This window comes from Bufo gargarizans, unplaced genomic scaffold (genome assembly GCF_014858855.1).
Source record: "Bufo gargarizans isolate SCDJY-AF-19 unplaced genomic scaffold, ASM1485885v1 original_scaffold_1055_pilon, whole genome shotgun sequence".
Taxonomy (NCBI): domain Eukaryota; kingdom Metazoa; phylum Chordata; class Amphibia; order Anura; family Bufonidae; genus Bufo; species Bufo gargarizans.
The window spans coordinates 1-131,757 of record NW_025334214.1 but is presented as its reverse complement, the minus strand read 5'-3'; the positions used below and the strand labels follow the sequence as shown (position 1 = coordinate 131,757).

The 131,757-nt window shown below is 46.1% G+C and overlaps 2 protein-coding genes across 2 annotated transcripts; both read right to left on the bottom strand.

Moving 5' to 3' along the window:
* Nucleotides 1-44,644: 44,644 nt before the first annotated feature.
* Nucleotides 44,645-127,094, bottom strand: LOC122922915 (zinc finger protein 501-like). Its single transcript, XM_044273684.1, has 6 exons — nucleotides 126,572-127,094; nucleotides 68,303-68,384; nucleotides 65,964-66,058; nucleotides 65,806-65,884; nucleotides 65,360-65,443; nucleotides 44,645-46,423 (listed from the first exon to the last, which is right to left on the bottom strand). Exons 2-6 carry the CDS (start codon nucleotides 68,370-68,372, stop codon nucleotides 45,285-45,287), a joined length of 1,467 nt encoding a protein of 488 aa, XP_044129619.1. The 5' UTR covers nucleotides 68,373-68,384; nucleotides 126,572-127,094; the 3' UTR covers nucleotides 44,645-45,284.
* LOC122922916 (zinc finger protein 260-like) lies at nucleotides 109,519-126,363 on the bottom strand. Its single transcript, XM_044273685.1, has 2 exons — nucleotides 126,315-126,363; nucleotides 109,519-112,249 (listed from the first exon to the last, which is right to left on the bottom strand). The coding sequence occupies exon 2, from the start codon at nucleotides 112,212-112,214 to the stop codon at nucleotides 109,845-109,847; it is 2,370 nt and encodes a 789-aa protein (XP_044129620.1). The 5' UTR covers nucleotides 112,215-112,249; nucleotides 126,315-126,363; the 3' UTR covers nucleotides 109,519-109,844.
* Nucleotides 127,095-131,757: the final 4,663 nt, after the last annotated feature.

Here is a 131,757-nt window from a genome sequence, read left to right as displayed (position 1 = left end):
GGGTTACTGTCACTAGTGGGGTACCTCAGGGGGTCAGTACTGGAGGGGTCACTGTCACTAGTGGGGTACCTCAGGGGTCAGTACTGGAGGGGGTCACTGTCACTAGTGGGGTACCTCAGGGGTCAGTACTGGAGGGGGTCACTGTCACTAGTGGGGTACCTCAGGGGTCAGTACTGGAGGGGTCACTGTCACTAGTGGGGTACCACAGGGGTCAGTACTGGAGGGGTCACTGTCACTAGTGGGTACCTCAGGGGTCAGTACTGGAGGGGTCACTGTCACTAGTGGGGTACCTCAGGGGTCAGTACTGGAGGGGGTCACTGTCACTAGTGGGGTACCTCAGGGTCAGTACTGGAGGGGTCACTGTCACTAGTGGGGTACTCAGGGGTCAGTACTGGAGGGGTCACTGTCACTAGTGGGGCACCTCAGGGGTCAGTACTGGAGGGGTCACTGTCACTAGTGGGGTACCTCAGGGGTCAGTACTGGAGGGGGTCACTGTCACTAGTGGGGTACCCTTAAGGGGTCAGTACTGAGGGTCACTGCAAAGTTGGGCACCTCAGGGTCAGTACTGGAGGGGTCACTGTCACTCGTGGGTACCTCAGGGGGTCAGTACTGGAGGGGTCACTGTCACTAGTGGTGGGTACCTCAGGGGTCAGTACTGGAGGGGGCACTGTCACTAGTGGGGCTACCTCAGGGGTCAGTACTGGAGGGGGCACTGTCACTAGTGGGGTACCTCAGGGTCAGTACTGGAAGGGGTCCACTGTCACTACGTGGGGTAGCCTCAGGAGTCAGTACTGGAGGGGTGCACTGTCAATAGGTTGGGGTACCTCAGGGGGTCAGTACTGGAGGGGGTCACTGTCACTAGTGGGGTACCCTCAGGGATCAGTACGGAGGGAGGTCACTGTTCACTAGTGGGGTACTCAGGGGTCAGTACTGGCATGCGGGTCACTGTTCACTAGTGGAGTGGTACATCAGGGGTCAGTTACTGAGGGGTCACTGTCACTACGTGGGGTACCTCAGGGGTCATGTACTGGAGGGTCACTGTCACTAGTGGGGTACCTCAGGGGTCAGTACTGGGGGGTCACTGTCACTAGTGGGGTACCTCAGGGGTCAGTACTGGAGGGGGTCACTGTCACTAGTGGGGTACCTCAGGGGTCAGTACTGGAGGGATCACTGTCACTAGTGGGGGACCTTCCCACAGACCGCAGCCCAGGACCCCATGAATCTCCCCGCACATCCAGCAGTGTCAGCCCGGAGCAGACCCGTCCACAGCTCCTGTTACCTGGGAGGGGAGCCTCCATCACGGCGGCCGGTGGCAGCTTCTCCATGGGGACAGACAGCGGAAGGACCTGCGGTGACGTCACTTTCATGTGACCAGAGCAGAAAGGGGCGGAGCTCAGCTTTGCACAGGGGATGTAGTCAATAACCTGTCAAGTCACGTGAGGGGAGCCTCCATCATGGCGGCCGGGGGCAGATCCTCCAGAGACTGACAGAGAGCGGAAAGACCTGGGGTGACGTCATCGTCATGTGATCGGTGCCGGAGGGCGGAGCTCAGCCGTGCAGAAAGTATGTGCTGGTAAAGGACCTGTGATAATGTCATGTGACCTAAAGGGGCGGAGCTCAGCAATGTAGAAGATATCAGTTCATGAAAGACCTGCAGTGACGTCACTATCATGTGATCAGTGAAGGGGCGGAGCTCAACACATTTGAAGAAAACTAATTATGAGGAAACTGTGAAAACCTGGAAAACGAAGAAAGCGGGAAATTTCTACAGAGAGGCTGGGAGTTGTAGTCCTCTCCTACCTCCTCCTGTAATGTCCTCTGATATCACATAATAACAGGCTGGACATGCTGGGAGTTGTAGTCCTCTCCTACCTCCTCCTGTAATGTCCTCTGATATCACATAATAACAGGCTGGACATGCTGGGAGTTGTAGTCCTCTCCTACCTCCTCCTGTAATGTCCTCTGATATCACATAATAACAGGCTGGGCATGCTGGGAGTTGTAGTCCTCTCCTCTTCTACCTCCTCCTGTAATGACCTCTGATATCACATAATAACAGGCTGGACATGCTGGGAGTTGTAGTCCTCTCCTCTTCTACCTCCCCCTGTAATGACCTCTGATATCACATAATAACAGGCTGGGCATGCTGGGAGTTGTAGTCCTCTCCTCTTCTACCTCCTCCTGTAATGACCTCTGATATCACATAATAACAGGCTGGGCATGCTGGGAGTTGTAGTCCTCTACTCTTCTACCTCCTCCTGTAATGACCTCTGATATCACATAATAACAGGCTGGACATGCTGGGAGTTGTAGTCCTCTCCTCTTCTACCTCCTCCTGTAATGTCCTTTGGTATCACATAATAACAGGCTGGACATACTGGGAGTTGTAGTCCTCTCCTCTTCTACCTCCTCCTTTAATGTCCTTATATCACATAATAACAAGCTGGACATGCTGGGAGTTGTAGTCCTCTTCTCTTCTACCTCCTCCTGTAATGTCCTCTGATGTCAGAAAATAACAGGCTGGACATGCTGGGAGTTGTAGTCCTCTGCTCTTCTACCCTGTAATGTCCTCTGATATAACATAACAGGCTGGACATGCTGGGAGTTGTAGTCCTTCCTCTTCTATCTCATCCTGTAATAACCTCTGATATCACTTAATAACGGGCTGGACATGCTGGGATTTGTAGTCCTCTTCTTACTCCTCTGCAGTCGGTGGTCTCCTCCTCCATCTCTCTGTTGGGGACAGTGCTCTTCTCTGCTCTCACAGCTCAGACATTAGTGGAGGTCCGCTCCTCTCTCTGCAGTCGGTGGTCTCCTCCTCCATCTGTCTGTTGGGGGCAGTGCTCTTCTCTGCTCTCACAGCTCGGCCATTAGTGGAGGTCCGCTCCTCTCTCTGCAGTCGGTGGTCTCCTCCATCTCTCTGTTTGGGGCAGTGCTCTTCTCCGCTCTCACAGATCGGCCATTAGTGGAGGTCCGCTCCTCTCTCTGCAGTCTGTGGTCTCCTCCTCCATCTCTCTGTTGAGGGCAGTGCTCTTCTCCGCTCTCACAGCTCGTCCATTAGTGGAGGTCTGCTCCTCTCTCTGCAGTCGGTCTCCTCCTCCATCTCTCTGTTGGAAGCAGTGCTCTTCTCCACTCTCATAGCTCGGCCATTAGTGGAGGTCCGCTCCTCTCTCTGCAGTCGGTGGTCTCCTCATCCATCTCTCTGTTGGGGGCAGTGCTCTTCTCTGCTCTCACAGCTCGGCCATTAGTCGAGGTCCGCTCCTCTCTCTGCAGTCGGTGGTCTCCTCCTCCATCTCTCTGTTTGGGGCAGTGCTCTTCTCCACTATCATAGCTCAGCCATTAGTGGAGGTCCGCTCCTCTCTCTGCAGTCGGTGGTCTCCTCCTCCATCTCTCTGTTGGGGGCAGTGCTCTTCTCCGCTCTTACAGCTTGGCCATTAGTGGAGGTCCGCTCCTCTCTCTGCAGTCGGTGGTCTCCTCCTCCATCTCTATGTTGGGGGCAGTGCTCTTCTCCGCTCTCACAGCTCGGCCATTAGTGGAGGTCCGCTCATCTCTCTGCAGTCGGTGGTCTCCTCCTCCATCTCTATGTTGGGGGCAGTGCTCTTCTCTGCTTTCACAGCTCGGCCATTAGTGGAGGTCTGATCCTCTCTGCAGTCGGTGGTCTCCTCCTACATCTCTGTTGGGTGCAGTGCTCTTCTCCTCTCTCACAGCTCAGACATTAGTGGAGGTCCGCTCCTCTCTCTGCAGTCGGTGGTCTCCTCCTCCATCTCTGTTGGGGGCAGTGCTCTTCTCCTCTCTCACAGCTCAGTCATTAGTGGAGGTCCGCTCCTCTCTCTGCAGTCGGTGGTCTCCTCCTCCATCTCTCTGTTGGGGGCAGTGCTCTTCTCCGCTCTCACAGCTCGGCCATTAGTGGAGGTCCGCTCCTCTCTGCAGTCGGTGGTCTCCTCCTCCATCTCTGTTGGGGGCAGTGCTCTTCTCCACTCTCATAGCTCGGCCAATAGTGGAGGTCCGCTCCTCTCTGCAGTCGGTGGTCTCCTCTTCCATCTCTCTGTTGGGGGCAGTGCTATTCTCCACTCTCACAGCTCGGCGATTAGTGGAGGTCCGCTCCTCTCTGCAGTCGGTGGTCTCCTCCTCCATCTCTCTGTTGGGGGCAGTGCTCTTCTCCTCTCTCACAGCTCGGCCATTAGTGGAGGTCCGCTCCTCTCTGCAGTCGGTGGTCTCCTCCTCCATCTCTCTGTTGGGGGCAGTGCTCTTCTCCACTCTCATAGCTCAGCCATTAGTGGAGGTCCGCTCCTCTCTCTGCAGTCGGTGGTCTCCTCCATCCCTCTGTTGAGGGCAGTGCTCTTCACCGCTCTCACAGCTCGGCCATTAGTGGAGGTCCGCGCCTCTCTCTGCAGTCGGTGGTCTCCTCCTCCATCTCTCTGTTGGGGATAGTGCTCTTCTCCGCTCTCACAGCTCGGCCATTAGTGGAGGTCCGCTCCTCTCTCTGCAGTCGGTGGTCTCCTCCTCCATCTCTGTTGGGGACAGTGCTCTTCTCCTCTCTCACAACTCAGACATTAGTGGAGATCCGCTCCTCTCTCTGCAGTCGGTGGTCTCCTCCTCCATGTCTCTGTTGGGGGCAGTGCTCTTCTCCACTCTCATAGCTCAGCCATTAGTGGAGGTCCGCTCCTCTCTCTGCATTCGGTGGTCTCCTCCTCCATCTCTCTGTTGGGGGCAGTGCTCTTCTCTGCTCTCACAGCTCGGCCATTAGTGGAGGTCTGCTCCTCTCTGCAGTCGGTGGTCTCCTCCTCCATCTCTCTGTTGGGGGCAGTACTCTTCTCCACTCTCAGAGCTCGGCCATTAGTGGAGATCCGCTCCTCTCTCTGCAGTTGGTGGTCTCCTCCATCTCTCTGTTCGGGGCAGTGCTCTTCTCTACTCTCACAGCTCGGCCATTAGTGGAGGTTCGCTCCTCTCTCTGCAGTCGGTGGTCTCCTGCTCCATCTCTCTGTTGGGGGCAGTGCTCTTCTCCTCTCTCACAGCTCGGCCATTAGTGGAGGTCCGCTCCTTTCTCTGCAGTCGGTGGGTCTCCTTCTCCATCTCTCTTTTGGGGGCAGTGCTCTTCTCCGCTCTCACAGATTGGCCATTAGTGAAGGTCCGCTCCTCTCTCTGCAGTAGGTGGTCTCCTCCTCCATCTCTCTGTTTGGGGCAGTGCTCTTCTCCGCTCTCACAACTCAGCCATTAGTGGAGGTACGCTCCTCTCTCTGCAGTCGGTGGTCTACTCCTCCATCTCTTTGTTGGGGGCAGTGCTCTTCTCCGCTCTCATAGCTCGACCATTAGGGGAGGTCCGCTCCTCTCTGCAGTCGGTGGTCTCCTCCTCCATCTCTCTGTTAGTGGCAGTGCTCTTCTCCTCTCTCACAGCTCGGCCATTAGTAGAGGTCCGCTCCTCTCTCTGCAGTCGGTGGGTCTCCTCCTCCATCTCTCTGTTGGGGACAGTGCTCTTCTCCGCTCTCATAGCTCGGCCATTAGTGGAGGTCTGCTCCTCTCTGCAGTCGGTGGTCTCCTCCTCCATCTCTCTGTTGGGGGCAGTACTCTTTTCCGCTCTCACATCTCGGCCATTAATGGAGGTCCGCTCCTCTCTCTGCTGTCGGTGGTCTCCTCCTCCATCTCTCTGTTGGGGGCAGTGCTCTTCTCCTCTCTCACAGCTCGGCCATTAGTGGAGGTCCGCTCCTTTCTCTGCAGTCGGTGAGTCTCCTTCTCCATCTCTCTGTTGGGGGCAGTGCTCTTCTCCGCTCTCACAGTTTGGCCATTAGTGAAGGTCCGCTCCTCTCTCTGCAGTAGGTGGTCTCCTCCTCCATCTCTCTGTTTGGGGCAGTGCTCTTCTCCGCTCTCACAACTCATCCATTAGTGGAGGCACGCTCCTCTCTCTGCAGTCGGTGGTCTACTCCTCCATCTCTTTGTTGGGGGCAGTGCTCTTCTCCGCTCTCACAGCTCGGCCATTAGTGGAGGTCGCTACTCTCTCTGCAGTCGGTGGTCTGCTCCTCCATCTCTCTGTTAGGGGCAGTGCTCTTCTCCTCTCTCACAGCTCGGCCATTAGTAGAGGTCCACTCCTCTCTCTACAGTCGGTGGGTCTCCTCCTCCATCTCTCTGTTGGGGACAGTGCTCTTCTCCGCTCTCATAGCTCGGCCACTAGTGAAGGTCCGCTCCTCTCTGCAGTTGGTGGTCTCCTCCTCCATCTCCCTGTTAGGGGCAGTGCTCTTCTCCTCTCTCACAGCTCGGCCATTAGTAGAGGTCCGCTCCTCTCTCTGCAGTCGGTGGGTCTCCTCCTCCATCTCTCTGTTGGGGACAGTGCTCTTCTCCGCTCTCATAGCTCGGCCATTAGTGGAGGTCTGCTCCTCTCTGCAGTCGGTGGGTCTCCTCCTCCATCTCTATGTTGGGGGCAGTGCTCTTCTCCGCTCTCACAGTTTGGCCATTAGTGGAGGTCCGCTCCTCTCTCTGCAGTAGGTGGTCTCCTCCTCCATCTCTCTGTTGGGGGCAGTGCTCTTCTCCGCTCTCACAACTCAGCCATTAGTGGAGGTCCGCTACTCTCTCTGCAGTCGGTGGTCTCCTCCTCCATCTCTCTGTTAGGGGAAGTGCTCTTCTCCTCTTTCACAGCTCGGCCATTAGTGGAGGTCCGCTCCTCTCTCTGCAGTCGGTGGGTCTCCTCCTCCATCTCTCTGTTGGGGACAGTGCTCTTCTCCGCTCTCATAGCTCAGGCCATTAGTGGAGGTCCGCTCCTCTCTCTGCAGTCGGTGGTCTGCTCCTCCATCTCTCTGTTGGGGGCAGTGCTCTTGTCCTCTCTCACAGCTCGGCCATTAATGGAGGTCCGCTCCTCTCTCTGCAGTCAATGGGTCTCCTCCTCCATCTCTCTGTTGGGGACAGTGCTCTTCTCCGCTCTCATAGCTCGGCCATTAGTGGAGGTCCGCTCCTCTCTGCAGTCGGTGGTCTCCTCCTTCATCTCTCTGTTGGGGGCAGTACTCTTCTCCGCTCTCACAGCTCGGCCATTAGTGGAGGTCCACTCCTCTCTCTGCTGTCAGTGGTCTCCTCCTCCATCTCTCTGTTGGGGGCAGTGCTTTTCTCCGCTCTCACAGCTCGGCCTTTAGTGGAGGTCTGCTCCTCTCTCTGCAGTCGGTGGTCTCCTCCTCCATCTCTCTGTTGGGGGCAGTGCTCTTCTCCACTCTCATAGCTCAGCCATTAGTGGAGGTCCGCTCCTCTCTCTGCAGTCGGTGGTCTCCTCCATCCCTCTGTTGAGGGCAGTGCTCTTCACCACTCTCACATCTCGGCCATTAGTGGAGGTCCGCGCCTCTCTCTGCAGTCGGTGGTCTCCTCCTCCATCTCTCTGTTGGGGGCAGTGCTCTTCTCTGCTTTCACAGCTCAGCCATTAGTGGAGGTCTGCTCCTCTCTGCAGTCGGTGGCCTCCTCCTCCACCTCTCTGTTGGGGGCAGTGCTCTTCTCTACTCTCACAGCTCGGCCATTAGTGGAGGTCCGCGCCTCTCTCTGCAGTCGGTGGTCTCCTCCTCCATCTCTCTGTTGGGGGCAGTGCTCTTCTCTGCTTTCACAGCTCGGCCATTAGTGGAGGTCTGCTCCTCTCTGCAGTCGGTGGTCTCCTCCTCCACTTCTCTGTTGGGGGCAGTGCTCTTCTCTACTCTCACAGCTCGGCCATTAGTGGAGGTCCGCTCCTCTCTCTGCAGTCGGTGGTCTCCTGCTCCATCTCTCTGTTGGGGGCAGTGCTCTTCTCCTCACTCACAGCTCGGCCATTAGTGGAGGTCCGCTCCTCTCTCTGTAGTCGATGGGTCTCCTCCTCCATCTCTCTGTTGGGGGCAGTGCTCTTCTCCGCTCTCACAGTTTGGCCATTAGTGGAGGTCCGCTCCTCTCTCTGCAGTAGGTGGTATCCTCCTCCATCTCTCTGTTGGGGGCAGTGCTCTTTTTCGCTCTCACAACTCAGCCATTAGTGGAGGTACGCTCCTCTCTCTGCAGTCGGTGGTCTACTCCTCCATCTCTTTGTTGGGGGCAGTGCTCTTCTCCGCTCTCACAGCTCGGCCATTAGTGGAGGTCCGCTCCTCTCTCTGCAGTCGGTGGTCTGCTCCTCCATCTCTCTGTTAGGGGCAGTGCTCTTCTCCTCTCTCACAGCTCGGCTATTAGTAGAGGTCCGCTCCTCTCTCTGCAGTTGGTGGGTCTCCTCCTCCATCTCTCTGTTGGGGACAGTGCTCTTCTCCGCTCTCAGAGCTCGGCCATTAGTGGAGGTCTGCTCCTCTCTGCAGTCGGTGGTCTCCTCCTCCATCTCTCTGTTGGGGGCAGTACTCTTCTCCACTCTCACAGCTCGGCCATTAATGGAGGTCCGCTCCTCTCTCTGCTGTCGGTGGTCTCCTCCTCCATCTCTCTGTTGGGGGCAGTGCTCTTCTCCTCTCTCACAGCTCGGCCATTAGTGGAGGTCCGCTCCTCTCTCTGCAGTCGGTGGGTCTCCTCCTCCATCTCTCTTATTGGGGGCAGTGCTCTTCTCCGCTCTCACAGCTCGGCCATTAATGGAGGTCCGCTCCTCTCTCTGCTGTCGGTGGTCTCCTCCTCCATGTCTCTGTTGGGGGCAGTGCTCTTCTCCGCTCTCATAGCTCGGCCATTAGTGGAGGTCTGCTCCTCTCTCTGCAGTCGGTGGTCTCCTCCTCCATCTCTCTGTTGGGGGCAGTGCTCTTCTCTGCTCTCACAGCTCAGCCATTAGTGGAGGTCTGCTCCTCTCTCTGCAGTCGGTGGTCTCCTCCTCCATCTCTATGTTAGGGGCAGTGCTCTTCTCTGCTCTCACAGTTTGGCCATTAGTGGAGGTCCGCTCCTCTCTCTGCAGTCGGTGGTCTCCTCCTCCATCTCTGTGTTAGGGGCAGTGCTCTTCTCTGCTCTCACAGCCTGGCCATTAGTGGAGGTCCGCTCCTCTGTCTGCAGTCGGTGGATCTCCTCCAGAGATGGCCTTGCGGTTCGTGGTGAAATTTGCTCGTTCGCTGTTCGCCGAACAGGTGAACATATGGCTGTATTCTCAACCGCCATATTCTTTTACATTATGAAGGACTTTGACCCATGACACATCCATCAGGTGGTACAGGATAGCCAATCGAGACATTTCAGCACATGGACATACCCCCTACCTTATAAATAAACCTGATCTGCCGCTATTTTACATTCAGTGTTTTGTCAGTGTAGGGAGAGGTTGCTGTTTGGAGCAGGGACAGACTCTTAGTGACACAAATCACTAGCTAATAGGGCCACAAAAGTCCTTTTAAGGACTGGTATAGGTGTGCTATTGATTGGTGTGCAGTATATAGGGGTGTAATACACTTACAATATACTTTCTAATATAGAAAGCATATTATAGTGGATTTGTATAGTGCAGCCTTGTGACTGGTGAGCGGTTCTGCAGCGACACTACAACTACAAAGAGTGACAAACGCAATTAGAAAAAAGTATTAGAACTGGTGTGATAGACCAGTGGCCCCCAAAACCACATATTGAAGAGTGGTGTTATCTAAAAATATACTACTCAAATTGTGTATTTGTGTGCTGCAGAAATTTAGCCGCTTTCACTGCGTTACCTCTGCTACACACAGAGAGAAAATTTAACGGAATTATCTTTTTTATAACTGGTGTGATAGACCAGGGTCCCCCCAAAACAACATATTGAAGCGGGGTGTGATATACCTTCTTCCACATACACTTCGCTTCTCTAGAGACTTTTGTCACCGGTCATTTAAAAAATGACAGGCAGAGGAAGAGGCAGGCCCTTACTGCAGGGGTGGTAGGGGTCAGGCAGGAGCACCAGGCCGAAGCCAAAGTGGGAAGTAGCAGAAGGTGAGTTCAATTACATCAAAGGATGCACCAGACTTGGTTGAGTGGCTCACTCAGCCTTCCGCTTCTGCACCCTCCTAATCCTCAGTATCTGCACCCTCTTCACTCTCTGCTGTGTGCTCTCCCAAAGACACCACCACCACCATATCCCCTCCGCTCGAGTCAGAGGAATTATTTTCCGATCCATCACAAGACATTTCCAATGCGCAGCATTCTTTGCATCGGATCAGGAAGAGGAGGCAGCAACAGCCGCCACTCAGCAATCTGACGACACTACCCAGGTCAGCCCAAAGAGGTTGGTCCCCGCTGTTGCTGCCTACTCTGAGATCTCTAATGTTAGTGGTGGGGAAGGTGACGTCGATGATGACGTGTCTATGGACGTCACATGGGTGCCCACAAGAGAGGAAGAGGAGGGGAGTTCAGAGGGAGAGATGGACCAGCAGATAGGGAGGAGAAGCAGGCAGAACTTACATTGCACAGGAGGGACAAACCAGACTGCTAATGTATCAGGAGCGAGCCATCCACCATGTACGGTCACATCTGGCGCTCCCAGGACGCCGGCACATGGCTCCGCAGTGTGGGCTTTTTTTAATGTGTCAGCTGCTGACAATTGTGTTGCCATCTGCAGCCTTTTTAGTCAACGCATAAGTCGCGGTAAGCCCAACACTCACCTATGGACGTGCGCCTTAAGAAGGCACCTGGCCTCACATCACCGAGCCCAGTGGGAGCAACACCATCAGAACACACAAACCCACATTCCAGGCTCTCACCGTTCAGCCTCTTCTCCTCTCTCCTCCCAATTGTCCTCAACTCCACCTTCCATCATGCCGTCCCCACATTTGTCAGGAAAAAGGCAGGCTTCCGTGGTCCAAATGTTCGCGCGTAAAAAAATGATGACGCCGGATAACCCTCTTGCCCAACAGTTGACCGCTGGCTTGTCGGAACTGATAGCCCACCAACTACTGCCATATAAACCTGTGGACTCGGAGGCCTTTCGAAAATTTGTGGCCATTGGAACACCACAAGGGAAGGTCCCAGGAAGGAAATATTTCTCGCAGAAGGGCATCCCAGAGCTATATGGCCACGTTCAGCGGCAAGTGAATGTATCTCTGGCACACAGTGTCTGTGCCAAGATACATCTGACCACAGACACGTGGTCTAGCAAACACGGGCAGGAAAGGTATATAACTTTTAATGCCCACTGGGTGAACCTTTTGACGGCCGACAAGAATGTAACCCATGGCACCCATGTAGATTTGGTTTTACCGCCATGGATTGCATTCAGGCCTGCCTCTTCTTCTCCTCCTCCTACTCCATTCGCCCTCTTCTTCTCGGCTGACTCCTCCTTTTCCGCTGCTACCATCTCTTCCGCTGCGCTGCCCAAGAACCCCAGAACCTATTAGACCTGCCAGGTGAGACGTTCCCATGCTGTGTTGCGGCTGTTGTGCCTGGAAGCCAAGAGCCAGACCGGTACTGCACTGCTTTCAGCGTCCGCGTCCCTTACTAGATGTTTTCCTCATTGTTATCGTTCACCACAACAACAAAAATATTATTTGGCCCAATGTATTGAATTCAAATTCAGCGGGATATAAATTTGAGGCCTAGTATTTAGGCGCTGGGTGACCGGTATGGATTTAGTGACAGAATTAGACTTGGATATGCACAGTAGCGTGTGTGTGAAGTTATTCTGAATGACCCTATGTGCACCTTGAATATTATATACCCTTTTAGGGATAGATTTCAAATAGCTCTGATATAGCAGAAACCACTAAATTAGGAAATTGCTAAATTGGGAATTGTATTTCAACCCAGAACAAAAAATGTGCTTTGACGGACACTAAATAACTTGCCCATCCACAACAGGACAGCGGTAACGACAGATTTAGCGGGATATAAATTTGAGGCCTAGTATTTAGGCGCTGGGTGACCGGTATGGATTTAGTGACAGAATTAGACTGGGATATGGCCAAAAAATAACCACACTATTGCTGGTTAAATGCCCTTGGTGACGGGCGCAGCTTGCCCCTGATGTAGTATATGGCCAAAAAATGAACAGACTATTGCTGGTTAAATGCACTTGGTGTGACAGCTTCACCCTGATGTAGGCTTTAGCCAAAAAACAACCACACCATTGAGGGTTAAATGCACTTGGTCGCAGCTTGTGCTGGCGCACCACAAGACACAAAATGGCCGCCGATCACCCCAGAAAAATGTGACTGACAAACGGTCTGGGCAGCCTAAAAACAGTGAGCAATTGAGTATCAGCAGCTCAATGATCCACAGCTGCAGATCGATCAGTTAATCAAGTCCTTTGGAGGAGTTAATCTGCCTAATCTCGCCCTACTGTCGCAGCTGCAACCTCTCCCTACACTAATCAGAGCAGAGTGACGGGCGGCGCTATGTGACTCCAGCTTAAATAGAGGCGGGGTCACATGGTGCTCTGGCCAATCACAGCCATGCCAATAGTAGGCATGGCTGTGACGGCCTCTTGGGGCAAGTAGTATGACGCTTGTTGATTGGCTGCTTTGCAGCCTTTCAAAAAGCGCCAAGAAAGCGACGAACACCGAACCCGAACCCGGACTTTTACGAAAATGTCCGGGTTCGGGTCCGTGTCACGGACACCCCAAAATTCGGTACGAACCCGAACTATACAGTTCGAGTTCGGTCATCCCTAATGCGAACACATTTTACAGACGTGTGAATGGACCCTATATGTATTTGACATGTATTTACCGGCTGCTGTCAGTTCTGGCTGATTTAGGCTGAGCTATTACACTAAAACCGAGCAATTGTCACAACCAGACAGCTGAGAAGCTCTGACAGAGGCCTTTCAGAACCTCCTCCTTGAATTTCTGTGTTGTGGTATTCAGCTCCTCCTCTCGTCAGCCTCTCTCAGCTGTCATGTGTTAATTGCTTCCCTTTAAATGCCTCCCCAGAATGCTTTTCTGGGCGGCTTATATTACTTCCTGGAGTGTGTGTGCATGCTGACTCTGTCCTCCTGTTTGCTTTAAAGCTAAGTGTACCTTTATCTGTTAATATCTGTTTGCTGGATCCCAGGTGAACCTGACTCCCTCCGTGTCTTGTGTAGGGAGCCGGTGGTCGTGTCCCCTCACTATTGTAGGGTGCTCAGGGCTTTATAGTCAAGGTTCGTGGATATGCAAACCTCCACCATTCGGATCTTTGCATAGGCTGAGCAGCCAGGGAAAGTGCCAGGTCTTCTGCAGGGGTCTCCCTTGGTTCATTAGTTTTTGGATCCAGCGAGTCGTTTATACATGTTGCTTTGCCTTGTTACCTGTACACATTCCGTGACAGCAATATTACAAAAAAAACAATACACGTTATGACTGTATAAACGATTTATATAACTTATTAGAAAAAAAATACAAAATTATGGCAACTTTTCCAAAAGCATGATCATCTCCTGCATGGCCCGCATATCGTTACGCTGCTCCTTTTGCATTTTGGCCAATTTGGCCTTCAATGTCTTCATTCCTGTTTGAAAAAAATATATATGAACATTATTTGCAATTCTTATTAAACCTTTATTTTGTGGTGCATCTGACTTTATGACCGCTTGCTATTACACCTTTTTGTGATAAAAGTTGTCCAAAAAATTGCCTTTTTTGAGAGTTTTACATTTTTGTTTAAAAAGGTGTCCACCTGAGGGGTTATTCGGTATGATATTTTTAGACAGCTGGTTGTTACAGATGCGGCCAGACCGAATATTTTTCCTTATTTTTTAGTTATTTCTATTTTACACAATAAAAGCATTGTTGAACCAAAAACAATTCATGTTTTACTGTCTCCATATTTGAGGGCCATATTATTATTTTTATTTGGCGATTGTCTAATGGTAGGGTCGCATTTTTTTGCAGAATGAACTGTTACTGATTGTTACTATTTTGGGGGACATATTCCTTTTTTGATAGCTTGGTGTTGCACTTTTAGTGATGTTAGGTTAAATAAATTAATATTTTTTTAAATTATGTTTAAAGTGTTCCCCGGAGGGGTTAGATCATAGGATATTTTTATAGAGACAGTCGATATGTACACGGCGGTACAAAATATGTCTGTTTGTCTATTGTTTACCCTTTTTTTAATTTATTTAAAGTCTTTATACACATTGACGATTTAAATCTGAATATGTTAGTTAGTGATATTTATGATGATTATATAGTTTATTAGTTAGTGATATTTATGATGATTATATAGTTTATTAGTTAGTGATATTTATGATGATTATATAGTTTATTAGTTAGTGATATTTATGATGATTATATAGTTTATTAGTTAGAGATATTTATGATGATTATATAGTTTATTAGTTAGAGATATTTATGATGATTATATAGTTTATTAGTTAGAGATATTTATGATGATTATATAGTTTATTAGTTAGTGATATTTATGATGATTATATAGTTTATTAGTTAGTGATATTTATGATGATTATATAGTTTATTAGTTAGTGATATTTATGATGATTATATAGTTTATTAGTTAGTGATATGTCAGTAGAGTATAATTTTATTTTGTTTGTTAGTTAGTGATAGTTCTATAGAGTTTAATATTATTTATTTGTTAAGGTAATGGTTTTAATGTAGATTAAAGAGTTATTGTCCAGTGTTATTTTTTTGTATTACTGTATTGTATGTTGTCGCCTCATTGTCGGCCCTTTTAATGTTTATGTACATGTTATGGATACATAATCATATTGCTATGTGCACATATTTACCCTTCTGCCAGGGGCTGGTGATCGCCTCCTCTTCCTCCGACTCCTGAGATGGGGCGGTGCTGGAGGGTCCAGCATTTTCCACCTCCTTCACTTCTCCCACATCTGGTGGGGGTGGCTCAATAGGCTGGGAGGGTCCGGCCTCCTCTTCTACCTCTTCCTCCTCAACCTCCACGGCCTCTGCCGATCGCCTTCTCCGAATGGAGGGAATAGGAATTTCTGTGATCACAGAATGTTCAGATTTTAGATAAACCACTCCAAAATCTTAAGAACATTAGATATAAGGAAATTCCAATATGGCGGGATCTGTATATAATTGCAGCGGCTGCCAGCTTTATGACGCATAACTCAATCAAAAATTAACAGTATGAAAAAAGACATCCCCTCCACAGTGTCTTGATGAAACAATAGGGCGAGAGGAGACCCATGGGATGGGATTATCTCCTCAGTGTATCATAGGATGATCTACTCCTCTACACCAGAGTCGGCTACTTCTTCATCCCATCACTAACACAATAGAACAAAGGGACAAATAAACACATTCATTGGGCGTCTCAGAGCAGAGTTAACCCTTATTGTGTTTATGGATTCACACCATGCAACTTTAATGGGGAATAGGAAAGATGCGGTCTATAAACTCAACCAATAAATCATGGTTTATAGTTCCCTCTAACCCAAATAGGTCAGAGTGGGCATCTCCATAGTCCTGGGTCCACAGCCCGTAGGAAGGAGGCTAGCCCTCAGGCTTCTACTGCAGACACAGTGATGGTTCAGTCCGTCACTTGTCTGGCACAAAGCCAACACATCACATCACCCAAAGACCACCATCCCCACAGTGAGACATGGTGGTGGCAGCATCATGGTGGGGGATGGGACTGGGAAACTGGTCAGAGTTGAGGGAAACATGGACAGGGATATTATTGAGCAGAACCTGCCCCACTCTGCGTGATCTGAGGCTAGGACGGAGGCTCACCTTACAGCAGGACAATGCCCCCAAACACACGGCTAAAGCAACACTTGAGGGGTTTAAGGGTAAACATATAAATGTGTTGGAACGGCCGAGTCACAGCCCAGATCTCAATCCAATAGAAGATCTGTGGTCAGACGTAAAGATCGCTGTTCACAATCGCAAACATCCGACCTGAAGGAGCCGGAGCCGTTCTGCAAGGAGGAACTGGGCAGAAACGGCTGTGGTCAGATGTGGGAAGCTCATGGAGACTTATCCAAAGCGACTTGGAGCTGTGATTGACGCAAAAGGTGTCTCTACAAAGCATTGACTTTAGGGGGGTGAAGAGTTCTGCACATTGACCTTTTCTGGTATTTTGTCCTATTAGTTGTTTGCTTTACAATTAACCAATCTAAAAGAAGGTCTAAGTTGTGGGCATGTTCTACAAATTACACGACGGAAATCCTCAAACAATCCATGTTAATCCCAGGGGGTGAGGCAACAAAAAAAAGAACGAAGTCAAGGGGGTGAATACTTTTGCTTAGCACTGTATACATTACAGAGTTATTTACCCATCTACCTGGGCATTTTTCTTCCCGGATTCTTTTTATAAACCGGAACTGTCTTCTCTTCCTGTCGGACCATTTCTTTATGATGGCAGACGGCGGTGTTTTACACCTGTTTGGCACCAGATCTCATAGGCCAGCTCCCGCACAATCCGTGGCTTCTCGGCGTGGGACCGGGTGCGGTCATATCCCCGCCCCAACATCTGCTGCAGGAGAAAAATACAAGCTTATAATCCCAATTTTTAACAATAATTTAAGTAAACAGCAAAAAGTATTTACTGCTTTGAGGTGGAAATATGAGATTTAGGCCGCCTGCACACGGGCGTGTTTTTTCAAAACTACGGACCGTACAAACCTGTGCTGCAGAGTGGACAAGCGCATGGCGCCATTGGTTGCTATGACAACGTGCGCTTCCGGCCACCACCGCTGTACTGTGATACACTTGTATGATCTATTCAAGTGTATTAATGTACAGCGGTGGCGGCAAGAAGCGCACGGCGTCATAGCGCGTTAGCAACCAATGACGCCGTGCGCTCGTCCACTCTGCAGGACGGCGGGACAGGTTTGTACGGTCCGTAGTTCTGAAAAAACACGCCCGTGTGCAGGCGGCCTTACTGTTACGGTTAAAAGATGGGATTGTATTACGACTGTATGTGTGTGGGGTCAGAGCTACCAGATACTGTCCAGCTAAGCAGACATGTACCTGTCTAGTGAAGTGACGGTACGGTATGGGGTGTACAGCTGGTTCGCCTCCCCGTGGTTCACCCTGGGTAACTGTAAATGAACCAGCAAATACTGGCGGTCTGACAAAGAAAGCTTCTCCTGAGTCCTGACCAACAGGATACAAACTGTAATCTATAGACTCTGTGCGTGTGCGGTATATAGTGTGTGTGCGGTATATAGTGTGAGTGTGGTATATAGTGTGTGTGTGGTATATAGTGTGTGTCTGTGCGGTATATAGTGTGTGTGTGGTATATAGTGTGTGTGCGGTATATAGAGTGTGTGTGTGGTATATAGTGTGTGTGTGCGGTATATAGTGTGTGTGCGGTATATAGTGTGTGTGTGTGGTATATAGTGTGTGTGGTATATAGTGTGTGCAGTATATAGTGTGTGCGGTATATAGTGTGTGTGTGGTATATAGTGTGTGTGTGTGCGGTATATAGTGTGTGTGTGAGTGCGGTATATAGTGTGTGTGCGGTATATAGTGTGTGTCTGTGTGTGTGCGGTATATAGTGTGTGTCTGTGTGTGTGCGGTATATAGTGTGTGTCTGTGTGTGTGCGGTATATAGTGTGTGTCTGTCTGTGTGCGGTATATAGTGTGTGTGTGTGCGGTATATAGTGTAAGTGCGGTATATAGTGTGTGTGGTATAAAGTGTGTGTGTGCAGTATATAGTGTGTGTGTGTGGTATATAGTGTGTGTGTGTGGTATATAGTGTGTGTGCGGTATATAGTGTGTGTCTGTCTGTGTGCAGTATATAGTGTGTGTGTGTGTTTGTGTGCGGTATATAGTGTAAGTGCGGTATATAGTGTGTGTGGTATAAAGTGTGTGTGTGCAGTATATAGTGTGTGTGTGCAGTATATAGTGTGTGTGTGGTATATAGTGTGTGTGCGGTATATAGTGTGTGTCTGTGTGTGTGCGGTATATAGTGTGTGTTGTTTATAGTGTGTGTCTGTGTGCACGCGGTATATAGTGTGTTTGTGCGGTATATAGTGTGTGCGGTATATAGTGTGTGCGGTATATAGTGTGTGTGTGTGCGGTATATAGTGTGTGTGTGGTATAAAGTGTGTGTGTGCAGTATATAGTGTGTGTGTGGTATATAGTGTGTGTGTGGTATAAAGTGTGTGTGTGTGCGGTATATAGTGTGTGTGCGGTATATAATGTGTGTGTGCGGTATATAGTGTGTGTGCAGTATATAGTGTGTGTGTGGTATAAAGTGTGTATGTGTGCAGTATATAGTGTGAGTGCGGTATATAGTGTGAGTGCGGTATATAGTGTGTGTGTGCAGTATATAGTGTGAGTGCGGTATATAGTGTGTGTGTGGAATATAGTGGTGTGGGCGAGCGTCCTGCGCATGCCTCCGGCTCCTTTGCACGCATGACGTGACCGCGCTTAGGCGAGTGACGTCATCGCGGCAGCGGCGCCAGTGCGCATGCGCATTTGGCCGGCCGAGACCTGGGCTGGCAAAGTAGTACTGGCAGAGGTAATGTAAGGGGCATTGGATAGCCCAAACATAAAGGAATCAGACTAGGACCCGATTGGGATAGGTAGTGCGAGCATGGTCGCAAAGGGCTTGTCAGGTAATGCAATATATCGCCTAAGAGAGAAATCGGTTAGAGCAGACCTGGAAATGGGATATATGACGCTCCAACCAGGATAGAGAGATATATATGTCTTTACTAATTCCACAATGATTGTACTAATCAAGTAATCATGTCTATTAGCATATATATATATATCTCTCTATCCTGGTTGGAGCGTCATATATCCCATTTCCAGGTCTGCTCTAACCGATTTCTCTCTTAGGCGATATATTGCATTACCTGACAAGCCCTTTGCGACCATGCTCGCACTACCTATCCCAATCGGGTCCTAGTCTGATTCCTTTATGTTTGGGCAATCCAATGCCCCTTACATTACCTCTGCCAGTACTACTTTGCCAGCCCAGGTCTCGGCCGGCCAAATGCGCATGCGCACTGGCGCCGCTGCCGCGATGACGTCACTCGCCTGAGCGCGGTGACGTCATGCGTGCAAAGGAGCCGGAGGCATGCGCAGGACGCTCGCCCACACCAGCGGCACACTTTAAAAGCAAGCATAAGCGCAGCACACACTAGCGCATCCAACGCAGGCAATATGCAGCTAGGACAAAGGTAAACACCGGACCCTTAATTACTTGTATCACGCCGCTCTGCTTACACCCCTTCGTATTTTCTCCACCACCGGCAGCTCCAGATAAGATGTCCCCAGGGGACGGGACGGGACCATGGCCCTTACCTATTGATATACTTGCAGTTCTTCCCTTTTTTTGTGTATGCATATATATATATCTAGCCTTACCATAACCTGCCACTAAGCTATGGGTAAACGATATACCCTCTGCAACACTTTACAGGCCTCGCCACCCCTGAGGAGCTCCGCTGCCCTGCATTACTCTGCCCGTGCCTGCCAACTATGAACTTTACTAACTATGGACTTTACTAACTATGGACTTTACTAACTATGGACTTTACTAACTATGGACTTTACTAACTATGGACTTTACTAACTATGGACTTTACTAACTATGGACTTTACTAACTATGAACTTTACTAACTATGAACTTTACTAACTATGGACTTTACTAACTATGAACTTTACTAACTATGAACTTTACTAACTATGGACTTTACTAACTATGAACTTTACTACTATGGACTTTACTAACTATGGACTTTACTAACTATGGACTTTACTAACTATGGACTTTACTAACTATGACTTTACTAACTATGGACTTTACTAACTATGGACTTTACTAACTATGAACTTTACTAACTATGAACTTTACTAACTATGGACTTTACTAACTATGACTTTACTAACTATGGACTTTACTAACTATGAACTTTACTAACTATGGACTTTACTAACTATGGACTTTACTAACTATGAACTTTACTAACTATGGACTTTACTAACTATGGACTTTACTAACTATGGACTTTACTAACTATGAACTTTACTAACTATGAACTTTACTAACTATGGACTTTACTAACTATGGACTTTACTAACTATGAACTTTACTAACTATGGACTTTACTAACTATGGACTTTACTAACTATGGACTTTACTAACTATGGACTTTACTAACTATGACTTTACTAACTATGTACTTTACTAACTATGGACTTTACTAACTATGGACTTTACTAACTATGGACTTTACTAACTATGGACTTTACTAACTATGAACTTTACTAACTATGAACTTTACTAACTATGGACTTTACTAACTATGAACTTTACTAACTATGGACTTTACTAACTATGGACTTTACTAACTATGGACTTTACTAACTATGACTTTACTAACTATGAACTTTACTAACTATGGACTTTACTAACTATGGACTTTACTAACTATGGACTTTACTAACTATGGACTTTACTAACTATGAACTTTACTAACTATGGACTTTACTAACTATGGACTTTACTAACTATGAACTTTACTAACTATGGACTTTACTAACTATGGACTTTACTAACTATGGACTTTACTAACTATGGACTTTACTAACTATGGACTTTACTAACTATGGACTTTACTAACTATGGACTTTACTAACTATGAACTTTACTAACTATGGACTTTACTAACTATGGACTTTACTAACTATGAACTTTACTAACTATGAACTTTACTAACTATGGACTTTACTAACTATGAACTTTACTAACTATGAACTTTACTAACTATGGACTTTACTAACTATGGACTTTACTAACTATGAACTTTACTAACTATGGACTTTACTAACTATGGACTTTACTAACTATGGACTTTACTAACTATGAACTTTACTAACTATGGACTTTACTAACTATGGACTTTACTAACTATGGACTTTACTAACTATGGACTTTACTAACTATGGACTTTACTAACTATGGACTTTACTAACTATGGACTTTACTAACTATGGACTTTACTAACTATGGACTTTACTAACTATGGACTTTACTAACTATGAACTTTACTAACTATGAACTTCGCCAAATATATCACTATTGTATCTGCTGCTGACTTCTCTGCTGTTCCTCCTTTTTTCTGCCAATCAATGATGTATCTAACCGTATATATGTGACTCCACAGTTGAGGATGTCTATATGAAATGAACGTACGCCTCTTTATTATCCTCTGTGTCTCTATTCACTAGACACTGGACATTTTGTTATATATGTTATACATACTATGGAGTAAAATTAGAATTTTCTTCATCATGTATAATGTTTCCTGACACATTGCATTGTATTTTACTCCAGGCCGTGATCAAGGTCCCATACTAGGACCGAAACGTTGGCCAAGTCTGTGCATTCCTGGATGCTAACAAAAAAATGAAATTACAAATGATGAAATGAAATATGATATAAAATATTATGAAATGAAAATATAAATTTTCAAACATACGAAAAACGAGTGCCGTGGTTTCCTTTACTATATATTACCTCAAATTACCATTGAGCACCGTACCAAAACGACACAAGAGGAGTGCCGTCCAACCCAAGCACTATAGTGTGTGTGCGGTATATAGTGTGTGTGCGGTATATAGTGTGTGTGTGTGCGGTATATAGTGTGTGTGTGTGCGGTATATAGTGTGTGTGTGTGCGGTATATAGTGTGTGTGTGTGCGGTATATAGTGTGTGTATGTGCGGTATATAGTGTGTGTGCGGTATATAGTGTGTGTGTGCGGTATATAGTGTGTGTGTGTGCGGTATATAGTGTGTGTGTGTGCGGTATATAGTGTGTGTGCGGTATATAGTGTGTGTGTGTGTGCGGTATATAGTGTGTGTGTGCGGTATATAGTGTGTGTGTGCGGTATATAGTGTGTGTGTGTGGGGTATATAGTGTGTGTGTGCGGTATATAGTGTGTGTGTGTGCGGTATATAGTGTGTGTGTGTGCGGTATATAGTGTGTGTGCGGTATATAGTGTGTGTGCGGTATATAGTGTGTGTGCGGTATATAGTGTGTGTGTGTGCGGTATATAGTGTGTGTGCGGTATATAGTGTGTGTGTGTGTGTGGCATAAAGTGTGTGTGTGTGCGGTATATAGTGTGTGTGCGGTATATAGTGTGTGTGCGGTATATAGTGTGTGTGTGTGTGGCATAAAGTGTGTGTGTGTGCGGTATATAGTGTGTGTTCGGTATAGTGTGTGTGCGGTATATAGTGTGTGTGCGGTATATAGTGTGTGTGCGGTATATAGTGTGTGTGCGGTATATAGTGTGTGTGTGCGGTATATAGTGTGTGTGTGTGCGGTATATAGTGTGTGTGCGGTATATAGTGTGAGTGCGGTATATAGTGTGTGTGCGGTATATAGTGTGTGTGTGCGGTATATAGTGTGTGTGTGCGGTATATAGTGTATGTGCGGTATATAGTGTGTGTGTGTGCGGTATATAGTGTGTGTGCGGTATATAGTGTGTGTGTGCGGTATATAGTGTGTGTGTGGTATATAGTGTGTGTGCAGTATATAGTGTGTGTGCGGTATATAGTGTGTGTGCGGTATATAGTGTGTGCGGTATATAGTGTGTGTGCGGTATATAGTGGGTGTGTGTGCGGTATATATAGTGTGTGCGGTATATAGTGTGTGTGCAGTATATAGTGTGTGTGCGGTATATAGTGTGTGTGCGGTATATAGTGTGTGCGGTATATAGTGTGTGTGTGCGGTATATAGTGTGTGTGTGCGGTATATAGTGTGTGTGTGCGGTATATAGTGTGTGTGCGGTATATAGTGTGTGTGTGCGGTATATAGTGTGTGTGTGTGCGGTATATAGTGTGTGTGTGGTATATAGTGTGTGTGTGGTATATAGTGTGTGTGTGTGCGGTATATAGTGTGTGCGGTATATAGTGTGTGTGCGGTATACAGTGTGCGGCATGACAATGGATGTGCATGTAGTATCTGTTTCTCTGCTGTCCACACACAGATGCTACTAACATAGAGGCTGTGATGTCACAGGAATCAGTAATATCTAGTGAGACCTTATAAAATGTGACGTTTTCTGCACTTAAGAAAAATTTCATTCGCTGAAGGTCGCACTGGCGGTTTTTTTATGACCCTCTTTCTGCATATAAAGCGATTGTTCAGACCTGCAGGTGAAGTGTAATCAGACACACTACTTTAACCCCTTCACGTCCGCAATCTGTATATATACAGTATACGTGATAGCTGCACATGCCCCGTGCAGCTACCACGTATATATACGTTCTGGCAGCTCTTTATCGCTGCAAAGCGCTTGGATTAAAGCTTCTGCCCCTGCCCTGTCACGGACAGCATACAGCGCAGTAATGCCGGCAAGGGACCAATCAGAGTGGCCCCTTGCCGGCAATCGATCTGATTGGTTAGTGTCCTCGTGCCCCCCCCCCCGATCCATGCAGCCCCCCACCCCGATCTGTGCAGGCCGCCCCCCCCCGATCTGTGCAGCCCCCCATCTGTGCCCCCTCCATCTGTGCGGCATCTTGTGTCAACAGTGCCACTCCATCTGTGCCCCATCTTGTGTCCTCCAGTGCCCCCTCCTGCTGGCCGTGACAATTTCCATCCCCCCCCCTTCCAGCGCTGCCCCCCCCCCCCCCCCCGGCTCGGTCTGCCCCCTTGCTGTGTTTGATGGCAGCGGCTCCATTCCATTCCAGCTCTATGCTGACACTCTGCTGTAACCCCATAGATGCAGCGGCATCCATGGGGTTAATAGAGGGAGGGGGCTCCCTCTCTCCACCATCGGGGCTGCTGCGCTGCGATTGCAGCCCCGATGGTTGCCATGGCAACCGGACGCTTTGCAAAAGCGTCCGCTGTTGCCACCTACAGGGCATCTGAATGTATTACACATTGCAATGCAAGAGCATTGCAAAGTATAGTACAGCCATCAGCCCCACTGGATCTTCATGATCCAAGAGGGACTTGATAAAAAAAAAAAAATGTGAAATAAAATAAAAGTTAAAATAAATAAATAAAAATGTAAAATAAAAAAATTGCCTTTTTTTCCTATAAAAAATGAAAAATAAAAAAACTACACATATTAGGTATCACAGCGTCCGTAACGACCGTCTCTATAAAGATATCACATGATAGACCCCGTCCGATAAACACCATAAAAAAAAAAACTGTGTAAAAAAAATGCCATTTTTGTAACCTTACATCACAAAAAGTGCAACAGCAAGCGATCAAAAAGGCTTATTACCCCCAAAATAGTACCAATCAAACCGTCACCTCGTCCCGCAAAAAATGATACCCTATTTAAGACAATCGCCCAAAAAATAAAAAAGCTATGGCTCTCAGACTATAGAGACACTAAAACATCATTTTTTTGGTTTCAAAAATGCTATTATTGTGTAAAACTTAAATAAACAAGAAAAAGTATACATATTAGGTATTGCCACGTCCGTAACGATCTTCTCTATAAAACTGTCACATGACCTAACTCCTTAGATGAACGCTGTAAAAATAAATAAATGAAAACTGTTCCAAAACAGCCAATTTTTGGGTCACCTTGCCCCATAAAGTGTAATAATGAATGATCAAAAAATCCTATGTACCCAAAAATGGTACCAATAAAAACCTTAACACTTTCTGCAAAAAACGAGCGGCAGAAAAATAAAAAACATATGGCGTTCAGAAAACCAATCCAGCACAATCTGCCTTCCAAAAACCGTATGGCATTCCTTTCCTTCTTGCGCCCTGCCGTGCGCCCGTACAGCAGTTTACGACCACATGTGGGGTGTTTATGTAAACCGCGGAATCAGGGTAATAAATATTGAGTTTTGTTTGGCTGTTAACCCTCAATGTGTTAAAGAATTCTTTTTTATAAAATGGAAAATCTGCCAAAAATGTACAAATTTCATCTCCATTTTCCTTTAATTCTTGTGGAACGCCTAAAGGGTTAACAAAGTTTGTAAAATCAGTTTTGAGTAACTTGAGGGGTGTAGTTTATACAATGGGGTCATTTATGGGGGTTTCCACTATGTAGACCCCACAAAGTGACTTCAGACCTGAACTGGTCCTTAGAAAGTGGTTTTTGGAAATTTTCTTAAAAATTCTAAGCCTCTAACGTCCTAAAAAAATTAAATGACATTTCCAAAATGATGCCGACATAAAGTAGACATACGGGGAATGTTAAGTAATAAATATTTTATTAGGTATGACTTTCTGTTTTAGAAGCAGAGAAATTGAAATTTGGAAAATTGTGAATTTTTTGGTAAATTTGTGATTTTTTCATAAATAAAGGTGAAATATATTGACTCAAATATATGACTGTCATGAAGTACAATGTGTCACGAGAAAACAATCTCAGAATGGCGTGGATAAGTAAAAGTGTTCCAAAGCTATTACCACATAAAGTGACGCATGTCAGATTTGTAAATTTTGACCTGGACACTGGGGCATCAATGACCCTTGGTCATGAAAGGGTTAATGTACAATTGCTTACAGTCACCAGGAGTTTTCCTCTTCCTCGTTGAACTTGGTTCCAACCATCGCATCCATCTAATTGGTAGTCGGTGCAAACCAGTTGCTGTAGGCCACGCCTTCCTAGCATATGTGCTCTTGCGATTAATACTTTGCCGAAATTTCGCCGATAAAAAAAAAATGCTTGTCGATTGCAAATTCCCTCAATACTTCTGGTATGTCAGTGTCCATGTTGTGGGGCTATGTGTGCGCATCTACTAAGTATTTTGTGCTGCAAATATGACCTGGAGGTTTTTCATGTTCGCCTGCCATTAAAATGAATGGGACCCGCCGCGAACCTGTGGTTCACGAACATTTAAGCGAGTTTGAGCGATCGCGTTCGCGAACCGTCCCTTCAGATGTTTGTCCATCACTAGTCTCCTCCTCCATCTCTCTGTTGGGGGCAGTGCCCTTCTCCGCTCTCATAGCTCGGCCATTAGTGGAGGTCCGCTCCTCTCTCTGCAGTCGGTGGTCTCCTCCTCCATCTCTCTGTTGGGGGCAGTGCTCTTCTCCGCTCTCACAGCTCGGCCATTAGTGGAGGTCTGCTCCTCTCTCTGCAGTCGGTGGTCTCCTCCTCCATCTCTGTGTTGGGGGCAGTGCTCTTCTCCGCTCTTATAGCTCAGCCATTAATAGAGGTCCGCTCCTCTCTCTGCTGTAGATCCAGCTCCTGATTGGTTGGGTTCTCTTCCAGGATCTCTGGCTCCTGCGGTAGCTGCTGGTTATAGCGGGAGCTCGTTGCTGGGACTGCAGTAATCCTTCTATATTCTGCTGTCTTCTTCCTGGCCTGGTTTGCTTCTAGTGTCATCTTTTCTATTCCAGTCCTCGCTTTTCCGTCTTTTCTTCTTTTTTCACTAACGCTTCCACTCCGGCACTGCTAGGAGGACGATCCCGCCTCCCAAGCACTGGAAGCAATAGTGGAAGCCCCAATAAAAAGACACCTCCTCCTACCTACTTCAGTTGCTGTTTCCTGTCCCTCAGGACACGTGGAAGCCTCTGCCAGTGCTCTGGCTTGGATTTGCTCAGCTTGGACCATTCCCCTTCTTGGGAGGGCTGAGTTGTGGACAGAGGCTCCAGTTGGGGCGTGGCCTCCCCTTCTCTGTCCCTTGGAGTAAGCCCTGCTATAGGTGTCCCAGGCTGTGTGCTGTGCGGGCACGAGAGATCAGCGCTGCTTGTGGCTCTGCAGATGGGAATCCTCTGTGGGCAGGAGGAGTCCCGTGACGCGTTGAGCCCTGTCACTTCCGCCAATAGGGGGCGGAGCCAAGTGACACACTTCTGGTATTGCGGTGGCATCATGTGTGACGTGCGTTGGCCAGCCGAAACCGGGGCGGACACAGCCAGTTGGAGCACACGGACGCCAGTAAAGCATGCTGCCAGGAAGTTAAAATGGATTCCTCAGCTGTAGGACAGCTGATGCTGGAGACGTTCCACACCGATATGCAGATCCCTCAAAATATTGGAAAGTGAAGCAGGCCTCAAATTTCCTAGTCGACGCTTCTGCGGACCTGGTAAGACTTTCGGCCAGATCCACTGCTCTATCAAATGCCACCCGTAGAGCAATCTGGTTGAGGTCCTTCTGAGGAAGCTGAGCGAAACGCGCGTCAGGGGTGCGCTCACCAGGGTCCCAAGGTTGGTTCCCCTTTACCTGTTACTATATGCGTTTTCCATGCTGGTTATGATTTCTTACGCGCTGGATGTATATTGCATGCTATTCAGCTGCTGCTGGGGTGGAATATCCACACACTGCATCCATTCACATTTACAATATAGCTAGCATGGCAACAATTGTATCATCATTGAAAGCCCACACTTCCACCTGGCCTGTGTATGAGATATTTTCTCACTTTAGCCATTCGGCTTACTCAGGCTAATAGGTGAGGTGCGCTTGGGGGATAGTTCCATATTGGTACCTTGGTGGGGCGCTGATTCGCAGTGCTGCCACTTTACTGCTGCTATTCATACATATTTATCTATGTCTAAGGTTTTGTCTTTTATGTGATGAACTAATAAAATATTTTGTGATGTACGTACATGTGTGTTGTTGTTTATCGGATTTATGAGTTGGTGCTCACACATGATTCTCTCACTGGTTTTGAGAAGTATATCGGTTATAATAAAACTATTATATGGTAACACTCAATCTAGCAGATTTACTTATTTTAAGCTAAAAATCATATTTTTTATTGGTATTTATTAAAAATATGGAGCCCTTTTTTCTGTGCGGAGCTGTGATGCTCCAGTAGCAGCCTCTGGATCTTCTGACAGACAGGGAGCTGACGGCTCCTTATCTCTGACATTATAAACACTCATTATAGCTCAGTCTGTATATAAGAATGTGGCTTAAATAAGTGTTTATGACCTCGCGGTAGTATAGAGAGAAGGATTATTAGATGACTGCAGAAAGTGAAAGTCACACAGTTAGTTAACCCTTTGTGACAGAATGTCTCAATTATTTTTAATAAAGACCAATAGAAAATATGATCTTTAGCTAAAAATGAGTAAAATGCATTCATAAACAAAAATTGCCCCCAAAGGTGTACATAGCCTTTACAGATAACCCTATCTTCTAGCACAGTAAAGTAGGGAGCTTTACACGAGAAAGTCTGAATTTCCCCAAGACTGGGTGGAAGATGATGTGGAGGACGATGAGGTCCTCGACCTCACATGGAATCAAGGTCATGCGAGTGACCTATGTAGTTCGGAGGAAGAGGCGGTGGTCGCACAGAGCCACCAGCACAGCAGAAGAGAGAGCAGGGTGCAAAAGCGGAGCGGCCGTCCTCTAGACAGTACGCCTCCTACTGCCCACCACAGCAAGGGACCGAGCACACCAAAGCCAGCTCCAAGGAGTTCCCTGTCGCGGCAGTTCTTCAGACAATGTGCTGACGACAAGACACGAGTGGTTTGCACGCTGTTCAATCAGGGCCTGAAGCGAGGCATAAACGTTCTCAACCTGAGCACAACCTGCATGACCAGGGATCTAAGTGCAAAGCACGAGCTGCAGTGGAGTAGACACCTAAAAAACCAAGAAAGGCCTCTGGCTCCTCCTGCTTCCTCTTCTGCTGCAGTCGCGGCCTCTTCCTCCACCTCTGGAGTGACAGTGTCACCTGGCACCCCGCAAACAGAGGATCTGCCAGCAACACCAACACCTGGGTCACCAAGCATCTCCACAATGTCCCACGCAAGTGTTCAGCTCTCCATATGCCAAACGCTGGAGAGGGAGAGGAAGTACCCCCCTACCCACCCGCGATTCCTAGCCCTGAATGCCAGCATTTCTAAATTACTGGCATTTAAAATGCTGGCACTCCGTCTGGTGGAGACGGATAGTTTTAAAAGCCTTATGGCGGTGGCTGTCCCACAGTACATCGTGCCCAGCCGCCAGGAGCTGTGGACGGGCCTTGAACAACAGACCGATGAGTGGTTGGTGCCAGTCAGCCTCAAGCCCGGCCTGGTGGTGTGCAATAATGGGCGAAATCTCGTAGCAGCTCTGGGACTAGCCGGTTTGACGGACATCCCTTGCCTGGCGCATGTGCTGAATTTGGTGGTGCAGAGATTCCTTAAAAATTACCCCATGTCAGAGCTGCTGCATAAAGTGCGGGCCCTCTGTGCGTGCTTTAGGCGTTCTCACCCTGCTGCTGCTCGCCTGTCAGCGCTGCAGCGTAAGTTCGGCCTTCCCGCTCACCGCCTCATATGCGACGTGCCCACCAGGTGGAACTCCACCTTGCACATGCTGGACAGACTGTGCGAGCAGCAGCAGGCCATAGTGGAGTTTCAGCTGCAGCACGCACGGGTGAGTCACTCTGCAGAACAGCACCACTTCACCACCAATGACTGGGCCTCCATGTGAGACCTGTGTTCCTTGTTGCGCTGTTTCGAGTACTCCACCAACATGGCCAGTGCCGATAACGCCGTTCTCAGCGTTACTATCCCACTTCTATGCCTCCTTGAAAAAACGCTGCTGGCGATGATGTACAGATGTGTCATCGCTACCGCTCCCTTATTTCGCATATCGTTACCAGCGAGTCGCGACTTCTAGTCTTTCACGAATAAACTGTTAAAGCAATACACAACACGGCCAGTAGATGGCAGTGTTAACCTAAACTAAATAAACACACTACACTATGCGCAATCCTCCTCCGATACCACATGTCTGAGTCATTAGCTCAGACCGCTATCGCGAACTTGTCCCAGTGACTTGCCCCTGGGCCCCCGCTGCCCTGACATGCCCCCGGACCTGTACAGTGAGGCCCAGCACCTGGCACTATAGGAGCTCATGCCTCTGGGTCCTGTACCTGGGTCATAGTCATAAAAAACTATGCCTATTTAGTGTCATCTTAATCATACTGACACATAAAATAAAATTAAAGTTATGCACTGAACAAAAATCTAAAGTCATCATACAGTAAGGCGACAGCAACACTAAAAATAGTCCTGCCTCTAAGAAAGCCTGCAGGAGCTGCTACAGTAAAATATATGATCAATTGCCGGCTCTGTATATAAAACACCTATCTATTTATTTTTTAAAATAATATACCGTGTATAAAAACACAAACATCCCTGTATCCTTAGTAAAAAACAAACAAAAAACGACTAGGCTAATAACCCACCAGACATTCTATATCCTTCAGACGTAATTATCTGCCCCTGTAAGTGATGTTTCAAGCACAAGTTCTCTATATGCGGCATCATCTAAGATTTACCGCAACATCACTATTATCTAACGCTTCACCACAAAACAATCCGCGCCCCAGTCACCCTATTGTCTGGGACACGTAAAAGTGAATCCGCGCCCCAGTCACCCTATTGTCTGGGACACGTAAAAGTGAATCCGCGCCCCAGTCACCCTATTGTCTGGGACACGTAAAAGTGAATGGAGAGCACGCCGCACATGTGTGGCACGCTCTCGTTAGCTTTGAGGGCCCCGTTTTCGAGATAGAGGAACCACACCTATCAGACACTAGAGCTATGTCCACAATGTCTTAGGTTACAGAACGCCTTTAACCCCCTCAGCCCCGCTAGCTGAAACCCCCTTAATGACCAGGCCACTTTTTACACTTCTGCACTACACTACTTTCACCGTTTATTGCTCGGTCATGCAACTTACCACCCAAATGAATTTTACCTCCTTTTCTTCTCACTAATGGAGCTTTCATTTGGTGGTATTTCATTGCTGCTGACATTTTAACTTTTTTTGTTATTAATCGAAATTTAACGATTTTTTTGCAAATAAATGACATTTTTCACTTTTAGCTGTAAAATTTTGAAAAAAAAAACGACATCCATATATAAATTTTTCGCTAAATTTATTGTTCTACATGTCTTTGATAAAAAAAATAAATGGTTTGGGTAAAAGTTATAGCGTTTACAAACTATGGTACAAAAATGTGAATTTCCGCTTTTTGAAGCAGCTCTGACTTTCTGAGCACCTGTCATGTTTCCTGAGGTTCTACAATGCCCAGACAGTAGAAACACCCCACAAATGACCCCATTTCGGAAAGTAGACACCCTAAGGTATTCGCTGATGGGCATAGTTAGTTCGAAGAACTTTTTATTTTTTGTCACAAGTTAGCGGAAAATGATGATTTTTTTATTTATTTTATTTTTGCCTTACAAAGTCTCATATTCCACTAACTTGCTACAAAAAATAAAAAATTCTAGGAACTCGCCATGCCCCTCACGGAATACCTTGGGGTGTCTTCTTTCCAAAATGGGGTCACTTGTGGCGTAGTTATACTGCCCTGGCAATTTAGGGGCCCAAATGTGTGAGAAGTAGTTTGCAATCAAAATGTGTAAAAAATGACCGGTGAAATCCGAAAGGTGCTCTTTGGAATATGTGCCCCTTTGCCCACCTAGGCTGCAATAAAGTGTCACACATCTGGTATCGCCGTACTCAGGAGAAGCTGGGGAATGTGTTTTGGGGTGTCATTTTACATATACCCATGCTGGGTGAGAAAAATATCTTGGCAAAAGACAACTTTTCCCATTTTTTTATACAAAGTTGGCATTTGACCAAGATATTTTTCTCACCCAGCATGGGTATATGTAAAATGACACCCCAAAACACATTCCCCAGCTTCTCCTGAGTACGGCGATACCAGATGTGTGACACTTTTTTGCAGCCTAGATGCGCAAAGGGGCCCAAATTCCTTTTAGGAGGGGATTTTTAGACATTTGGATCCCAGACTTCTTCTCACGCTTTAGGGCCCCTAAAAAGCCAGGGCAGTATAAATACCCCACATGTGACCCCATTTTGGAAATAAGACACCCCAAGGTATTCAATGAGGGGCCTGGCGAGTTCATAGAAAAATTTTCTTTGGGCATAGTTAGCGGAAATTGTTTTTTTTTGTTGTTTTTTTCTCACAAAGTCTCACTTTCTGCTAACTTGGGACAAAAATTTAAATCTTTCATGGACTCAATATGCCCCTCACGGAATACCTTGGGGTGTCTTCTTTCCAAAATGGGGTCATTTGTGTGGTGTTTGTACTGCCCTGGCATTTGAGGGTCTCCGCAATCATTACATGTATGGCCAGCATTAGGAGTTTCTGCTATTCTCCTTATATTGAGCATACGGGTAATGAGATTTTTTTTCCGTTCAGCCTCTGGGCTGAAAGAAAGAATGAACGGCACAGATTTCTTCATTCGCATCGATCAATGTGGATGAAAAAATCTCTGCCAAAAAAAAAAATGGAGGGGAAAGGCGTCTGCCAGGACATAGGAGCTTTGCCCAACATCCATCGTGTAGACGGCTAACTACACCGGTGGATGGGGCCACGGAACCTCCTGGGTACAGGAGGTTCTCGATGATCTCTTCCTGAAATTCGAGGAAGGATCCAGTTCTCCCAGCCTTACTGTAGAGAACAAAACTATTATACAGAGCCAATTGAATCAAATATACAGACACCTTCTTATACCAGCGTCTGGTTCTGCGGGAAACTAAATACGGAGACAACATCTGGTCATTGAAGTCCACCCCTCCCATGTGAAGGTTATAGTCGTGGACTGAGAGGGGCTTTTCAATGACACGGGTTGCTCGCTCAATTTGTATTGTCGTGTCTGCGTGAATGGAGGAGAGCATGTAAACGTCACGCTTGTCTCTCCATTTCACCGCGAGCAGTTCTTCGTTACACAATGCAGCCCTCTGCCCCCTTGCAAGACGGTTGGGGGAAGCCCGCGCGACTAGTTCGCGCGGTGCCACAGGCGCCAATCTGTTCTAGAAACAAATGCCTAAAGAGGGCCACACTTGTGTAGAAATTGTCCACATAAAGATGGTACCCCTTGCCGAATAAGGGTGACACCAAGTCCCAGACTGTCTTCCCACTGCTCCCCAGGTAGTCAGGGCAACCGACCGGCTCCAGGGTCTGATCTTTTCCCTCATAGATCCGAAATTTGTGGGTATAGCCTGTGGCCCTTTCACAGAGCTTATACAATTTGACCCCATACCGGGCGCGCTTGCTTGGGATGTATTGTTTGAAGCCAAGGCGCCCGGTAAAATGTATCAGGGACTCGTCTACGCAGATGTTTTGCTCAGGGGTATATAAATCTGAAAATTTCAGGTTGAAATGGTCTATGAGGGGCCGAATTTTGTGGAGCCGGTCAAAAGCTGGGCGGCCTCTGGGACGGGAGGCGGTGTTATCACTAAAGTGCAGGAAACGCAGGGTGGCCTCAAAACGTGCCCTGGACATAGCAGCAGAGAACATGGGCATGTGATGAATTGGGTTCGTGGACCAATATGACCGCAATTCATGCTTTTTAGTTAGACCCATGTTGAGGAGAAGGCCCAGAAAAGTTTTAGTTTCGGAAACTTGGACTGGTTTCCACCGGAAAGGCTGGGCATAAGAGCTTCCCGGGTTAGCGGTTATAAATTGTGTGGCATACCGATTTGTTTCTGCCACAACTAAGTCCAAGAGCTCCGCAGTCAAGAACAGCTCAAAAAAATCCCAGGGCCGAACCGATCTGAGCTGTCTCAACCCGAACTCCAGACTGGGCGGTGAAAGTGAAAACTACAGGTGCGGCTGAAGTTGGGGACTGCCAATCAGGGTTTGCCAGCACCTCAGGGATTCTAGGGGCTCTACGGGCACGTCTTTGCGGTGGCTGCGACGGGGTCACTACTGCTCGTGCCACCGTACCAGCTTCAACTGCCCTTCTGGTGCTCGCCACTTCACCAGGTTGTACGGCAGTGCTGGTACTAGGTCCAGGGAGGGCTGCGCTGCTGGTGTATGCCTCACCACGTAATCCGACAGCACCAGCCCCACTCTGCTGCTCTTGAAGCGGATCCTGCGCAACCTGCGGTCTAGCGACACGGGGCCGGGTACGCCTGGTGGTATCAGGGACCTCAACCTCCTTATTCGAACTTTGGGTCAGAGAGCCACTGCTTTCTACAGGTTCGTATTCTGACCCGCTGGATTCATCAGATGAGGGTTCCCATTCCTCATCCGACTGGGTCAGAAGCCTGTAGGCCTCTTCAGAAGAATACCCCCTGTTAGACATGTGGGCAACTAAATTTAGGGGTATTCCCTGAGACTACCCAAGAAAAAAAAGCAAGCCTGTCTTACAAAGGGGAGGCTAGCGAAGTACCGGAGGCCGCTGCGGTTGATAAAAAATATCAAAACTGATTTTTTTTATCGCCGCAGCGCGTATAAAGTGATTGTGCAGTGATCAAAAAAAAAAAAATTTTTGTCACTGCGGTGGGGCGGGCGTGGGCGAACGCACGTGTGGGCGACCGATCAGGCCTGATCGGGCAAACACTGCGTTTTGGGTGGAGGGCGAACTAAAGTGACACTAATACAATTATAGATCTGACCATGATCAGTTTTGATCACTTCCAGATACTATAAAAGTACAAATGCTGATTAGCGATACGCTAATCAGCGAATAACGGACTGCGGTGCGGTGGGCTGGGCGCTAACTGATCCTTAAACTACCTAACCAAGGGACCTAAACTATTCTAAAACCTAACCGTCAATACCAGTGAAAAAAAAAGTGACAGTTTACACTGATCACTTTTTTCCTTTCACTAGTGATTGACAGGGGCGATCAAAGGGTGATCAAGGGGTTAATTGGGGTGCAGGGGGTGATCTGGGGCTAAAGTGTAGTGTTGGTGTACTCACTGTGAAGCCTGCTCCTCTGCTGGATCCAACCGACGAAAAGGACCAGCAGAGGAGCAGGCAGCCATATAACAGATCATATTTACAAATATGATCTGCTATCTGGCACTTTGATTGGATTTTTTAAAAATCAGCAACCTGCCAGCCGCGATCATTGGCTGGCAAGCTGATGACGCGACCCCCCCTTGACGAAATGCCGGCCCGAACTGCGTATGTGCGTGACTCTGCGCAGCGCTGCCGCCTCCGGACCGCACATCTGCGTTAGGCGGTCCGGAGGCGGTTAATACTTGGTAAAGAACTTGTGCTTGAAGTATCACTTACAGGGGCAAATCATTACGTCTGAAGGATATACAATGTCTGGTGGGTTATTAGCCTAGTCGTTTTTTTTTTTTTTTTTTACTAAGGATACAGGGATGTTTGTGTTTTTTTACACGGTATATTATTTTTGATGTACTGTAGTTCCAAGCGGGTCCCAGGTAGTTCCAAGCGCCATCTGGTGTTCACTCAGCAAAATTGCACCACCAAGCGCTTCGGGTTCACAAATGAAATTCGCTATCGTTACGCGCTGATGCGAGTCTGCAGAGAGCGCCAACGATGATACAACTGTAAGAGGATATGGCACAGGAGGAGGAGGGATCATTTCGTAGGGTTTCCGGCCAGTCACTCCCAAGTGGCTCCGAGTGTGGGTTCCTGCACCCACAAACCCAAGGTACACAATTGTCCAGCCAGGGCACAGTTCTGGAGGATGAGGAGGAACCATGTTCACAGCAGGGTGGCACCCAGACCAGCTCATGGCCATCACTGGTGCGTGGCTGGGGGGATACAGAGGACACAGACTATACACCTCCCACAGATGACAGCTTTTCGTTGCCTCTGGGCAGCCTGCCACACATGAGCGATCACATGCTGCAGTGTCTCCACAACGACCGCCGAGTTGCCCACATTCTAACTTGTGCTGATTACTGGGTGGCCGCGCTGTTGGATCCCCGTTACAAGGACAACGTACCGTCCTTAATTCCGTCACTGGAGCGTGATCGTAAGATGCGCGAGTACAAGCGCATGCTGGTAGACGCGCTGCTGGTGGTATTCCCACCTGACAGCGGGGGCACAGTGGAAGCACAAGGCAGAGGAGAAGGAAGAGGTCGCCAACGCAGCTGGGGCACCGCCAGCACCTCAGAAGGCAGGGTTAGCATGGCCGACATGTGGAAAAGCTTTGTCAGCACAACAACCAGCACCACCAGCTGATATGGAACGTCTTAGCAGGAGGCAGCATTTCACCAACATGATGGAGCAGTATGTGTGCGCACGCCTACACGGACTGACTGACGGGTCTGCCCCCTGCAGCTTCTGGGTCTCCACATTGGGCACATGGCCTGAGCTTGCCCTTTACGCCTTGGAGGTGCTGGCCTGCCCTGCAGCCGGTGCACTGTCTGAACGTGTGTTTAACACGACTGGAGGGGGTTATCACAGACAAGCGCAGCCGCCTGTCCACAGCCAATGTGGACAAGCTCACGGTCATGAACCAGGCATGGATCCCTCAGGACTTGTCCGTACCTTGTGCAGAATAGACATGTATACCGGCACTAAGCAGCCATTGTTAGACTGCAGCACAATTGCTCATGTTTGTATTTTGGATATTTCACACTCTTTTGGAGTGTACCTTAATTAATAAATTAAATTAAAACCTAAAACCTGTGTTGGCTATCTCGTCCTCCTCCACCGCCGCTTCCACCTACTCTGCTACGTCTACCGCATCCTCAAACTCCTTCTCCATATGGACCTCCCCCTCATAAATCCATTTTTTTTTTTGTACGAGTTTTATTTTATATCATTTCACTACTTTGTCATTTACATTTTCGGGTGAAATTAAACCAATTTTTGGGTGTATAGTACCACTGCTATACCTAGTAGACAGCTTAAACAATAAAAAAAAAAAATGGTCTTACATTTTATGGTGAAATTCACAAATTCTTGGGTGTATAGTACCACTGCTATACCTAGTAGGGCGGTTAAAAAATAAATAAATTGTCAGTTACATTTTCTGGTGAAATTCAGCAATTTTTTGGTGTGAAGTACCACTGCTATACCTAGTAGACCGGTAAAAAAAAAACAAAATAAAAACATTTTTCAGTTACATTTTAGAGTCAAATTCACCAATTTTTGGGTGTAATATACCCCTCGTCTACCTAGTTGACAGCTTAATAACTTTCAATCATTTTTATTTTACATTTTCGGGTGACAAACAATTGTTTTCTGTCATAGACCCCTGCTCTACCAAGAAGAAAGGTTAATGAATTTCTGTAATTTTTCTGTTACATTCTTGGGTTGACATTCTACAGTTTTAGACGTGAATAAACCCCTGCTCTGCATAGGTGACAGGGAATAACATTTCTGAAATGCTTCTGTAATTGATGCGCCACCTGCTTTGATTCAATGCTTAAACTTAAGCAAGTTGTACCACATTTAAGCTTCAATACTTTGTCCCACATTTCCGCTATACTCTTTTGGCCAACATTTGCGCCTCAATAGCTTTTCCCACAATTCCGCTTGACTCTTTTGGCCCACATTTGGGCTTCTGTAATTTGTCCCACATTTGCGCCTCAATAACTTTTCCCAAATTTTTTCTTGATCCCAAGTTTTTTAAATAAATTTATCTCCCTTAAATTTGGTCTCTTTTTCTCACGCTCCCTCTCCGGCCTGGAACCCCGATTCCCCGCCACCCGTAATCACCATGGTAGGGGCCTAAAAGAACATCAAAAGTTGATAGAGCAGATATCAAATTGGATCGTGAACATCACGGGGACGTGCAACATGGTGGGTGGGGCAGTAGGTATGCACACGCCTACACGAACTAACTGACAGGGGTCAGCCCCTGCAACTTCTGGGTCTCCAAATTGGGCACATGGCCTGAGCTTGCCCATTACGCCTTGGAGGTGCTGGCCTGCCCTGCAGCCGGTGTATTGTCTGAACGTGTGTTCAGCACGACTGGAGGGCTATATTTCCCAATGTTTTGGTGTGTACCCCAATTTAAAAAAATAAAAATAATTTTAAAACTAAAAGCAGTGTAGGCTACCTCCTCCTCCTCCACTTCCACCTACAGTGCCACATCCACCGCCTCCTCAACCTCCTTCTCCATATGGACCTGGTCCTCCTAGATCAAGATTATAATTTTTCATTTTTACGTATTTTATGCTATTTTAAGACATTTCCCTATCCACATTTGTTTGCAGAGCACTTGCCATGCTCTTAACCACATGTTGACGCCATTTGCAGCCCTCTAGCCTTTTCCATGACATTTTTACTGCCATTTTAGTGCTCAGGTCCCCATTGACTTCAAGGGGGATCGGGGTCAAGTTCGGTTCGAGTTCGGGTCCCGAACTTGAACTTTTTTTCCGAAGTTTGGCCAAACCCAAACATCCAGGTGTCTGCTAAACTCTAGTTATAATAAGTAGAGTTGAGCGAACACCTGGATGTTCGGGTGCCTGGGTTCGGGTGCCGGATCCGAACCCGACCCGAACTTCGTCCCGAACCCGAACCCCATTGAAGTCAATGGGGACCCGAACTTTTCGGCACTAAAAAGGCTGTAAAACAGCCCAGGAAAGAGCTAGAGGGCTGCAAAAGGAAGCAACATGTAGGTAAATCCCCTGCAAACAAATGTGGATAGGGAAATGAATAAAAATAAAATAAATAAAAATTAACCAATATCAATTGGAGAGAGGTCCCATAGCAGAGAATCGGGCTTCACGTCACCCACCACTGGAACAGTCCATTGTCAGATATTTAGGCCCAGGCAGTGGCACCCAGGCAGAGGAGAGAGGTCCCGTAACAGAGAATCTGTCTTCATATCATAGCAGAGAATCATGCTTCACGTCACCCAACACTGGAACAGTCCATTGTCAGATATTTAGGCCCAGGCACCCAGGCAGAGGAGAGAGGTCCCGTAACAGAGAATCATGCTTCACGTCACCCACCACTGGAACAGTCCATTGTCAGATATTTAGGCCCGGGCAGTGGCACCCAGGCAGAGGAGAGAGGTCCCGTAACAGAGAATCATGCTTCACGTCAGCCAACACTGGAACAGTCCATTGTCAGATATTTAGGCCCAGGCAGTGGCACCCAGGCAGAGGAGAGAGGTCCTGTAACAGAGAATCTGGCTTCATGTCAGCAGAGAATCAGTCTGCATGTCATAGCAGAGAATCAGGCTTCACGTCACCCACCACTGTAACAGTCCATTGTCAGATATTTAAGCCCAGGCACCCAGGCAGAGGAGAGAGGTCCCGTAACAGAGAATCTGTCTTCATGTCAGCAGAGAATCAGTCTGCATGTCATAGCAGAGAATCAGGCTTCACGTCAGCCACCACTGTAACAGTCCATTGTCATATATTTAGGCCCAGGCACCCAGGCAGAGGAGAGAGGTCCTGTAACAGAGAATCTGGCTTCATGTCAGCAGAGAATCAGTCTGCATGTCATAGCAGAGAATCAGGCTTCACGTCAGCCACCACTGTAACAGTCCATTGTCATATATTTAGGCCCAGGCACCCAGGCAGAGGAGAGAGGTCCCGTAACAGAGAATCTGTCTTCATGTCAGCAGAGAATCAGTCTGCATGTCATAGCAAAGAATCAGGCTTCACGTCACCCAACATTGGAACAGTCCATTGGCATATATTTAGGCCCAGCACCCAGACAGAGGAGAGGTTCATTCAACTTTGGGTAGCCTCGCAATATAATGGTAAAATGAAAATAAAAATAGGATTGAATGAGGAAGTGCCCTGGAGTACAATAATATATGGTTATGGGGAGGTAGTTAATGTCTAATCTGGACAAGGGACGGACAGGTCCTGTGGGATCCATGCCTGGTTCATTTTTATGAACGTCAGCTTGTCCACATTGGCTGTAGACAGGCGGCTGCGTTTGTCTGTAATGACGCCCCCTGCCGTGCTGAATACACGTTCAGACAAAACGCTGGCCGCCGGGCAGGCCAGCACCTCCAAGGCATAAAAGGCTAGCTCTGGCCACGTGGACAATTTAGAGACCCAGAAGTTGAATGGGGCCGAACCATCAGTCAGTACGTGGAGGGGTGTGCACACGTACTGTTCCACCATGTTAGTGAAATGTTGCCTCCTGCTAACACGTTGCGTATCAGGTGGTGGTGCAGTTAGCTGTGGCGTGTTGACAAAACTTTTCCACATCTCTGCCATGCTAACCCTGCCCTCAGAGGAGCTGGCCGTGACACAGCTGCCTTGGCGACCTCTTGCTCCTCCTCTGCCTTGGCCTTCCACTTGTTCCCCTGTGACATTTGGAAATGCTCTCAGTAGCGCGTCTACCAACGTGCGCTTGTACTCGCGCATCTTCCTATCACGCTCCAGTGCAGGAAGTAAGGTGGGCACATTATCTTTGTACCGTGGATCCAGCAGGGTAGCAACCCAGTAGTCCGCACACGTTAAAATGTGGGCAACTCTGCTGTCATTGCGCAGGCACTGCAGCATGTAGTCGCTCATGTGTGCCAGGCTGCCCAGGGGTAAGGACAAGCTGTCCTCTGTGGGAGGCGTATCGTCATCGTCCTGCGTTTCCCCCCAGCCACGCACCAGTGATGGGCCCGAGCTGCGTTGGGTGCCACCCCGCTGTGACCATACTTCATCCTCATCCTCCTCCTCCTCTAGTGGGCCCTGGCTGGCCACATTTGTACCTGGCCTCTGCTGTTGCAAAAAACCTCCCTCTGAGTCACTTCTAAGAGACTGGCCTGAAAGTGCTAAAAATGACCCCTCTTCCTCCTCCTCCTCTTCCTCCTGGGCCACCTCCTCTTCCATCATCGCCCTAAGTGTTTTCTCAAGGAGACATAGAAGTGGTATTGTAACACTGATAACGGCGTCATCGCCACTGGCCATGTTGGTGGAGTACTCGAAACAGCGCAACAGGGCACACAGGTCTCGCATGGAGGCCCAGTCATTGGTGGTGAAGTGGTGCTGTTCCGCAGTGCGACTGACCCGTGCGTGCTGCAGCTGAAACTCCACTATGGCCTGCTGCTGCTCGCACAGTCTGTCCAGCATGTGCAAGGTGGAGTTCCACCTGGTGGGCACGTCGCATATGAGGCGGTGAGCGGGAAGGCCGAAGTTACGCTGTAGCGCAGACAGGCGAGCAGCGGCAGGATGTGAACGCCGGAAGCGCGAACAGACGGCCCGCACTTTATGCAGCAGCTCTGACATGTCGGGGTAGTTGTGAATGAACTTCTGCACCACCAAATTCAGCACATGCGCCAGGCAAGGGATGTGCGTCAAACCGGCTATTCCCAGAGCTGCAATGAGATTTCGCCCATTATCGCACACCACCAGGCCGGGCTTGAGGCTCACCGGCAGCAACCACTCGTCGGTCTGTTGTTCTATACCCCGCCACAACATATGAGTTTCAGAATGGCCTGCTGACGTTTACCCCGGGCTGTGCTGATGTTGGTGGTGAAGGTGTGTGGCTGACTGGATGAGCAGGTGGAAGAAGAGGAAGAGGAAGCTGAGTAGGAGGAGGTGGCAACAGGAGGCAAAGAATGTTGCCCTGCAATCCTTGGCGGCGGAAGGACGTGCGCCAAACAGCTCTCCGCCTGGAGCCCAGCCGCCACTACATTTACCCAGTGTGCAGTTAGGAAGATATATCGTCCCTGGCCGTGCTTACTGGTCCACGTATCTGTGGTTAGGTGGACCTTGCCACAGATGGCGTTGCGCAGTGCACACTTGATTTTTATCGGATACTTCGTTGTGCAGGGAAGTCACGGCTCTCTTGGAGAAGTAGTGGCGGCTGGGAACAACATACTGTGGGACAGCAAGCGACATGAGCTGTTTGAAGCTGTCTGTGTCCACCAGCCTAAATGACAGCATTTCATAGGCCAGTAGTTTAGAAATACTGGCATTCAGGGCCAGGGATCGAGGGTGGCTAGGTGGGAATTTACGCTTTCTCTCAAATGTTTGTGAGATGTAGAGCTGAACGCTGGCATGTGACATGGTTGAGATGCTTGGTGACAGAGGTGGTGGTGTTGGTGGTACATCCCCTGTTTGCTGGGCGGCAGGTGCCAACGTTCCTCCAGAGGCAGAGGCCGAGGCGGCAGCAGCAGAAGAGGCCGAGGCGGCAGCAGCAGAAGAGGCCGAGGCGTCAGCAGCAGAAGAGGCCGAGGCGGCAGCAGCAGAAGAGGTAGCAGGGGGAGCCTGAGTGACTTCCTTGGTTTTAAGGTGTTTACTCCACTGCAGTTCATGCTTTGCATGCAGGTGCCTGGTCATGCAGGTTGTGCTAAGGTTCAGAACGTTAATGCCTCGCTTCAGGCTCTGATGGCACAGCGTGCAAACCACTCGGGTCTTGTCGTCAGCACATTGTTTGAAGAAGTGCCATGCCAGGGAACTCCTTGAAGCTGCCTTTGGGGTGCTCGGTCCCAGATGGCGGCGGTCAGTAGCAGGCGGAGTCTCTTGGCGGGGGGTGTTCTGCTTTTGCCCACCGCTCCCTCTTTTGCTACGCTGTTGGCTCGGTCTCACCACTGCCTCCGAACTGTGAAAGTCAGTGGCACGACCTTCATTCCATGTGGGATCTAGGACCTCATCGTCCCCTGCATCGTCTTCCACCCAGTCTTGATCCCTGACCTCCTGTTCGGTCTGCACACTGCAGAAAGACGCAGCAGTTGGCACCTGTGTTTCGTCATCATCAGAGACATGCTGAGGTGGTATTCCCATGTCCTCATCATCAGGAAACATAAGTGGTTGTGCGTCAGTGCATTCTATGTCTTCCACCGCTGGGGAAGGGCTAGGTGGATGCCCTTGGGAAACCCTGCCAGCGGAGTCTTCAAACAGCATGAGACTGTTGCATAACTTGAGGCTCAGACAGTTTCCCTGGTATGCATGGGGGTGATGTGACAGACTGATGGGCTTGGTTTTCAGGCGCCATCTGTGCGCTTTCTGCAGAAGACTGGGTGGGAGATAATGTGAACGTGCTGGATCCACTGTCGGCCACCCAATTGACTAATACCTGTACCTGCTCAGGCCTTACCATCCTTAGAACGGCATTGGGCCCCACCAAATATTGCTGTAAATTATGGCGGCTACTGGGACCTGAGGTAGTTGGTTCACTAGGACGTGTGGCTGTGGCAGAACGGCCACGTCCTCTCCCAGCACCAGAGGGTCCACTAACACCACCACGACCGCTTCCCTTACTAGATGTTTTCCTCATTGTTACCGTTCACCACAATAAGAAAAATATTATTTGGCCCAATGTATTGAATTCAAATTCAGGCCTTTTTTTACAGACACCTAACACTATCTGGCATCTATTTAGGTCCCGTATTACACTAATACAGGCACAGCAGTAACCACAGATTTAGCTGAATATAAATTTGAGGCCTAGTATTTAGGCGCTGGGTGACACATATACGTTTACTGACAGAATTAGACTTGGAAATGCACAGTAGCGTGTGTGTTAAGTTATTGAGAATGACCCTATGTGCACCTTGAATCTTATATACCCTTTTAGGGATAGATTTAAAGTAGGTCTGATACAGCAGAAACCACTAAATTAGGAAATTGCTAAATTGTGAATTGTATTTCAACCCAGAACAAAAACTGTGCTTTGACGGACACTAAATAACTTGCCCAGCCACAGCAATAACCACAGATTTAGCCGACTATAAATTTGAGGCCTATTATTTAGGCGCTCGGTGACAGGTATACGTTTACAGACAGAATTAGACTGGGATATGGCCAAAAAATAACCACACTATTGAGGGTTAAATGCACTTGGTGTGACAGCTTGACCAACCACACTATTGAAGGTTAAATGCACTTTGTGACAGGCTCAGCTTGCCCCTGATTTAGTATATGGCCAAAAAATAACCACACTATTAATGGTTAAATGCACTTGGTGTGACAGCTTGACCCTGATGTAGGATTTAGCCAAAAAACAACCACACCATTGAGGGTTAAATGCACTTGGTGGCAGCTTGTGCTGGCGCACCACAAGACACAAAATGGCCGCCGATCACCCCAGAAAAAAGTGATTGAAAAACGCTTTGGGCAGCCTAAAAACAGTGAGCAGTTGAATAGCAGCAGTTCAATGATCCACAGCTGCAGATCGATAAGTGAATGAAGTCTTTTGGATGAGTTAATCACTGCCTAATCTCGCCCTAACGTTGCAGCTGCAACCTCTCCCTACACTGATCAGAGCAGAGTGACGTGCGGCGCTATGTGACTCCAGCTTAAATAGAGGCTGGGTCACATGCTGCACTGGCCAATCACAGCCATGCCAATAGTAGGCATGGCTGTGACGGCCTCTTGGGGCAAGTAGTATGACGCTTGTTGATTGGCTGCTTTGCAGCCTTTCAAAAAGCGCCAAGAAAGCGTCACAAAAGCGCGAAGAAAGCGACGAACACCGAACCCGAACTTTTACGAAAATGTTGGGGTTCGGGTCCGTGTCACGGACACCCCAAAATTCGGTACGAACCCGAACTATACAGTTTGGGTTCGCTCATCCCTAATAATAAGAAAGAGGTGATGGAAATTGGAATTGAGGTTGGTAAAAAACAAAACAAAAAAAAAACAGGACATCAGACAGGTTAAAAAGAGGGATAAGCAAAATAAACAATTTGTGTAGGTTTCCAAATATGATCAACATTCTAAACTAATAAAAAAGGTTATTCTGAAATATTGGGGGGTACTGAGACATGATCAAAAATGTGGGAGAATGTTTGTTGATAACCCCCTTTTTGCCTCTCTGAATAACATGCTGATTAGAAGTGACATGCACCCTAAAAAAATGGAAAGTCAGAGTTTCCTTGCAACTCAGAGGAGGGGTACTTTTCCCTGTCTGAGCTGTGGGAACTGTAGTGCTATAATAAAAGATGACGCTGTAGTGCACCCCACACAGGGAGACAGGATACAAATTAAGGATTTTGCAACGTACGAGACATGTAATGTCATATACTGCTTGAAATGCCCATGTGGTAAGATATGTTGGGCAAACATCTCGGGCTATACGGATCAGAATCAATGAGCATAAGTTCAGCCTTAGGAAGGAACTCAGAAGAGAGAGTAAGATGGAAACAGTGGAGGGGAAAAAACAAGGTGAAACTACGGTCGCCCAACATTTTTATGATCGGGCCCATCAGGTGTCAGATTCTGGAGGTGGTAAAAAGTGGAGTCCATGAGGAGGATAACAGTAGGAGATTGTTACAAAGGGAGACCTTTTGGATAGTGAAACTCCAGTCTTTAATACCTAAAGATTTAAATGAAATTTGTAGCTTTAGTGCATTTATATGATTGATCACTTTCATGTGTTAGGGTTATTTATGGCTATGCATTTTGTATAAAACGATATGGTTTGTAAATATGCATCAGCTGTTGGTGCTATAAAAATCCCACCTCCCCCTCTACCTGCAAGCATGAGTAAGGAGGCGTGTTCTCCCGAAACGTCGCGTGGAGGGGAGGAGGTGTGAACGATGTCTGTCTCAGCGTCCCTCATGATGTACCATTTTATATTGGAATGAAGTAAAAAGAAACAAAAAGTTTATCAGCGACTTGTAAGCATGACTTCTGTTGCTCACTTGCATACAATATTGGCACAATGAGGTAAAATGAACACACATGTCTGCAAGTTTGAAAGACTAATTTATTTGTAAAACATTATTCTTATACAAAACATCAAAATGTCTTCTCTTCTGTGTGGATTCTCTTATGTCAATCAAGACTTAATTTCTTGGTAAAGCATTTCCCATATTCTGAACATGAAAATGGTTTCTCTCCTGTGTGAATTCTGAGATGTTTAGTAAGACCTTTTTTTTTTCTATGAAACATTTTTCACGTTCTGAACATGAATACGGCTTCTCTCCTGTGTGAATTCTTTTATGTAGATCAAGGCTTGCTTTCCGGTTAAAGCATTTCCCACATTCTGAACATTAATGTGGCTTCTCTCCTGTGTGAATTCTCTGATGTTGATCAAGAAATGATTTATCTGTAAAACATTTTCCACATTCTGAACATGAATACGGCTTCTCTCCTGTGTGAATTCTCTTATGTTGATAAAGAGTGCATTTCCTGGCAAAGCATTTCCCACATTCTGAACATGAAAATGGCTTCTCTCCTGTGTGAATTCTCTCATGTGCAGGCAGATATGATTTATCTGTAAAACATTTACCACACTCTGAACATGAATATGGCTTCTCTCCTGTGTGAATTCTTTTTTTATGTAGACCAAGGCTTGACTTCTGGTTAAAGCATTTCCCACATTCTGAACATGAATATGGCTTCTCTCCTATGTGAATTCTCTGATGTACAAGCAGATTTGATCTATTTGCAAAACATTTACCACATTCTGAACATGAATATGGCTTCTCTCCTGTGTGAATTCTTTTATGTACATCAAGGCTTGATTTCTGGTTAAAGCATTTCCCACATTCTGAACATGAATGTGGCTTCTCTCCTGTGTGAATTCTCTGATGTGCAAGCAGATATGATCTATCTGTAAAACATTTACCACACTCTGAACATAAATATGGCTTCTCTCCTGTGTGAATTCTCTGATGTGCAAGCAGACATGATCTACCTGTAAAACATTTACCACACTCTGAACATGAATATGGCTTCTCTCCTGTGTGAATTATTTTATGACGCTCAAGATATGATTTCTTGGTAAAACATTTCCCACACTCTGAACATGAATACGGCTTCTCTCCTTTGTGACGACTTCTGCGTGCAGAAAGCTCTGACTTATATCTGAACTGTTTTCCACGTTCCTCACAATTAAACATTTTACCCCGTTTCTGCCTTATATTTGGAGTAATAATCTGTGATTGATCAGTAGAAGATTCCTCATGTTTAGGGTGATTATATGATAGATTTGGATTGATAATCTGTGATTGGTCATTAGAAAGTTCCTCATTCTTGGGGGAATTATTTGATGGCTCTGCATTGTGAAGTCCTGGATGTACATTACAGGTAATGAAGTTTTCTTCTGAAGAGCGCTGCCTGGTGTCTTCATCTTCTTTGTAATCTAGAGATAACATGATGTTTCCTTCAGGCTTCTCACAGGGATTTTCTGTTAAGATTAAGAATAGATTTTATGATTTTTTGTTACAACAATTTGATAAATTTATCACATTCCAATGAGGCTGGATTCACATGTAACAGACATATCCATCTATGTTACGTGCACATGTATCTATGATGCTGTGAGTTGATGTCAGCTGAACCTGTGGTCGGGACACATGTGCACAATACAGATGGATAATATGTCCGTAATAAGCTCATGTGAATCTAGCCTTAGGCTGGAGAGACACATACAATATAAAATACATTTTTTGTGCCAGAAGTGGATCCATCAGGAATGTGAGGAATACATCCTTCCCTTCTCTGCTATGTATTTGCTGTAGAAATTTAAGGCCGACTCTTGAACATCTCCTGAGTTTCTGCAGTTTGCATATTGAGGATCTGCTTGCAGATTTTGCCTAAATCAATGGAGCGAATTTGCGCAAGGAAATTGTGACAGGAGGAAGGAGGTCCCTTTTTTTCTTGCTACAGTGTGCGGATAAATCATCTACTAGACGATCGATCAGCCTGGAGTATGACACAGAATGTGTTCCGAAGTCAGGGCGGAAAAAAAAGCTAATCAGAACATAAGCTAACATGTTTCAGTGACGTCCCAGATTCTGGTCTGCACTCAGTACCCCCCCCCCCCCCCAAATCCTGGGACATTAACCCTTTAATGTTCTGGCAATTTTCCATTTTCGTTTTTTTACTCCCAGCCTTCCCAAAGCCATAACGCTTATCTTCCCATTCACATAGACGTATGCAAGCTTTTTTGTTGCGGGACAAGTTGTACTTTTTAATGGAACCATGTACGGTTGCATACAATGTAGTGGGAAGCGGGGAAATAAATTCCAAATGGTGGGGTGGAATTATAAAAAATAAAATAAAAATTTCAAACAAAGTTTTATGGGTTTTAATTTTACAGCATTTCCTATAAGGTAAAACTGACCTGTTACTTCCATTCACCGGGTCACTACGATTATAATGATATCAAATGTGTATAGTTTTTCTTGTATTTTAATACTGGGGGAGGGGGGGGGTGAAACATTTTGGAAAAAATACTTTTTTTCTTTGCATCAGCATATTCTTACCATTATTTATGATTCATTTATAATACAATTATTATATGCACGGATCTGTGCGAGGGCTCATGTCGGGGCATGTATGCATTGGAGTCTAGTAGAATTACACTGTGCTCCTATGGTTCTGACTGGTACCTCGGATCTGAAGCAGAGTTCGGATCCAAGTTTTAAAGTTTTTCACCTCAAATGTCGCAGTTACTCCATGAACTCTTGCGAGACTTTGCAAATAACTGACTTAGCCTTATCGGAGGCCGTACAGTTTAATGCTGTACAGAGACGGATCTCCATACAGCATTAAAGGGGTTGTCCAAGTTATATTTGTCCTCAGGATAGGTCATCAATATCAGATCGGCTGGGGTCCGACATCCGGCCGATCAGCTGTTTGAAGAGAAGGCGCGCCCCGTGCCAGCGCCTCCTCCTCTTCACTGTTTACCTTCTGCATCTGCAGCGGTGAGCAGGTGTAATTACAGCCAAGCCGTCCCATTCATTTCTATGGGACGGCTCGTTACTACACACTTGTATAGGAGCGATCCATCCCATAGAAATGAATGGGACGGCTTGGCTGGAATTACACCTGCTCACCGCTGCAGATGCAGAAGGTAAACAGTGAAGAGGAGGAGGCGCTGGCACGGCGCGCGCGCCTTCTCTTCAAACAGCTGATCGGCCGGGTGTCGGACCCCAGCCGATCTGATATTGATGACCTATCCTGAGGACAAATATAACTTGGACAACCCCTTTAATCCGACGTTTTGAGGGAAGCGACTTCGGTTCTAGGATCCGCAGTTCGCTTCACTATTAGCAATAGGGGGATGTTATCCGTCATTCCATCCTTCTGGATATCTAGTTTTCAGTACGCCTCTCGTTCAGTCATCTTCTTTTCTGAATCCCCCTCCCATCATCTAACTTTTTCAGTTCCCATACCTCTAAACCATCGGTGTTGTTCGTGTGATGTTGTATGAAATGTTTGGAGGCCGAGGAAGGGTTAACTGCATTTTTGCTGGTGACAAATGCTTCCGCGTCCTCTCTTTTAGGGCTCATGCACATGACCATTGGCATTTTCGCAGGCCGCAAACTGCGGATTTGCAGAACATGGATACCGCTCTATGCGTTCCGCATTTTGCAGAACTGAAGGTCCTGCCCTCTATAGAATAGTCCTATCCTTGTGCGTAATGCGGAGAAGAATAGGACATGTTCTATTATTTTGCAGGGCTACGGGACAGACATACGGATGTGGACACATGGTGTGCTGTCCGCATCTTTTACAGCCCCACTGAAGTGAATGGGTCCGCATCCGACCCACAAAAACTGCGGATCAGATGCGAACTAAAAATATGTGTTTGTGTGCATGAGCCCTTCAAAGGGCAGGTTGTGCAGCCCACGTACTGGACATTGCATTAAGTGCTAGTTATTGAACTAGGAATGTAGTGTCCTCTGTGGTGCAAGATTAAGGCTACTTTCACATCAGCGTTTTTCCTTTCCGGTATTGAGATATGTCGTAGGATCTCAATACCGGAGGAAAACACTTCAGTTCTGTCCCTTCATTGTCAATGGGGACAAAACTGAACAGAACGGAGTCACCAGATTACATTCCGTTCCATTTGGTTGCGTTCCCATGGCGGACAGAAAAACGCTGCATGCAGTGGTCTTGTGTGTGTCATGGGATAATGTGTCTGAGAAAACCGATCCGGCACCCATTGACTTACAATGGTTTTGGCGCTGGATCCATCTTGTTTTTTAAAGATAATAGAACCGGATCCGTTTATTACGGATGCAGACAGTTGTATTATCCTAACGGAAGTGTTTTTGCAGAACCCTGCCAGATCCAGAAAAACCACAGATGTGAAAGTAGCCTTAGGGCGCATTCACATGCACGTGGTTTGGTTCCGCATCCAGTGTGGGGGGGGGGGTGCACGATCTTCCGCCCGCCCCTCGTTTATTCTCAGGATGACCGAGCGGTTGAATCACCCTGGGTTCACACCTGAGCGTTTTACAGCGCGTTCCTACGCGCTGTAAAACGCACAACAGGAAAGAACCAATGATTCCCTATGGGAATGGTTCTCACCCGGGCGTTTTACAGCGCGTACGATCGCGCTGTAAAACGCCCGACGCTCAAACAAGTTCTTGAGCTTTTTTTCGGGCGTTTGTCGCGCGTTCCCGGCCATAGACTTGCGGGAACGCGCGACAATGGACGTTCGCATGTCTCTGTATGCGCGATTGCAAACGCCCGTACAATCGCGCATACAGAGCGTACGTTCAGTACGCTCAGGTCTGAACCCAGGGTCAGTGTCAGCTCATTGCTGACACCCTTCCATGCCGTTTTAACCCCTTCCATGCCGCGGTCCATAGGTATGACCGCTGTATGGAAGGGGAGGGAGCTCCCTCTCCCATCGGAGCTCCCTCCCTCTCTCCCCTTCCCCGTCTGCTCAGTTGTGGCAGACGGGGAAGGTTCCCATGGCAACAGGACGCCTCCTCAGGCATCCTGCTGTCCATGGTGCTGAACAGATCTGTGCTAAAGGCAGAGATCTGTTCAGACAAAGTATAAGTGAAATACAGTGCAGTACACTATATAGTGTACTGTACTGTATTATACAGACATCAGACCCGCTGGATCTTCAAGAACCAAGTGGGTCTGGGTAAAAAAAAAAAAAAAACATTTTTTAAAAAAGTGAAAAAAAAGAGTATAAAAACAAAACAAAAAAACATTAAAAAAATAAAATAAATTCCCTACACGTTATATATCACCGCGTCCGTATCGACCTGATCTATAAAATGGTCAGGTTACATTCCCCGCACGGTGAACGCCATAAAAAATAAAAACTATGATAAAATAGAAATTTTGCCCACCTTACTTCCCAAAAAAGGTAATATACGTGATAAAAAAAGTTGTATGTACGCCAAAATAGTACCATTCAAACAGTCGCCTCATCCTGCAAAAAATGAGCCCCTACATGAGACAATGGCCCAAAAAAAAAAAAAAAATATGGCTCTCAGACTATGAAGACACTAAAACAAGTTTTTTGGGTTTCAAAAATGATATTCTTGTGTAAAACCTTAGTAAATAAAAAAAAGGTACACATATTAGGTATTGCCGTAACCGTAAGAACCTGCTCTATAAAAATATCACATGATCTAACCCAAATGGTGTAAAAAAAAAGCTATAATTTTGTCATCTTACATCACAAAAAGTATAATAGCAAGCGATCAAAAAGGTATATGCACCCCAAAATCATACCATTAAAACAGTCATCTCATCCTGCAAAAAATGAGAGCCTAACTAAGACATTCGCCCCCCCCCCCCCCCCCCCCAAAAAAAAACTAAAATCTATGGCTCTCAGACTATGGAGACACTAAAATGATTTGTTTTGTTTAAAAAATGATATTATTGTGTAAAACTTAAATTAAAAAAAGTAAACATATTAGGTATCGCTGCATCCTTAACAACCTGCTCTATAAAGATAGCACATGATCTAATCTGTCAGATGAACGTTGTAAATAATAAAAAATAAAAACGGTGCCAAAACAGGTATTTATGGGCAATTTTTCCATTTTAATCCATTTATTCCTGTAATAAAGCAAGGGTTAACAGCCAAACAAAACTCAATATTTATTGCCCTGATTCTGTAGTTTACAGAAATACCCCAAATGTGGTCGTAAACTGCTGTACGGGCACACGGCAGGGCGCAGAAGGAAAGGAACGCCATATGGATTTTGGAAGGCGGTTTTTGCTGGACTTGTTTTTTGACACCATGTCCCATTTGAAGCCCCCCTGATGCATTCCTAGAGTAGAAACTCCAAAAAGTGACCCCATTTAAGAACCTACACTCCTCAAGGTATTCAAAACGGATTTTACAAACTTTGTTAACCCTTTAAGTGTTCCACAAGAGTCAATGGCAAATGGAGATGACATTTCAGAATTTCTATTTTTTGTTACTTTGCTTCACAAAAAGTGTAATATAGAGCAACCAAAAATCATATGTACCCTAAAATAGTACCAAAAAAAACTGCCACCTTATCCCGTAGTTTCCAAAATGGGGTCACGTTTTTGGAGTTTCTACTCTAGGGGTGCATCAGGGGGCTTCAAAATGGGACATGGTGTAAATAAACCAGTCCAGCAAAATCTGCCTTACAAAAACCACACGGCGCTCCTTCCCCTCTACGCCCTGACGTGGGGCCGTACAGTGGTATACGGCCACATATCGGGTGTTTCTGTAAACCGCAGAGTCAGGGCAATAAATATAGTTTTGTTTGGCTGTTAACCCTTGCTTTGTTAGAGTAGAAAATGGAAGTTTCTAGAATGGGGTCACTTTTGGGTGGTTTCTATTATGTAAGCCTCACAAAGTGACTTCAGACCTGAACTTGTCCCTAAAAAGTGTGTTTTTGAAAATTTCAGAAAATTTTCAAGATTTGCATCTAAACTTCTAAGCCTTGTAACGTTCCCAAAAAATAAAATGGCATTCCCAAAATGATCCAAACATGAAGTAGACATATGGGGAATGTAAACTAATAACTATTTTTGAAGGTATTATTATGTATTATAGAAGTAAAGAAATTGAAACTTGGAAATTTGCAAATGTTTCAAAAATTTTGGTAAATTTGGTATTTTTTTTACAAAAAAATATGATTTATTTTTTTTACTCCATTTTACCAGTGTTATGAAGTACAATATGTGACGAAAAAACAATCTCAGAACGGCCTGAATAAGTAAAAGCGTGTTAAAGTTATCACCACATAAAGTGACACTGGTCAGATTTGAAAAAAATGGCCTGGTCCTCAAGGTGAAATAAGGCTGTGTCCTTAAGGGGTTAAAGGGGTTGTCCGAGATATTTTTTTTGTTCTATGTTTCTAACTCGGCAAATGTAACAGCTTTCCAATTCACTCCCTTTATCTCCAGTGGCTGGTTTCTCAGATTTCACTGAGGGTCACATGACCTGTGATGTCAGCTTCTCTCCCTGCTCTGATAATGTTCGTGCACAAGCCCGAGAGATCTGTACACGAGACTTCACTGTGCTGGCCACGCCCCCCTGCACTGCCGGCTGCTGCTTATTGCTCTCTCCCAGGATTGTTAACCCCTTCAGCTGCACAGACGCAAGTGTTTACTGCGTAGCTGCAGGCAGTGAGGAGACAAATGCTGGGCACAGGAGCTGATAGAGAAGTTCTGCAGAGCATTGCAGGTAGGGGGAGATCCTGTGTGTATAGGCAGTGTCATTGTACAGCTGGGACTTGTAGTCCTACACATACAATATGCTGCTGAGTCTCCCCGCCGGCAGACGTCACTCAGGGCAGTACTTGTATTCACTCCCTTAGCACTACAGGGGGAGCGGCACAGATGGTTGTTGTTGCAAGTAAACAAAGGGCCAGAAGAGAACCAGGGAAATGAGGAAATAGATATTTTGTTGCTTAAAACTTGCTTAGCTTAGTGTGAGAGAGTGACTGGAAAAGTAGTAGAGAATGGTTATATTTCGCCTAGGTTTCTTTCATATACCATGTACTACGCTACAGGAGGTGGATATCTCAACTAGGAAACCTGGGTGAGATATCAGAAATCCAGGAAAAGATGGTCTGCCTTACAGTTTGCTGAGGACTTTGGTAAATGGTGTTGTCGGGCCTGGATTTTAATGGAATGAGGATGCAGGTTGGTAGCGGGCTCCTCATTCCCTTCCTGTCCAGAACAGGTTTCATATAGAGCTCTCAGCCAGGCGATGGAGCTCGGCTCATTTCTGGGCTATGAAGGTTTGCACTATGAGCATGTCTGGGTGGGGACTGGGTGAACGGACCGGCTTTCACCATTGCTGCTGACGTCTGCTAAAGCAACAAAAAGGACACGGAGTTTATTTTGAATTGTGTCGTGTGGCTGGTAGTAGGCCGCCCGTATAGAAAGGGTCATTTTATGCTTAGTTAGTGCTCAGCCGAGCAGGAATTTATTTTGTATCTTTGCCTGAATGTAAAGGCCTTATATTTTGTTTGTGGACGAGAATAAAGAAAACAGGCAAACCCCTGTGTGAACTGTGCCATTGTGTCACTGTCTGACTGCGGTGCCTACTACTATGGAGCCGACCCCACATTAGTTATACATCACTGACCATCAGATTTACAGTGCTATATTATTATTATTTTTTCCATAACTCGAACAACCCCTTTAAAGAGATGTTAATTGAAGTCAGCAAATCCCGCCCTGTGTCCCTGTGTATGTCCTGGTACGCCCTGTATATTTCTGATCACCGGCGGGCGGTGATCAGAACTGGGTGCCTGCTCAAATCATTGAGCAGGCACCTTAGTACAATGCCATGTCCTGTGACCCCCCCCCCCTCGTGTTGGCGATCGCAGCAAACTGCAGGTCAATTCAGACCTGCGGTTTGCTGCGTTTCCGGGTTATTCGGGTCTCTGGTAACCCGATGACCCGGAATAGGACGGTGATTGGTGGTGTATTATCACAATACCTATCACCGTCCTGCGATCCTGAGAGGTGGCGGTCACTCCACCTCTCAGGATCGCTTCTGATTGGTCGGCTGGGCAGGTGGGCAGGAGAGAAAGGAGGTCCGTGGAGCAGGAGAGAGAGGAGCTCGGCTGTATTGCAAGTTGTTTTGTGCCATCAGGCACAAATCTGTGTTTTTGGGAGAGGTAGATTAGGCAGGAATAGTGAGGGAGAGTTAGGGAGGAGGGGGAAATAAAATAGTTTTTTTATTGTGTTGTAACACCGGATCGGGTGTCTGGGGCCCACTGTTGATCAGCGCGTTTGAATTTTTTTTAATTTTATTTTTACACTTTTTGGGATTTTCAAATTTTTTTAGGTTTTTTTCCTGTTAGGTTTAGGGTAAGTACGTGAACACCCGTCCCCCACACACACACTGAATAAAGTTTTCCACGCACGCACACACACACACACACACACACTCCCCTATGGCCCGCCTTGCCTCCGAATCAGAGAGTCCCAGTGAGGACGAGGATGACCCCACTTTCCTCTTGTCATCCGCGTCCTCCTCATAATCTAGCAATGATGATGAGCCCCCCAAGGCGGCGGAGACGCCGCCAGGCGGAGCAAGGGGACCGCCATGCCAGGGACACTAGTACGAGCAGCTCTGGCGCTTGTGCTAGTTTTCCGGCCCACCAGATAGTCCACCTGAGCCCCCTACTGGTGAACTTGTCTGATGTACCCCAGAGCATTTTGAGCCTGTGAATCCTGATTTTGTTGGCCAAGCAGGAATCCAGATTCCCACAGTGGGCTTCACTGAATATGACTTATTATTATTTTCTTTTTAATCTGATGGTGGAGCAAAAAAGTCATATGCCCCCCTAAATAGTGCCAATAAACCGTCCTCTCATCCCGCAAAAAATGAGCCCCTACCTAAGATAATAGGCTAAAAATAAACAAAAAAAACAACAGATTCTTAGACTATGGAGATACTAAAATGTTTTTTTTTTTGTTTATAAAAGGATAATATAGTGTAAAACCGATATAAAATGTTAAAAAAGTTGACATATTGTGTATCGCCGCATCCCTAAGAATCTGCTCTATAAAAATACCCCATGACCTAACCCCTCAGATGAACACGGTCTAAAAAAATAAATAAAGTGCCAAAACAGCAATTTTTGGGCAAATTTTCAATTTTAAACCGTTTTTTCCAGTAACAAAGCAAGGGTTAACAGCCAAACAAAACGTAATATTTATTACCCCAATTCTGCAGTTTACAGAAACACCCCATATGTGGTCGTAAACTGCTGTACGGGCACACGGCAGGGCGCAGAAGGAAAGGAACGCCATATGGTTTCTGGAAGGCAGATTTTGATGCCTTTTTTTTTGGCACCATGTCCCATTTAAAGCCCCCTGATGCAGCACTAGAGTAGAAACTCCTTAAAAGTGACCCAATCTAAGAAACTACACTCCTCAAGGTATTCAAAACTGATTTTACAAACTTTATTAACCCTTTAGGTGTACCTCAACAGTTTATGGCAAATGGAGATGAAATTTCAGAATTTCTATTTTTGGTAACCTTGCCTCACAAAAATGTAATATAGAGCAACCAAAAATCGTATGTACCCTAGAAATAGTCCCAACAAAACTGCCACCTTATCCCGTAGTTTCCAAAATGGGGTCACTATTATGTAGTTTCTACTCTAGGGGTGCATCAGGGGGGCTTTAAATGGGACATAGTGCAAATGAATCAGTCCAGCAAAATCTGCCTGCCAAAAACCACACGGAGCACCTTTCCCTCTACGCCCTGCCGTGTGCCCGTACAGTAGTTAACAGGCCACATATGGGGCGTTTCTGCAAACTACAGAATCAGGGCAATAAATATTGAGTTTTGTTTGGCTGTTAGCCCTTGCTTTGTTACTGGAAAAAATGGATTAAAATGGAAAATATGGCCAAAAAATTTAATTCTGAAATTTCATCTCCATTTGCCAATAACTCTTGTGGAACACCTAAAGGGTTAACAAAGTTTGTAAAATCAGTTTTGAGTAACTTGGAGGGGTGTAGTTTCTATAATGGGGTCATTTTTAGGTGGTTTCTATTATGTAAGCCTCACAAAATGACTTCAGACCTGAACTGGTCCTTCGAAAGTGGGTTTTTGAAAATGTCTGAAAAATTTCAAGATTTGCTTCTATTCTTCTAAGCCTTGTAACGTTCCCAAAAAATAAAATGTAATTCCCAAAATGATCCAAACATGAAGTAGACATATGGGGAATGTAAAGTAATAACTATATTGGGGATTCAGCCCGCACAACCCTACGCAGGTGCAGATTGCTATGGCGAAATACATATACAAACGCAAAAACAAAAATGCAAAAATCGCACTCTGCAACCAGCACTCTGCCCTGCCTTTATGCTGGATGCTGAATAAGGCATTGGTGTACATTTTGGCCAAAGCATAATAAGCCACTCACCACGTCAAGGTCGCCTTCATGAGTGGTCCCTAACACTAGTTCCTACCTGTTATGGGCCATGACAGCCACACAAAGTCCAGGGAGCGCAGGTACAGCATGCACGCCAAGCACACTCTGCTTTTAACCCCGTCCGGTGCCATTACAGCTTTCATCGGATCCAGGGATGCAAGTACCAACATGCATGGCACCGGACGGGGTTAAAAGCAGAGTGTGCTTGGCGTGCATGCTGTACCTGCGCTCCCTGGACTTTGTGTGGCTGTCATGGCCCATAACAGGTAGGAACTAGTGTTAGGGACCACTCATGAAGGCGACCTTGACGTGGTGAGTGGCTTATTACGCTTTGGCCAAAATGTACACCAATGCCTTATTCAACATCCAGCATAAAGGCAGGGCAGAGTGCTGGTTGCAGAGTGCGATTGCATTTGTGTTTTTGCGTTTGTATCTGTATTTTGCCATAGCAATCTGCACCTGCATAGGGTTGTGCGGGCTGAATCCCCCATATTTTTTCTTTGTAGTATATATTGGAGGCGTGGCGATCTCCATGCAGTCATGCACACCTGACCAGTTAGTCTGCTTATATAGCACCTACCAGTAGCCATTTGGCTCCAGGAGAAGTATATAGTGGGCTCAGCATGCATGTTGGTACTTGCATCCCTGGATCCGATGAAAGCTGTAATGGCACCGGACGGGGTTAAAAGCAGAGTGTGCTTGGCGTGCATGCTGTACCTGCGCTCCCTGGACTTTGTTGGGCTGTCATGGCCCATAACAGGTAGGAACTAGTGTTAGGGACCACTCATAGAGGCGACCTTGACGTGGTGAGTGGCTTATTACGCTTTGGCCAAAATGTACACCAATGCCTCATTCAGCATCCAGCATAAAGGCAGGGCAGAGCGCTGGTTGCAGAGTGCGATTGCATTTGTGTTTTTGCGTTTGTAAAGTAATAACTATTTTTGTAGATATTACTATGTATTATAGAAGTAGAGAAATTGAAACTTGGAAATATGCACATTTTTCCTGACTTTTGGTATATTTGGTATTTTCTTATAAATAAAAATGAAATTTTTTTACTCCATTTTACAAGTGTCATGAAGTACAATATGTGATGAAAAAACAATCTCAGAATGGCCTGGATAAGTCAAAGTTATCACACATAGTGACACTAGTCAGATTTGCAAAAAATGGCCGGGTCCTTAAGGAGAGAATGAGCCGGGTCCTTAAAGAGATAAAGACTGCCTTCTATATAGATACGAGCGGAACTTACAAAAAGTCAAAGCTAGATATTACTCGCAAAATTACAAAACCTGGTAAACTGTTGGCTCAACGAGTAAAATCCCAAAGAACCAAATCCAGAATCCCTTATAAAAAGTCACCTTTAGGCTCCTTTCACACGTCTGCAAATGGGTCCGCATTCATTCCACAATTTTGCGGAACGGGTGCGGACCCATTCATTTTCTATGGGGACGGAATGGATGCTGACAGCACACAGTGTGCTGTTCGCATCCGCATTTGCGGAGCGCGGCCCCGATCTTCGGGTCCGCAGCTCCGCAAAAGATAGAAAATGTCCTATTCTTGTCCGCAGCTTGCGGACAAGAATAGGCATTTCTATAGGGGTGCCGGGCGGGTGTGTTGCGGATCCGCAATTTGCGGGTCCGCAACACACCACAGACGTGTGAATGGAGCCTTAGACGGCTCTAAAGTCATGGATCCACAAGGCATAGCTGATAGTTTCACGGACTATTACTCCTCTCCTTACAATCTGAGCCCGCCCACAAATCCTATTACAAGCCCCTTCGGTGATATCAACGCCTTTCTGATTAGCCTCCACCTCCCGACCGTATCCGCAGAACAAGCAGAATTATTGGGGACTCCACTCACTGAAACAGAACTTCAAAAAGGTCATAAACTCCCTTCCCATGCACAAAGCCCCTGGGCCTGATGGCCTATCAAATTGTTATTACAAATCCTTCTTCCTTACTTACGCGAGGCCCTCCAGATGGGATTCGAAATGGGTAGCTTCCCAGCAGAAATGCTCTCCGCAGTCATAGTGACCATCCCGAAACAAGGTAAATCCCCTGACTCTCCACAAAACTTCAGGCCTAGCTCTTTACTAAACACCAAAATAAAAATGTATGCTAAAGCCCTGGCTAACCGCTTAGCACCCATTCTACCGTCCTTGATTAACTGACCAATCAGGCTTCATCCAAGGTAGACAAATTATAGGGAAGACTAGAAGAGTCATGAATATTGTAGACTACATCGAGAGGTCAGGTCTGGAAGCGGTCTTGGTGACCATTTATGCCGAAAAGGCATTTGACCGCATTAATTGGTCTTTCGCATTCTCTGTGCTCCAGATAATGGGACTCTGTGGTCCTTTCCTGGGGGCAGTGAAAGCCTTATATAGCAACCCCTCGGCCAGTGTATATGTTAATGATACCTTGTCCTCCTCATTTACAATTACTAATGGCACCCAACAGGGTTGCCCCTCTACCCCCTCATATTTATCATGTCCATCGAACCTCTAGCACAAGCTATCCGCCTCTCCGACCAAATAAAAGGAATAGACATAGGCGGAGGAACCCACAAACTCTCTCTATATGCAGACAATGTCATACTCACTCTCAGCTCCCCAGATCAATCATTACCTACAGTAATAGAGATTATTCGCCAATTTGGAGAACGCTCCTATTACAAAGTCAATGAGCAGAAATCCCAAGCCCTCCCCATTAATATAAAGACCTCTTCCCTGTTAAAATTACAATCCAGTTTCAACCTAGACTGGCAAATTGAACAGGTCCAATATCTAAGCACAAAGGTCACCAAAACAACCAAACAACTATATTGTGCCAATTACCTTCCATTACTAAAAGAGGTGGAAACAGATCTCGCCCAATACAGCAAACAAGAAATATCCGGGGTGGGCAGCATAGCGACCTTCCAGATGTTAACTCTCCCTAAGATATTATACAAGTTCAGAACAGTTCCTACCCTGATACCGCAGGCCTTTTTTAATTGCATTAACAGATTATTAAATAAGTTCATTTGAACTCCCAAGAGACCTCGGATTGCACTTACACTACTGACGAAGCATAGAAAGGCGGGCGGTCCAGGGCTCCCTAACATATATGACTACAACCTTGCCACCCACATGAGCTTTGTGAAAGAATGGTGGAAAGGAGATTTGTAACACCACCGGCTCCACATAGAATCAGTTGTTTCTCCAGGCCATAATTTAGAGGCTCAGCTCATTGCCACTCTGGATCATACACTCCCACTTGGAGTCCTCCCGAGCTTTCTTCGTATTTCAACATCACTGTGGAGAACCTTCCACTCCAAAACTTCCAAATCAAGCTTTCCCTCCACTCATATGCTCCATTAGAGACACTTACTTTCTTTATTCCTGGCTTAGCGGTTGCTAACTGGGTAAATAGGGGTCTCGCTCAGGTATCACAACTTTTTGATTCCTCCCAACTTAAGCAATTCTCTTCTATACATGAACAATACCAAATACCTCACGAGGATTTTTACATGCATCTTAGAATGAGATTTCTTTCAAAACAACGACTCCCTTATGGTAGTGACATGCAAAGAGATTCTAGATCTCTGGAATACCAAAAGGCCCCTCGCCAAATAGCTTAAAGGGCTTCTGTCACCCCACAAAACTTTTTTTTTTTTGGGTACTTATAATCCCCAAAATTCCCAAAAATTTTGGGGTACTTATAAAAAGGCCCCAATGTTGGGGTCTTTTTAGGCACAAGAAAAGGAAGGAGAGGCGTACTGACGGACATAACATCCCCCCATCGCTCACCTACTAACACTTCAGGAGTGACTCTCCCACCATGCTCAGGTTTCCAATTCCATCTGTTTTCACTAAGGTTTGGTAACCACAGGGGCCGGCGCTCCCCCCATAGTGAGAGGTGCATGCTGGGAGTCTCAGACTGGACATTATGTAAAGATGCCATTTATTAGTGTAACCCCGGCTGTGACCAAGACGTTATGATCGAAACACGTCAGACTGGGGGCTTGTCAGACTCCGAATATTAGGGCACGTGATACTAAGCATGTTTCATAACTATTGTGCCCATCACAGTCCTTGAAACGATACTTGATTGCGGATTGGATGGACTCCGTTCTGAATTTCCTTACACGCCAGGTACGGATTCATCTCCCTGAGGTTTATAATCATATAAAAGGAACCATAAGTTTTCAGAACTTTCCGATAGAGAAAAGACCTCCTTGTTTACTGCAGAAGCACTTTATGAATTTGCATGTAAATCTGAGATTTAGAATTTTTCTGTGGCCGGGACTGAAGGTGGTAACCCTCCTTTACTTTGCTTCTCATCTAACAGCTTGCCAAAATGTTTTTACAAGCCTGGGGAAAAAAAGAAGGCGCAGTATTCGGAATGTAGGTCTTATACAGTGCCATAACACGTATTTATACCCCTTGAACTTTTCCACATTTCTTCACGTTACACTCACAAACTTAGATGTATTTTATTGGGGTTTTATTTGATCGAACGAAAAAGCACAAGTCTGTGTGAAGTGAGAAGAAGATGAGACATTGTTTAAAAGTGTTTAATAAATAAATATCTGAAAGGTGTGGCATGCATTCGTATTCAGCCCCCTGTACTCTGATCCCCCTAAATAAAATCCAGTGTAACAAACTGCCTTCAGAATTCACCTAATTAGTAATAGAGTCCACCTGTGTGTAATGTATTCTCAGTATAACTCCAGCTCTTCTGTGAAGGCCTCAGAAGTTTGTTAGAGAACATCAGGGATCAAACAGCATCATGAAAACCAAGGAACACGCCAGACAGGTCAAGAATATAGTTGTGAATAAGTGTAAAGCAGGGTTAGGTTATAAAAAAAAAATATCCAAAGTTCTGAACATCTCATGGAGCACTGGTCAATCCATTATTCAAAAATGGAAGGAGTATGGCACAACTGCAAATCTAGAAATACATGACCGTCCACCTTAACTGACAGCCAAGGCAAGGAGAGCACTGTGGCGAAACCAACCTCGCCACTGGGTTTTGGAGGGGGCTGTTTGAAGGCCTCTTGCCTCAGGATTATGGCCCATGCTAACTTTTGAACCCCTGAACCTATTCCAGTGAATTTTGGATAGGTTTGTCCCCCAAGTTATACTGTTTAAATTGATGTAAGTTATATGTATGGACAATGTAACCTCACAAAGTTGTAACAACTTATAATAAGTGTAACTTGTCAGCTTGGGAGGAATATGCTGGGTGTGGTTCTATTGTCCCATTGTGTGTTTAAATGGTGATGTCTGTCCTGTTGTCTCCACATGTGTATTGGTGATCTCCCCTTTGTCCTGAGAGATAATTAGATTGTCTTCGGTCGTCTCCCAGGCAGAGAGGAGGAAAATATGATGCATTGTGGGCAGGGGCGTAGCTAGAAATGCATGGGCCCCATAGCAAAAAAATGTTATGGGCCCCCAGGATATCAGATTTAGATAGCGCCTGCCTCATAGTCCCACTCACTCCACAGCAGGACAGGTCAGGTAGGTCATAAGTTCATACCCCCCCCCCCGGCCTGGCCCCGCCCCCTCCACCGCCTGAGTCCTCCCACTCACTCAGTCTCAGTCCCTCTAGTTAGGAGCCGGAGGAAATTCATTCCTTCCTAATTCCTACACTGGGTCTGCTCTGCGGCGCTCGTGCCACTGCCAGCCTGGCTCCGCCTCAGGGTGGCAGAAGGGACGTTTCTACTGATCATTAAAGGGAGTCTTTCACCTAATCTGAGCGTTTTAGACCGCTCAGATCAGGTTATAGACTCTTTAACCCTCATTACGATCATACCTGTCTCTTATGTGTCCCTCGCCCAGATAATGAAAATAACACTTTTTAAACTTATGCAAATTACCTTCTGAAGGTGCCCAGGGGCGGCGTTACTGGGCGATGTGCCCAGAAAAACAAACCTCCAGCTGGCGGACGTCACGAGCGGCACCAGAGGACGGCGGGCTGTGAACTGGCCCGCACCTGCGCACTGCTCTGCCCATTATGGGCAGATGAACAGCTTTTCATATTGCGCATGCGCCGGCCGGCTGTCTTTAGTTGGCCGGCGCATGCGCAATATGAAAAGCTGTTCATCTGCCCATAATGGGCAGAGCAGTGCGCAGGTGCGGGCCAGTTCCCAGCCCGCCGTCCTCTGGTGCCGCTCGTGACGTCCGTCGGCTGGAGGTGTGTTTTTCTGGGCACATCGCCCAGTAACGCCGCCCCTGGGCACCTTCAGAAGGTAATTTGCATAAGTTTAATTAGTGTTATTTTCATTATCTGGGCGAGGGACACATAAGAGACAGGCATGATCGTAATGAGGGTTAAAGAGTCTATAACCTGATCTGAGCGGTCTAAAACGCTCAGATTAGGTGAAAGACTCCCTTTAATCGCCTAGCTGTGTATTTTATTGTGCATAGAGGTGTGAGGAGGAAAATGCAGAAGTTTATGAGAAACTTTCTAAACAAATGAGATGGAGTCACCGCCAAGCATCATTAGGGACAACTTCTGACCTCCACCAGACTCCTGTACCAATAAAACCAGCCAAGCGTTTAGAGTGGAGAGGCTCACCGGGTATGCTGTGCCGCTTGATGCGGTCGTTGTCTGGCTGCATCATGAATATTCATGTCTGTGTCTGAACCAAGAAGCCGTTCCGGCCCCCTCCACCGCGCCGACCGCCAGCCTAGTAGTACGTACCAACTTGCCGTCCGACTCCGTCCTGTCCTCCTCTTCTCCTCCTTCCGGCTTCCTGCTTCCTTCCCCGGGCCCCAGCCAGGCCAGAGCCGCGGACCGCCCGCGCCCCGCCCACTACACTGGGCGGGCGGTCCCGGGCCTGGCTGCTGGCTGCCTGTGTGACTCCGGCTTCCGCCTTCCCCCCCCAGCCAGGCCCAAGCCGGGGCCTGGCTGCCTGAGTGTATTTAATAAAAAATAAAAAAATAAAAATAAAAATTATAATTATGCGGTCAGGACGGGCCGGGCCCCCAGTGGCGTAGGGCCCCATAGCAACTGCTATGGTTGCTATGGCGATCCCTACGCCACTGATTGTGGGGATATGTTGTATCTGTCCTGTGTCGCAGTCTCCCTTCTGGTCCTCTAGGGGGCGGGAACGATTGGTTGCTGTATTTACATTGTGTGTGTTGTGAATTACTGATTGGTTGGATTTCAAAACCCTGTGGGCAGTACTATGTTTGGTTTTTATCAATAAAAGAGGCTGTACTTGAAGTACAGTCAGACCACTGTTTGACCCTCAAGACGGAGCCTTGTCTCGTTATTGGGGGGGAATTCCCTGTATGCTGTTAGAGACTGATTGCCAGGAGTGTAAGCCGACTGAATGCTTTTCCTGTTCGTCTGCTGACGGCTATTTGCGAGGTTCCAGTTTGGAGTGCTATTTTGTATCCAGTTCGGGAGGTTGGTGTTCTGCAGTAGCTGTGCCTGTCTCTCGGAAAGGGGCATATCGTCTAAACGGTTCTTAACCCCTTGTCTGCTGAAACGGTCCGTTACAAGCACTAATTAGAGAAGCAGCCAGGAGGACCATGGTCACACTGCAGAAATCCACAGCTCAGGTGGGAGAATCTGTCTACAGCACACCTATTAGTTGTGTACTCCACCAATCTGCCCTTTATGGAAGAGTGGCAAGAAGAAAGCCATAAGAAATCTTGTTTGAAGTTTTCCACAATGCATGTAGGGGACACAGCAAACACGTGGAAGAAGGTGCTCTGGTCAGAGGAGACCAAAGTGGAACTTTTTGGCACAAATGCAATATGCTATGTGTGACAGAAAACTACCACTGCACATCACCCTGAACCCACCATACCAACCGTGAAACAAGGTGGTGGCAGCATCATACTGTGGGGGCCGTCTTCAGCAGGGACAGGAAAGCTGGTCAGAGTTGATGGGAAGATGGAAGGAGCTAAATACAGGGCAATCCTGGAGGAAAATCTGGTAGAGGCTGCAGAAGACATCAGACTGATGCGGAGGTTCACATTCCAGCAGGACAACAACCCTAAACATCCACCCAGAGCTACAATGGAAGGGTTTAGTCTTGTCTGTGACAAGACTTAAAAATTGCTGTTCACAGACGCTTCTGCAGAGAAACCTCACACAGACTTTGTGTTGGTCGATCACATAAAATCCCAATAAAATACATTTAAAGACTATGTATGGGGAACATTATTTTATGATTGCATTTTACTCATTTGGGGCTAAAATAATTTTTTTAATTGGTCTTTAGTAAAAATATTGAGCCGTTCTGTCACAAAGGGTTAACTGTTCTTCTAGCTGTGTGACTGGTACTTGTGCTGGTCATCTAATAATCCTGATCTCTAAATTACTAAGGCCTGTATTACACCAACAGATTATCTGACCAATATCTGTCCAATGAGACCAATAGTTGGTCAGAAAATCTGTCAGATAATCTGTTGGTGTAATACAGGCCTTAGAGGCCATCAGTAAGATAAGAACTGATCTATAATGAGTGTCTATAATGTTAAAGATAAGGAGCCTGTCACCTCCCTGCCTGACGGAGCAGAGAGAAAACTCATATCCTGCCAGTAGAGCATCTCAGCTCTGTACAGAGAAAAGGACTCCATATTTTTAATAAACCAATTGAAAAAATAAGATTTTTAGCTCAAGTACAATATGCCCCCAAAGGTGTCCATAGCCTTTAAGTTTTTGGGTATAACATAAAAAAAATTTAACAATCTGATCATTCATAATAACAGCCATTACTACATGTCTCCAGCCTTTATAGTGTAGTAGTAATGTCACCTATAACACCCGGCATCTGATGACACCTACCTGAGGTATAACAGCCATTACTACATGTCTCTGGTGCCTTTACTAGTATAAAACCATTAGACTGCTATTTAAAGACTCAAAGCTGGGTCACTGCCCGGAGTGCTCCTTTACTGCAGCTCTAAGGTGGAGCTTAACCTGAAGAAACCTCCCAATTCCCTTCCTCCATTCATGATTCCATACCTGTGGTCACAGGGACTGGAATGTCCTCCTCCACCTCACTCTTACACGGGGGATCGCCCATCATCCGTTCTTCTTTATCCTCCACTTTAATATCAGTCACATCTTCCCCCTGATTTGTCATCTGTAACAATTCAGGACAATACAGCAGACAGGTGGGAAATCTAACAGATCCACATAAGAGACCCCCACCATCTATGACCCCTCTATGACTGCAGGACCCCCCTATACAGATGTGTATAGGGCTCAGCTCCATCTACCTGATGGTTCTCTGGGAGCTTCTCCTCTGGACAGTCCTGGGAATACAGAGGACGGGGACATCTCTCGGGGGGATTTCCTTCTACGAGTCCATCTGTAGGAAACACACAGGGACAGGAGAGATTATTACATGTGATGATGAGATGATGGGAGTAGTATCCAGGTGACCCATGACAGCCCCCCCTCTTTACCCTGCTGATCGCCCCATAAATCCGTCTCCTCTTCTTCTTCATCTTTAATCTCAGCCTTAATATCCATCAGATTTTCATCCTGAAGAAGAGAAATGTAAAATGATCTTTGGTTCAGTCCCTTTCTGGTCAGATTCTGGGGAGACTTCAGCTCCATCTACCTGATGGTTCTCTGGGAGCTTCTCCTCTAGACAGTCCAGGGAATACAGAGGACAGGGACATCTCTTGGGGGGACTTCTCCTCCTGGAATCAGAACCTATAGGAGATAACACACAGACTGAATATAATACTGAGCACTGAATTGTGGCAGAGGAGAGCAGAAAACTGTGGGTGGATTAGGGTGGAGTTCACTCCGCTGCCCTCCGAGTGTCCTGATGACTGGGGTGTGGCAGTCAGCAGCCTGGAAGTCTATGGGCAGCCAACAGCAGTTCGTGAGCCACAGATTCACCAGCCTTTCTATGGTTTCCAGTGGAATTTCTGACCCTTCAGTTTTCTGCTTCTAATGGAAAAGAAAAATCCTTGGAAAGTGTGATCCCTATATATAGTAATGTCATCTATAACACCCGGCATCTGATGACACCTACCTGAGGTATAATAGCCATTACTACATGTCTCCAGCCTTTATAGTGTAGTAGTAATGTCATCTATAACACCCGGCATCTGATGACACCTACCTGAGGTATAACAGCCATTACTACATGTCTCCAGTCTTTATAGTGTAGAAGTAATGTCATCTATAACACCCGGCATCTGATGACATCTACCTGAGGTATAACAGCCATTACTACAGGTCTCCAGCCTTTATAGTGTAGTAGTAATGTCATCTATAACACCCGGCATCTGATGAGACCTACCTGAGGTATAACAGCCATTACTACATGTCTCTAGCCTTTATAGTGTAGAAGTAATGTCGTCTATAACACCCGGCATCTGATGACACCTACCTGAGGTATAACAGCCATTACTACATGTCTCCAGCCTTTATAGTGTAGTAGTAATGTCATCTATAACACCCGGCATCTGATGACACCTACCTGAGGTATAACAGCCATTACTACATGTCTCCAGCCTTTATAGTGTAGTAGTAATGTCATCTATAACACCCGACATCTGATGACACCTACCTGAGGTATAACAGCCATTACTACATGTCTCCAGCCTTTATAGCGTAGTAGTAATGTCATCTATAAATGTAACGCTGCCTGGCACACTAATCTACTCATGTACGGGTTTGGGTCCGATATACCATTTTGATTTGGTTTAGATATCATAAAAAAAGTATTGCAATACTCTATACCATTCAATACCACGCGAAAAAAATAACCCACCATGCGTTCAGGTTGCATTGCGGCAAATCTGCGCAAGTAGGCACGGAATTTCAGTCAGTTTTGACTGCGATCGAGTTCAGTCGTTCAGTTTTTCCCGTGCGAGTGCAATGCGTCATCCACTGATCTCCCCCCCATAACAGTGCGTCATCCACAGATCCCCCATAACAGTGCATCATCCACAGATCCCCCCCATAACAGTGCGTCATCCACTGATCTCCCCCCCATAACAGTGCGTCATCCACAGATCCCCCATAACAGTGCATCATCCACAGATCCCCCCCATAACAGTGCGTCATCCACAGATCCCCCCATAACAGTGCGTCATCCACAGATCCCCCCCCATAACAGTGCGTCATCCACAGATTCACCCCATAACAGTGCGTCATCCACAGATCCCCCCATAACAGTGCGTCATCCACAGATCCCCCCATAACAGTGCGTCATCCACAGATCCCCCCATAACAGTGCGTCATCCACAGATCCCCTCCCATAACAGTGCGTCATCCACAGATCCCCCCATAACAGTGCGTCATCCACAGATCCCACCATAACAGTGCGTCATCAACAGATCCCCCCCCCCCCATAACATTGCGTCATCCACAGACCACCATTAGTTCAAAACCTACCAAAAGCACACCTTTTGGTTCAAAATATTTTTTTCTTATTTTCCTCCTGAAAAACCTAGGTGCGTCTTATCGTCGGGTGCGTCTTATCGTCAGGTGCGTCTTATCGTCAGGTGCGTCTTATCGTCAGGTGCGTCTTATAAAGCGAAAAATACGGTAGCTAAATGGATAAATATTTTATCTATTGAATTATAGATTTGGGCTAGAAAGATGGGTTACTAGACCAGGACCTGCGGTGACATCATCAAAGGTCATTTAGCTGTTAGACGGATTAATTCGCTATTGTCAATATTTATAATAGCTTAAAGGGTTTCTGTCATCAGAATTAACCCGAATTTGTATAATATGCTAATTAGCCTCTAGGAGCGGGGGGGGGGGGGGCATTGCCCCTGCTACTAGAAGCTCTGTACTCCCACCTCTGGACGCGCCCCGCCGCACTTGATTGACAGGGCCAGGCAGCCTTAGTCTCCCGTCCTGTATCTCGCGCCTGCGCCGTCCCGTTCAGTATTCGGCGCAGGCGCAGTGAGTACAGGACACCCCCCTCCTTACCCTGCTGATCGCACCATAAATCCGTCTCCTCTTCTTCTTCTTCATCTTTAACCTCAGCCTTAACATCCATCAGATTTTCATCCTGAAGAAGAGAAATGTAAAATGGTCTTTGGTTCAGTCCCTTTCTGGTCAGATTCTGGGGAGACTTCAGCTCCATCTACCTGATGGTTCTCTGGGAGCTTCTCCTCTGGACAGTCCTGGCAATACAGAGGACGGGGACATCTCTCGGGGGGACTTCTCCTCCTGGAGTCAGAACCTATAGGAGATAACACACAGACTGAATATAATACTGAGCGCTGAGCGGAGAGCAGGAACCTGCGGGTGGATTAGGGTGGAGTTCACCCAGCTGCCCTCTGAATGTCTGGATGATTGGGGTGTGGCAGTCAGCAGCCTGAAAGTCTATGGGCAGCCGGCAGCAGTTCGTGAGCAACAGATTCACAGGACATTTTATGGTTTCCAAAAGAATTTCTGACCCTTCAGTTTTCTGCTTCTAGTGGAAAAGAAAAATCCTTGGAAAGTGTGACCCGCATAGAGGGACGAAAGTGACCCTAATATCAGGGCTCAACCCTCATAGAGGGAAGAGAGCCCCCCGACATCAGGGTTGAACCCCCATAGAGGGACGAGAGCCCCCCGACATCAGGACTGAACCCCCATAGAGGAAGCAGAGCGCCCCCCCCGACATCAGGACTGAACCCCCATAGAGGGAGGAGAGCGCCCCCCCTCCCCCCCGATATCAGGACTGAACCCCCATAGAGGAAAAAGAGCGCCCCCCGATATCAGGGCTGAACCTCCATAGAGGAAGGAGAGTGCCCCCTGACATCAGGACTGAACCCCCATAGAGGGAGGAGAGCCCCCCCCGAAATCAGGACTGAACCCCCATAGAGGGAGGCGAGCCCCCCCCCCCCCGACATCAGGACTGAACCCCCATAGAGGGAGCATAACGCCCCCCCCCCCCCCCGAAATCAGGACTGAACCCCCATAGAGGGAGGAGAGCCCCCCCCCCCGAAATCAGTACTGAACCCCCATAGAGGGAGGAGAGCCCCCCCCGACATCAGGACTGAACCCCCATAGAAGGAGCAGAGCACCCCCCCCGACATCAGGACTGAACCCCCATAGAGGGAGGAGAGCCCCCCCGACATCAGGACTGAACCCCCATAGAGGGAGCAGAGCGCCCCACCCCGACATCAGGACTGGAGCTTCTCCTCTGGACAGTCCTGGCAATACAGAGGACGGGGACATCTCTCGGGGGGACTTCTCCTCCTGGAGTCAGAACCTATAGGAGATAACACACAGACTGAATACAATACTGAGCGCTGAGCGGAGAGCAGGAACCTGCGGGTGGATTAGGGTGGAGTTCACCCCGCTGCCCTCTGAATGTCTGGATGATTGGGGTGTGGCAGTCAGCAGCCTGAAAGTCTATGGGCAGCCGGCAGCAGTTCGTGAGCAACAGATTCACAGGACATTTTATGGTTTCCAAAAGAATTTCTGACCCTTCAGTTTTCTGCTTCTAGTGGAAAAGAAAAATCCTTGGAAAGTGTGACCCCCATAGAGGGACGAAAGTGACCCTAATATCAGGGCTCAACCCCCATAGAGGGACGAGAGAGCCCCCCCCCCCCGATAATAGGACTGAACCCTCAGAGGGAAGAGAGCCCCCCGACATCAGGGTTGAACCCCCATAGAGGGACGAGAGCCCCCCGACATCAGGACTGAACCCCCATAGAGGGACGAGAGAGCCCGCCCCCCCCGATATCAGGACTGAAACCTCATAGAGGGAAGAGAGACCCCCGACATCAGGGCTGAACCCCCATAGAGGGAGGAGAGCGCCCCCCCTCCCCCCGATATCAGGACTGAACCCCCATAGAGGAAAAAGAGCGCCCCCCGATATCAGGGCTGAACCTCCATAGAGGAAGGAGAGTGCCCCCTGACATCAGGACTGAACCCCCATAGAGGGAGGAGAGCCCCCCCCCAAAATCAGGACTGAACCCCCATAGAGGGAGGAGAGCCCCCCCCAACATCAGGACTGAACCCCCATAGAGGGAGCAGAGCACCCCCCCCCCGACATCAGGACTGAACCCCCATAGAGGGAGCAGAGCCCCCCCGACATCAGGACTGAACCCCCATAGAGGGAGCAGAGCGCCCCCCCGACATCAGGACTGAACCCCCATAGAGGGAGCAGAGCGCCCCCCCGACATCAGGACTGAACCCCCATAGAGGGAGCAGAGCGCCCCCCCCCCCGACATCAGGACTGAACCCCCATAGAGGGAGCAGAGCCCCCCCCCGACATCAGGACTGAACCCCCATAGAGGGACGAGAGCGCCCCCCGATATAGTTTATCTGGACTTCTCCAAAGCATCTGACACTGTACCACATGAAAGGTTAGTATATAAAATGAGAATGCTCGGACTGGGAGAAAATGTGTGTATGTGGGTAAGTAACTGGCTGAGGGATAGAAAACAGAGGGGGGTTATTACTGTACACACTCAGATTGGGTCACTGTCACTAGTGGGGTACCTCAGGGGTCAGTACTGGAGGGGTCACTGTCACTAGTGGGGTACCACAGGGGTCAGTACTGGAGGGGTCACTGTCACTAGTGGGGTACCTCAGGGGTCAGTACTGGAGGGGTCACTGTCACTAGTGGGGTACCTCAGGGGTCAGTACTGGAGGGGTCACTGTCACTAGTGGGGTACCTCAGGGGTCAGTACTGGAGTGGTCACTGTCACTAGTGGGGTACCTCAGGGGTCAGTACTGGAGGGGTCACTGTCACTAGTGGGGTACCTCAGGGGTCAGTACTGGAGGGGTCACTGTCACTAGTGGGGTACCTCAGGGGTCAGTACTGGAGGGGTCACTGTCACTAGTGGGGTACCTCAGGGGTCAGTACTGGAGGGGTCACTGTCACTAGTGGGGTACCTCAGGGGTCAGTACTGGAGGGGTCACCGTCACTAGTGGGGTACCTCAGGGGTGTCATGGTCTTACCTTCTTACTGTTCTCCTTCGTTTGACATGTGCTGGCGGCCATCTTGGTTTCTGGGTTTCTTGTAGCCTCCCACCCTGCGGCTTCTCCTTCCCACTGGGAGGAGCTGGATGCCTAGCTTATATATATAGAAGGTCTGTGGCTTCAGTTCCTTGCTTGGTCCTCCTGTGTTCACATGCTTCTAAGACTGCTGCTGCTTCTGGTTCCTGATCCTGGCCTCGTCTGACTACCCCGTTGGTTCCTGATCCTGGTTTCGTCTGACTACCCTGCTGGTTCCTGATCCAGGCTTCGTCTGACTACCCTCCTGGTTCCTGACCTCTGTCTACGCAAGACCCTGCTTCGGTTTAGCCATCCGTTTGGACTTTTGCTACAGCTTGATTTTCAATAAAGCCTTCTTATTTCCACTTATCTCTTGTTGTATGTCTGGTTCATGGTTCCATGACATTAGGACCAAGCCATGAATTCTGACGGTACAGGGCCATCCTCGCTACCTACGCTGGTTGCCAGACTTGATCAGCAGGATCACCTGTTGGGTCGGTTCGCTGTGGCGTTGCAAACCCTGCTTGAACGCACGGCTCATTTCGCTTCCGTTGCCGATGGGTCGGTTGTCGCTCCTGGGCCCGCTCCTACTGCCGCTCCGGTTGTTGCGCCAGAGTCTACCCCGACACCTGTTGCTGCGCCTGCGGTGTCTCGGGGTATGACCGGTTCTGCCCCCCTTCCACAGCACTTTGGGGGAGAGCCAACTCAGTGCCGAGGTTTCCTTAACCAGGTGGGCATTTATTTCGAGTTGCTGCCACATGCCTTTCCTACTGAGAGATCAAAGGTGGGCTTCTTGATCTCGCTGCTCTCGGACAAGGCCTTGGCCTGGGCCAGCCCTTTATGGGAGAACAACAATCCGGTGGTTGCCGAGTTTTCCGGTTTTGTTGCTTCTCTTCGGAAGGTATTCGATGTGCCAGCTCGTGCTGCCTCTGCTGCGAAGCTCCCTATGTCCATCAGACAGGGTTCACGATCCGTAGCTGAATACGCCATTGAGTTTCGTACCCTGGCAGCAGAGGTGGGCTGGAATAATGAGGCTCTGGTCGCTGCTTTCTCTCATGGTCTCTCGGATGCCTTGAAGGATGAGGTTGCAGCTAAGGACCTACCAGTGGAGCTCGAGTCTCTTATTTCTTTCCTGATTTTGATTGACACCAGACTCAGGGAGAGACCTTCCTTTAAGGAGAGCCTGCGGAGGTCTTCTAACAGATTGGCGCCTACGTTTGCTGTCCCACCCTTGCCTCCCTCTCCTCCCACGCCTCCTGGGGATGACTTGTCTGGGGGTGAACCCATGCAGCTGGGGTTTGCTCGCCTGTCCGAGGGGGAGAGGGTACTCCGGAGACGCGAGGGCCGATGCATGTACTGTGGTCTCGGTGGGCATTTTCGGTTGGCATGTCCGAACCGTCCGGGAAACGCTCGCACCTGAGATCCTGTCGGGGGCAGATCTTGGGTGGAGTCTCCTCGTCCCCGGTTTCCCGTGTTGACAAACCACTGATCACTGTTGTCCTCTCCTGGGTCGGGGGCTCGGTGACGACCCAGGCGTTGGTGGACTCTGGTGCTGGTGGTTTGTTCATTGATGGTGTGTTCGCTGCCGCCAATTCCATTCCTCTGCAGCCTCGAGGTTCCCCACTGGCTCTTGAGGCGATAGACGGCAGACCCCTTCTGCCGCCACACGTGACTCATGAGACCCTTCCAGTGGGGATAGCCATTGGTGCCGTTCACAGAGAGTCGGTCTGTCTCCAGGTGATTTCGTCTCCACACTACTCGGTGGTCTTGGGGTACCCCTGGCTCCAGAAGCATAATCCGACTTTCGATTGGAGATCGGCCGAGATCCTCTCGTGGTCACCGCAGTGTGGGGCTAGTTGCATCCATGGGCCTGTCAAGTTGCTGTGTACTTCCTCGGACTCTCTGTTGCCTCCTGAATACGAAGAGTACCGGGATGTATTCGATAAAGTGCGCGCGGTTGCCCTACCTCCGCACCGCCCATACGATTGTGCCATAGAGTTACAATCTGGTGCCGTTCCTCCTCGTGGCAAAGTCTATCCACTGTCGGTAGCGGAGAATGAGGCCATGGAGGAGTACGTGAGGGAGGCGCTTTCACGCGGACACATTCGCAAATCCTCGTCCCCGGCAGGGGCTGGATTTTTCTTTGTGAAAAAGAAGGGAGGTGAGTTGAGGCCTTGCATCGATTACAGGGGTCTCAATCGCATCACGATCAAGAACGCTTACCCGATACCCTTGATTTCCGAGCTGTTCGATCGCCTCAAAGGGGCCACGGTCTTTACCAAACTCGACCTGAGGGCGGCATATAACCTGGTAAGGATCAAGGCGGGCGATGAGTGGAAGACCGCGTTTAACACCAGGACCGGTCATTATGAATCCTTGGTTATGCCCTTTGGGTTGTGCAATGCGCCCGCAGTCTTCCAGGAATTCATCAACGATGTTTTCCGTGACCTGTTGCAGCAGTGTGTGGTGGTCTATTTGGATGACATCTTGATATATTCTGAATCCATGGAGGCCCACATTATGGATGTCAGACGAGTGTTGCAACGGTTACGAGAGAACAGGCTGTTCGGTAAGCTTGAGAAATGCGAATTTCACCGATCCCAGGTAACCTTCTTAGGTTACATCATTTCCGCTGAGGGGTTCTCCATGGATCCTGAGAAGGTTTCGGCTGTCTTACAGTGGCCCCAGCCCAGTGGTCTCCGTGCCCTGCAGCGCTTTTTGGGCTTCGCCAATTATTATCGGAAGTTCATCAGGGACTTTTCTATGCTAGCCAAGCCTCTCACGGATCTGACCAGGAAGGGCAGTAATTTCCAGGTCTGGCCGCTCGAGGCCATCCGAGCTTTTGAGGCTCTAAAGTCCGCCTTTGTGTCGGCTCCGATTCTGTCGCATCCCAACCCTGGGTTGCCCTTTGTCCTCGAGGTGGACGCGTCTGAGACGGGAGTAGGCGCCCTTCTGTCTCAGCGTAGAACACCAGAGGGTCCTCTGCTTCCTTGTGGGTTTTACTCCCGGAAACTGTCTTCCGCGGAGTGCAACTATCAGATTGGTGACAGGGAGTTATTGGCCATCGTGCAGGCCCTTAAAGAATGGAGGCACTTGCTCGAGGGATCGGTGGTTCCGGTTCTCATCCTGACGGACCACAAGAATCTGACCTACCTTTCTGAGGCCAAGAGATTGACACCACGTCAGGCCAGATGGGCTCTGTTCTTGTCACGTTTTAATTACGTGGTCTCCTACCTACCCGGTTCCAAGAACATCAGAGCGGATGCCTTATCACGGCAGTACTCCGAGCTGTCCGGGGAGGAGTCGATTCCGACTTCGGTCATACCTCCGAATCAGATCCTGGCCGCCATTCGCACCAGCCTGACCTCTCCCCTGGGTGAGCAGATTTTGGCGGCTCAATCTGGTGCTCCCTCTGGGAGACCCAACGGCAGGTGTTTTGTGCCTGAGGAGTTGCGCACTCGGTTGTTGCGAACCTACCATAACTCCAAGGCCGCGGGGCATCCTGGAAAGAATCAGCTGTCCTGGGCTGTTTCACGTCTGTTCTGGTGGCCTTCTCTACGTTCCGACATCGCCGCATATGTAGCGGCATGCTCCGTTTGTGCCCAGAGTAAGTCCCCTCGGCACCTTCCGTTGGGCCTTTTGCAACCCATAGCCACCGGGGAGCGCCCATGGTCACACCTGGGGATGGATTTCATTGTGGACCTCCCTGCATCCCGAGGCCATACGGTCATTCTCATGATTGTGGATCGGTTTTCCAAAATGTGCCACTGTGTTCCTCTCAAGAAGTTACCCTCTGCACAAGAGTTGGCCACGATTTTCGGCAGGGAGGTCTTCCGGTTGCACGGTTTGCCCAAGGAGATTGTGTCGGATCGGGGGAGTCAGTTTCGTGTCCAGGTTCTGGCGCGCCTTTTGCTCCCAGTTGGGGATTCATCTCTCTTTCTCCTCGGCCTACCACCCTCAGTCCAATGGGGCCGCAGAACGATCCAATCAGGCCTTGGAGCAATTCCTTCGTTGCTATGTCTCCGATCACCAAGACAATTGGGTTGACCTCCTGCCTTGGGCTGAGTTTGCCAGGAACACGGCGGTGAACTCTTCCTCTGGGACGTCTCCCTTCATGGCCAATTATGGGTTCCAACCTGCCGTGTTACCGGAGGTATTCTCTCCCCAGGATATTCCGGCTGTGGAGGATCACCTTTCCGTCCTACGTGCTTCTTGGGTACAGATCCAGAGGTCCCTTGAGGTCTCTGCGCAGCGCCAGAGACTCCAGGCTGATCGCGGACGAGCGCCCGCTCCTTCCTACCAGGTCGGAGACCGTGTATGGTTGTCCACCCGCAACCTCAACCTTCGAGTGCCCACTCCCAAGCTGGCGCCTCGCTTTGTTGGTCCCTTCCGAGTGCTTCGCAGGGTAAACCCGGTAGCCTATGCCCTTGCGCTTCCTCCTGGCATGCGGATCTCCAACGTGTTTCATGTCTCCCTGTTGAAGCCATTGGTGTGTAATCGTTTCACTTCCTCGGTTCCTCGGCCCCGTCCGGTCCAAGTGGGCAATCGTGAGGAATATGAGGTGAGCAATATCCTGGGCTCACGCCTGGTCCGCGGTTGGTTGCAGTTTTTGGTCCATTGGCGTGGTTATGGTCCAGAGGAGCGTTCCTGGGTTCCCTCCGCAGATGTCCATGCTCCTGCTTTGCTCCGAGCCTTCCACGCACGCTTCCCTCAGAAACCGTTCCTTACTCCGCGGAGGAGGGGCCCTTGAGGGGGAGGTACTGTCATGGTCTTACCTTCTTACTGTTCTCCTTCGTTTGACATGTGCTGGCGGCCATCTTGGTTTCTGGGTTTCTTGTAGCCTCCCACCCTGCGGCTTCTCCTTCCCACTGGGAGGAGCTGGATGCCTAGCTCATATATATAGGAGGTCTGTGGCTTCAGTTCCTTGCTTGGTCCTCCTGTGTTCACATGCTTCTAAGACTGCTGCTGCTTCTGGTTCCTGATCCTGGCCTCGTCTGACTACCCCGTTGGTTCCTGATCCTGGCTTCGTCTGACTACCCTGCTGGTTCCTGATCCTGGCTTCGTCTGACTACCCTCCTGGTTCCTGACCTCTGTCTACGCAAGACCCTGCTTCGGTTTAGCCATCCGTTTGGACTTTTGCTACAGCTTGATTTTCAATAAAGCCTTCTTATTTCCACTTATCTCTTGTTGTACGTCTGGTTCATGGTTCCATGACATTGGGTCAGTACTGGAGGGGTCACTGTCACTAGTGGGGTACCTCAGGGGTCAGTATTGGGCCCTATTCTCTTCAATATATTTATTAATGATCCTGTAGAAGGCTTGCATAGAAAAGTATCAATTTTTGCAGATGACACTAAACTGATATATATATATATATATATATATACACACACACACACACTACAGAGGACAGTACACTGTATATATACTACAGAGGACAGTATACTGTATATACACTACAGAGGACAGTATACTGTATATATACACTACAGGGGACAGTATACTGTATATACACACTACAGGGGACAGTATACTGTATATACACTACAGAGGACAGTATACTGTATATATACACACACTACAGAGGACAGTACACTGTATATACACTACAGAGGACAGTACACTGTATATACACTACAGAGGACAGTATACTGTATATACACTACAGAGGACAGTATACTGTGTATATACTACAGAGGACAGTATACTGTGTATATATATATATATATATATACACACACACACTACAGAGGACAGTACACTGTATATACACTACAGAGGACAGTACACTGTATATATACACTACAGAGGACAGTATACTGTATATATACACTACAGAGGACAGTATACTGTAAATATACACTACAGAGGACAGTATACTGTATATACACTACAGAGGACAGTATACTGTATATATACACTACAGAGGACAGTAAACTGTATATACACTACAGAGGACAGCATACTGTATATACACTACAGAGGACAGCATACTGTATATACACTACAGAGGGCAGCATACTGTATATATACTACAGAGGACAGTATACTGTATATATACCACAGAGGACAGTATACTGTATATATACACACTACAGAGGACAGTATACTGTATATATACACTACAGAGGACAGTATACTGTATATATACTACAGAGGACAGTATACTGTATATATACACTACAGAGGACAGTAAACTGTATATACACTACAGAGGAGAGTATACTGTATATACACTACAGAGGACAGTACACTGTATATACACTACAGAGGACAGTACACTGTATATATATATATATATACACTACAGAGGACAGTATACTGTATATACACTACAGAGGACAGTATACTGTGTATATACTACAGAGGACAGTATACTGTATATATACTACAGAGGACAGTATACTGTATATATACTACAGAGGACAGTATACTGTATATATACACTACAGAGGACAGTAAACTGTATATATACACTACAGAGGACAGTAAACTGTATATACACTACAGAGGACAGTATACTGTATATACACTACAGAGGACAGCATACTGTATATACACCACAGAGGACAGTACACTGTATATACACCACAGAGGACAGTACACTGTATATACACTACAGAGGACAGTACACTGTATATACACTACAGAGGACAGTACACTGTATATACACTACAGAGGACAGTATACTGTATATATATATATACTACAGAGGACAGTATACTGTATATACACTACAGAGGACAGTATACTGTATATACACTACAGAGGACAGTACACTGTATACACTACAGAGGACAGTATACTGTATATATATATATATATACACACACACTACAGAGGACAGTATATACACTACAGAGGACAGTATACTGTATATACACTACAGAGGACAGTATACTGTATATATATATATATATATATACTACAGAGGACAGTATACTGTATATACACTACAGAGGACAGTATACTGTATATATACTACAGAGGACAGTATGCTGTATGTATATACTACAGAGGACAGTATGCTGTATGTATATACTACAGAGGACAGTATACAGTATATACACTACAGAGGACAGTATACTATATATATACTACAGAGGACAGTATACTGTATATATGTACTACAGAGGACAGTATACTGTATATATACACTACAGAGGACAGTATACTGTATATATACACTACAGAGGACAGTATACTGTATATATACACACTACAGAGGACAGTATACTGTATATATACACTACAGAGGACAGTATACTGTATATATGTACTACAGAGGACAGTATACTGTATATACACTACAGAGGACAGTATACTGTATATATACACACTACAGAGGACAGTATACTGTATATACACTACAGAGGACAGTATACTGTATATATACACTACAGAGGACAGTATACTGTATATACACACGACAGAGGACAGTATACTGTATATACACTACAGAGGACAGTACACTGTATATACACTACAGAGGACAGTACACTGTATACACTACAGAGGACAGTACACTGTATATATATATATATACACACACACTACAGAGGACAGTACACTGTATATACACTACAGAGGACAGTATACTGTATATACACTAAAGAGAACAGTATACTGTATATATATATGCACACTACAGAGGACAGTATACTGTATATACACTACAGAGGACAGTATACTGTATATACGCTACAGAGGACAGTACACTGTATATACACTACAGAGGACAGTATGCTGTATGTATATACTACAGAGGACAGTATACTGTATATATACTAAAGAGGACAGTATACTGTATATATACACACTACAGAGGACAGTATACTGTATATACACTACAGAGGACAGTATACTGTATATACACTACAGAGGACAGTACACTGTATATACACTACAGAGGACAGTATAGTGTATATACACTACAGAGGACAGTATACTGTATATACACACTACAGAGGACAGTATACTGTATATACACACTACAGAGGACAGTATACTGCATATATACACTACAGAGGACAGTATACTGTATATACACTACAGAGGACAGTATACTGTATATACACTACAGAGGACAGTACACTGTATATACACTACAGAGGACAGTATAGTGTATATACACTACAGAGGACAGTATACTGTATATACACACTACAGAGGACAGTATACTGCATATATACTACAGAGGACAGTATACTGCATATATACACTACAGAGGACAGTATACTGTATATACACTACAGAGGACAGTACACTGTATATACACTACAGAGGACAGTATAGTGTATATACAATACAGAGGACAGTATACTGCATATATACTACAGAGGACAGTATACTGCATATATACACTACAGAGGACAGTATACTGTATATACACTACAGAGGACAGTTTACTGTATATACACTACAGAGGACAGTACACTGTATACACTACAGAGGACAGTATACTGTATATATATATATATACACACACTACAGAGGACAGTATACTGTATATACACTACAGAGGACAGTATACTGTATATATATATATATATATATACACTACAGAGGACAGTATACTGTATATACACTACAGAGGACAGTATACTGTATATATACTACAGAGGACAGTATGCTGTATGTATATACTACAGAGGACAGTATGCTGTATGTATATACTAGAGGACAGTATACTGTATATATATACTACAGAGGACAGTATACAGTATATACACTACAGAGGACAGTATACAGTATATATACTACAGAGGACAGTATACTGTATATATACACTACAGAGGACAGTATACTGTATATATGTACTACAGAGGACAGTATACTGTATATACACTACAGAGGACAGTATACTGTATATATGTACTACAGAGGACAGTATACTGTATATACACTACAGAGGACAGTATACTGTATATATACACTACAGAGGACAGTATACTGTATATATACTACAGAGGACAGTATACTGTATATATACCACAGAGGACAGTATACTGTATATATACCACAGAGGACAGTATACTGTATATATACCACAGAGGACAGTATACTGTATATATACCACAGAGGACAGTATACTGTATATACTACAGAGGACAGTATACTGTATATATACACACTACAGGGGACAGTATACTGTATATACTACAGAGGACAGTATGCTGTATGTATATACTACAGAGGACAGTATACTGTATATATATATACACTACAGAGGACAGTATACTGTATATACACTACAGAGGACAGTATACTGTATATATATATACTACAGAGGACAGTATACTGTATATATACACTACAGAGGACAGTATACTGTATATACACTACAGAGTACAGTATACTGTATATATACTACAGAGGACAGTATACTGTATATATATACTACAGAGGACAGCATACTGTATATACACTACAGAGGACAGTATACTGTATATATACTACAGAGGACAGTATACTGTATATATACACACTACAGAGGACAGTATACTGTATATACACTACAGAGGACAGTATACTGTATATACACTGCAGAGGATAGTGAACTGTATATACACTACAGAGGACAGTATAGTGTATATACACTACAGAGGACAGTATACTGTATATACACACTACAGAGGACAGTATACTGCATATATACTACAGAGGACAGTATACTGCATATATACCACAGAGGACAGTATACTGTATATACTACAGAGGACAGTATACTGTATATATACACACTACAGGGGACAGTATACTGTATATACTACAGAGGACAGTATGCTGTATGTATATACTACAGAGGACAGTATACTGTATATATATATACACTACAGAGGACAGTATACTGTATATACACTACAGAGGACAGTATACTGTATATATATATACTACAGAGGACAGTATACTGTATATATACACTACAGAGGACAGTATACTGTATATACACTACAGAGTACAGTATACTGTATATATATACTACAGAGGACAGTATACTGTATATATATACTACAGAGGACAGCATACTGTATATACACTACAGAGGACAGTATACTGTATATATACTACAGAGGACAGTATACTGTATATATACACACTACAGAGGACAGTATACTGTATATACACTACAGAGGACAGTATACTGTATATACACTGCAGAGGATAGTGCACTGTATATACACTACAGAGGACAGTATAGTGTATATACACTACAGAGGACAGTATACTGTATATACACACTACAGAGGACAGTATACTGCATATATACTACAGAGGACAGTATACTGCATATATACACTACAGAGGACAGTACACTGTATATACACTACAGAGGACAGTACACTGTATACACTACAGAGGACAGTATACTGTATATATATATATACACACACACACACTACAGAGGACAGTATATACACTACAGAGGACAGTATACTGTATATACACTACAGAGGACAGTATACTGTATATATATATATATATATATACACACTACAGAGGACAGTATACTGTATATACACTACAGAGGACAGTATACTGTATATATACTACAGAGGACAGTATGCTGTATGTATATACTACAGAGGACAGTATACAGTATATACACTACAGAGGACAGTATATACACTACAGAGGACAGTATACTGTATATATACTACAGAGGACAGTATACTGTATATATGTACTACAGAGGACAGTATACTGTATATACACTACAGAGGACAGTATACTGTATATATACACACTACAGAGGACAGTATACTGTATATATATACTACAGAGGACAGTATACTGTATATATACACTACAGAGGACAGTATACTGTATATATATACTACAGAGGACAGTATACTGTATATATACACTACAGAGGACAGTATACTGTATATACACACTACAGAGGACAGTATACTGTATATACACTACAGAGGACAGTACACTGTATACACTACAGAGGACAGTATACTGTATATATATATATATATATATATATATACACACACACTACAGAGGACAGAACACTGTATATACACTACAGAGGACAGTATACTGTATATACACTACAGAGGACAGTATACTGTATATATATATATACACTACAGAGGACAGTATACTGTATATACACTACAGAGGACAGTATACTGTATATACACACTACAGAGGACAGTATACTGTATATACACTACAGAGGACAGTACACTGTATACACTACAGAGGACAGTATACTGTATATATATATATATATACATACACACACACACTACAGAGGACAGTACACTGTATATACACTACAGAGGACAGTATACTGTATATACACTACAGAGGACAGTATACTGTATATATATATATATACTACAGAGGACAGTATACTGTATATACACTACAGAGGACAGTATACTGTATATACACACTACAGAGGACAGTATACTGTATATACACTACAGAGGACAGTACACTGTATATATATATATATATACACACACACTACAGAGGACAGTACACTGTATATACACTACAGAGGACAGTATACTGTATATACACTAGAGGACAGTATATATATATATATACACACACTACAGAGGACAGTATACTGTATATACACTACAGAGGACAGTATACTGTATAGATACTACAGAGGACAGTATGCTGTATGTATATACTACAGAGGACAGTATGCTGTATGTATATACTACAGAGGACAGTATACTGTATATATACTACAGAGGACAGTATACAGTATATACACTATAGAGGACAGTATACTGTATATATACTACAGAGGACAGTATACCGTATATATACTACAGAGGACAGTATACTGTATATATGTACTACAGAGGACAGTATACTGTATATACACTACAGAGGACAGTATACTGTATATATACACACTACAGAGGACAGTATACTGTATATACACTACAGAGGACAGTATACTGTATATATATATACTACAGAGGACAGTATACTGTATATATACTACAGAGGACAGTATACTGTATATACACACTACAGAGGACAGTATACTGTATATACACTACAGAGGACAGTATACTGTATATATGTACTACAGAGGGCAGTATACTATATATATACTACAGAGGACAGTACACTGTATATACACTACAGAGGACAGTATACTGTATATACACTACAGAGGACAGTATACTGTATATATACACTACAGAGGACAGTATACTGTATATACACTACAGAGGACAGTATACTGTATATATACACTACAGAGGACAGTACACTGTATATACACTACAGAGGACAGTATACTGTATATATACACTACAGAGGACAGTATACTGTATATATACACTACAGAGGACAGTATACTGTATATATATATATATATATATATATACACACACACTATATCCTTATTTTATGTCACCGGTATATACAGTATATTACAGGTCAGGACAGAGGTCACCGGCTGCTGGAGGAGTAACCCGCGGCCCCGGACCTTCCCACAGTCCGCGGCCCAGGACCCCATGAATCTCCCCGCACATCCAGCAGTGTCAGCCCTGACCAGACCCGTCCACAGCTCCTGTTACCTGGGAGGGGAGCCTCCATTATGGCCCGGCCAGATCCTCCAGAGACTGACAGAGAGCGGAAAGACCTGGGGTGACGTCATTGTCATGTGATCAGTGACGGAGGGGCGGAGCTCAGCAGTGCAGAAACTATGTGCTGGTAAAGGACCTGTGATAATGTCATGTGACCTAAAGGGGCGGAGCTCAGCAATGTAAAAGATATCAGTTCATGAAAGACCTGCGGTGACGTCACTATCATGTGATCAGTGAAGGGGCGGAGCTCAACAAGTTTGAAGAAAAGTAATTGTGAGGAAACTGAAAACCTGGAAAACGAAGAAAGCGGAAAATCTCTACAGAGAGGCTGGGAGTTGTAGTCCTCTCCTACCTCCTCCTGTAATGTCCTCTGATATTACATAATAACAGGCTGGACATGCTGGGAGTTGTAGTCCTCTCCTACCTCCTGTAATGTCCTCTGATATCACATAATAACAGGCTGGGCATGCTGGGAGTTGTAGTCCTCTCCTCTTCTACCTCCTCTAATGTCCTCTTATGTCACATAATAACAGGCTGGACATGCTGGGAGTTGTAGTCCTCTCCTCTTCTACCTCCTCCTGTAATGTCCTCTGATATCACATAATAACAGGCTGGACATGCTGGGAGTTGTAGTCCTCTCCTCTTCTACCTCCTCCTGTAATGTCCTTTGGTATCACATAATAACAGGCTGGACATGCTGGGAGTTTTAGTCCTTTCCTCTTCTATCTCCTCCTTTAATGTCCTCTAATATCACTTAATAACAGGCTGGACATGCTGGGAGTTGTAGTCCTCTTCTACCTCCTGTAATGTCCTCTGATGTCAGATAATAACAGGCTGGACATGCTGGGAGTTGTAGTCCTTTCCACTTCTACCTCCTCCTGTAATGTCCTCTGATGTCACATAATAACAGGCTCGACATGCTGGGAGTTGTAGTCCTCTGCTCTTCTACCTCCTCCTGTAATGTCCTCTGACATAACATTACAGGCTGGACATGCTAGGAGTTGTAGTCCTTTCCTCTTCTACCCTGTAATGACCTCTGATATCCCATAATAACGGGCTGGACATGCTGGGAGTTGTAGTCCTTCTTCTATCTCATCCTGTAATGACCTCTGATATCACATAATAACGGGCTGGGCATGCTGGGAGTTATAGTCCTCTCCTCTTATACCTCCTCCTGTAATGTCCTCTGATGTCACATAATAACAGGCTGGACATGCTGGGAGTTATAGTCTTCTCCTCTTCTTACTCCTCTGCAGTTGGTGGTCTCCTCCTCCATCTCTCTGTTGGGGGCAGTGCTCTTCACCACTCTCACAGCTCGGCCATTAGTAGAGGTCCGCTCCTCTCTCTGCAGTCGGTGGTCTGCTCCTCCATCTCTCTGTTGGGGGCAGTGCTCTTCTCCGCTCTCACAGCTCGACCAATAGTGGAGGTCCGCTCCTCTCTCTGCAGTCGGTGGTCTCCTCCTCCATCTCTCTGTTGGGGACAGTGCTATTCTCCGCTCTTATAGCTCGGCCATTAATAGAGGTCCGCTCCTCTCTCTGCTGTAGATCCAGCTCCTGATTGGTTGGATTCTCTTCCAGGATCTCTGGCTCCTGCGGTAGCTGCTGGTTATAGCGGGAGCTTGGTGCTGGGATTGCAGTAATCCTTCTATATTCTGCTGTCTTCTTCCTGGCCTGGTTTGCTTCTAGTGTCATCTTTTCTATTCCAGTCCTCGCTTTTACGTCTTTTCTTCTTTTTTCACTAACGCTTCCACTCCGGCACTGCTAGGAGGACGATGCCGCCTCCCAAGCACTGGAAACAACAGTAGAAGCCTCCTCCTACCTACTTCAGTTGTTGCTTCCTGTCCCTCAGGACACGTGGAAGCCTCTGCCAGTGCTTTGGCTTGGATTTGCTCAGCTTGGACCATTCCCCTTCTTGGGAGGGCTGAGTTGTGGACAGAGGCTCCAGTTGGGGCGTGGCCTCCCCTTCTCTGTCCCTTGGAGTAAGCCCTGCTCTAGGTATCCCAGGCTGTGTGCTGTGCGGGCACGAGAGATCAGCGCTGCTTGTGGCTCTGCAGATGGGAATCCTCTGTGGGCAGGAGTCGTCCCGTGACGCGTTGAGCCCTGTTACTTCCGCCAATAGGGGCGGAGCCAAGTGACACACTTCTTGTATTGCGGTGGCATCATGTGTGACGTGCTTTGGCCAGCCGAAAGCGGGGCGGACACAGCCAGTTGGAGCACATGGACACCAGTAAAGCATGCTGCCAGGAAGTTAAAATGGATTCCTCAGCTGTAGGACAGCTGATGCTGGAGACGTTCCACACCGATATGCAGATCCCTCAAAATATTGGAAAGTGAAGCAGGCCTCAAATTTCCTAGTCGACGCTTCTGTGGACCTGGTAAGACTTTTGGCCAGATCCACTGCTCTATCAAATGCCACCCGTAGAGCAATCTGGTTGAGGTCTTGGTCAGGTGATGCGGGCTTAAAGAGTAGTCTCTGATCTATACCCTGTGAGGGAGATTCGTTAATTTCTAACAATAATTTGTTTTCCCTTAGTCCTAACAGCAGCACAGATGGGGTTAACTGCCCCCTGTGGACTGGTAGAACCGGCGGAATTTTTAATGAGCCCAAGAACCAATAATCGATCTTCAGCTCCCTGAAAGGGAGGAGATCGCCCCCCAGCCCACCGTGTCTTTAACAAGCCTAATGTAACTAGGGTGGGATATTTGTGTGCTGCTGTTAGGACTAAGGGAAAACAAATTATCGTTAGAAATTAACGATTCCCTTACGTCCTACCAGCAGCACAGATGGGGAGATAGCAAGAAGAATCCCCTAGGGAGGGTCCTCATGCCTGGCAGAACTAAGAACTGTCTGCCCAAAGGCCGAAAACTCTGCCACCCTAGCATCTATCCTATAATGGGAGATGAAGGTTGACTCAGAGCTCCAGGAAGCCGCCTTACAGATCAACTCTAAGGGGAGAAGTCTTCTCTCCGCAACAGAGGTGGAGACAGCCCTAGTAGAATGGGCCCTCACAAACTCCGGAGGATCTAGATATTGGGAGACAAAAGACTCCCTAATGGCTTCCTTGATCCAGCGACTAATGGTAGCCTTAGACGCTTTACGGCCTTTAGACTTACCGGCAAACAGGATGAGGAGATTCTCATCTATCCTGAACTCTCTAGATCTATCCACATAGACCTGGAGGCACCTCGAAATATCCAGCGGATGTCTGGCTGGAGTATCAGAGGAGGAGGCTGAAAACAAAACTGGTAAAGAGATTACCTGGTTAATATTTTGGAAGGTTGGAACCTTAGGCCTGAAGTAGGGTAAAAACTTCAGGAGTACTCTGTCCTGCAAGAAAATGATGTAAGGGTAAATTGCAGAAAAAGCTTGTAGTTCAGAAATCCTCTTGGCTGAAGCTACAGCCAGAAGAAAAACGAGTTTTAAGGTCAAAAATCTTAATCCTACCTCCTCCAATGGCTCAAAGGGGGGAGATGCTAACCCCCTGAGCACTACTGAGAGATCCCACTGGGGAATAGGTCTCAGTATAGTAGGCTTTAGTCTTTCAGCTCCCTTCAGGAAGCGTTTGATGAGTGGGTCCCGAGAATGTGGCCTGTTAAGACAGGCCGAGATGGCACAAATCTGTACTTTCAAGGTAGCTGGAGAAAGACCTTTATCTAATCCATCTTGAAGAAATTGCATTATCACAGGAAGGGGTGGATCTGCAGACGCCACCTGTTTGGAATCACACCATGACATGAAGATTCTCATAATCCTGGAGTAGGCCTTCCTCGTAGACTCTGCTCTGGAATGCGACAAAGTTCTCAGGACCGACTCGGAAAGCCCTTCTATGTTGGGAAGGGACTGATCAACCTCCAGGCTGTCAGGTTGAACCTGTGCAGATCTGGGCAGAGGTAAGTGTCCCACGACACCAGGGTCTGCTCCGGGGGGAGTCTCCAGTATTGTCCCCGACTCATCTTAATGAGCTGGGTAAACCATTACCGAGGCCTGATCCTGATGGATTTTCGTCAATACCCTCGGTATCATGGAAAACTGAGGGCAGATGTAAGCCAGCCTGAACCTCCACGGTATCGACAGAGCATCTATCGCCAGGGGGTTGTCCATCCTGTACAGGGAACAGAACCTCAGCACCTTGGCGTTAAACCTGGTCGCCATGAGATCCACCTCTGGCATACCCCATCTGTGAACTAACTGCCTGAAGATCTCCGGATGCAGAGACCACTCCATGGTCGGTAATCCTCGACTTAAGCGGTCCGCGATCATATTGAGGGAGCATCGAATATGAGTGGCAGATAGATGGGAAAGGTTCGTCTCTGCCCACCGAAGAATTACCCCGATCTCTGGGGGCACCGCTGAGTCGCCGAAAACAGGCGGGAGAAGAGGGGAGGGGAGTCGTCCCCCCCCCCCCCCGCGACGGTACACTGTTTAAAATATATAGCCGCAATTAAGCCTAAAGTAAAGGCAAAGGCAAAAAGCAAACAAAGGGGCGATTTCTTCAGAAAACACAATAGAGCCCCTTCAGCCTCTTCAGATCCCCGAAGGGGGAGCCTCACGCCAGTCCACCTGTCCAAAGGACAGAAAAAAAAAACGGTGGGCTGGGGGGAGCGATCTCCTCCCTTTCAGGGAGCTGAAGATCACTTATTGGTTCTTGGGCTCATTAAAAATTCCGCCGGTCCTACCAGTCCACAGGGGGCAGTTAACCCCATCTGTGCTGCTGGTAGGACGTAAGGGAAAGGCTCTCTGGGTCTGCACTAAACAATATATTGGATAAGGGCTTGGACAATAAAAAAGGCTTTCCGTCTGAGTACCAATTCTATCAGCAAAGAAAATGTTTTTGTTCCCAATATGGAAACAGAAGAACAGAAAAAAGGGATTTCTCTGGAAGAAAGCAGTCTTCTAGAGGAAGAAGGGTTCTATTTAACCCAGACTCCTCTACCAAAAAAACTTAATGATGCCATAAGTATGGTGGGAGGCAGGCTCACAAATTTCCATCAGGCCTGGGATTCTATAGAAGCCTCCTCCTGGTCCTAGACCAGATTCTCTCTGGTCACAGCATAGAATTTCATCCTCCTCTCCAAACAAAAGGTTTATGATAAACAAGACTATGTCACATTCCCTCAAGCAGATAGCTCTAGAGTCAGAGGTAGTGACCCTGCCAGAAAAAGAAGTAGAACAGGTATTGTACTCTCCCCTATTTCTGATTTTTTAAAAAAGAGTGGAAAATTCAGAACATTCTTCAGTCTAAAGTATTTGAACCGCTTCAAAAAATTCAAGATGGAGTCAATAAGATCTACAATAAATCTTCCAAGCCTATTATATGGTAACACTCAATCTAGCAGATTTACTTATTTTAAGCTAAAAATAATTTTTTTATTGGTATTTATTAAAAATATGGAGCCCTTTTTTCTGTGCGGAGCTGAGATGCTCCAGTAGCAGCCTCTGGATCTTCTGTCAGACAGGGAGCTGACGGCTCCTTATCTCTGACAGTATAAACACTCATTATAGCTTAGTTTTTATATAAGAATGTGGCTTAAATAAGTGTTTATGACCTCTCGGTAGTATAGAGAGAAGGATTATTAGATGACTGCAGAAAGTGAAAGTCACACAGTTAGTTAACCCTTTGTGACAGAATGTCTCAATATTTTTAATAAAGACCAATAGAAAATATGATTTTTAGCTAAAAATGAGTAAAATGCATTCATAAACAAAAATTGCCCCCAAAGGTGTAGATAGCCTTTACAGATGACCCTATCTTCTAGCACAGTAAAGTAGGGAGCTTTACAAGAGAAAGTCTGAATGTCCCCAACTTGCCCAGCAGTGGTGATGGCTATAAGAAAGGTCGTCTTTAATGTTAATAACCTCAGGGATATGTCTGTTAAGGGTACAAATGGCAGCGCAGTGAGGGCAGAGAGAACGAGGTTTAAATCCCAAGGAGGAACTCTAACGAAGTAGGTGGGACAAATTCTACTTGTGCCTTTTATGAATCTCCTAACAAGAGGAAACTCTGCTATTTTAAGATCCAAAAAGGCTCTGAAAGCCGATATCTGAGCCTTAAGGCCCCTTTCACACGGGCCAGTTTTCCGCGCGGGTGCAATGCGTGAGGTGAACGCATTGCACCCGCACTGAATCCGGACCCATTTACTTCAATGGGGCTGTGCAGATGAGCGGAGATTTTCATGCATCACTTGTGCGTTGCGTGAAAATCGCAGCATGTTCTATATTCTGCATTTTTAACATAACGCAGGCCCCATAGAAATGAATGGGTCTGCCTGAAAATCGCAAGCAAGTGCGGATGCGGTGAGATTTTCACGCATGGTTGCTAGAAGATGATAGGGATGAGCAACCCCATTAAAGTCTAATCACTGTATTATTTTCCTGGTTATAAGGGAAAATAATGGCATTCTTAATACAGAATGCTTAGTAAAATGTGCCTTGAGGGGTTGAAAAATAACCTCTTCCACTTGTTCGCGCAGCCGGCATCATCGTCTTTCTTCTTTTTTCAGGACCCGCAAAAGGACCTTTGCTGAATGAAGATAGAAGGATCTTCTCTCTTTATTCAGCAGGACCTGCGCTGACGTCACCACGTGGTGAGGGTGATCACGTCATCAAAGGTCCTTTCGCAGGTCCTGAAAGAAGGAGAAAGAAGACGATGCCGGCTGCGCGAACAACAGGATGAGGTGAGTTAATTTTTGATTTATTTTTTAAACCCCTCAAGGGACATTTCAGTAAGAATTCTGTATTAAGAATCCTATTATTCTCCTTTATAACCATGTTATAGAATGAATAGAACACCTAACCTGAACTTCAGTGAAGAAGTCCGGGTTCGGGTCTGGGTAGCACATTCAGTTTTTTCTCACGCACGTGCAAAGCGCATTGCATTCACGCGGAAAAAAACGGAACATCAGAACGCAATAGCAGTTAAAACTGACTGCAGTTGCATGCCTTCTCGCACAGGTTTCCTGCAATGCACACGCGACTCATCCGGAGAAAATCTGGGACGCCCGTGTGAAAGAGGCCTAAGGGGACTGGTTCTAAGACCCTTATCGGAGCCTGCCTGCAAAAATTCTAACACTAGACCCACATCTAATTGCTTCTGTGGATCCCATCTGTTACCTGCAAAGGACAGAAAGGTGTTCCATGTCTGTACATAAGTTCTGGAGATCTGTTTCCTACCATGAAGTAAAGTAGATATGACAGCATCGGTAAGGCCTCTTTGTTTAAATAAGAGCCGTTCAACCTCCAGGCAGTTAGATAAAGTTGTAGAACATTGGGGTGGAAGGCCATTCCCACATGGAGAAGGTCTGGTATGGACGGCAGAATCCAGTATTCCCCTGCTGACAAATAGTGATGAGCGGCAGGGGTCATATTCGAATTCGCGATATTTCGCGAATATTTTTTAGAATATTCGTTAAATATTCGAAAATTCACGATGTTTTTTTTTCTTGAAAAAAATCGGCAAGGTAATGATTGTGTAATATGCGAATTTTCGTAATTCGAATTTTCAGATTCGAATTTTATTGCGAATTTTTCAACTTACAACTATTAGACAAAGAAGATTATAGCACTATATTAGCTAAATTGCTCTATATTCGTTTTTTTTCCGAATATTCGCTATATTGCTATAACTTTGTTTTTCGAATATTTGTAATATATAGCAATATAGCGAATATTCGAAGAAAACTAATATAGAGCAATTTGGCTAATATAGTGCTATAATCTTCTTTGTCTAAAAGTTTAAAAATTCGCAATAAAAAATTTGAACCCAAAAATTCGAATTACGAAAATTCGCATATTACACAATCATTACCTTGCCGATTTTTTCAAGAAAAAAAGAATCGTGCATTTTCGAATATGACCCCTGCCGCTCATCACTACTCCTAAAGTCAAGTATATTGCAGCCTTCTTATTGGCCCACAAGCTAGAAGCAGGAAGGGATCATGTGTACTGATTTAAAAATAAATAAATATAAAAATCTGAAAAAAATATAAAAATAATCGGGGAAAAAAAAAATAAAAAAAATCGGGAAAAAAAATAAATCTAAAAATAAATCGAATATTCGAAATTACGAATATATATAACTATTCAAAATATTCGCAAATTTTCGAAGTACCTATATGCGCAATAAAAATTCGAAATTCGAATATTCGTGATCAACACTACTGACAAACAGTGGAGCAGGAGGAACCAAGACCTTTTTGGCCACTAAGGGGCAATCATTATTACTTGTGCCACTTCTTCATCTTGGGATCTGAGAAAATGGAGTATACTTTACATGATGACCTCTGATTATGTGGTGCAGACTCAGGAAGGCTTGAAGAACCGCTGATAACTCCACCACTAACTGAGAAGTGCGATTGACTTGGAGTTACATTGTGTTGTTTAAGTGTTCCCTTTAGTTTTTTGAGCAGTATATATTGTAGGAAGGCGCAAGGGTCCGTCATTGACGGAAGGTACGTGTCACCGAGGTTCCTGGCCTCGGTGAGATAAGAACCGGTAATTTTGTGTGTCAGCGGCAGCTAGTGCTCGCTGACACTGTTTTACTTAGTGTGGCTGTAAAGCCGATCCGGGCCGGTTCTTATTGGGAGCAGCCAAAGAGCAGGGTGGGTGGCTGTTCCCCACGTCCAGGCCATCCCGCAAAAAAGGAGCCCCTACATGAGTAAATGGCCCAAAAAAATTAAAAAACTATGGCTCTCAGACTATGGAGACACTAAAATGATTTTTTTTGTTTCAAAAATGATATTATTGTGTAAAACTTAAATAAATTTAAAAAAGTAAACATATTAGGTATCGCCGCATCCGTAACAACCTGCTCTATAAAAATAGCACATGATTTAATCTGTCAGATGAACGTTGTAAATAATAAAAAATATAAACTGTGCCAAAACAGGTATTTTTATGGTTTTTTGACACCATGTCCCATTTGAAGCCCCCCTGATGCAGCCCTAGAGTAGAAACTCCATAAAAGTGACCCCATCTAAGAAACTACACCCCTCAAGGTATTAGTCAGTGTGAAATACACCCATCATTTTCTGGGGTTTGAAAAACACAATTTAATATATACAGCTTTCATATTCTGTTAGCAAAAAAAGACCTTTTTGGCAATCTACAACATCTGTATTAGTCAGTGTGTAATTTAAAAGGAGTCTTTTCAAGCAGATTCACCCTATTAACCTAATAACAGTGTTATGTCCACGGCATCCCCCCTATTAAAACGGTGCTTACCGGTAGTTCCTTGCTAGCATCGTTGTGGAGAAAAACATCCGCATGCAAATGAGGCTGTGAAGGTGCCCAGGGGCGGCGTTACAACGCTCTGTTCTAACCTCCCTCCTCCCATGAGCACTCTAAACTGCGATATCGGCGAGTGCGCATTGAATACGCATGCGCAGAATCACGGACGGGAGGAGGGAGGTTAGAACAGAGACTAAGGGCGGGCAGACGCGGCGAAGGGGGGAATGCCTTCGTATGAAAATGACCCAGGGGCCTGGGCACCGGTCGTTGTAACGCCGCCCCTGGGCACCTTCACAGCCTCATTTGCATGCGGATTAAAAGTGTTTTTCTCCACAACGATGCTAGCAAGGAACTAACGGTAAGCACCGTATTAATAGGGGGGATGCCGTGTGGACATAACATTAGATTAATAGGGTGAATCTGCTTGAAAGACTCCCTTTAACCCCCTCAGCCCCCCTAGCTGAAACCCCCTTAATGACCAGACCACTTTTTACACTTCTGCACTACACTCCTTTCACCGTTTATCGCTCGGTCATGCAACTTACCACCCAAATGAATTTTACCTCCTTTTCTTCTCACTAATAGAGCTTTCATTTGGTGGTATTTCATTGCTGCTGACATTTTTACTTTTTTTTGTTATTAATCGAAATTTTAGCAAAAAAATGACATTTTTCACTTTCAGTTGCAAAATGTTTCAAATAAAACTACATTTCTACATCATTTTTTTAAATAAATGTATTGTTCTACATGTCTTTGATAAAAACAAATGCAATAAGTGTATATTTATTGGTTTGGGTAAAAGTTATAGCGTTTACAAACTATGGTACAAAAATGTGAATTTCCGCATTTTGAAGCAGCTCTGACTTTCTGAGCACCTGTCATGTTTCCTGAGGTTCTACAATGCCCAGACAGTAGAAACACCCCACAAATGACCCTATTTCGGAAAGTAGACACTCTAAGGTATTCGCTGATGGGCATAGTGAGTTCATGGAAGTTTTTATTTTTTGTCACAAGTTATCGGAAAATGATTTTTTTTATTTATTTATTTTTTCTTACAAAGTCTCATATTCCACTAACTTGTGACAAAAAATTAAATTTAACATGAACTCACCATACCCCTCACAGAATACCTTGGGGTGTCTTCTTTCCAAAATGGGGTCACTTGTGGGGTATTTATACTGCCCTGGCATTTTAGGGGCCCTAAAGCATGAGAAGTAAAAAATGCCCTGTGAAATCGTAAAGATGCTCATTGCAATTTGGGCCCCTTTGGGCACCTAGGCTGCAAAAAAGTGTCACACATGTGGTATCGCCGTACTCAGAAGAAGTAGGGCAATGTGTTTTGGGGTGTATTTTTACATATACCCATGCTAGTGGGATAAACATCTCTGTAAAAGTCAACTTTTCCCATTTTCTTATACAAATTTTTCATTTTAGCCTTGGTGCGCAAAGGGGCCCAAATTCTAATGAGTACCTTTTAGGAGGGCATTTTTAGACATTTATATTCCAGAATTCTTCTCACACTTTAGGGCCCCCAAAATGCCAGGGCAGTATAAATACCCCACATGTGACCCCATTTTGGAAATAAGACACCCCAAGGTATTCCGTGAGAGGCATGGCGAGCTTATAGAAGATTTTTTTTTTTTGGCACAAGTTAACGGAAATTTTTTTATTTTTATTTTTCTCACAAAGTTTCCCTTTCATGGACTCAAACCCCTCAGCGAATACCTTGGGGTGTCTACTTTCCAAAATGGGGTCACATGTGGGGTATTTATACTGCCCTGGCATTTTAGGGGCACTAAAGCATGAGAAGAAGTCTGGAATATAAATGTCTAAAAAATTTTACGCATTTGGATTCCGTGAGGGGTATGGTGAGTTCATGTAAGATTTTATTTTTTGTCACAAGTTAGTGGAATATGAGACTTTGTAAGAAAAAACAAAAAAACTAAAAATCAATTACCGCTAACTTGTGCCCCCCAAAAAAAATCGTCTATGAACTCGCCATGCCCCTCAAAAGTGATATTTTTATAGAGCAACAGGTGTTTTTGCAGTGATCAGAAAAAAATATTAATTCTGTCACTGCGGTGGGGCGGACTGAACGCAAGTGTGCGCACAAGATCAGGCCTGATCGGGCGAACACTGCGTTTTTTGTAGAGCCTATAGAACATGTCCTATTGTTGCCCGCAATTGCGGACAAGAAAAGGCATTTTCTATATAGTTCTGACAATGGGCGGATCCGCAAAATGCGGAAAGCACATTGCCGGTACCCGTGTTTTGCGAATCCGCGGTGTCCGTGTTTGCGGATCTGTGGATCCGCAAAACACATATGGGCGTCTGAATGGAGCCTTACAGGGGGGTGATAAATGACAGGGGGGTGATCAGGGAGTCTATATGGGGTAATCACCCCCCTGTAAGGCTCCATTCAGACGGATCCGCAAAACACATACAGACGTCTGAATGGAGCCTGACAGGGGGGTGATCAGGGAGTCTAAATGGGTGATCAGGGGTTAATAAGGGGTTCAAAAGTGACAGGGGGGTGTAGTGGTATTTGGTGCTACTTTACAGAGCTGCCTGTTTCCTCTGGTGGTCGATCCAAGCAAAAGGGACCACCAGAGGACCAGGTAGCAGGTATATTAAACGCTGTTATCAAAACAGCGTCTAATATACCTTTCAGGGGTTAAAAGAATCGCATCTACAGCCTGCCAACGAATGATCGCCGCTGGCAGGCTGTAGATCAGCTCGTTTACCTCCGGTTCCTGTGAACGCGCTCTCCTGTGTGCGCGCGTTCACAGGAAATCTCGCCTCTCGCGAGATGACGCGCCGGCGCATCAAGGAGGAATGAATCGACCGCCTCCGGAACGCAATCCTGCGTTAGGCAGTCCGGGGGTGGTTAAGGTAGAAATACACCCATCATTTTCTGGGGTTTGAAAAACACACTCTTGACAAAAAACACTATTTTCAGGCCTTGCAGCATCAGCACGTGTGAAATTCCAGGCTTATATACAGCTGTCAAATTCAGTTTTTAAACAAACACTCATTTGGGCACAAAAATTTTAGTTGGCAGCCTTTGCTGCAGATGTCATTGTGAGATACACCCTTAATACATTTGGGTTACATTAGGAGATTTTAAATACCGCCATTTGGTGCGCCAATATTGAATTCAGGCCTACCCTGGTTCAGGCCCTGTGAGATACCACCTCTACATACAGGGGTTTCAATTAGGCATTTCAAATACAGCCATTTTGTGCAAATAAATCTTTAATTGAGGCCTAGTCTGGTTCAGGCCGTGTGAGATACTCCCTTTACATACTGTCGTTCTTTTCAACTATTAATTAAACACCCATTTAGGGCAAGATCTCAAAATATATGAGGAGAGCGTCAAATAAGGGACGTGGCCCAGGTCGTGGTGCTGCTGGTGGAGCTCCTGTTGCAAGGAGAGGATGTGGTCGATCTGTGCCAGCTACACAGAAAGTGAAACCCCTTCCTCAGGTGCGAGTAGGCGACAGAACCTGCAGCGGTATTTGGTCGGGCCTAATGCTGCTCTACGAATGGTGAGACCTGAACAAGTACAGGCGATAGTAGATGGGTTGCTGACAGTGGCTCCAGTTCCTTCACATTGTCTCCCACCCAGTCTCCTGCTGAAAGACCACAGTTGGCACCTGCAGCCGATGTCCATCAGTCTTTCAACTCACCCCCTTGCAAATCAGCCAAGCAGTCTGAGCCCCAAGTCATGCAGCAGTCTCTTCTGCTTTTTGATGACTCTGTTAGCAGGGTTTACCAGGGCCATCCACCTAGCCCTGCCCCAGAAGTGGAAGAGATTGAGTGCACTGATGCCCAACCACTTATCTTTCAAGATGAGTACATGGGAGGACCATTGCAGCACGTCTCGGATGATGACGAAACACAGGTGCCAACTGCTGGGGCTTTCGATAGTGTGCAGACCAACAAGGAAGTCAGGGATGAAGACTGGGTGGAAGATGATGTGGAGGACGATGATGTCCTCAACTCCACATGGAATCAAGGTCATGCGAGTGACCGATGTAGTTCGGAGGAAAAGGCGGTGGTCGCAGAGAGCCACCAGCACAGCAGAAGAGAGAGCAGGGTGCAAAAGCGGAGCGGCCGTCCTCTAGACAGTATACCTGCTACTGCCCACCGCAGCAAGGGACCGAGCACACCAAAGCCAGCTCCAAGGAGTTCCCTGGCGTGGCAGTTCTTCAGACAATGTGCTAACGACAAGACACGAGTGGTTTGCACGCTGTGCAATCAGAGCCTGAAGCGAGGCATAAACGTTCTCAACCTGAGCACAACCTGCATGACCAGGCATCTAAGTGCAAAGCACAAGCTGCAGTGGAGTAGACACCTCAAAAACCAAGAAAGGTCTCTGGCTCCCCCTGCTTCCTCTTCTTCTGCAGTCGCAGCCTCTTTATCCTCCACTGGAGTGACAGTGCCACCTGCCACCCCGCAAACAGAGGATCTGCCAGCAACACCAACACCTGGGTAACCAAGCATCTCCACAATGTCCCACGCAAGTGTTCAGCTCTCCATATGCCAAACGCTAGAGAGGAAGAGGAAGTACCCCCCTACCCACCCGCGATCCCTAGCCCTGAATGCCAGCATTTCTAAATTACTGGCATTTGAAATGCTGTCATTCCGTCTGGTGGAGACGGATAGTTTTATAGGCCTTATGGCGGTGGCTGTCCCACAGTACATCGTGCCCAGCCGCCACTACTTTTCAAGGCGAGCCATCCCTTCCCTGCACAACCAAGTAGGGGACAAAATCAGGTGTGCACTGCGCAACGCCATCTGTGGCAAGGTGCACCTGACTACGGATACGTGGACCAGTAAGCATGGTCAGGGCCGTTATATCTCCATAACAGCACACTGGGTAAATGCAGTGGCGGCTGGGCCTGAGGCGGATAGCAGTTTGGCGCATGTCCTTCCACCACCGAGGATTGCGGGGCGCTTCAGTTTGCCTCCTGCTGCTTCCTCCTCCTACTCTGCTTCCTCATCCTCTACCGGCTCCTCATCCGGTCAGCGTAACACTTTCACCACCAACTTCAGCACAGCCAGGGGTAAACGACAGCAGGCAGTTAAAAAACGTATCTGTTTGGGGGACAAACCCCACACTGCGCAGGAGCTGTGGACAGGCCTTGAACAACAGACCGATGAGTGGTATGTGCCAGTCAGACTCAAGCCCGGCCTGGTGGTGTGTGATAATGGGCGAAATCTCGTAGCAGCTCTGGGACTAGCCGGTTTGACACACATCCCTTGCCTGGCGCATGTGCTGAATTTGGTGGTGCAGAGATTCCTTAAAAATTACCCCGACATGTCAAAGCTGCTGCATAAAGTGTGGGCCCTCTGTGCGTGCTTTAGGCGTTCTCACCCTGCTGCTGCTCGCCTGTCAGCGCTGTAGCGTAACTTCGGCCTTCCCGCTCACCGCCTCATATGCGACGTGCCCAAAAGGTGGAACTCCACCTTGCACATGCTGGCCATACTGTGCGAGCAGCAGCAGGCCATAGTGGAGGTTCAGCTGCAGCACGCACTTGTGAGTCACTCGGCGGAACAGCACCACTTCACCACCAATGACTGGGCCTCCATGCGAGACCTGTGTTCTTTATTGCGCTGTTTCGAGTACTCCACCAACATGGCCAGTGCCGATAATGCCGTTCTCAGCGTTACTATCCTACTTCTAAGCCTCCTTGAAAAAACGCTGCTGGTGATGATGGAAGAGGATGTGGCACAGGAGGAGGAGGAGGAGGAGGAGGAGGAAGAGGGATCATTTCGTAGGGTTTCCGGCCAGTCATTCCCAAGTGGCTCCGAGGGTGGGTTCCTGCACCCACAAACCCAAGGTACACAATTGTCCAGCCAGGGCACAGTTCTGGAGGATGAGGAAGAACCATGTTCACAGCAGGGTGGCACCCAGACCAGACCATGGCCATCACTGGTGCGTTGATGGGGGGATACAGAGGACACAGGCAATACACCTCCCACAGAGGACAGCTTTTCGTCGCCTCTGGGCAGCCTGGCACACATGAGCGTTTACATGCTGCAGTGTCTCCGCAACAACTGCCGAGTTGCCCACATTCTAACTTGTGCTTATTACTGGGTGGCCACGCTGCTGGATCCCTGTTACAAGAAAAACGTACTGTCCTTAATTCCCTCACTGGAGCGCGAATTCAAGCGCGCGCTGGTAGACGCGCTGCTGGTGTCATTCCCACCTGACAGCGGGGGCACAGTGGAAGCACAAGGCGAAGGCAGAGGACGAGGAAGAGGTTTCCAACGCAGCAGGGGCACCGCCAGCACCTCAGAAGGCAGGGTTAGCATGGCCGAAATGTGGAAAAGCTTTGTCAGCACGCCACAACAACCAGCACCACCATCTGATATGAAACGTCTTAGCAGGAGGCAGCATTTCACCAACATGGTGGAGCAGTATGTGTGCACACGCCTACACGTACTAAATAACGGGTCTGCCCCCTTCAACTTCTAGGTCTCCAAATTGGGCACATGGCCTGAGCTTACCCTTTACGCCTTGGAGGTGCTGGCTTGCCCTGCAGCCAGTGTATTATCTGAACGTGTGTTTAGCACGGCAGGGGGCGTCATCACAGACAAGCGCAGCCGCCTGTCCACAGCCAATGTGGACAAGCTCACGTTCATTAAAATAAACCAGGCATGGATCCCTCAGGACTAGGGATGAGCGAACGCGAACTGTATAGTTCGGGTTCGTACCGAATTTTGGGGTGTCCGTGACACGGACCCGAACCCGGACATTTTCGTAAAAGTGATTTTTGGCTAAATCCTACATCAGGGTCAAGCTGTCACACCAAGTGCATTTAACCAGCAATAGTCTGTTTATTTTTTGGCCATATACTACATCAGGGGCAAGCTGTCACCAAGTGCATTTAACCCTCAGTAGTGTGGTTGGTCAAGCTATCACACCAAGTGCATTTAACCAGCAATAGTGTGGTTATTTTTTGGCCATATACTAAATCAGGGGCAAGCTGTCACCAAGTGCATTTAACCCTCAGTAGTGTGGTTGGTCAAGCTATCACACCAAGTGCATTTAACCAGCAATAGTCTGGTTATTTTTTGGCCATATCCCAGTCTAATTCTGTCAGTAAACGTATACCTGTCACCCAGCGCCTAAATACTAGGCCTCAAGTTTATATCCAGCTAAAAATGTCGTTACTGGTGTGGCTAGTCAAGTTATTTAGTGTCCGTCAAAGCACAGTTTTTGTTCTGGGTTGAAATACAATTCCCAATTTAGCAATTTCCTAATTTAGCGGTTTCTGCTGTATCAGAGCTATTTGAAATCTATCCCTAAAAGGGTATATAATATTCAAGGTGCACATAGGGTCATTCTGAATAACTTCACACACACGCTACTGTGCATTTCCAAGTCTAATTCTGTCAGTAAACCTATACCTGTCACCCAGCGCCTAAATACTAGGCCTCAAATTTATATCCAGCTAAATCTCTCGTTACCGCTGTCCTGTTGTGGCTGGGCAAGTTATTTAGTGTCCGTCAAAGCACATTTTTTGTTCTGGGTTGAAATACAATTCCCAATTTAGCAATTTCCGAATTTAGTGGTTTCTGCTGTATCAGGCCTACTTTAAATACATCCCTAAAAGGGTATATCAGAATCAAGGTGCTGATAGGGTCATTCTGAATAACTTCACACACACGCTACTGTGCATATCCCAGTCAAATTCTGTCCGTAAAACCTATACCTGTCACCCAGCGCCTAAATACTAGGCCTCAAATTCATAGTCAGCTAAATCGGTGGTTACTGCTGTGCCTGTATTAGTGTAATACGGTACCTAAATAGATAGCCAGATAGTGTTAGGTGTCTGTAAAAAAAGGCCTGAATTTGAATTCAATACATTGGGCCAAATAATATTTTTGTTGTTGTGGTGAACGATAACAATGAGGAAAACATCTAGTAAGGGACGCGGACATGGTCGTGGTGGTGTTAGTGGACCCTCTGGTGCTGGGAGAGGACGTGGTCGTTCTGCCACAGCCACACGTCCTAGTGTACCAACTACCTCAGGTCCCAGTAGCCGCCAGAATTTACAGCGATATATGGTGGGGCCCAATGCCGTTCTAAGGATGGTAAGGCCTGAGCAGGTACAGGCATTAGTCAATTGGGTGGCCGACAGTGGATCCAGCACGTTCACATTATCTCCCACCCAGTCTTCTGCAGAAAGCGCACAGATGGCGCCTAAAAACCAACCCCATCAGTCTGTCACATCACCCCCATGCATACCAGGGAAACTGTCTGAGCCTCAAGTTATGCAGCACTCTCTTATGCTGTTTGAAGACTCTGCTGGCAGGGTTTCCCAAGGGCATCCACCTAGCCCTTCCCCAGCGGTGGAAGACATAGAATGCACTGACGCACAACCACTTATGTTTCCTGATGATGAGGACATGGGAATACCACCTCAGCAAGTCTCTGATGATGACGAAACACAGGTGCCAACTGCTGCGTCTTTCTGCAGTGTGCAGACTGAACAGGAGGTCAGGGATCAAGACTGGGTGGAAGACGATGCAGGGGACGATGAGGTCCTAGACCCCACATGGAATGAAGGTCGTGCCACTGACTTTCACAGTTCGGAGGAAGAGGCAGTGGTGAGACCGAGCCAACAGCGTAGCAAAAGAGGGAGCAGTGGGCAAAAGCAGAACACCCGCCGCCAAGAGACTCCGCCTGCTACTGACCGCCGCCATCTGGGACCGAGCACCCCAAAGGCAGCTTCAAGGAGTTCCCTGACATGGCACTTCTTCAAACAATGTGCTGACAACAAGACCCGAGTGGTTTGCACGCTGTGCCATCAGAGCCTGAAGCGAGGCATTAACGTTCTGAACCTTAGCACAACCTGCATGACCAGGCACCTGCATGCAAAGCATGGACTGCAGTGGAGTAAACACCTTAAAACCAAGGAAGTCACTCAGGCTCCCCCTGCAACCTCTTCTGCTGCCGCCGCCTCGGCCTCTTCTGCTGCTGCCGCCTCGGCCTCTTCCTCCGCCTCTGGAGGAACGTTGGCACCTGCCGCCCAGCAAACAGGGGATGTACCACCAACACCACCACCACCTCCGTCACCAAGCATCTCAACCATGTCACACGCCAGCGTTCAGCTCTCCATCTCACAAACATTTGAGAGAAAGCGTAAATTCCCACCTAGCCACCCTCGATCCCTGGCCCTGAATGCCAGCATTTCTAAACTACTGGCCTATGAAATGCTGTCATTTAGGCTGGTGGACACAGACAGCTTCAAACAGCTCATGTCGCTTGCTGTCCCACAGTATGTTGTTCCCAGCCGGCACTACTTCTCCAAGAGAGCCGTGCCTTCCCTGCACAACCAAGTATCCGATAAATCAAGTGTGCACTGCGCAACGCCATCTGTGGCAAGGTCCACCTAACCACAGATACGTGGACCAGTAAGCACGGCCAGGGACGCTATATCTCCCTAACTGCACACTGGGTAAATATAGTGGCAGCTGGGCCCCAGGCGGAGAGCTGTTTAGCGCACGTCCTTCCGCCGCCAAGGATCGCAGGGCAACATTCTTTGCCTCCTGTTGCCACCTCCTCCTACTCAGCTTCCTCCTCCTCTTCTTCCACCTGCTCATCCAGTCAGCCACACACCTTCACCACCAACTTCAGCACAGCCCGGGGTAAACGTCAGCAGGCCATTCTGAAACTCATATGTTTGGGGGACAGGCCCCACACCGCACAGGAGTTGTGGCGGGGTATTGAACAACAGACCGACGAGTGGTTGCTGCCGGTGAGCCTCAAGCCCGGCCTGGTGGTGTGCGATAATGGGCGAAATCTCGTTGCAGCTCTGGGACTAGCCGGTTTGACGCACATCCCTTGCCTGGCGCATGTGCTGAATTTGGTGGTGCAGAAGTTCATTCACAACTACCCCGACATGTCAGAGCTGCTGCATAAAGTGCGGGCCGTCTGTGCGCGCTTCCGGCGTTCACATCCTGCCGCTGCTCGCCTGTCTGCGCTACAGCGTAACTTCGGCCTTCCCGCTCACCGCCTCATATGCGACGTGCCCACCAGGTGGAACTCCACCTTGCACATGCTGGACAGACTGTGCGAGCAGCAGCAGGCCATAGTGGAGTTTCAACTGCAGCACGCACGGGTCAGTCGCACTACGGAACAGCACCACTTCACCACCAATGACTGGGCCTCCATGCGAGACCTGTGTGCCCTGTTGCGCTGTTTCGAGTACTCCACCAACATGGCCAGTGGCGATGACGCCGTTATCAGCGTTACAATACCACTTCTATGTCTCCTTGAGAAAACACTTAGGGCGATGATGGAAGAGGAGGTGGCCCAGGAGGAGGAGGAAGAGGGGTCATTTTTAGCACTTTCAGGCCAGTCTCTTCGAAGTGACTCAGAGGGAGGTTTTTTGCAACAGCAGAGGCCAGGTACAAATGTGGCCAGCCAGGGCCCACTACTGGAGGACGAGGATGAGGAGGAGGTGGAGGAGGTGGAGGATGAAGCATGGTCACAGCGGGGTGGCACCCAACGCAGCTCGGGCCCATCACTGGTGCGTGACTGGGGGGAAAGGCAGGACGATGACGATACGCCTCCCACAGAGGACAGCTTGTCCTTACCCCTGGGCAGCCTGGCACACATGAGCAACTACATGCTGCAGCGCCTGCGCAACGACAGCAGAGTTGCCCACATTTTAATGTGTGCGGACTACTGGGTTGCCACCCTGCTGGATCCACGGTACAAAGACAATTTGCCCACCTTACTTCCTTCACTGGAACGTGATAGGAAGATGCGCGAGTACAAGCGCACGTTGGTAGACGCGCTACTGAGAGCATTCCCAAATGTCACAGGGGAACAAGTGGAAGCCCAAGGCCAAGGCAGAGGAGGAGCAAGAGGTCGCCAAGGCAGCTGTGTCACGGCCAGCTCCTCTGAGGGCAGGGTTAGCATGGCAGAGATGTGGAAAAGTTTTGTCAACACGCCACAGCTAACTGCACCACCACCTGATACGCAACGTGTTAGCAGGAGGCAACATTTCACTAACATGGTGGAACAGTACGTGTGCACACCCCTCCACGTACTGACTGATGGTTCGGCCCCATTCAACTTCTGGGTCTCTAAATTGTCCACGTGGCCAGAGCTAGCCTTTTATGCCTTATGCCTTGGAGGTGCAGGCCTGCCCGGCGGCCAGCGTTTTGTCTGAACGCGTATTCAGCACGGCAGGGGGCGTCATTACAGACAAACGCAGCCGCCTGTCTACAGCCAATGTGGACAAGCTGACGTTCATAAAAATGAACCAGGCATGGATCCCACATGACCTGTCCATCCCTAGTGCAGATTAGACATTAACTACCTCCCCTTAACCATATATTATTGGACTTCCTCATTCAATCCTATTTTTATTTTCATTTTACCATTATATTGCGAGGCTACCCAAAGTTGAATGAACCTCTCCTCTGTCTGGGTGCCGGGCCTAAATATATGACAATGGACTGTTCCAATGTTGGGTGACGTGAAGCCTGATTCTCTGCTATGAAATGCAGACTGATTCTCTGCTGACATGAAGCCAGATTCTCTGTTACGGGTCCTCTCTCCTCTGCCTGGGTGCTGGGCCTAAATATATGACAATGGACTGTTACAGTGGTGGCTGACGTGAAGCCTGATTCTCTGCTATGACATGCAAACTGATTCTCTGCTGACATGAAGACAGATTCTCTGTTACGGGACCTCTCTCCTCTGCCTGTGTGTGTGCTGGGCCTAAATATCTGACAATGGACTGTTACAGTGGTGGCTGACGTGAAGCCTGATTCTCTGCTATGACATGCAGACGGATTCTCTGCTGACATGAAGCCAGATTGTCTGTTACGGGACCTCTCTCCTCTGCCTGGGTGCTGGGCCTAAATATATGACAATGGACTGTTACAGTGGTGGCTGACGTGAAGCCTGATTCTCTGCTATGACATGCAAACTGATTCTCTGCTGACACGAAGACAGATTCTCTGTTACGGGACCTCTCTCCTCTGCCTGGGTCTAAATATATGACAATGGACTGTTACAGTGGTGGCTGACGTGAAGCCTGATTCTCTGCTATGACATGCAAACTGATTCTCTGTGGACACGAAGACAGATTCTCTGTTACGGGACCTCTCTCCTCTGCCTGGGTGCCTGGGCCTAAATATATGCCAATGGACTGTTCCAATGTTGGGTGACGTGAAGACTGATTCTCTGCTATGACATGCAGACTGATTCTCTGCTGACATGAAGACAGATTCTCTGTTACGGGACCTCTCTCCTCTGCCTGGGTGCTGGGCCTAAATATATGCCAATGGACTGTTGCAGTGGTGGCTGACGTGAAGCCTGATTCTCTGCTATGACATGCAGACTGATTCTCTGCTGACATGAAGCCAGATTCTCTGTTACGGGACCTCTCTCCTCTGCCTGGGTGCTGGGCCTAAATATCTGATAATGGACTGTTGCAGTGGTGGGTGACGTGAAGCCTGATTCTCTGCTATGACATGCAGACTGATTCTCTGCTGACATGAAGACAGATTCTCTGTTACGGGACCTCTCTCCTCTGCCTGGGTGCTGGGCCTAAATATATGCCAATGGACTGTTGCAGTGGTGGCTGACGTGAAGCCTGATTCTCTGCTATGACATGCAGACTGATTCTCTGCTGACATAAAGACAGATTCTCTGTTACGGGACCTCTCTCCTCTGCCTGGGTGCTGGGCCTAAATATATGCCAATGGACTGTTGCAGTGGTGGCTGACGTGAAGCCTGGTTCTCTGCTATGACATGCAGACTGATTCTCTGCTGACATGAAGCCAGATCCTCTGTTACGGGACCTCTCTCCTCTGCCTGGGTGCTGGGCCTAAATATATGCCAATGGACTGTTGCAGTGGTGGCTGACGTGAAGCCTGATTCTCTGCTATGACATGCAGACTGATTCTCTGCTGACATGAAGACAGATTCTCTGTTACGGGACCTCTCTCCTCTGCCTGGGTGCCGGGGCCTAAATATCTGAGAATGGACTGTTGCAGTGGTGGATGACGTGAAGCCTGGTTCTCTGCTATGACATGCAGACTGATTCTCTGCTGACATGAAGCCAGATCCTCTGTTACGGGACCTCTCTCCTCTGCCTGGGTGCTGGGCCTAAATATATGCCAATGGACTGTTGCAGTTGTGGATGACGTGAAGCCTGATTCTCTGCTATGACATGCAGACTGATTCTCTGCTGACATGAAGACAGATTCTCTGTTACGGGACCTCTCTCCTCTGCCTGGGTGCTGGGCCTAAATATCTGACAATGGACTGTTGCAGTGGTGGCTGACGTGAAGCCTGATTCTCTGCTATGACATGCAGACTGATTCTCTGCTGACATGAAGCCAGATCCTCTGTTACGGGACCTCTCTCCTCTGCCTGGGTGCCGGGGCCTAAATATCTGAGAATGGACTGTTCCAGTGGTGGGTGACGTGAAGCCAGATTCTCTGCTATGGGACCTCTCTCCAATTGATATTGGTTAATTTCTATTTATTTTATTTTTATTCATTTCCCTATCCACATTTGTTTGCATGGGATTTACCTACAGCCCTCTAGCCCTTTCCTGGGCTGTTTTACAGCCTTTTTAGTGCCGAAAAGTTCGGGTCCCCATTGACTTCAATGGGGTTCGGCCGAACTTCTCGAACCCGAACATCCAGGTGTCCGCTCAACTCTACTCAGGACTTGTCCGTACCTTGTGCAGAATAAACATGTATACCGGCACTAAGCAGCCATTGTTATACTGCAGCACAATTGCTCATATTTGTATTTTGGATATTTCACACTCTTTTGGAGTGTACCTTAATTTAAAAAAATTAAATTAAAACCAAAAACCTGTGTTGGCTATCTTGTCCTCCTCCACCGCCGCTTCCACCTACTCCGCTATGTCCACCGCCTCCTTAAACTCCTACTCCATATTGAGACCCCACCTCATAAATCCATTTTTTTTTGTACGAGTTTTATATAATTTCACTATTTTGTCATTTACATTTTCGGATGAAATTTACCAATTTTTGGGTGTATAGGACCACTGCTCTACCTAGTAGGCCGGTAAAAAAAAAAACATTTAAATTATCATTAACATTTTCGGGTGAAATTCACCAATGTTTGGGTGTATAGTACCACTGCTATACTTAGTAGGCCAGTTAACAGACAAAATATATTTGTCAGTTACATTTGCAGTTGAAATTCAACAATTTTTGGGTGTGAAGTACCACTGCTATACCTAGTAGACAGCTTAAACAATAAAAAAAATTGGTCTCTTACATTTTATGGTGAAATTCACAAATTTTTGGGTGTAATATACCCCTCCTCTACCTAGTTGACAGCTTAATAACTTTCAATAATTTTTATTTTACATTTTCAAGGTGACAATAAACAATTGTTTTCTGTCATAGACCCCTGCTCTACCAAGAAGACAGGTTAATGAATTCCTGTAATTTTTCTGTTACATTCTTGGGTTGACATTATACAATTTTAGACGTGAATAAACCTCTGCTCTGCATAGGTGACAGGGAATACAATTTCTGAAATGCTTCTGTAATTGATGCGCGCCACCTCCTTTGATTCAATGCTTAAACTTAAGCAAGTTGCACCACATTTAAGCTTCAATACTTTGTCCCACATTTCCGCTATACTCTTTTGGCCAACATTTGCGCCTCAATAGCTTTTCCCACAATTCCGCTTGACTCTTTTGGCCCACGTTTAGGCTTCTGTAATTTGTCCCCCATTTGCGCCTCAATAACTTTTCCCCCATTTTTTCTTGATCCCAAATTTTTAAAATAAATGTATCTCCCTTAAATTTGGTCTCTTTTTCTCACGCTCCCTCTCCGGCCTGGAACCCCGATTCCCCGCCACCTGTAATCACCATGGTAGGCGCATTAAAGAACATCGAAAGTTGATAGAGCAGATATCAAATTGGATCGTGAACATCACGGGGACGTGCGACATGGTGGGTGGGACAGTAACTATGCACACGCCTACACGAACTAACTGACAGGGGTCAGCCCCTGCAACTTCTGGGTCTCCAAATTGGGCCTGAGCTTGCCCTTTACACCTTGGAGGTGCTGGCCTGCACTTCAGCCGGTGTATTTTCTGAACGTGTGTTCAGCACGACTGGAGGTCTATATTTCCCAATGTTTTGGGGTGTACCCTAATTTAAAAAAATAAAAATAAATTTAAAACCAAAAAGCAGTGTAGGCTACCTCCTCCTCCTACTCCACTCCCACCTACACCGCCTCCTCAACCTCCTTCTCCATATGGACCTGGTCCTCCTAGATCAAGATTATAATTTTTTATTTTTACGTATTTTATGTTATTTTAAGTCATTTCCTTATCCACATTTGTTTGCAGAGCACTTGCCATGCTCTTAACCACATTTTGACGCCATTTGCAGCCCTCTAGCCCTTTCCATGACATTTTTACAGCCATTTTAGTGCTCAGGCCCCCATTGACTTCAATGGGGTTCGTGGTCAAGTTCGGTTCGAATTCGGGTCCCGAACGTGAACTTTTTTCCAAAGTTCGGCCGAACCCAAACATCCAGGTGTCTGCTCAACTCTAGTTATAATAAGAAAGGGGTGATGGAAATTGGAATTGAGGTTGGTAAAAAAAAAAAAAAAAGAAGAGATCAGACAGGTTAAAAAGAGGGATAAGCAAAAGAAACAATTTGTGTAGGTTTCCAAATATGATCAACATTCTAAACTAATAAAAAAGGTTATTCTGAAATATTGGGGGGGTACTAAGACATGATCAAAACTTTGGGAGAATGTTTGTTGATAACCCCCTTTTTGCCTCTCTGAATAACATGCTGATTAGAAGTGACATGCACCCTAAAAAAATGGAAAGACAGAGTTTCCTTGCAACTCAGAGGAGGGGTACTTTTCCCTGTCTGAGCTGTGGGAATTGTAGTGCTATAATTAAAGATGACGCTGTAGTGCACCCCACACAGGGAGACAGGATACAAATTAAGGATTTAGCAACATACGAGACATGTAATGTCATATACTGCTTGAAATGCCCATGTGGTAAGATATGTTGGGCAAACATCTCGGGCTATACGGATCAGAATCAATGAGCATAAGTCCAGCCTTAGGAAGGAACTCAGAAGAGAGAGTAAGATGGAAACAGTGGAGGTGAAAAAACAAGGTGAAACTATGGTCGCCCAACATTTTTATGATCGGGCCCATCAGGTGTCAGATTCTGGAGGTGGTAAAAAGTGGAGTCCATGAGGAGGATAACAGTAGGAGATTGTTACAAAGGGAGACCTTTTGGATAGTGAAACTCCAGTCTTTAATACCTGAAGCGTTAAATGAAATTTGTAGCTTTAGTGCATTTATATGATTGATCATTTTCATGTGTTAGGGCTATTTATGGCTATGCATTTTGTATAAAACGATGTGGTTAGTATATATACAAATCCCACCTCCCCCTCTACCTGCATGCATGAGTAAAGAGGCGTGTTCTCCCGAAACGCCGCGTGGAGGGGAGGAGGTGTGAACGATGTCTGTCTCAGCGTCCCTCATGATGTACCATTTTATATTGGAATGAAGTAAAAAGAAACAAAAGGTTTATCAGCGACTTGTAAGCATGACTTCTGTTGCTCACTCTCATACAATATCGGCACAATGAGGTAAAATGAACACACATGTCTGCAAGTTTGAAAGACTAATTTCTTTGTAAAACATTATTCTTACACAAAACATCAACATGTCTTCTCTTCTGTGTGGAGTCTCTTATGTCGATCAAGACTTAATTTCTTGGTAAAGCATTTCCCACATTCTGAACATGAAAATGGTTTCTCTCCTGTGTGAATTCTGAGATGTTTAGTAAGATCTTTTTTTTCTATGAAACATTTTCCACATTCTGAACATGAATACGGCTTCTCTCCTGTGTGAATTCTAAGATGTTTAGTAAGACCTTTTTTTTCTATGAAACATTTTCCACATTCAGAACATGAATATGGCTTCTCTCCTGTGTGAATTCTTTTATGTTGATCAAGGCTTGATTTATGGGTAAAGCATTTCCCACATTCTGAACATGAAAATGGTTTCTCTCCTGTGTGACTTCTCTGGTGTGTAGTAAGATGTTTTTTTTCTCTGAAATATTTCCCACATTCTGAACATGAAAATGGTTTCTCTCCTGTGTGACTTCTCTGGTGTGTAGTAAGATGTTTTTTTTCTCTGAAATATTTCCCACATTCTGAACATAAATATGGTTTCTCTCCTGTGTGAATTCTCTCATGTACAACCAGATATAATCTAGCTGTAAAACATTTACCACACTCTGAACATGAATATGGCTTCTCTCCTGTGTGAATTCTTTTATGTAGATCAAGGCTTGATTTCCGGTTAAAGCATTTCCCACATTCTGAACATGAATGTGGCTTCTCTTCATTGTGAATTCTTTGATGTCCAAGCAAATATGATCTATCTGTAAAACATTTACCACATTCTAAACATGAATATGGCTTCTCTCCTGTGTGAATTCTCTCATGTACAACCAGATATAATCTAGCTGTAAAACATTTACCACACTCTGAACATGAATATGGCTTCTCTCCTGTGTGAATTCTTTTATGTAGATCAAGGCTTGATTTCCTGTTAAAGCATTTCCCACATTCTGAACATGAATGTGGCTTCTCTCCTGTGTGAATTATCTGATGTGCAAGCAGATATGATTTATCTGTAAAATATTTACCACACTCTGAACATGAATATGGCTTCTCTCCTGTGTGAATTCTGAGATGTTTAGTAAGATCTTTTTTTTCTATGAAACATTTTCCACATTCAGAACATGAATATGGCTTCTCTCCTGTGTGAATTCTTTTATGTAGATCAAGACTGCATTTCCTGGCAAAGCATTTCCCACATTCTGAACATGAAAATGGTTTCTCTCCTGTGTGAATTCTCTTATGTTGATAAAGACTGCATTTCCTGGCAAAGCATTTCCCACATTCTGAACATGAAAATGGTTTCTCTCCCGTGTGACTTCTCTGATGTGTAGTAAGATGGTTTTTATCGCTAAAATATTTCCCACATTCTGAACATGAAAATGGCTTCTCTCCTGTGTGAATTCTGAGATGTTTAGTAAGATCTTTTTTTTCTATGAAAAATTTTCCACATTCAGAACATGAATATGGCTTCTCTCCTATGTGAATTCTTTTATGTAGATCAAGGCTTGACTTCTGGTTAAAGCATTTCCCACATTCTGAACATGAATGTGGCTTCTCTCCTATGTGAATTCTCTGATGTACAAGCAGATTTGATCTAACTGTAAAACATTTACCACACTCTGAACATGAATATGGCTTCTCTCCTGTGTGAATTCTTTTATGTAGATTAAGGCTTGATTTTCGGTTAAAGCATTTCCCACATTCTGAACATGAATGTTGCTTCTCTCCCGTGTGAATTCTCTGATGTGCAGGCAGATATGATTTATCTGTAAAACATTTACCACACTCTGAACATGAATATGGCTTCTCTCCTGTGTGAACTCTTTTATGTAGATCAAGGCTTGCTTTTCGGTTAAAGCATTTCCCACATTCTGAACATGAATACGGCTTCTCTCCTGTGTGAATTCTGAGATGTTTAGCAAGACCTTTTTTTTCTATGAAACATTTTCCACATTCAGAACATGAATATGGCTTCTTTCCTGTGTGAATTCTTTTATGTTGATCAAGGCTTGATTTCTTGGTAAAGCATTTCCCACATTCTGAACATGAATACGGCTTCTCTCCTTTGTGTTGATTTCTGTGTACAGGAAGCTCTGACTTACATCTGAACTGTTTTCCACGTTCCTCACAATTAAACATTTTACCCCGTTTCTGCCTTATATTTGGAGTAATAATCTGTGATTGATCAGTAGAAGAATCCTCATGTTTAAGATGGTTATATGATAGATTTGGACTTGGGTTGATAATCTGTGATTGGTCATTAGAAAGTTCCTCATTCTTGGGGGAATTATTTAATGGCTCTGCATTGTGAAGTCCTGGATGTACATTACAGGTAATGAAGTTTTCTCCTGAAGAGCGCTGCCTGGTGTCTTCATCTTCTTTATAATCTAGAGATAACATGATGATGTTTCCTTCAGGCTTCTCACAGGGATTTTCTGTTAAGATTAAGAATAGATTTTATGATTTATTGTTAAAACTTTTTGATAAATGTATCACATTCCAATGAGGCTGGATTCACATGTAACAGACATATCCATCTATGTTACGTGCACATGTATCTATGATGCTGTGAGTTGATGTCAGCTGAACCTATGGTCGGAACACATGTGCACAATACAGATGGATAATATGTCCGTAATAAGCTGATGTGAATCTGGCCTTAGGCTGGAGAGACACATACAATATAAAATACATTTTTTGTGCCAGAAGTCAGAGGTGGATCCATCAGGAATGTGAGGAATACATCCTTCCCTTCTCTGCAATGTATTTGCTGTAGAAATTTAAGGCCGACTCTTGAACGTCTCCTGAGTTTCTGAGTTTGCTTGAGGATCTGCTTGCAGATTTTGCCTAAATCGATGGAGCGAATTTGCGCAAGGAAATTGCGGCAGGAGGAAGGTCACTTTTTTTCTTGCTACAGTGTGCGGATAAATCATCTACTAGATGATCGATCAGCCTGGAGTATCACACAGAATGTGTTCCGAAGTCAGGGCGGAAAAAAAAAGCTAATCAGAACATAAGCTAACATGTTTCAGTGACGTCCCAGATTCTGGTCTGCACTCAGTACCCCCCCCCCCCCCCCCCTCAATCCTCGGAAATTAACCCTTTAATGTTCTGGCAATTTTCCATTTTCCATTTTTTTACTCCCAGCCTTCCCAAAGCCATAACTCTTATTTTTCCATTCACATAGCTATATGCAAGCTTTTTTGTTGCAGGACAAGTTGTACTTTTTAATGGAACCATGTACGGTTGCATACAATGTAGTGGGAAGCAGGGAAATAAATTCCAAATGGTGGGGTGGAATTATAAAAAAAATTCCAACAAAGTTTTATGGGTTTTAATTTTACAACATTTGCTATAAGGTTAAACTGACCTGTTACTTCCATTCACCGGGTCACTACGATTATAATGATATCAAATGTGTATAGGTTTTTCTTGTATTTTAATATGGGGTGGAGGGGGGGGGGGGTGAAACATTTTGGGAAAAAAAACTTTTTTCTTTGCATCAGCATATTCTTACCATTATTTATGATTAATTTATAATACAATTATTATATGCACGGAGCTGTGCGAGGGCTCATGTTGGGGCCTGTATGCATTGGAGTCTAGTAATATCAGATCGGCTGGGGTCAGACACCCGGACAATCAGCTGTTTGAAGAGAAGGCGCGCGCCCCGTGCCAGCGCCTCCTCCTCTTCACTGTTTACCTTCTAGCTGTTGCATCTGCAGCGGTGAGCAGGTGTAATTACAGCCAAGCCGTCCCATTCATTTCTATGGGACGGCTCGTTACTACACACTTGTATAGGAGCGATCCATCCCATAGAAATGAATGGGATGGCTTGGCTGTAATTACACCTGCTCACCGCTGCAGATGCAGAAGGTAAACAGTGAAGAGGAGGAGGCGCTGGCACGGGGCGCCCGCCTTATCTTCAAACAGCTGATCGTCCGGATGTCGGACCCCAGCCGATCTGATATTGATGACCTATCCTGAGGACAAATATAACTTGGACAACCCCTTTAATCCGACGTTTTGAGGGAAGCGACTTCGGATCTAGGATCCGTAGTTCGCTTCACTCATCACTATTAGCGATAGGGGGATGTTATCCCTCATTTTAGGTGTGGGAGGCGGGCGGCAGTGTGGGGAGCGGGTGAGCGATCTTCCGCCCGCCCCCCTTTATTCTCAGGATGACCGAGCGGTTGAATCAGAGTGTCAGCTCATTGCTGACAGTCTGATTCAAACGGCTGACATCTGTGCAGATGTCAGCTGTTTTAACCCCTTCCATGCCGCGGTCCGTAGGAACCGCTGTATAGAAGGGGAGGGAGCGCCCTACCTCTCCCATCGGGGGGCTGCTGTGCCTTTGCAGCCTCTGGACAGGATGGGGTCAAGGATGGAGGGAGCCCCCCTCTCTCCCCTTCCCTGTCTGCTCAGTTGTGGCAAATGGGGAAGGTTCCCATGGCAACAGAATGCCTTCTCAGGCATCCTGCTTTCCATGGTGCTTAACAGATCTGTGCTAAAGACAAAGTGTAAGTGGAATACAGTGCAGTACACTATATAGTGTACTGTACTGTATTATACAGACATCAGACCCGCTGGATCTTCAAGAACCAAGTGGGTCTGGGGAAAAAAAATGTGAAAAAAGTGAAAGAGAGAGTAAAAATAAAAAACAAACAAACATTTATCCCGAATTAAAAAAATAAATAAAAAAATTCCCTACACATGTTATATATCACCGCGTCCGTAACGACCTGATCTATAAAACGGTCATGTTACAAAAAAAACTATGATGAAATTAAAAATTTTCCCACCTTTCTTCACAAAAAAGGTAATAAAAGTGATAAAAAAAGTTGTATGTACACCAAAATAGTACCATTCAAACCGTTGCCTCATCCCGCAAAAAATGAGTCCCTACATGAGACAATGGCCCAAAAAATAAAAACAAACTATGGCTCTCAGACTATGGAGACACTAAAACAAGATTTTTTGGTTTCAAAAATGATATTAGTGTGTAAAACCTTAATACATAAAAAAAGGTACACATATTAGGTATTGCCGTGTCCGTAAGAACCTGATCTATAAAAATATCACAAGATCAAACCCCTCAGGTGAACAACGTAAAAATAAAAAATTTAAATGGTGTAAAAAAAAGCCATAATTGTCACCTTACATCACAAAAAGTGTAATAGCAAGCGATCAAAAAGGTATATGCACCCCAAAATCATACCATTAAAACTGTCATCTCATCCTGCAAAAAAGGAGACCCTAATTAAGACGATTGCCCAAAAAATAAAAATAAATTAAAATATGGCTCTCAGACTATGAAGACACTAAAATGATTTCTTTTGTTTCAAAAATGATATTAGTGTAAAACGTAAATAAATAAAAAAAAGTAAACATATTAGGTATCCCTGTGACCGTAACAACCTGCTCTATAAAAATAGCACATGATCTAATCTGAATGTTGTAAATAATAAAAAAAATATAAACGGTGCCAAAACAGGTATTTTTGGGCAAATTTTCCATTTTAATCCATTTATTCCCATAATAAAGCAAGGGTTAACAGCCAAACAAAACTTAATATTTATTGCCCTAATTCTGTAGTTTACAGAAACACCCCATATGTGGTCGTAAACTGCTGTACGGTCACACGGCAGGGCGCAGAAGGAAAGGAACGTCATATGGTTTTTGGAAGGCAGATTTTGCTGGACTTATTTTTTGACACCATGTCCCATTTGAAGCCCCCCTGATGCACCCCTAGAGTAGAAACCACCACTCTCTCTGGCGTAACAACACCATTCTAGTGGCACATTATACAGAGCGGATATAGAAGCTGCATGGCAGGAGTATTTCCGACATAATATTGGGTCAGTGTCATCCCCCTTTTCGTTATGGTCGGCCCATAAAGCACTTATGAGAGGAATTTTTATTAAATTGGGTTCTGCGGCTAAAAAAGGCAGGGACAAAAAGATCTCAGAGCTGTTGACCAAAATAGAAGATCTTGAGAGGAGAAATAAGATTACCCCCCTATACTCAAACAACCCGAGAGACCTCAGGCTCCAATTTAACCTATCGGGTACGCCCTGATGTCTGGTATTTCCAATCACCGGCGGGCGGTGATCGGAACTGGGTGCCTGCTCAAATCATTGGCACCCCCCCCACCCCCGCGCGTTAGTGATCGCAGCAAACCGCAGGACAATTCAGACCTGCGGTTTGCTGCGTTTCCGAGTTATTCGGGTCTCTGGTAACCCGATAACCCGGAATAGGACGGTGATTGGTGGTGTATTATCACAATACCTATCACCGTCCTGCGATCCTGAGAGGTGGCGGTCACGCCACCTCTCAGGATCGCTTCTGATTGGTCGGCTGGGCAGGTGGGCAGGAGAGAGAGGAGGTCCGTGGAGCAGGAGAGAGAGGAGCTCGGCTGTATTGCAAGTTGTTTTGTGCCATCAGGCACAAATCTCTGTTTTTGGGAGAGGTAGATTAGGCAGGAATAGTGAGGGAGGGGGGGGAATAAAAGAGTTTTTTTTATTGTGTTGTAACACTGAATCGGGTGTCTGGGGTCCACAGCACTCAGCTGTGTGACCCTAGACCCCCCAGGGGTGCTGCAGCTTGCCCCCCCCACACACATTTTTTTGGGGCGCATTTTTTTTTTTTTGCCCACCCCACCATTGATCAGCGCGTTTGAATTTTTTTAATATTATTTTTACACTTTTTGGGATTTTCTATTTTTTATTTTATTTTTCCTGTTAGGCTTAGGGTAAGTCCGTGAACACCCGTCCCCCACACACACACTGAATAAAGTTTTCCACGCATGCACACACATACACACACACTCCCCTATGGCCCGCCTTGCCTCCGAATCAGAGAGTCCCAGTGAGGACGAGGATGACCCCACTTTTCTCTTGTCATCCGTGTCCTCCTCATCATCTAGTGATGATGATGAGCCCCCAACGCGGCGGAGCAATGGGACCACCATGCCAGGGACACTGTGGCCCACACTAGTACGAGCAGCTCTGGGGCTCGTACTAGTTTTCCGGCCCACCAGATAAGTCCACCTGAGCCCCCTACCGGTGAACTTGTCTGGTGTACCCCAGAGCATTTTGAGCCTGTGAATCCTGATTTTGTTGGCCAAGCAGGAATCCAGATTCCCACAGTGGGCTTCACTGAAAATGACTTTTTTTTTTTGAGAATCTGATGGTGGAGCAAAAAAAGTCATATGCCCCCCCCCCCCCTAAATAGTGCCAATAAACCGTCCTCTCATCCCGCAAAAAATGAGCCCCTACCTAAGATAATCGGCTAAAAACTAAAAAAGAAAAACTGACTCTTAGACTATGGAGATAATTAAATGTTTTTTTTTGTTTATAAAATGATAATATAGTGTAAAACCTAAATAAATGACATATTGGGTATCGCCGCGTCCGTAAGAATCTGCTCTATAAAAATACCCTATGACCTAACCCCTCAGATGAACACGGTCCCAAAAAAAAGGTGCCAAAACAGCTATTTTTAGGCAAATTTTCCATTTTAAACCGTTTTTTCCAGTAACAAAGCAAGGGTTAACAGCCAAACAAAACTTGATATTTATTACCCTGATTCTGTAGTTTACAGAAACGCCCCATATGTGGTCGTAAACTGCTGTACGGGCACACGGCAGGGCGCAGAAGGAAAGGAACGCCATATGGTTTCTGGAAGGCAGATTTTGATGCCTTTTATTTTGGGCACCATGTCCCATTTAAAGCCCCCCCTGATGCAGCCCTAGAGTAGAAACTCCATAAAAGTGACCCAATCTAAGAAACTACACCCCTTAAGGTATTCAAAACGAATTTTACAAACGTTATTAACCCTTTAGGTGTACCTCAACAGTTTATGGCAAATGGAGATGAAATTTCAGAATTTTTTATTTTTGGTAACCTTGCCTCACAAAAATGTAATATAGAGCAACCAAAAATCATATGTACCCTAAAAATAGTCCCAGCAAAACTGCCACCTTATCCCGTAGTTTCCAAAATGGGGTCACTATTTTGGAGTTTCTACTCTAGGGGTGCATCAGGGGGGCTTTAAATGGGACATAGTGCAAATGAATCAGTCCAGCAAAATCTGCCTTCCAAAAACCACACGGCGCACCTTTCCCTCTACGCCCTACCGTGTGCCCGTACCGTAGTTTACAGGCCACATATGGGGTGTTTCTGCAAATTACAGAATCAGGGCAATAAATATTGAGTTTTGTTTGGCTGTTAACCCTTGCTTTGTTACTGGAAAAAATTGATTAAAATTGAAAATTTGGCAAAAAGTTTTAATTCTGAAATTTTATCTCCATTTGCCAATAACTCTTGTGGAACACCTAAAGGGTTAACAAAGTTTGTAAAATCAGTTTTGAGTAACTTGAGGGGTGTAGTTTCTAGAATGGGGTAATTTTTGGGTGGTTTCTATTATGAAAGCCTCACAAAATGACTTCAGACCTTAGCTGGTCCTTCGAAAGTGGGTTTTTAAAAATTTCAGAAAAATTATAAGATTTTCTTCTAATCTTCTAAGCCTTCTAACGTTCCCAAAAAATAAAATGTCATTCCCAAAATGATCCAAACATGAAGTAGACATATGGGGAATGCAAAGTAATAACTATTTTTGTAGATATTACTATGTATTATAGAAGTAGAGAAATTGAAACTTGGAAATATGCAAATGTTTCCAGATTTTTGGTATATTTGGTATTTTCTTATAAATAAAAATGATTTTTTTTTACTCCATTTTACAAGTGTTATGAAGTACAATATGTGATGAAAAAACAATCTCAGAATGGCCTGGATAAGTCAAAGCGTTTTAAAGTTATCACACATAGTAACACTGGTCAGATTTGCAAAAAATGGCCTGATCCTTAAGGTGAAAATGAGCCGGGTCCTTAACCACTTCCCATCTGGGCCATTTGCCCCCTTCCTGACCAGGCCTAATTTTGCAAAACTGACATGTCTCACTTTATGTGGTAATAACTTTGGAACGCCTTTATTTATCCAAGTCATTCAGAGATTGTTTTCTCGTGACACATTGTACTTCATGATAGTCATAAATTTGAGTCAATATATTTCACCTTTATTTATGAAAAAATCCCAAATTTACCCCAAATTTTGAAAAATTAGCAATTTTCTAAATTTCAATTCCTCTGCTTTTTAAACAGAAAGTGATACCTCATAAAATATTTATTACTTAACATTCCCCATATGTCTACTTTATGTTGGCATCATTTTGGAAATGTAATTTTATTTTTTAGGACATTAGAGGCTTAGAAGTTTAGAAGAAATTCTTCACATTTTTAAGAAAATTGCCAAAACCCACTTTTTAAGGACCAGTTCAGGTCTGAAGTCACTTTGTGGGGCCTACATAGTGGAAACCCCCATAAATGACCCCATTGTAGAAACTACACCCCTCAAGTTACTTAAAACCGATTTTACAAACTTTGTTAACCCTTTAGGCGTTCCACAAGAATTAAAGGAAAATGGAGATCAAATTTTTAAATTTCACTTTTTTGGAATATTTTCCATTTTAATCCAATTTCTTCTTTAACACATCGATGGTTAACAGCCAAACAAAAATCTATTTATTACCCAGATTCTGCGGCTTACAGAAACACCCCACATGTGGTCATAAACTGCTGTATGGGCACATGGCAGGGCGCAGAAGAAAAGGAACTCCACATGGCTTTTAGATGCCATGTCCCATTTGAAGCCCCCTTGATGCACCCTTAGAGTAGAAACTCCCAAAAAGTGACCCGATTTTGGAAACTAGGTAATAAGGTGCCAGTTTTATTGGTACATATGATTTTTTTTATCATTAATTATAACACTTTATGGGGCAAGGTGACCAAAAAATGTGTTGTTTTAGCACAGTTTTTATTTATTTATTTTTACAGCGTTCACTTGAGGGGTTCAGTTAAGTGACATTTTTATAGAGCAGATTGTTATGGACGTGGCGATACCTAATATGTATACTTTTTCTTATTTATTAAAGTTTTTCCACAATAATAGCCTTTTTGAAACAAAAAAATAATGTTTTAATGTGTCCATGTTCTGAGAGCTATAGTTTTTTTATTTTTTGAGAGATTTTCTTATGTAGGGGCTTATTTTTTGCGGGATGAGGTGACGGTTTTATTGGTACCATTTTGTGGGACATACGCGTTTTTGATCACTTGGTGTTGCACTTTTTGTGATGTAAGGTGACAAAAATAGCTTGTTTTGACACAGTTTTTATTTTTTTATTTTTACGGTGTTCACCCGAGGGTTTAGTTCATGTGATATTTTTATAGAGCTGGTTTTTACGGACGCGGCAATATCTAATATGTATACATTTTATTTATTTCACTTTAACACAATAATAGCATTTTCGAAACCAAAAAAATGATGTTTTAGGGTCTCCATGTTCTAAGAGCTATAGTTTTTTTATTTTTTGAGAGATTTTCTTATGTAGGGGCTCATTTTTTGCGGGATGAGGTGACTGTTTTATTGGTACCATTTTGTGGGACAAACGCCTTTTTGATCACTTGGTGTTGCACTTTTTGTGATGTAAGGTGACAAAAATGGCTTTTTTGACAGTTATTTATTTTTATTTTTTATGGTGTTTATTGGACTGGGTCGATTATGTGATATATTTATAGAGCCGACTGTCATGGACGCGGCAATACCAAATATGTCTATTTTATTTTATTTTTTCTATTTTTTTATTATTATTTTTATTCCTTACTTGGGAAATTTTTTTTTTTTTACATGTGAAAACGTAATTTTTATATTTTTTTTACATTTTATTTAAATTTTTTTTATTTTACACTTTGCGTCCCCCATAAGGTCATACAAGACCTCTGGGGGACATTTAACTTCACTTTTTTTTTTTCTTTTCACTGTTGATTTCTCCTGTACCTGGGGCTGACATAGTAGCCCCAGTTACAGGAGAAATGCACCCCCCAGAGAGGCCGTACAGCAGTATACTTTGCTGTACAGCCTCAGTGCAGGGCTGATCGAGGTCTCTGGAGACCTGACAGCTCCTGCACTCACCCGGCTCAGACAGTCACATGTCCTGGAGATCGTGCTGATTGGACTCCAGTGAAAACAGCTGCTGGGTGAGTGTAAATGTTCCGATCTCCCTCCCCTGCCAGCACTAATGAGGGAGACAGTACAAGCCTTTCTGAGCGCTGTAACTGCAGATTACAGCGCTCACAACACATGCTCTGGAGACAATGCTGCGGATTTGTCTCCAGTGTAAACAGCTGCTGGGGGATCGCTGCTGGAGTATGAATGTACCGATCTCCCTCTCCTGCCAGCGCTACAGAGAGGGAGACGGTGCAAGCATTTCAGAGCGCTGTAACTGGAAATTACAGCGCTCACATGCCCCGGAGACCATGCTGATCGGTCTCCAGGGCTTACAGTTAAGAATTACGATCGCGATGCCTAGTTTAAATACCGATCTCCCTCTCTGACTGGCAGTAATAAGAGGGAGATGGTAGATGCATTTGTGATCGCTCTGACTGCTTGTCAGAGCGATCAAAAGCCCGGAGACCAGCAAAAAAGGTCTAAGGGTAAAGCTCCATGTTCTTGGCTGTCAGAAGGGAGCTTAGTCACAGAGTTTCTATGTACAGGGGCAGAGCACAGGGGGGAAAGCTGCAGGACGTTTTAAAACGTGCTTTCAGAAATAGAGATCCACCTCCTGGACGTTTATAGTCAATGGGCAGACAGGAGGTGGTTAAGGAGAAAATGAGCCGGGTCCTTAAGGAGATAAAGACTGCCTTCTGTATAGATATGAGCGGAACTTACAAAAAGTCAAAGCTAGATATTACTCGCAAAATAACAAAAGCTGGTAAACTGTTGGCTCAACGAGTAAAATCCCAAAGAAACAAATCCAGAATCCCTTATAAAAAGTCACCTTTAGGCTCCATTCACACGTCTGCAAATGGGTCCGCATTCGTTACGCAATTTTGCTGAACGGGTGCGGACCCATTCATTTTCTATGGGGACTGAATAGATGCGGACAGCACACAGTGTGCTGTTTGCATCCGCATTTGCGGAGCGCGGCCCCGATCTTCGGGTCCGCAGCTCCACAAAAGATAGAACATGTCCTATTCTTGTCCGCAGTTTGCGGACAAGAATAGGCAATTCTATAGGGGTTCCGGGCGGGTGTGTTGTGGGTTCGCAACACACCACGGACGTGTGAATGGAGCCTTAGACGGCTCTAAAGTCATGGATCCACAAGGCATAGCTGATAGTTTCACGGACTATTACTCCTCTCCTTACAATCTGAGTCCGCCCACAAATCCTATTCCAAGCCCCTTCGGTGATATCAAGGCCTTTCTGAATAGCCTCCACCTCCCGACAGTATCCGCAGAACAAGCAGAATTATTGGGGACTCCACTCACTGAAACAGAACTTCAAAAAGGTCATAAACGCCCTTCCCATGCACAAAGCCCTTGGGCCTGGTGGCCTATCAAGTTGTTATTACAAATCCTTCTTCCTTACTTACACGAGGCCCTCCAGATAGGATTCGAAATGGGTAGCTTCCCAGCAGAAATGCTCTCCGCAGTCATAGTGACCATCCCGAAACAAGGTAAATCCCCTGACTCTCCACAAAACTTCAGGCCTAGCTCTTTACTAAACACCAAAATAAAAATGTATGCTAAAGCCCTGGCTAACCGCTTAGCACCCATTCTACCGTCCTTGATTAACTGACCAATCAGGCTTCATCCAAGGTAGACAAATTATAGGGGAGACTAGAAGAGTCATGAATATTGTAGACTACATCGAGAGGTCAGGTCTGGAAGCGGTCTTGGTGACCATTTATGCCGAAAAGGCATTTGACCGCATTAATTGGTCTTTCGCATTCTCTGTGCTCCAGATAATGGGACTCTGTGGCCCTTTCCTGGGGGCAGTGAAAGCCTTATATAGCAACCCCTCGGCCAGTGTATATGTTAATGATACCTTGTCCTCCTCATTTACAATTACTAATGGCACCCGACAGGGTTGCCCCCTCTCCCCCTCATATTTATCATGTCCATCGAACCTCTAGCACAAGCTATCTGCCTCTCCGACCAAATAAAAGGAATAGACATAGGCGGAGGAACCCACAAACTCTCTCTATATGCAGACAATGTCATACTCACTCTCAGCTCCCCAGATCAATCATTACCTACAGTAATAGAGATTATTCGCCAATTTGGAGAACGCTCCTATTACAAAGTCAATGAGCAGAAATCCCAAGCCCTCCCCTTTAATATAAAGACCTCTTCCCTGTTAGAATTACAATCCAGTTTCAACCTAGACTGGCAAATTGAACAGGTCACCAAAACAACCAAACAACTATATTGTGCCAATTACCTTCCATTACTAAAAGAGGTGGAAACAGATCTCGCCCAATACAGCAAACAAGAAATATCCTGGGTGGGCAGCATAGCGACCTTCCAGATGTTACCTCTCCCTAAGATATTATACAAGTTCAGAACAGTTCCTACCCTGATACCGCAGGCCTTTTTTAATTGCATTAACAGTTTATTAAATAAGTTCATTTGAACTCCTAAGAGACCTCAGATTGCACTTACACTACTGACGAAGCATAGAAAGGCGGGCGGTCCAGGGCTCCCTAACATATATGACTACAACCTTGCCACCCACATGAGCTTTGTGAAAGAATGGTGGAAAGGAGATTTGTAACAACACCGGCTCCACATAGAATCAGTTGTTTCTCCAGGCCATAATTTAGAGGCTCAGCTCATGGCCACTCTGGATCATACACTCCCACTTGGAGTCCTCCCGAGCTTTCTTCGTATTTCAACATCACTGTGGAGAACCTTCCACTCCAAAACTTCCAAATCAAGCTTTCCCTCCACTCATATGCTCCATTGGAGACACTTACTTTCTTTATTCCTGGCTTAGAGGTTGCTAACTGGGTAAATAGGGGTCTCGCTCAGGCATCACAACTTTTTGATTCCTCCCAACTTAAGCAATTCTCTTCTATACATGAACAATACCAAATACCTCACGAGGATTTTTACATGTATCTTAGAATGAGATTTCTTTCAAAACAACGACTCCCTTATGGTAGTGACATGCAAAGAGATTCTAGATCTCTGGAATACCAAAAGGCCCCTCGCCAAATAGCTTAAAGGGCTTCTGTCACCCCACTAAAACTTTTTTTTTTTTGGGGTACTTATAATCCTCAAAATTCTTAACATTTTTGGAGTACTTATAAAAAGGCCCCAATGTTGGGGCCTTTTTAGGCACAAGAAAAGGAAGGAGAGGCGTACTGACGGACATAACATCCCACCATTGCTCACCTACTAACACTTCAGGAGTGACTCTCCACCATGCTCAGGTTTCCAATTCCATCTGTTTTCACTAAGGTTTGGTAACCACAGGGGCCGGCGCTCCCCCCATAGTGAGAGGTGCATGCTGGGAGTCTCAGACTGGACATTATGTAAAGATGGCATTTATTAGTGTAACCCCGGCTGTGACTAAGACGTGATGATCGAAATGCGTAAAGAAAAGATATTGAAGATGGATCCGTGTTGATTGTGTGAAATAAAGTACAGAAGATGTGACGCCGCTCACAGGAGAGCTTTGCCATAGACAGCAGCAGCGGTGACCAGGAAGGGAGACGGCATGTGCGCAGTGCACGCGCCTTCCCTTCATACAGCTGATCGGCGAGGGTGCCAAGCGTCGGACCACCGCTGATCTGATATTTATAGTAAAAGCCTGGAGAACCCCTTTAACCCAAACCCCCAACAAAAGCCTTAAATGCATCCAATGCTATTTATCTGGAGCGGAGGAAACATTAAACCTGAAAACCTCTTTAACCCAATGACCGCCAATATGCCTTTTTATGGTGGCCTATTCAAAGAGCTACCCTGCGAACACTTTGGGGGCTTGGCAGACTCCGAATATTAAAAATCTTTTCAGCAGGGACAGGAAAGCTGGTCAGAGTTGATGGGAAGATGGAAGGAGAGGCTGCAGAAGACATCAGACTGATGCGGAGGTTCACATTCCAGCAGGACAACAACCCTAAACATCCAGCCAGAGCTACAATGGAAGGGTTCAGTCTTGTCTGTGACAAGACTTAAAAATTGCTGTTCACAGACGCTTCTGCAGAGAAACCTCACACAGACTTGTACTTTGTGTTGGTCGATCACATAAAATCCCAATAAAATACATTTAAAGACTATGTATGGGGAACATTATTTTATGATTGCATTTTACTCATTTGGGGCTAAAATCATTTTTTCAATTGGTCTTTAGTAAAAATATTGAGCCGTTCTGTCACAAAGGGTTAACTGTTTTTCTAGCTGTGTGACTGGTACTTGTGCTGGTCATCTAATAATCCTGATCTCTAAATTACTAAGGCCTGTATTACACCAACAGATTATCTGACCAATATCTGTCCAATGAGACCAATAGTTAGTGTGTATAACAAAAGATCTGTGTGTGTAATAGGCCATCTGACCAATGAATGGTCAGAAAATCTGTCAGATAATCTGTTCTTATAATACAGGCCTTAGAGGCCATCAGTAAGATAAGAACTGATCTATAATGAGGGTCTATAATGTCAGAGATAAGGAGCCCGTCACCTCCCTGCCTGACGGAGCACAGAGAAAACTCATATCCTGCCAGTAGAGCATCTCAGCTCTGTACAGAGAAAAGGACTCCATATTTTTAATAAACCAATTGAAAAAAAAGATTTTTAGCTCAAGTACAATATGCCCCCAAAGGTGTCCATAGCCTTTAAGTTTTTGGGTATAACATAAAAAAATGTGACAATCTGATCATTCATAATAACCGCCATTACTACATGTCTCCAGCCTATATAGTGTAGTAGTAATATCACCTATAACACCTGGCATCTGATGACACCTACCTGAGGTATAACAGCCATTACTACATGTCTCCAGCCTTTATAGTGTAGAAGTAATGTCACCTATAACACCCGGCATCTGATGTCACCTACCTGAGGTATAACAGCCATTACTACATGTCTCCAGCCTTTATAGTGTAGTAGTAATGTCATCTATAACACCCGGCATCTGATGACACCTACCTGAGGTATAACAGCCATTACTACATGTCTCCAGCCTTTATAGTGTAGTAGTAATGTCACCTATAACACCCGGCATCTGATGACACCTACCTGAGGTATAACAGCCATTACTACATGTCTCCAGCCTTTATAGTGTAGAAGTAATGTCACCTATAACACCCGGCATCTGATGTCACCTACCTGAGGTATAACAGCCATTACTACATGTCTCCAGCCTTTATAGTGTAGTAGTAATGTCATCTATAACACCTGGCATCTGATGACACCTACCTGAGGTATAACAGCCATTACTACATGTCTCCGGTGACGTTACTAGTATAAAACCATTAGCCTGCTATTTCAAGACTCAAAGCTGGGTCACTGACTGGAGTGCTCCTTTACTGCAGCTCTAAGATGGAGCCTCACCTGAAGAAACCTCCTAATTCCCTTCCTCCATTCATGATTCCATACCTGTGGTCACATGGACTGGAATGTCCTCCTCCACCTCACTCTTACACGGGGGAAAGCCCATCATCCGTTCTTCTTCATCCTCCACTTTAATATCAGTCACATCTTCCCCCTGATTTGTCATCTGTAACAATTCAGGACAATACAGCAGACAGGTGGGAAATCTAACAGATCCACATAAGAGACCCCCACAATCTATGACCCCTCTATGACTTCCGGACCCCCCTATATAGATGTGTATAGGGCTCAGCTCCATCTACCTGATGGTTCTCTGGGAGCTTCTCCTCTGGACAGTCCTGGGAATACAGAGGACAGGGACATCTCTCGGGGGGACTTCTCCTCCTGGAATCAGAACCTATAGGAGATAACACACAGACTGAATACAATACTGAGCACTGAATTGCGGCAGAGGAGAGCAGGAACCTGTGGGTGGATTAGGGTGGAGTTCACCCCGCTGCCCTCCGAGTGTCCTGATAACTGGGGTGCAGCAGTCAGCAGCCTGGAAGTCTATGGGCAGCCAACAGCAGTTCGTGAGCCACAGATTTACCAGCCTTTCTATGGTTTCCAGTGGAATTTCTGACCCTTCAGTTTTCTGCTTCTAATGGAAAAGAAAAATCCTTGGAAAGTGTGACCCCTATATATAGTAATGTCATCTAGAACACCCGGCATCTGATGACACCTACCTGAGGTATAACAGCCATTACCACATGTCTCCAGCCTTTATAGTGTAGAAGTAATGTCATCTATAACACCCGGCATCTGATGTCACCTACCTGAGGTATAACAGCCATTACTACATGTCTACGGCCTTTATAGTGTAGTAGTAGTAATGTCATCTATAACACCCGGCATCTGATGTCACCTACCTGAGGTATAACAGCCATTACTACATGTCTCCAGCCTTTATAGTGTAGAAGTAATGTCACCTATAACACCCGGCATCTGATGTCACCTACCTGAGGTATAACAGCCATTACTACATGTCTCAAGCCTTTATAGTGTAGAAGTAATGTCATCTATAACACCCGGCATCTGATGTCACCTACCTGAGGTATAACAGCCATTACTACATGTCTCCAGCCTTTATAGTGTAGTAGTAATGTCATCTATAACACCCGGCATCTGATGTCACCTACCTGAGGTATAACAGCCATTACTACATGTCTCCAGCCTTTATAGTGTAGTAGTAATGTCACCTATAACACCCGGCATCTGATGTCACCTACCTGAGGTTTAACAGCCAATACTACATGTCTCCAGCCTTTATAGTGTAGTAGTAATGTCATCTATAACACCCGGCATCTGATGACACCTACCTGAGGTATAACAGCCATTACTACATGTCTCCAGCCTTTATAGTGTAGTAGTAATGTCATCTATAACACCCGGCATCTGATGACACCTACCTGAGGTATAACAGTCATTACTACATGTCTCCAGCCTTTATAGTGTAGAAGTAATGTCATCTATAACACCCGGCATCTGATGTCACCTACCTGAGGTATAACAGCCATTACTACATGTCTCCAGCCTTTATAGTGTAGAAGTAATGTCATCTATAAATGTAACGATGCCTGGCACACTAATCTACTCATGTACGGGTTTGGGTCCGATATACCATTTTGATTTGGTTTCAATATCATAAAAAAGTATTGCGATACTCTATACCATTCGATACCACGCGAAAAAAATAAAACACCAAAAAAGCCACGGGCATTCCGCATTTAGAAAAAATGGCGAATCGTGAGTTTTTTATTATTATTTTTTTTCTGTTACGGCGTTCACTGCATAGGGCATTTTTTTATATTTTAATAGTTTGGACTTTTCGGATGTGGCGATATGTTCATATATTTTAGATGTAAAATTGGGAAAAGGGGTGATTTATACTTCATATTTAGTGTGACGAAACCAACCTCGCCACTGTGTTTTGGAGGGGGCTGGTTGCCAGCCTCCTGCCTCAGGATTATGGCCCATACTAACTTTAAAGAAGACAGGCCGGCCGCACAGCTTAAATCTGTCTTTGGAATTGTATTTTGTTATGTGAGGGCACCCAGATGGCTAGTTTAATTGTATTCGTGTGGTCTGAGTGCCATTCGCCTAATGATATGCACTCAGACTTGAGCTATCTGGGGATATGTTAAATGTCTGTGGTTGCTGGGAGGGTGTGACATTGTGTGTTTAAATGGTGATGTCTGTCCTGTTGTCTCCACATGTGTATTGGCGATCTCCCCTTTGTCCTGAGAGATAATTGGATTATCCCTCGGTTGTCTCTGGGGCAGAGAGGAGGAAACCATGATGCATTGTGGGGATGTGCTGTATCTGTTCGGTGTGTCGCAGTCTCCATTCTGGTCCCCTGGGGGCGTGTCCACCAGATATGGACCTGCATAAATACGGGCGAGTAGCCCTCAATAAAGTGTTCCTGTTTTATCCTTCATCATGCTGAGACTGGTGTTTGGATAACTGATCAAACTGGGGGATTGCTATACGCTGAAGATTTGCTATACTCCCCTGCATAACTACTAGCTCTTGTAAGAGCTGTTCCTGCTCTCTGGCTGTAGGAGAGGTTCACCCACTGGAGCCTGGAGCCTTGTCGTAGGTCCAGCGTGGGTGGAGGACGGTGAGACCCCAACCAAGCTGTTGCGGTTCCTGGGGTCTGCAGGGCGTACGGTGTCAAGTGGAGTGCTTGGAGTCCTCGGAAAGCACTAGGAGCATCTATCGACGGAGGTACCCGGTCAGGGTGCTAGGCGTTCCGTTACATTGGTGGCAAGCAGTGGGATGGCGTCCTAGTGTGAGGAGCAGCAGCTCAGAGACACCGTTCGTGGAGTACATTGAGGGCAACGCTAGTATCCGTACAGCGCCCCTGGCTACAGCAGGATGGAATCGGCTAGTCTTCGAACAGCGTTCCACTACGAGGAGGATGATGACCCGGACTGGAGGGATGCAGACAGAAAGGAAGTCTGGTATGATGCCCTGGAAGATGCCCAGCGGCGGCGAGGTGAGAGTCTCCCCAGTAATGAGCAGCGGCTACAAAAGCGTGTGGCGATGCGGATGGGTCTCTTGGGAGAGCAGCCCCTGGATGACTGGGTAACAGAGCTCCAGAACCTGGTATGTAAGGAGCTTTGGCTAGAGGACGCTTACCAGGCCCTAAGGTGGCATGTCATTCAACATTCCCCCTGGATGGCTGAGCACGACAGACCCGAGGGTGAGGATTATGATGGACCTGGGTTACTATGGGATGCCTTGGAGGAGGACATTGATCTTGGCAGCACGGAGGAGTCTAGGTTTTGGGACATCTACGACTACCGGATGGGCATGCATGATTATGCTGACGGAAGGGAGGTGAGCAAAGACATGATCCACCTGGTAACAAGGGAGTGGGAGCTGGAGCAGACCTACCAACACCTGCTCAGCTCTGTTCATCCCCAACCTACTCGACAAGTAGAGCCAGATCTGCCCTCCTACAACTGGGAAGACTTGCCGGCGATACCCCCTGCTTCCCTACCAACTCCCAAAGTAGGGAACTTCATTGACTGGTTCTGGGAAGACGTCCCGACGGCAGGTAGAGATGGGACCGAAGTCTCTCCACCGGCCCTACAGGGATGCTGGGTAGGCAGCCCAGATCCCCAACTACAGCCAGCATTACCTGGAGTCCAGACAGTCGGTCTGACTTCCCATCGACAACTTAACTTACAGGGAGAGATGACAACCGGTCTCTCTCCCCAGCGGCAGACAGGATCACAGGGAGAGGAGATTGTCAGTCCCCCGTCCCTGCAGCAACCAGCATTACTAGGAGTGGAGATGGTCGCACCCACTGCCCAGCACCAGGCAGCGTTACAGAGAGTTGAGACAGTCGGTCTGACTCCCCAGCAGCAGTGTGTTGTAAAGAGAGAAGAGACAACCGGTCTCTATCCCCAACCACAGGGGGACAGCACCCCTAACTTCGATGGTGCAGATGGGACCGCGGTCTCTGCACCAGGCCTACCAGGATACTGGACGGCCGGTTCAGATCCCCCACCAACCCTGCAGGAATGCCTGGAGGAGGAGGTAAGCGATTCCTCCTCTCCACAGCCGATCTGCAACAAGGTCCTGGGGATAGGATTTCCTGATCCCATCCCAGCGGAAGAGCTGGCATCTGGGCAGAGCGCAGTCGGCCTCTGCCCACCAAGTACCTACAGCTCCAAGCTGGAGAACCACAAGGCAGCAAGGAGTCGCAGATGCCCACTCAACAGCTGGGGACATATGGAACAGAGCCAGGCCCCAAAATTCAACAGGTCCAGTATGGGGTTGTGGTTGGACTGCCAGACTAACTCAGGTAATGACCGTGAGGTCAGGTATCTGGTTAGTCTTCCCTGGAAGGGGGAGATGTGTGACGAAACCAACCTCGCCACTGTGTTTTGGAGGGGGCTGGTTGCTAGCCTCTTGCCTCAGGATTATGGCCCATACTAACTTTAAAGAAGACAGGCCGGCCGCACAGCTTAAATCTGTCTTTGGAATTGTATTTTATTATGTGAGGGTACCCAGATGGCTAGTTTAATTGTATTCGTGTGGTCTGAGTGCCATTCACCTAATGATATGCACTCAGACTTGAGCTATCTGGGAATATGTTAAATGTCTGTGGTTGCTGGGAGGGTGTGACATTGTGTGTTTAACTGGTGATTTCTGTCCTGTTGTCCCCGCATGTGTATTGGCGATCTCCCCTTTGTCCTGAGAGATAATTGGATTATCCCTCGGTTGTCTCTGGGGCAGAGAGGAGGAAACCATGATGCATTGTGGGGATGTGCTGTATCTGTTCGGTGTGTCGCAGTCTCCATTCTGGTCCCCTGGGGGCGTGTCCACCAGATGGGGACCTGCATAAATACGGGCGAGTAGCCCTCAATAAAGTGTTCCTGTTTTATCCTTCATCATGTTGAGACTGGTGTTTGGATAACTGATCAAACTGGGGGATTGCTATACGCTGAAGATTTGCTATACTCCCCTGGCATAACTACTAGCTCTTGTAAGAGCTGTTCCTGCTCTCTGGCTGTAGGAGAGGTTCACCCACTGGAGCCTGGAGCCTTGTCGTAGGTCCAGCGTGGGTGGAGGAGACCCCAACCAAGCTGTTGCGGTTCCTGGGGTCTGCAGGGCGTACGGTGTCAAGTGGAGTGCTTGGAGTCCTCGGAAAGCACTAGGAGCATCTATCGACGGAGGTACCCGATCGGGGTGCTAGGCGTTCCGTTACATTTAGTTTTTCTTTTTTATACTTTTTATTTAATAACTATTAGCCCCCTTAGGGGTAGAACCTGGGATCTTTCCATCCCTTGTCCTATGCACCCTGATAGAGCTCTATTAGGCCTCTTTCACACGGGCATCGCAGGTGCGGGCCGGATGCGTTCAGGTTGCATTGCGGCAAATTCGCGCAAGTAGGCACGGAATTTCAGTCAGTTTTGACTGCGATCGAGTTCAGTTG

Excerpts from the sequence above, each read along its gene's own strand:
- LOC122922915 (XM_044273684.1), bottom strand. The coding sequence starts at position 68,372 with ATGGATGTTAAGGCTGAGGTTAAAGATGAAGAAGAAGAAGAGGAGACG. Across the intron at positions 65,885-65,963 it reads AGCTCCCAGAGAACCATCAG|GATGAAAATCTGATGGATAT; the intron begins GTAGATGGAGCT and ends TCTCTTCTTCAG. Across the intron at positions 65,444-65,805 it reads TTTATGGGGCGATCAGCAGG|TGGAGGATAAAGAAGAACGG; the intron begins GTAAAGAGGGGG and ends CTGATATTAAAG.
- LOC122922916 (XM_044273685.1), bottom strand. The coding sequence starts at position 112,214 with ATGTTATCTCTAGATTATAAAGAAGATGAAGACACCAGGCAGCGCTCT.